A 144179-nucleotide genomic window follows, 5' to 3' on the forward strand; every position below is an offset into this window, starting at 1 on the left:
TTCCTATTCACGTAACATCCAAAATGTGCCATACATAAAATTAGTCTTTGCCCCCAAAGCGCTTTCAAGATAAAATTGTGCTGTACATTTTTAAGTATGACCTATGCATACAGTTACTGAATTGTTTGGGGAGTAAAAAGACTTTTCCTATCTTCCTAAAATAGTTTTTAAAGTCATTTTGTCCTCCTCAGGAGCCTTATTTTCACAGATCATTTGCCACTTTCTTTTACAGATTGTTGAATAGACCGAGAAAATGTTACTGGTACAGAAGTAGAGATTTGAGATTCTGGTACTGTTTGCCATAGGAAGCTAAGAGTATATTCGAATAGCATTACGTTTGCTGGGTATGCAAAGCACTAATTAAATGAACTGAAGCAGTTATATTATTTTCTAATTAACCTTAAATATTACTGCAGGTCACAGTAGGACAGTATTAAATATTGAATAGCGGGACAAGTTTTAACTATTAAATATGCCAGTCTTAAAGTGCCTTTGAATTCCCAAACTACTCTTGAAACAACATAGGATAACAGGCAAAATATGCTAGCTTTCTACAGAGGATCATGTGGCCCATTTTTAGATCCCTTGAGGTGGGATCCATGGGCAACTGAAATGAAGTAAATCCTGCTATAAAGCATACAGGATAATTGCTAATTTGGGGCCAAATTCTGAGAGGTACTTGGCTCCTGTAACTGCTTTACAAAATAGATAACTATGAAGGTGGCCAGCTCTTCTTTGGGTTGCTTTAAAAATTAGCATTCTGTGTCTAAAATCCTGCTACCTGCTGACCTAAATTAGTTGGCAGTTATGCCCAGCAGACAATTTGAATGAATCACTTACCCATTTATACCATTGGTTTCATTTACCAAGCTATTCTTCCAAATTCAGGATACTAGTTATTCAGTCTTTTTCCCGCAACATAAACAAGTGAAAGATCTACTTCATCTTGTGTGATCTGTCAGTTGAGTCAGGGGTCCTCTGTAGATGTTTTGTCCTATGTTGCATGAATCAAGCCAAACAGCCTGATAGGGTCGTCATGAATGGCTTCCTCTGTTGGTTTAGTTTCAGCTGCCAGCTGGTCACTGTTGAGATAAATGCTAGTTTGGGAAGCCAGGGTGCTGTTTTTAGATGGCATCTCTTCTTCATTCACTTCTAATGGAGGAGCTTTCTTTTTCCTAGGCTTCCTGTTTTTTTCCTTGATGCTGTGATCGAGGGAGGCATAGCACACCTGAGTTTCAACCTCCACCTGAGAGGAAAATCATTTTTGTTCAGTTTAATCCTTTCCTTAATCAGTACACCTTTTAAGACTTTCAGCTTCTTAAGACAACCCACCAGTCTGGAACCTTCAGCATAGTGTTCTTGTGAGACATTTCGGTTTTGAAGGGTGAGGGATGTACTGTATAAGTCTGGTTCTCAAGGGGTCCTTTCTGCCAAGGACCCCTTTGGCATCTGACTATGTCCTGGACTCCTTTCGTTTCTGGTACTATTGGAACATATCTGCCAATTTGACCTCTCACTCACAGCATACGCAAGGTCCTGCTGTGCAGAGGATGCCATTTTGTTCTCCGTCAGGACCAGCTCTAGGCACCAGCAAAGCAAGCACGTGCGTGGGGCGGCACAATTCCAGGGGCAGCATTCCGGACCCCCTTTTTTTTTGCTTGGGCAGTTGCACTCTCGGAGCTTGGGGCAGCAAATGTTTTGTTTGGGGTGGCAAAAAACCTAGAGCCAGCCCTGTTCTCTGTGCGGCAAAAGTGGCAGAATGCTCAAGGGACAGACCCCTGCATAACTGAGGGGTGTGGGAACCCCACTTTGGGAGCTACTGGTATAAGGCAACCCCAAATTTTTGGGCTCAGAGGCATCACTAGATGGTTTCCCAACCCCATTTCTTCTTCTCCTATCCTGGTATTTAGTAAAGAGTTAACTCAGATGCCAGGTTTTTTGTAGGGTGTGTGAAAACCTACACTGGTTTTGCCTCAGGGGGTAGGGAGGATATGTGGTCTTGGCCACAGGGTGTGGTATTGACTCTGGGCCTTACGTTTTTTGGGTACTTACCTTGTACTGGGCATGTTGGAGATAATCAAATATAGAACTATATCCCTAATGAATTCATGATTACTAGGTTTTTCAGCTTGCAACTTCTTATTAGCAATTGATAGCAACATTTTTAATTTCAGGCCATTGCTTAATTTACAATAGTGGATAATATCTCTTCCACTTAACCAAAAATTCTGGTTTTCTAGTTTTTCTTGTAGTATACCAATACTACAGGGCTGAACACATTATAAAACATTGGTAATCAAAATAGTAAAATGCCTTCAACATGTAATCTTTCATCTGACTAATGGCTGAATTGACAAGTTTGACACAATTGACACATCTGGCTGGTACTTAGCTGCTTGCAATCCTCAGACTTCCTCAATTAAGGCCCTGATGGAGCAAAACACCTACATACATGCTTAAGTGCTCTGCTGAATTGGTATGTCCATTTTTGTAAGAAGACTGAATTCTTGGGGTATATTCTGCCATTGGATACATGTGAGGAGCTTTGAGGCAAAGTGCCTGCCTTAATGCAGAAGGCTAAGAGCAAGAATATAAATAAGGATACCTTTACTTCATTAGCGCGTCTCCGAGGCTGGGCCTTCATTTGTTCATAGCAACATTCATCTAGATTATTGGAAATGAAAATATTTAATAGTGGTTAGAAGATTCTGCCTGTGATTAAAGAGTGAACAGACACCCTGTTATAGAACTCAATTCTCCATACCTACATTAGTGGAAGTTCAGGTTCTAAACTATATTCCCTCCCTCACTCTTCAAGCTGCTAGGAAATAAACTCTACCCAGGGATTTCCTAGCTTTTTATTTTCACAGTATCATATTATTGGACAGTGTATTAGGTTGTCCAGCAAAAGTCTTACAATTATGGGGCAACTTAAAACATTGACAGACTTGATAGTGTCAGTCGCCATGTGATTTGACAGGTCTTACAAGCTAAATATAGCTGAGAAGGGACAGTATATGGGTAAGAGAAATACCCGGAGTCAGGGTTAGAGTAATGGCGGGGCGGGGCAAAATGATAAGGTTCTATTCCTTGCTTTGCCACTAACTTTCTATGAACTTGTTGGATCATACTAAAGAACTTCTGTATTAAAATCACAAATGAGTTTGATTCCCCATAGTTTAAATTCCAGGGTATTACTAATTAAGAGGTCTCTTGGATTTTGGTACCGTTTCTCTCCCTCTGTGTGAAACTTGCAAGCTGCTAATTGTGTTAGTATATTCTATGACAGAGTCTGTTCTCAAAGCAATTCTTTGTAACAACAACTACTCACATAGAGAGACTCAAAGCAATACTCTGTAACAGAAACAGCACCCAGAGACTCTCCACCCTTTTCCTGTATTCATCTCACTTTGTTAACAATTGTGATTAAAATCAAGATGGAGAATGTGTGTGGATAATAACTGAACGATCAGGGAGGTGCCAGCCTAAGAATCCAGTGTCCATCGGCTGAAGAAGGCGTCAAGTGGAAATAACCAGAGGACCCCCCCCCCCCCGGAGGGCAGACTGGAATCCACCCAACAGCCTCAAGAATGGGAGAACCAAAGAACAAGATAACATCTGGCAGCACGGAGCCGTCAGGAATGTGCTGTCTGCTGATTGATTCAGCAACAGCATGATGAAGCAATTCCCATAGACTGGCATAGGAAGAAATTCCTATAAAAATGGACTCTAGAAAGTGAGAACTTTGGGTTCTGATTCTGCAAACCAACTTCCAGGAGCATCAGATGAGCATCTGACAAGGTCCTGCTCCCTCCTCATGTCCAGGCCACCTGGCCAGTGGCTTGGCATGAGCAACTCTAAGGCTGGTAACTATGATAACGTTGCAGAACCTGTGTGTGTGAATAAATATGAAATTGAATGGAATGTTATAGCTATAATTGCTTACTATGATTCTTTCTGTATTCACAATAAATGTGGCATTTTGCCTTTTTCCCCTTTAATAAGATCCTGCTGGTTTTTATTTTATTGGTACAACAAACTTGGGCCAAGTTACCTTTTCTCTTCATGCCTCCATTTTATGCCCTGGTAAAATGGACATCTCCTTCCCTCATAGAGGAGTTTTGAGGGGGAGGGTGTGAACACAAATTTGCACTGGTTCTAGTTAGACTGGTGCAAACTCCCTTGTGAACACTGTCATCTTTTGAGTTTAGTTTAAACCTGTTGCTAATCTCTCTGAGGCAAACCAAAATAGGCCTAGTTGAACCTGAAATAATTGACCACGCAGCCTTTTGTACTGGTTTAACATTGCGCCTTCAGTTAAATTGGTGCAATTCTGCATGTAGATTAGCCCTTATGTGCTTTTGAGAACTTTTAAAAAGCCCTCTTCATTCACATATCTTAATGTCTGGAGAGTAAAATATCAAACTCAGTTTGTGCTAGTCAATCCACTGTCACAGCACTATCCCAAGATCTAAGTTAATATTATGGGAATTAACACATTTTGGTTTTAAAATGAGCAACTGGAGGTTCGCTGCTTCTTTCCCCTGTAACTGGAACAAGTGCTTATCCATTTTATCAACAGATAGTGCTTCAGAAATTCATGTTTTAGGAGACCTTTCATAAAGGATGTTAAGCATTCTGTGTCTATTATTGTATGTTCATTTTAATAAGTTCTTAGGATAAGATATCTTACCTAAAATCTCCTGATTGAGGTTGCCATAAACTGGGCATTCTTCAGTATAATCATCATCGCTATAATGGGGAATCAGAAATAATTGTAATTCACTCTGTAATTGTGCATTGAAATATCTTCTGCTGCACAGAGCAAACCTGATCCTTTTTTATGTAAATAGCAGGGGTGCCCAGAGGCCCCTAATCAAGGTTAGGAGCCCATTGCGCTGAGCACTTTTCATATAGACCTACGTATAGATAATTAACAACAAAAATCAGTATGAGCCTTAGAAGAGATTACAGTCCAAATAGACAAGACTGGTGAAGAGTGGGAGACAGCAAGTATTGTTTTACAGCTGGGGAACTGGGGCAAGGAGTCTGTGGAACAGCCAGGAGTTGAACCCAGATGTTTTGAGTCCAAGTCCAGGATCTTAATCGTAAGATCATCCTTGTGGTCCACTTGAAGAATTTAATATGCTTGTAATCAGTTTTGTAAAAACCACACTTAGCCCAAATATTTTCTGACCTTCAAAGCTCTACAAACTGAAGGTGGTGATAGTGTAGAGGAGAAAAGCAGATCTGAAGAAGGAAAAAGAAATCATTGGCAAGTGCAATCCCCAGCTGGCATTATAGAACATCCAGAATCCTCCTGGTCTTGGTGAGCATCCTATCCTCAATGAATGGTATAACTTAAAGGCTAAATGTTTTAAAATGGTGTGTGCCCAAAACATGGAAATTGTGCATGCAGGCTTCTGCATGCTGAAAGATGTTTTGTATGACACATTCCTAGCTGTGCAGCTTATTCTTTGCCTGGTCAGTGGTGTATAGTTTTTCAAAGGGTATTTTTCATTGTATGGCTGTCTACATGCTAACTTCAGACAAATCAATGGTAGGGTATTGTTGGGGTACAGCATTTTTGTATTAAGGTTTTTTGTTTGTTTTTGGGGTGGAGAAGAGCTTTGTAAATGTCTGTTTTCTGAAAAACATGAGTTGGATCATCCAGAGCCAGTTTTTTTTAAAAGAAAAAAACCCTATTCTGTAAAATATAAATACAAATACTGAGAGATTATGGAGCAGTAATTAATCTGAGCACTTAGCAGTGAGTTTGGAGGGCCCATTTTCATTCTCTCTGAGGCCAAGCAATAATAAATACCCATTTAGCTTGCTATCCTAAACTGATTAACTCTATCATGCTTCTCCTATTACTAAATGAACTCCCTCCACCTGCTTAATGAAGTGAGTGCAGTATGTCCCATTACAAGTTGCATTCTTTCCTTCATTCCTTAAGTACCCCTTTTAGCTGTAAAAACGTTTCCATGTAGATCAAACAAGACCTTCCATATGTCCTCTGGCCCATTCCTTCAAATCCAGCCATTGTAACTTAATTTGAGTATTATGTCTGATTTTAAAAGGTTAAAATCTTCAACATACCTTGGACTATATTCTTGATAGTCTCTGTACGTGTAACCTGGAAAATATTTTAAAACACAAGTAGTTTAAGCAGAAAGGAAAATATGAATTGTGTAACTGTTGAGCAATACAATACAAGAAACTGCCTGGCAAAAATATTTTAAAAACCAAAGGCTAATTCCTTTCTGTTTTAAAAGAGACGGGACATGAGGCTGGTGGGGGGCTCACTCCAATGCAGCCATCCCTTCACTGGCTCCATCAGGAATTGAAACGGCAGTCATTAAATGGCCCGTAAGGAAGATGATATCAGAAGTGTCAAAACACTTTTTAAAAATGAGAACCTCTGGCCCTGCTGCTTCCTTCTCTGGGTGGGAGCGACACTGCAACAGACATGTCTTTACCAATTAACAAATATTGTATTTAACAAGAATAAAACTCATCACAGTAGCTCAGCCCCAATCACAAGAGAGCTCATCTTGACTCAGACACAGAAAGCCAGAGTGTCACTGCAGTAAAAGGTCAGAATTCATCAGTGTACATGTAAGACACCATCAGCCAGTTCCCCCAATTAACTTGATGGCCTGGCTCGGAGCTATTACTCTTCAAATAGAAGGCTTCTCAGCAGGTACCAAAACAATTTCCCTTCCCAGTTAGCAGCTGGTCCTAGCCTGAGGTAGGGACCCCTGAGTTAGTGATTACTGGAACCCATATTCAGGTTCACAACTTCATCCCTTTACAAATTCACTTGAGAGGATGGTGTGAGGAAGTATATGATTCTGATTGCATAGGAGACCTACATTCATAAACCATTACAGGGCACCTTTTCAGACAAACATGCAGGTAAACTTGTGCACCTTATTATTTACTAGTATCTAATACTCTGCCCCAAGGAGCTCAAATCTCTCTGAGGTGGGTGGGTATCTATCCATCTATTTCAGTCTACCCCCTGACTCTTTGCTTGATTTTTATCAGCCCAGAAGCACTGGCAGCAGAATTTATATATGTGTAAGGGGCCAACCCCTACTAAAACTCAGTGGTGGTTTTCGTTTGGCTAGCTCCCAGTACCAAAAGAAAGGGGAAAGGTTGTTGGGAAATCAGGACCCTGAGACTGACAGTCCCCAGGAACAATGGGGAGAGGCCAATGCTCCAGGTCAGCCTGATTGATAATGTGGGCAGGTTAATCAGGGAGTCAGGAGGCCAGGGAAAAAATAGAATTTGGATGAAATCTGAAATTCAAATAAGCATTCCTAAATTCAGGGGGGAGAAAATATTGCCACCTAGATTCATAGCTTGTATTAATGTGTACTTAAAGTGCTGTTGTGTCTGAAATTCAGGTAGCTAAAACTTACAGATGAGGGAAATTGTCTACATGAAAAATGTTGAAAACATTATCTGAATTAAATTCTGTCCCTTGCTCATGTCTGGCTGGCTCATTTGGGGAGAGTAGGTTGGGGGATTGTTTTTAGATTTTTTTTTTAAATTGAGTCATACTGATGTTTTGAAAGCTTTTGTTTTTAGTTGACATACCATGTGACATCAGGTATCCATGCCTTGCAAGTTAAAAATGCATTAGTATTAGAATAAACTTTTAGGAAAAAGTTCATTATAAAACATTCGGTCTGCTTGCCAGAAAATTCCCGGTGGTGATGAATTTGTTTGTAGTCTCTCTCAAATACTCAAACACAATCTTTTGCATGCGCATGCACGCACGTCATTTCTTACCTTTTTGCTTGTTTGCTATGCAGTATGAAATATTTATGACCAGCGAAACAATCAGAGCCATAGTCATAAAGGCTAGAAGTCCCCAGATTGAAAAGTGGCATGCAAACTCCATTTCTGTAACAGAAAGCAAATCCCTGCATATTACATCGGTTGGTGAGCCAAATTCTGAAGTTATAGACAAGCTTTTATATGAAAATAATTCTACAATAAGTGTGTCCACACATGGAGTTAATGAGGAATAGTTAATCTTCATTCAATTCACACTGTACTTTATTCCAGATTGAGTGCCTTATTCCAAACTAGTTTAAACTAATTCTAGAATATGAGCATTCACGCACGGAGTTAATTAGAAATAGGTGTTCTAAAATAACGCCCTTGGTAGGCAAGGCCTTATTCTCTATTCAGGCAAAACTATTGGCTTCAGTGAGAGTTTGCCTCCTTAAAGACTAAGGACTTCATTATTTGGCTGTATATTAGGACTTTTTTCCAAAGGAACCTCAAAGGTTGGTCTATTCTTGCATCTTCATATTTTCTGCTCCTTTTCCACATCTCCTTTTCTGTGAAAAATCTGTTGACCCTGTTTCTCCCTCTTCCCCTACCAAAAACTCCCATTTTCTCCTCCTGACCAGCTGGGCTACTGGAGGGAAGTCTTTCTACCCCAGCAACAAGATAAGGGAGAGAAATTGAGGACCCAGCGCTGTAAGAATATAAGCAGCTGGGAGTCCATGGACCTCCAAAGGGTTTCAGAGGCAGATCTTAGCAAGAGCAATAGCTTCAGAGGAACCCTAAAGTAATAGTCAGCCAGTGTTAATTGTGCATATAGTGGGGGGATTTGGGGGCAGCTTGGGGTCCCTCCATCCCATGTCATCCTCTCCTTGTTGCCCAAGGCAGGAACCCACCTCACTAAATGCCTTCCTCCTTTTTCACAGTGGTTCCTCTTGTGATGCTAACTTAGCTCATCCAAATTCTCCACCATCAAGCCTGGGTGAGTAGACCATAGTGTGTTTGCAACCTCCTGCTCTGATGTAGCCAAAAACTGGGCAGAGTGTCATGCGTCTGATTACTCTTATCTGCCAAGTAATGGGGGAACTATTCCCAGAGAGAAATACTCAACTGTATGAGTAGGGACAACCTGAATCTACATCTGCTTCTCTGTAGGTTCTTGTGTCTCCCATCATGGCAGTATCAGAGAACTTGAAATGGATCCCGTGGGGGTGGGGGTGTTAAAGCACTTGAACTCCAGTAATCTGCAGGAAAGGACTGAGCTGGAACAGGGGCCAATAGGGGCTGCTGGGGAGGGGGGTGGCAATTGGAGTGAATGTTAAGGGTCAGATCAGGCGTGCTGATCGTCATTTTCATGTGACGTCCTTGAACTTCCTTTGCCTTTTTATATATAATATATATATATATATAAATAAAAGGTCTAAAGGGGGAAAATTGTTTTCCTTGCAGGAAGGGCCAGGGCTTTCACTCCTGTTGAGAAGACACAGCTCAGCTCATTAGTTGCTGCTTGTTAGCTGCTGCTCAGCTCATTAGCTGCTGCTCACCTGGAGCATTGCTCCCTCTGGTTGCAGCACTTTTTATTCCCTAATGAGGTACATACTGCAAGAGCTGCTTTTTCAAAAAAAAAGTCCAAGCAGCAGTTGCTTCTGTGTAAAATGTCCTTTTCATAAGGTCCAATCCATTGGTCATTAAAGTCAATGGAAAAATCCCAAATGACTTGTAAGGGCATTGGATCATGCTCTTCGAATTCAATTTTGCTACCATTGAGGCCAATGACAAAGCTTCCATTGATTTCAGCGGGAGCAATGTAAGGCTCACAATTATTGCCCTGTGTCTGTACAGGACAACTGCTCAGCAGCCGGAGCTAGAAATGCACTAGAAGAGCCAGGAGATGGGACTTTGTAGTAAAATTGCTCCCATCACGAATTGCACAGGTCTCTGGTCTCTGATTCCTTCCCCCACAAATCCCTCTTCTTTGTAGAATTGCTTTAACCATAATTTTCTCTCTGAAAGAATGTTGTTGGTTGTTACACACTATCCACCCACAGCCACTTTTTGAAGCATTTTTAACTAAGTCATCAAATTTCCATTCCCTTGCCCTTTTTTTAATAGCCTTTTCAGCTTCACCCCCTTGGTATTCGTTTGTATAGTAGTATGATGATTTTATCTGTAGACCACCAACAATGTGTTTCTCATTGTGTCCTGTTGACCTCAGTCACTGCAGCTCGGTTCTTGCCTCTGGTTTTTAGGGTGATTTGGCCGGACGCAACAAGGAGGTCCAACAACTTGTCAGAATACAGTGGCACAGTGAGTGTATGGCATAGCCTCTCTTAGAACTCCCTGCTTCCCAGCTCTTTGCTGAAACCACTAGCTGACATGGCTGCTTCTTCACTGACAGCCATCTGACTTGTAATCAACTTGATACCCAGGCTGCAAGTAGTTCTCTCATTTAAGGGTTAAGGCCCTGATACTGCAAAGAGAATGGCATACCGGGACTTCTGTGTCTTTCCTGAGTCCCAGGGAAGTCAATGGGGCTTCACAGGTACAGAGATCTGCCAGCAACAGGAGCTAAGTGGGGTTACTTAGTCATAGAATCATAGAAGATTAGGGTTGGAAGAGTCCTCGGGAGGTCATCTAGTCCAACCCCCTGCTCAAAGCAGGACCAATCCCCAACTAAATCACAATCCTTAAAAACCTCTTAAGGATTGAGATTCCCTCACCTCCCTAGGTAACTCATTCCAGTGCTTCACCACCCTCCTAGTGAAATAGTGTTTCTTAATATCCAACCTAGACCTCCCCCACTGCAACTTGAGACCATTGCTCCTTGTTCTGTCATCTGCCACCACTGAGAACAGCCTAGCTCCATCCTCTTTGGAACCCCCCTTCAGGTAGTTGAAGGATGCTGTCAAATCCCCCCTCACTCTACTCTTCTGCAGACTAAACGAGTCCAGTTCCCGTAGCCTCTCCTCGTAAGTCATGTGCCTCAGCCCCTGATCATTTTCATTGCCCTCCACTGGACTCTCTCCAATTTGTCCACACTTTCTGTAGTGGGAGGCCCAAAACTGGACGCAATACTCCAGGTGTGGCCTCACCAGTGCCGAATAGAGGGGAACAATCACTTCCCTCAATCTGCTGGCAATGCTCCTACTAATGCAGCCCAATATGCCATTAGCCTCCTTGGTAACAAGGGCACACTGCTGACTCTCTTGTCCAGCTCCTCATCCACTGTAATCCCCGGGTCCTTTATTGCAGAGCTGCTGCCGAGCCAGTTGGTCCCCAGCCTGTAGTGGTGCATGGAATCCTTCTATCCTAAGTCCAGGACTCTGCACTTGTCCTTGTTGAACCTCATCAGATTTCTTTTGGCTCAATCCTCCAAATTGTCTAGGTCACTCTGGACCCTATCCCTACCCTCCAGCTTATCTACTTCTCCACACACTTGGTTCGCAGATGACACTTGCTGAGAGTGAAATCCATCCCATCATCCAGATCCTTAACGAAGATGTTGAACAAAACCAGCCCCAGGACCTACCCCTCCACTTGATACCGGCTGCCAACTAGACATCAAGCTGTTGCTCACTACCCATTGAGCCCGACGATCTAGCCAGCTTTCTATTCACTTTATAGTCCATTCATCCAATCCATACTTTTTTAACTTGCTGGCAAAAATACTGTGGGAGACCATATCAAAAGCTTTGCTAAAGTCAAGATATATCACATCCACTGCTTTCCCCATATCCACAGAGCCAGTTATCTCTCATAGAAGACAATCGGGTTGGTCAGGCATGACTTGCCCTTGGTGAATCCATGTTGACTGTTCCTGATCGCCTCCAAGTGCTTCCAAAATGGATTCCTTGAGGACCTGCTCCATGATTTTTTTTTCAGGGACTGAGGTGAGGCTGTAGTTCCCCAGGTTCAATAATGTGTGGAATATTTTGAGCCCTATAACTACATTGCTTCGTATGATTCAATCAATCTCTCTCTAATGCTAGCATTCTCTCACATGGGTCATGAAACCTTCTTCGTGCATTTTCTTAAATATTAAGAAAAATATATTTTTTTTGGCAAGTGTCGTGCTGGTTTCAAGAAGCCCTAATTTTTTTCTCCTTCTCCCAGAAGACACGCTGCTGCAGTCCAATGACAGCTGTTGCCACCTGTGAGACTTCTCCCATTATTTTGCAATGGGTCTGAGACCTCCTTCAGGCCTCTGCTTTCTGAGACCAGTTCTGCCTGCCTAAGGTATTTCTAGGCTCTCCTTCGCTATGCTGTCTGAGCACCAGTAACACCTTGTATGTTTAGAAGTGCCTGCTGTTTGAGGATCATGAATGCTTGTAACTGGCTTTAAGAACTTATATTTCATAGAGATATAAAGTCTGTATGCATTACTCCCCTTTCTTCCCTAGGAGGAAATGAGGAACAAAGGGATCTCCTCTTAGGGGAGATTTTCAGGAGATCCAAAGCCCTTTGCATTTCCTGGAAATCTCCCCCAAACTTGCCCAGAGTCACATAAGAAGTCTTTTGGAAGAGCCAGGAATTGAACTCTGATCGCCTGAGTCACAGTCCAGGACCTTAATCCCAAAACCGTCGTTCCTTGTGTTGCTTTCTCACTCCTTCTGAAGATATTTATTACCCTTCTCCCCTCCCCAACCTCTTTTTGCTTTTCATTTTCTCCACTTTCATTTTATTGCCAGGCATGGGGGAGAGAAGGAAATGATGTGGCCTGAGAGGGAGGAAAGTATAAGGAGCTGTAATGGAAACTAGTAGCATAAAAATGTCACTTCTGCCTTCACTGGATTAGAAAGTTTTGTAGAAGAGAGAGTCTCCCAAAAAGTGAGTTTTTAAGGTGGTTTGCAAATAAAAAAATAATAAAACAGCTGAGATGGTGCCCCTTTCTGAAGTAGAGAAGGCCTGAAATTTAAAACAAAAATCCAGTTTGTCCTTTTACTTAAGGAATATTGTGAATTTTAATCCTCCCTGATTTTGCTGGAGCAGGAATAGCAGTCTGAGGTGTGAACTGAGAGCTCTCAGCCCCTAACTGAAGAGGCAGGGGTTACTGAACCTCTAAAATGAGCAGTTCTCCCAGCAGTTTTGGGGGCATTTGATTTAATTTGGCATTAATAACTAACCAATATTTCAGTCTAGATAAAACTTACTTCTCAGATAATCAGGTTTAACTTCCTTGGTATTTTAAGATGTCACAAGCCTCCTACGTCTTAGTATCTCCTAGTAAAACCAGAGATGCAAGATCTGAATTTCTAATGTAAAAAGACAACCTGACAATTAAAAACAAACCCCACAACTATACAAGTGCATGGGGTTTTTTTGTTTTTGTTTTTTTTAACTTCATTAAGAAATATTTAAAAGGGCTGCGAGGAGGCACACACCCAATTGAGCTTTCTCCTCAGAAGGTCACTTTACATTTAAATCTTAAAATTATTTTCCAAAGCCCTCATTCAAACATTTTTATTGGCTTTTATTTAAGTTGGAAATATAAATACACACACATCCCATTTCTGTTCTGAATCTTTAATCGTTCTTATATAAGTGAACACATATTTGATCTGCTTGTCAGCCAACATTTTTCTTATATTTCATGAACAATGAGTCTTAAAATATCCATAAAGCCCTAAGAATGCCTCTCCGTGTGGCCGACCCTTTTAAATGTAAATTTCAAGCTAATTTCACTATCTAAACAGAAAATGAGCAAAATCTTGTATTTCCATATTCCTAGCTTTATAGATATGTTCCCCTTCTCTTCTCCATCTGTTCCTTTATCACCTGCATGCTTGCAATAGACTCCTACCCATATTTACTATGCTAAATGAATTATTTCAATATCTACAACTTTTGCGGCAGTGGTGGGGAAACCCAATAGCTCTGCACAGAAAAGAATGTCCCTGCAGATAATTGAAGTGCGCTCTCTCTCTCTGTGCTAGCAGGTGTAACCTGCAAAAACTGACCTGCTGTGCAAAAGATGTCCAAAAAATAAAACTGAGGGGGACCAAAAAAAGTGAGAAAAATGGAAAGAAAAGTCAGAATATTTGCGCTCTCATCATTTGGATTGCTCTATGGATTAATTTCTCTAATTTTAATTCTCATCCACATAATCTGCTGTTATATTGCAAAAACAATACATTTTGTGTAGGCGAGAGAGATTGTTTTTAAAGATCTTATCAGCACATTTGGTTGCATTCTCCATTTATATGTAAATAAGTGTGATCAAACTGACCCTCTTTTAAAAAACAAGATAAAAATTGAAACAATTGAGTTTGTTTTTTTAAATAATGCTTCAGAACAAAGAAGATCTGTAGGAATAATAACTGTAGCTTGACTATAATAAATCTGCAATTTCATCAAGGGCTTCTAGGATCATTTTCAGACTCTGACAAAGAAACATAAAGGGCTAGATTCCAATAATTTACTTGCTCTCAAGAGCAGCTTGCTCCAGGTACAAATCTTATCAAAGTCAACCTGGCTGCTTTTCGAGCAACATGTTCCTCTCTGTGTGGAAGAGGGTCACAATTCGGCCCAAAGACCTTCATAAAACAACTCATGAGCACCAGGAATTCTAGTTTCAGTTTTTGTACCTTGTTGGGGGATATATTTAATACATTACATGGTTGTACATTAAAAACATTTTGCATTTGGGTTGCTTCTGAATTTATGCCGCCACTTGTGCTACTCTATTGTTTTCCCCCAGTCGAGGGATTACTGGTTTGCAAACAAAGGGTCAAATTGAGAGGTGAGACTAAATGAAACAAATACCTTCCTCTGGTCCCTTTAGCTTGTAAATTTCAACAACTGGAATGCCTGTGCCCTTTTTTGGAGGGGGAGGGGGCTGCTGATCTTCAGGGCAGAGTCTGCCCTTGGTTTTAGAATATTGTACCTTGCTTTGTACATTAATAGTAGTGCTAATAAAATGTTTGTAGCGTAAAAATAAAATTAGTGTAGTGCTAATAAAATGTTTAAGATTCTTTTAAAATATTTCCCTGGCAATGCAATTGCTTTTTACCCTTTTCTAATTCCCCTCTTCAGACATCTTGTAAATATCTTGTCCTGTTTGCAGAGGACTCTGGTAGAATTGCAATCAAAAATATATTGTCTGAACTCCTGCTCGTCAGCTCTGATATAATCTGAACGGTGCGGGGAGGGGAGACAGCAAGGCTTCTCTTACCAAATTAATTGGGTGCTGGTGAAAGGTGGTGAACTGACTGCTTTTGGGGGCAATCAATCATTTATTTGTCCTCTGAATAGCTTGGGCTGCTGCAGTGCCAAGCTCCCCTACATTGCTCCTGTACCTGACTTCGAGAAGCCATCACTAAGCAGGATCAGATAGTTCATTCTCTGTTCAGTTCTTTCAGCTGAAACTGCTACGAAGGCTTCTTTAAGTCAGGTACAGAAGCAATGTGGGGGAGCTTGTCATTGCAGCAGCCCAAGCTATAGCTATTCAGAGGACAATAAATGATTACCCCCAAAGCGGTCAGTTCACCACCTCCCAGTTAATCCTGATTTCTCAGGGAAACGGACATCTGTCCACTTAGAGGATGTGGCGAATCCAGTTCCAACACCTTGTATCACAGAGGGAAATGTACTGAATTACTTTTGGGCACTACCAATGTGATCCAGATTTTAAGGGGTGATTTGAAGGAAAAAAGGCAGTGGATTTTGTCGCTTCCATTGGCCCTTCTGTTTCTCCGTGCAGACTAAATTCTGACAGTCTATGGAAAGAAAATATTCTTTCCAATTAAACAGTAAGATAATGTTCTGTAGTAATGACCCTTATCCAAAAATCCATTAAGTGACTGAATGTTAAATTAACATTAATAAAGCTTCCTCAGCTGTGAACTTTAAAGACAGGATTGATTCCCTGGAAAGGAGTCCTTAACCTGCAGTTAATTAGAGCGTGGCTAATTGCGTTTTAAGATATAAACTTCATACTTGAGAAGGGAAAAAGCGCACAGTAAAATCAGATTCCCCCTGTGCAGGCAAAAATTTTAAGCCTAAAAATGATGCTCATGTTTCTTCTCTAACAAATCTTCATGCACTTTGGCCCACTCCGCTGGAGATTAACTAAGATTTATGATGATGACTCATTATTAATTATTAATATTCAGCCTTTGAGTCTCTAAGCAACGTACTCAGGAGATATGTAATCTATTTAAACACTTTTTCTGTACAATACACCCAGAAACAAGAGATTAGGAAGAAAAGACATACCTGTTCATATATGGTTGTTTTGTAGAAAATCCTCCCCCTTTATCGCAAACAAAACTTGGTTTTAAAACGTTGGCAGACGTCGATGTGCTGTTCTGCTCTGGCGTTGCAATTTGAGTATGTACCTGAAGATTTCTATTCGATCTTAAGTCTTAACATCTGTTCCTTGTTCACTTATGAACAGGAAATGTGGTGGAGGCCGCTTTTACCTCATATCAAATTGGTGATCTCCTGCATTGTTTTCCTCAAAAAGAAGTGAAAACATACATGTGTGATCATTTGTATTTGGTATTATCTATCTGTCCTGCCACATACACAGCATGAGACTGTGAGACTTAAAATTCTCATGTGAGGAGCTGGATTCTGCAATCTGCTCATATTAAGCAGTACTTACATGAATAATTCCATTAAATTCAATGGTGCAGTTTGTATGCTTGAGTGACAAACCAGGCCGCTGCCCAAGTGTATTCAATCACCTCAATAGTATGATTGCAGCACAGTCTTGTATGCTGTGGAGTGACATCTTAATAAAATGGATCTATATCCTTTGGAAGCCAGATTCAAACTCTGTTCCGTTTTGTGGGGAAACTGGATATGTATGAATGATACCAGAGTAGTGTTGAATTCAGGCCTGCCCGTGGTTCCACACAGCAAATAAAGTACAACCATTTTAAGTCAGGGAAATTAACCACTGGAAAGTCTTATTTAGGATTGTGGTGGGTTCTTTGTCACTTGAAGGCTTTAAATCAAGTTTAGATGTCTTTTTAAAAGATACTCTAGCTCAACCAGAATTTACAGGCTTGTTGTAGAAATCACTAAGTGACATTCTATGGTCTGTGTTATGCAGGAGGTCAAACTAGAAGACTAGAGTATGACCCCCATCACACCTTAAAATCTATTATCTAGGTTCTTGCAATATGCAGATTTACAAGTATAATGAGCACAAGACCTGGAGCAGAGGCCAGGTCATAGTGTGCTGTATCTTTAAATTTTTGTGGAATCTGTCTGGTGGTCAGATACTGAAGCTATTTTGTTCTTAGAGCAGCTATAGCTTGCTGTCAAGGAGACGAACACACTGTGCGCGCTCATGGAGACAAGCCTTTTATTTTTGTTTTCCTCAGACTAAAATGCCTTATTTTAGGTTAAACCTAAGTATACTCTTTGTTTTTGCATTTAAAAAAAAAATCACTTTGACTAGATCTTCTTGTTTTCTGAGAATAAACCTAAGTAAAATGACCCTGCTGGTCTCTGCAGGCTAGAAGAGTTATAATTTCATGTATGCATTATATTTTTATGTGGAATTTTTTATGGAATTTTTTTATGGACTCATGCTGATTCCAGTTCCAGTGGAAAATATACTGTAGGAGGAAAATATCCTGCTCTTTTCCATGCCTCTCCTACTCAAACTATTACTTAAGGATAATTTTTATATATTAATTTCTTAGATCAATATTTAGAAAATGCATTTACGACACCCGTATCTTACCTAGGGATGAATGAGTAAACAACCTAGTTCTGATAACCTAAGACTATTCAGCTGTTTTGCCTCAAAGCCAAATGGAACCTGTGATTATCCAAGGTTGATAGACCTCTAGGTTTCCTAAATTGGGAACAATTAAGGGTAAAAATACTGAAAACAGTAAATGTTTTTTGTACTTCATTACACACATGAAATTAGGCTCCTTTGATAAATGTTCGTATGAAAAAGGCTCCATTTCTGAGTGAAAGGTAGCTTTGACCTTTACCAAGCTATTATATTTGAGATTTGAAATGTGTGATGTGAATTTTTATCCAAAAATAGCCATTATATCAAACTTTGCTGAACGTGAAAAGACAAAATGGGGCTCAGTCCCCCTACATGCTGCATACCCTTGCCCAGATTCACCAAAGCACTTCGACACATCCCGCAGGGAAGCAGTCCTATTGACTTCCGCGGAGCTATTCACATGCTTAACATTAATCATGTTGTGTTAGGAGGAGTTGACCTTTTAAAGGGGTTGGGACTCAGCTCCACCTTTGCAGGCTTAGCCCACTCACCAAGTGAAGGAATGAGTCCAGGGGTCACATGATGCAGTAGGGCTGCTGGGAGGTATAAAGGGCTTAAGTTCAGTGAGACTGCTGAGTTTGGGGAGAAGTTCAAAGGTACAGGAGGGCTTTGTGAGCTGCTCTATACAGAGGGGATGTCTACACTGCAGTTATAAACCTGCAGATGGCCCATGCCAGCGGATTTAGGGTCCTAGGGCTAAGGGTCTCTTCAATTGTGGTGTAGACAATTGGGCTCTAGGACCCTGCAAGGTGGGAGGGTCCCAGAGGTTGAGCTACAACCCGAGCACAAATGCCTACAATGCAGTTAACAGCCCCTAAGCTCAGGTCAGCAGGCATAGGCTGGCTGTGGGTGTCTAATGGCAGCATAGACATACCTAGAGACACTCTACTTGTTCCTCAGGCCCTCTGCCTGGGGGTTAAGAGATTCAGAATGAAATATCTATCAGCTGGGGGGAAAGGCCTGGCTGGAGCTACTGGCAGTGAGGGGCAGGAGGAAAATAAAATGGGGAGCCCAGGCATAATGAATTGGAGAGCCTGGAGAATAAGGCTATGGATTTCTAGGTTTCAGCTGTACTGTTAAACCAGACCCCATAAGGGGAGAATAATTACAAAGCACCAGTTGTAGTGAAAGGAGTGGAGAAATTGAGGCAGTGGCCATTGAATAAGATCCAGTTATGTGTGTCTCAGTATATTTCTGATTCTGAGCAGTGTATTTCACACCTTGCAGGAATGAGTTGTTGGCTGGGGCACCAAGCTGCCTGAAAAGATGACTATCTTCGAGCAAAACTTTTTGTCAAAAAGCCCATCCTTACCTTACTTGCTTTGCGTCGTTCTAATCCAAACCTCCACAACCTGCACAGTTTCACTGGACATCTCAGACAAAAACAGGTTCAAATTAAAAGGAATTTCAGGATTTGTAAAAAATGTGTCTAAATGCTTGCCCCCACCACGCTGCTATTTTCCCTCTTCTAATGGGAACTAATTTCTAATGCTGTCAAACAAATGAGATTTGTCACTCCCTTGAATAGTTTCCCTGCTAAAATGTTGTTGCTTTACATGGTCTGTTTTATAGTGCAAACACTGGATGGGAAGCCTCAGCAGTTTCTTTAAAAAAAAAAAAATTGGTTTTCAAAAATTGGTGTAAAACAAATTAATCAACTAAAAAAACCACATACATAAATCAAAGGAATGACAGTCTAGACAGCTGATACAAGGCTCGGGTATACTTGATTAGAGTGGAGAGAACCATCTCTTTCAAGTAATAGGGTAACATAGCTTCATAAATTGTATTCCATATTTGCAAATTCGCAATTTGCACATATTGCTGCAGAGGTTTAAGACTGAGAGTCATTTTATCAGCCTCAATAAGCATTGGTAATATAACTTTCTGGAACTGGGCTAAATCATCAAGTGTGTTTATGCCCACATAACTCCTACAGAAATTAGTAGCATAACTGACAGCAGAGTTTGGCCCTTCATGTCTACTTTGTGTATGATCCAGCTTCCTAAAGGATAATGATTCCCTGAATCACAACCACTGAAAAACAGCCCTCCGCATAATAAGTAGCATCATGGCTAACAATGGAATGCACTGGTAAACAGAGAATGATTTTGTATACAGTGAAAGTCCTGAATAGTTTCAGTGCTACTGCAATGTGCAGATAGTAATTCTGCTTACAGTGTGCATCTTAGGGCAGTGGTTCTCAACCAGGGGTATGCGTACCCCTGAGGTACACAAAGGTCTTCCAGGGGTACGTCCACTCATCTAGATATTTGTCTAGTTTTACAACAGGCTACATAAAGAGCACTAGCAAAGTCAGTACAAACTACAATTTCATACAATGACTTGTTCATACTGCATTTACATAGTGCTAGATACTATACACTGAAATGTAAGTACAATATTTATATTCCTATTTTTTTATAATTTATATGGTAAAAATGAGACACAGCAATTGCTCAGTAATGTGCTTTATTTTTACGCCTGTATTTTTGTCTGATTTTGTAAGCAAGTAGTTTTGAAGTGAGGGGAAACTTGGGGTACACAAGACATCAGACTCCTGAAAGGGGTACAGTAGTCTGGAAAGGTTGAGAGCTTCTGTCTTAGGGCACACAGCAGCTGAGAAGGCACTTCCCCAGCGCACGTGGTCAGAAATGTGCTAGGTCTGCACCACTTAAGTCCCCCTCCAAAGGCTTGATTCTGTTTGTTTTTGTTTTTGTTTTTTTTTACAGCAATTTTACTCCAGTGTAATGTCAGTAGCATTACTCCTGGCTTACACCACCGTGTAATCAGAAACAGGCCCATAAGCAGGACTTGGGGCTCAGATGTGTTGAGTCGTCTCTGTGCATTCGGTGTCCAACTGCGGCCAGCGTGGATTCCACTTCTGCAGTGCCATGCACAGGCCCCCTCAAAAATGTGGGTGTATTTCAGCTATAGTTGTCTTTCCCCAGGGCTCCAGAACAGATTGACTTGAAAGGGTATGGCTTCACAGCAGCTGGCAGTGCGCGTGGACAGACCCGCACTAGCGCTGCTTCAGCTAGCATGCTTCAGCTGCAACTGGTGCTCTCATGGCCACTGGTTGCAGCTGGGTCTAGCCACCTGAGTGCAATCCTGCCTGACCCCCCGTGTATGTAGCTGGGCGACTAGCCTGATCACTGCCCATGCTGCCACAGCCATGCTGCTATTTTTAGCCCACTCGCTTGAGCAGATGATGGCTTTTATTACAACCTGTATCACAGATTTCCTGTGGGGAAACCACGGCTTTTTTCCGATATCTGCACAACCTTATTCTCAAGGACTCTGACACTAAACTGAACCTGCAGAAAAACCTCTTATCTTTGTGGCAATCGGTGTCAAAATTTCCATTGAGAGAGAGAACCCACCTTACTCTCGCAATATTTTGGGATTACTTGCATGAGAAAGTTGAGTGGGTTTTGGACCCAAGTGGAATAGGCAGAGCCCATTGTCCAGAACCCATTGAAATCACTAGCGGTCTTTTCATTAACTTCAGTGAGCTTTAGTTCAGGCTCGGGAGAGCTGCTACAGGGGGAGGGGAAGAGAGAAGTCATCCCTCTCTACAGTGGCTATCAAAAGAGCCACTGGCAAAGAGGGACTTTTCCATTGGAGGAATGTTTTTATATATTCTACTTATGAGTAGATTTTTTGATAGTCATAATCTCCCTTGACACTTAACTTTTAGTTAAAAAACACACGTTGCTTAGTTTTCCCCTTTGTAAGTACAAGTCTGATCCTGCTGCAGCCTCTACTAACATGAGTTGCCCCACAGAACTCAAGGAGCCTGGTTCTCCTCTCTCTTGCTGGCTTTACCCCCTCCCAGCTCTGTGAACTTCTATTCTCTGATTTGCACCAAAGTGTGAGGTGAATTCCTAACACTATGGGTAATACTTTCAAACTGTGCATCAGTCCCATTTTTAAAAGTGACTGAGGAGCCTGTTAGCGAGACAAGGTGGGGGAGGTGAGAGAGACAAGCTTTCAAGCTACACAGAGGCCTGAAGAAGAGCTTGGAAGCTTGTCTCTCCCACCAATAGAAGTTGATCCACTAAAAGATATTCTCAGCCCCCTTGTGTCTTTAATATACTGGAATCAACACGGCTACAGCACTGAATACAATTAGGAGCCCGTTGACTATCAGTGAGATATAAGCTGCCGAGCAGCTGTCACTTTTGAAAATGGGACTTTAGAAAATTTTTACCCATTGAGTGTCTGAGACTCATGTATACACATGGTGGTGGTATTGTATAAACCCTTTGTTCTAATTCCCTTTGCATTTACATAGTGCTTTTCAATAGATCTCAAAGTATTATTGTCATTATTATGTTGTCAGCTTGTGTAACTTTGTTCCCTGCTTAGATCTTTGAGTGCTACCAGTGCCTTAGAAAGTAAAAGAAGTGGTGTACTGTATTGCAGTAGCTAATAGGCTGGATAACCAAGCTGTTTTTCAGCTCAGACATGTTTTGTGGCTGGCTATTTAAAGAAATATCTGATAGGTAAAAATAGTGATGTCTCGCCACATTCTCCACTATACCGCTTGAGCATTGTTCTTGTGCTGTTTCCTTTTCAACAGAACATGTGGGTTAAGAAAAACGTGCACCAACTTCTTTGTAATACAACAGTCAGTGTGTGCCTACACGTGCAGTGGGGAAGAGCTCTGTTGCTAGTCCAGAAGACTTGTGTAAATTAGTGAGACCCCTATTTGTGAGATCCAATTTTTTAATGCCTTTTGTAATGTTTCCTATCTCAGACAAACTCTCCTTACCTTCTACTTCCTAAAGCCCTATTTTCCAAATTTGTATTTGGAGGTTATTGGCGTACTTGGGTCTAAAGAATACCACTGTCATTCCTAAAAAGAAAAGGAGGACTTGTGGCACCGTAGAGACTAACCAATTTATTTGAGCATAAGCTTTTGTTGCCGGCACCCAGGGCCGAGAGGCTGAACAACAGCTTGAGTTGGTTCGTTACCCGGTGTGCTGCACCCAATAATCACAACGGGGTGGAGAAGCAGAAAAGTTTATTTGAAGCTTCAAAAAGGTACAGGGAGATTTGAATCTCAAATCCTGTACAACAAAGCAGGAAGTTACACAGGCTTTTATACATCCTTTTTCCCAGCATACTTATCCAATAGCAAGCTGCTCCAAGTATCCATATAGCCAGCCAATCCAGTTCCCAGCTAGTTCCCTGATTCTCTGTATCATTTGTTAAACTATACATAAAGCTGCTTTATTCAGCATTGTTCTTCCATATCTCCCCTGTTTGGCCTTGCTTAGTTTCAGGCAGTCTGACTCTGCAACATACTGTTGCAGATTCTCAGCATAACTGCTGTGTGTGCCTCCAGGCGGGGGGGGCCAAGGACACTTGGGCCTAGCACGCAGAGCTGCTGCGAGTGCCTCCAGGCAGGAGGGGGGGGGGGCCAAGGACACCGGGGCCTAGTGCGAGGGGGCTTCATCGACACTTGTGGTCTTCCATCCCCTCGAGTTACCTAGTGGCCATGCCCCAGTGTTCCCAACACTTTCACGAGCTACAGCTCACTTCATCGGATGCATCACGAAAACTTATGCTCAAATAAATTGGTTAGTCTCTAAGGTGCCACAAGTACTCCTTTTCTTTTTGTGAATACCGACTAACACGGCTATTACTCTGAAAACTGTCATTCCTGTTGTTGTATGCTAAAATCCTGTCTTATAAAGAGGACAGTGATCAATTGTTCTCCATGTCCACTGAAGGTAGGACAAGAAGTAATGGGCTTAATCTGCAGCAAGTGGGATTTAGATTAAATATCAGGAAAAACTTTCCAATTATAAGAGCAGCCAAGCATTGGAATAAAGCTTCTGAAGGAGGCTCTGGAATCCCCATCATTGGAGGCTTTCAAAAACCAATTAGATGAGCAACTGTCAGGGTAGGTCTAGATTTACTTGGTCCTGGCTGAGCACAGGGGGCTGAAATAGATGACCTCTCAAGGTCCCTTCCAGCCCTACATTTCTAAGATTCTATGAAAAGGCAAATATGACAAGGAAATACTTTTTAAGTCTCTTGTGACTTTCTTTTCCCCACCATTGTAAGTGAATTTAGGGCTTCAAAAAAACTCAAGGCCATCAGAGTCAAGGCCGTATCATTAGTAGATGATGTGTGATCTGCACTGGGCCACTTTCAGTGATTTGTTATGTTTTTAATATTGGTCAGAGGGGGTCAGTTGTGGATTTCTTGTCTTTTCATAAAGATAAGCAAATCTATATAATGGCATTTAAAAAATAAAAGACATAGCTGTTGACATTAGCTGGCAGCTGCTGGGAGACTTCAATTCAGAGCCTGATTTGACTGACAACTTAAAATGCCTAAGTCTGTACACATTGCCGAACTGTAGTATGGCACACTGCTGTATGGCTGTCAATACAAGGCAGGCTGAGCATCTAATAATACTAAATAGACAGGCACTGCTGAGAGAAATGGAATTTCCGTCTTTCCCGATGAGTCATCCTTCACACTGTTTTAGGAAGGCTCCTGAAGAAGCCAACCATGAGGCTTGAAAAGTAACCGGAAGGGCACATTTCAAAATAACGAATTCAAAGGGAAGCTCTTTAGCCGGCAGTCAGAAGCTGCCAGTTCCTTAATGCAGGCTAGACAGTGAGAGCCCTAAGTGAAATGTTTGCTCTGATGTTAATTCACTTTCTCCAGTGACAAAGCAGAATATTAGTGTCAAGGTTCCTCCCCCACTCTGAACTCTAGGGTACAGATGTGGGGACCTGCATGAAAAACCTCCTAAGCTTATCTTTACCAGCTTAGGTCAAAACTTCCCCAAGGTACAAAATATTACCCCCGTTATCCTTGGACTGGCCGCTACCACCACCAAACTAATACTGGTTACTGGGGAAGAGCTGTTTGGACGCGTCCTTCCCCCCCAAAATACTTCCCAAAACCTTGCACCCCACTTCCTGGACAAGGTTTGGTAAAAAGCCTCACCAATTTGCCTAGGTGACTACAGACCCAGACCCTTGGATCTTAAGAACAATGAACAATCCTCCCAACACTTGCACCCCCCCTTTCCTGGGAAATGTTGGATAAAAAGCCTCACCAATTTGCATAGGTGACCACAGACCCAAACCCTTGGATCTGAGAACAATGAAAAAGCATTCAGTGTTTTACAAGAAGACTTTTAATAAAAAATAGAAGTAAATAGAAATAAAGAAATCCCCCCTGTAAAATCAGGATGGTAGATATCTTACAGGGTAATTAGATTAAAAAACATAGAGAACCCCTCTAGGCAAAACCTTAAGTTACAAAAAAGATACACAGACAGAAATAGTTATTCTATTCAGCACAATTCTTTTCTCAGCCATTTAAAGAAATCATAATCTAACACATACCTAGCTAGATTACTTACTAAAAGTTCTAAGACTCCATTCCTGTTCTGTCCCCGGCCAAGATGACTACAGACAGACACAGACCCTTTGTTTCTCTCCCTCCTCCCAGCTTTTGAAAGTATCTTGTCTCCTCATTGGTCATTTTGGTCAGGTGCCAGCGAGGTTACCTTTAGCTTCTTAACCCTTTACAGGTGAGAGGAGCTTTCCCCTGGCCAGGAGGGATTTCAAAGGGGTTTACCCTTCCCTTTATATTTATGACAATTAGTATTAATAATGTTACAGTAGATTTAGAAGACTGGACCCATGAGGCTACTTTCGATAGACACAACATGAAGGATGGGCCCTGCCCCATAGTGATTACAATTTAAATTAAAAGCAAGTGAGTTTAACATGCAATGGTCCCACTACTGGAGTCTGTATGGAGTCGTTTGCTGACTTCAAGGTACAGTTTAAAACACTCAGCTTTGCTTCCAGGTGAAACTATGATGGAAAACGCATTCATGTTCACCCTAGCCAAAGTGACTTTTTCATACATAAACCATTTAGTAAACCATGAAATGTTACTGTAAGAGTAGGGAAGAACCTGTGTGGAAACTTTGTTTGACACCTGTAGTTTTAAAAAATAAATGGAGAGATTATAAAACTGTGTAATAATCCTCAGAAGGTTAGTGCTCAGTACTCAAACAACACAGGTGTTACAGCCTTTGTGAAAAGCTATGTGGTCAAGGCTGACCATGTTGGTTTGTGGGTTTTTTCCCTTTTTTGCAAGCCCTTTTGTTCTTCCTTTTTAAATGTCTGTTCTGTGACTTTTACGGATGTTCTGGCAGGCGTCACCAGCTCCCTTTCTCAAGATACTCGCTGTAGAAAACGTAGCCAGACATTAATCATTTATAAGAAAATAAAGAATCAAAGTCTTTGAGGTTTAGTTCATAGTCAAGGACCCAACAGAGCAAAGTTGGGTCATCATTCTTGAGACTATGCAACTGATAACTTTTTTCACCATGTAATTCTGCATTGTTAATACTGGTAGACCCAGAAGCCCAGGTTCTGCCCTTCATTACATGAGTGAAACCTTCTTGGAGTCAGGTACTACAATGCATCAGAATTTAATGAGGATTAAATAGCTGTAAATGAACTGAATTTGGCCCAAAAATGAGGGTGAGAGGGACTTTTGGCCAATTCCCTGTATATACCTGGTGATGGGGCTGATAAATGTATACACAACTGTGCAATATTTCATTTGTAACTACAAGCCCAGGAATCCCTTTCTCTCTGCAGTTATAAATGATCATATCTAGGAAAGGATGCCACCTCCTTTTCTTTGCTTTTTTTCTTTCCTCTAAAGATCTTCCTTTAAAGAAGTTTCCTAATCTCTTATTTATGGCAAGAGAGAAGAACCATCTGACAGATTTGTAGCACAACAGATTCTATGTTTAATAACATTTTCTGTGGTGCTTATGTCTGTCAAGTATGTATACTTGGATGCAAGATTCATGTGTTAAAATAGTGAGTTGACAAGACAGGCACTATTTTAATATGCCATCTTCTGTCAGCGTGGGTGAAACTCATTCCTGCATGCCAGTGTGGATTAGATTTTGGGATTAAAGTCTGATTTGAAGATTCCTTATAAAGGACTTACATGGAAATCCTGTTTTGCATGTTTGAAACCTCTCAAATGTTTTACAAATTAAACTCAATAAATGATACATATTATTATTCACCAGGATCATTTCATTCAAGATTGAATTGCAGCCAGTTTTGATGTAAAACATAGCACCCATTCAGCAGTAACTCTACACAACTGTTTAAGGCAGGAATGGAAGAATGCTGCCTAATGAAAAACACAGGGAGAATTCTACCAAGCAGAATGTAATTAGGCAACTTGGAATTTGGCCAGGATGCTGGAGTTAATTTCCCTATTCTTCCACAGGAGGTGTGTCATAAATATAAAGGGAAGGGTAAACCCCTTTGAAATCCCTCCTGGCCAGGGGAAAGCTCCTCTCACCTGTAAAGGGTTAAGAAGCTAAAGGTAACCTCGCTGGCACCTGACCAAAATGACCAATGAGGAGACAAGATACTTTCAAAAGCTGGGAGGAGGGAGAGAAACAAAGGGTCTGTGTCTGTCTGTATGCTGGTTTCTGCCAGGGATAGACCAGGAATGGAGTCTTAGAACTTTTAGTAAGTAATCTAGCTAGGTATGTGTTAGATTATGATTTCTTTAAATGGCTGAGAAAAGAATTGTGCTGAATAGAATAACTATTTCTGTCTATATCTTTTTTGTAACTTAAGGTTTTGCCTAGAGGGGTTCTCTATGTTTTTGAATCTAATTACCCTGTAAAATATCTACCATCCTGATTTTACAGGGGGGGATTTCTTTATTTCTATTTACTTCTATTTTTTATTAAAAGTCTTCTTGTAAAACACTGAATGCTTTTTCATTGTTCTCAGATCCAAGGGTTTGGGTCTGTGGTCACCTATGCAAATTGGTGAGGCTTTTTATCCAACATTTCCCAGGAAAGGGGGGGTGCAAGTGTTGGGAGGATTGTTCATTGTTCTTAAGATCCAAGGGTCTGGGTCTGTAGTCACCTAGGCAAATTGGTGAGGCTTTTTACCAAACCTTGTCCAGGAAGTGGGGTGCAAGATTTTGGGAAGTATTTTGGGGGGAAGGACGCATCCAAACAGCTCTTCCCCAGTAACCAGTATTAGTTTGGTGGTGGTAGCGGCCAGTCCAAGGATAACGGGTGTAATATTTTGTACCTTGGGGAAGTTTTGACCTAAGCTGGTAAAGATAAGCTTAAGAGGTTTTTCATGCAGGTCCCCACATCTGTACCCTAGAGTTCAGAGTGGGGGAGGAACCTTGACAAGGTGGTATGGGATCTTTAATTACTGTTCCAAAAGTGCCCCGAATCTTCTTTATATTTCATCTGAAAGAGCACACAGTCAGAAGCACAGTGCCCACTAGCAACCTACTTGGAATCTGGTTTACTACTAATTGAGGCCCTGATCATGCAAGCTCTTTTGCACATGCTTCATTTGAATATGAGTAGTCCAACTGTCATCAGTTGATCTGTTCACAGGGCTAAAGCTACGTGCACAAATATGGAGGAGATGGGCCTACTGCAGCATTTTCCATTTATCCACTTCCAGGGGTACAGATATATACCCTGTTGTTCTCCTTCATTTTCCTTCCTTTTTCCTTTTCTTTTTTTTTTCAGTTAGCCTCTAGCAGTTGGGTCACTTTAGGAAGTATGTCTATGACCCTGAGTATCACAGATGCCGTAATGTTTCCCTGGGTTTTCAGAGAGCCTGACACAATAGCTCTGAAGTATGTATTGTCCTGTTCATTTCAGCGGGTGCTAACTGTGATGCCAATGACCATCTTGCAGTGTCCAGTTATGTCCGCTGGATGCTGCAAGCTTATATGAGTTCATCAATTTAACAAAGAAATTGATATGGATCAGGCTTGATATTCCAAGGGGAGTCTGACACACTTCAAACAAAAAACGCACTGCTTCAGGTAGAATAAACAAAATTTATTAACTACAAAAGACTGACTTATAATCACTTAAAATCTAAGCACAAGAAGTTGAATTTGGTCAAATGAAATAAAAGCAAAATGCATTCTAAGCTGATCTTAACACTTTCAGTGCCCTTACAAAACTTAGATGCTTCTCACTACAGGCTGGCTGGTTGCCCTTCAGCCAGGCTCTCCCCTTTCATCAGTGCTTCAGTCACTTGGTGGTGGTGTCTGTAGATGGGGGTGGAAGGGAGAGGAAGAGCATGGCAAAGGTCTCTCCCTTTTATCATGTTCTTTCTTCCCTCTTGGCTTTGCCTCCCCCCCCCCCCCTTCAGGGTCAGGTAAATATTACCTCATCATAGTTCCAACTGACCAAGGGAAGGGGGGTGATTCACTCAAGAGTCCAACCAATCCTTTGTTCCTGTGAGGCTGGGCTGAGTTTGTCCCATACATGCCCTGATGATGGGTAAACTGCCCCTCTGTTCCTGGAGAGAGTTTTGCCTGGGCTTGTTTTAAGCCATGAGGACACATTTTCAGCCTCATAACTCTATACATGAGGTTACAACCTATAACATTACTATAACAATGTAATCATATTATAAGGATAACATGGGGGTGCACGGTTTTCCCCTGAGATACAGAGCGTCCCAGTCTGTAATAACAAGCTCAAAGTTTGTGTGCGCGTACCAAATTTATCTTGGGAAGAATGTCTCCATGATCAACGCCGTGCCAATCTAGTGCTGCTAGCATTAATAAATGCCACATCGCTTTCGTTGTGACACTCTTTTGGGATGGCAACTGTCCTCTTTTGTTGTCCTCTGTAGCTGTGTCTGGGACTGGAGATATTGGCTAGCGTCATTCAGTTGCACAATCCAAGCAGCTTACATGCGAGAGGCTGTGTGTGAACAGCCCAGGAGTGGGGGTTCTCACAGCACAGCAGGGTAAGGCTGGCCCCCAGAGTTGAGGATTGGAGTGGCCTAGCAGATCACTGGTTCAGATAACACCAGGGAAACATCACACAGACAAATATAATTGAAATACCTATACAATTAAAATAGGTACAGTAAAGTGGTTTCCTGCATTGTTCATACTTATGTGATGGAGACCATTAGAAACAAAGATGGGGCTGGGCTAGGCTTCCTATCTGGATGTCCCAGGTCATCCCCGAGTATCCCAACAATAGGATGGATAACCACATCTTTTATGCACCTTTTCCTATTCCACCCACACATGTCCAGGACCATATTTGATTTAATTGTTTTGTGATTTACCTATTTATCACATAATGCATTACTGAACTATCACAAGTTATGTATTGGTAAAAGTTATAACATTAGGTCAAGTACGTATCACTTCATAACTTTTGGTCAAGCACATAATACTCATGCTAGCCAACATGCTACAAACTGCCAACTTTTACCAGGCCTTACTCTAAGCCCTTCACACTTAATGCTTAAGCCCTACATCCAAGTCTATTTTAATACATATATTTAGATTCTTCTATTTGCTTTACATCTTCAATAACTTTCATTATTTCTATATGTATGCTTAGCATTCTAGCTTACACCAAACCATAGATTGTCCAATATCACCTTAGGGTCAATCCCTCCCCACATAGAGGACTTCATGGTCACTTTCCAATATTGCAGCTTGAGCCCCTGACTGATTTTTCCACCACTGGGGCTCTTCTCCCAGTGCCAGACTAGGCCCTCCAATGTCCACCGATTCATTCAGAATTTATTTCCCTGGGCTTCTTTAAAGGGAGAGTATATTAACCATGTTCTAAGAAATTTTCCATGTTTAAAGGGATGTTGTACCATTCCATTGCTTTTAACCCACGCTGATCCAAAAACCTGCTGATTGGGTGAAATGCCCCCTGTGCAGAGGCACAGCACAAGTCCTATGCATCACTTAGGCCTGTATAACTTATACACAGGAACGTAGGACTGGAAGGGACCTTCTGGGTCATCAAGTCCAGTCTGCAGGCAATCCCATTTGTAAATTTATCACAGAATCTCAGGGTTGGAAGGGACCTCAGGAGGTCATCTAGTCCAACCCCCTGCTCAAAGCAGGACCAATCCTCAATTTTTGCCCCAGATCCCTAAATGGCCCCCTCAAGGATTGAGCTCTCAACCCTGGGTTTAGCAGGCCAATGCTCAAATCACTGAGCTATCTCTCCCCCCATCAAGTGCTATCTTAAAATTAGTTACATTGTTTGCCCTATTAGAAGGCTTCTTCCAGAACCTCACTCCTGGTAGATACCTTCTAATTTCCAGCCTAAATTAATTCATAGCCTTATGCTGGCTCTCTCCTTTGGGGGTGAAAAGAAAAGGAGTACTTGTGGCACCTTAGAGACTAACCAATTTATTTGAGCATGAGCTTTCATGAGCTACAGCTCACTTCATCGGATGCATACTGTGGAAACTGCAGCAGACTTTATATACACACAGAGATCATGAAACAATACCTCCTCCCACCCCACTGTCCTGCTGGTAATAGCTTATCTAAAGTGATCATCAAGTTGGGCTATTTCCAGCACAAATCCAGGTTTTCTCACCCTCCACCCCCCACACACAAACTCACTCTCCTGCTGGTAATAGCCCATCCAAAGTGACAACTCTCTACACAATGTGCATGATAATCAAGGTGGGCCATTTCCTGCACAAATCCAGGTTCCCTCACCCCCCTCCAAAAACCACACACACAAACTCACTCTCCTGCTGGTAATAGCTCATCCAAAGTGACCACTCTCCCTACAATGTGCATGGTAATCAAGGTGGGCCATGTCCAGCACAAATCCAGGCTTTCTCACCCCCCCCCCTTTTCCCGGGGACACACACACACACACAAACTCACTCTCCTGCTGGCAATAGCTCATCCAAACTGACCACTCTCCAAGTTTAAATCCAAGTTTAACCAGAACATCTGGAGGGGGGGTAGGAAAAAACAAGGGGAAATAGGCTACCTTGCATAATGACTTAGCCACTCCTAGTCTCTATTTAAGCCTAAATTAACAGTATCCAATTTGCAAATGAATTCCAATTCAGCAGTTTCTCGCTGGAGTCTGGATTTGAAGTTTTTTTTGTTTTAAGATAGCGACCTTCATGTCTGTGATTGCGTGACCAGAGAGATTGAAGTGTTCTCCGACTGGTTTATGAATGTTTCAGAGTAACAGCCGTGTTAGTCTGCATTCGCAAAAAGAAAAGGAGTACTTGTGGCACCTTAGAGACTAACCAATTTATTAGAGCATAAGCTTTCGTGAGCTACAGCTCACTTCATCAGATGCATATCGTGGAAACTGCAGCAGACTTTATATATACACAGAGAATAATTCATAGTTCATATTCTCTGTGTATATATAAAGCCTGCTGCAGTTTCCACGATATGCATCTGAGGAAGTGAGCTGTAGCTCACGAAAGCTTATGCTCTAATAAATTGGTTAGTCTCTAAGGTGCCACAAGTACTCCTTTTCTTTTTATGAATGTTGTAATTCTTGACATCTGATTTGTGTCCATTTATTCTTTTACGTAGAGACTGTCCAGTTTGACCAATGTAAATGGCAGAGGGGCATTGCTGGCACATGATGGCATATATCACATTGGTAGATGTGCAGGTGAACGAGCCTCTGATAGTGTGGCTGATGTTATTAGGCCCTGTGATGGTGTCCCCTGAATAGATATGTGGGCACAGTTGGCAACGGGCTTTGTTGCAAGGATAAGTTCCTGGGTTAGTGGTTCTGTTGTGTGGTATGTGGTTGTTGGTGAGTATTTGCTTCAGGTTGCGGGGCTGTCTGTAGGCAAGGACTGGCCTGTCTCCCAAGATTTGTGAGAGTGTTGGGTCATCCTTTAGGATAGGTTGTAGATCCTTAATAATGCGTTGGAGGGGTTTTAGTTGGGGGCTGAAGGTGACGGCTAGTGGCGTTCTGTTATTTTCTTTGTTAGGCCTGTCCTGTAGTAGGTAACTTCTGGGAACTCTTCTGGCTCTATCAATCTGTTTCTTCACTTCCGCAGGTGGGTATTGTAGTTGTAAGAAAGCTTGACAGAGATCTTGTAGGTGTTTGTCTCTGAGGGGTTGGAGCAAATGCGGTTGTATCGCAGAGCTTGGCTGTAGACGATGGATCGTGTGGTGTGGTCAGGGTGAAAGCTGGAGGCATGTAGGTAGGAATAGCGGTCGGTAGGTTTCCGGTATAGGGTGGTGTTTATGTGACCATTGTTTATTAGCACTGTAGTGTCCAGGAAGTGGATCTCTTGTGTGGACTGGACCAGGCTGAGGTTGATGGTGGGATGGAAGTTGTTGAAATCATTCCGGAATGATTACAGACAGCCCCCCAACCTGAAGCAAATACTCACCAACAACCACATACCACACAACAGAACCACTAACCCAGGAACTTATCCTTGAAACAAAGCCCGTTGCCAACTGTGCCCACATATCTATTCAGGGGACACCATCACAGGGCCTAATAACATCAGCCACACTATCAGAGGCTCGTTCACCTGCACATCTACCAATGTGATATATGCCATCATGTGCCAGCAATGCCCCTCTGCCATGTACATTGGTCAAACTGGACAGTCTCTACGTAAAAGAATAAATGGACACAAATCAGATGTCAAGAATTACAACATTCATAAACCAGTCGGAGAACACTTCAATCTCTCTGGTCACGCAATCACAGACATGAAGGTCGCTATCTTAAAAGAAAAAAAACTTCAAATCCAGACTCCAGCGAGAAACTGCTGAATTGGAATTCATTTGCAAATTGGATACTGTTAATTTAGGCTTAAATAGAGACTGGGAGTGGCTAAGTCATTATGCAAGGTAGCCTATTTCCCCTTGTTTTTTCCTCCCCCCCCCCCCCCCCCCCAGATGTTCTGGTTAAACTTGGATTTAAACTTGGAGAGTGGTCAGTTTGGATGAGCTATTGCCAGCAGGAGAGTGAGTTTGTGTGTGTGTGTGTGTGTGTCCCCAGGAAAAGGGGGGGGGGTGAGAGCCTGGATTTGTGCTGGACCTGGCCCACCTTGATTACCATGCACATTGTAGGGAGAATGGTCACTTTGGATGAGCTATTACCAGCAGGAGAGTGAGTTTGTTTGTGTGTTTTTTGGAGGGGGGTGAGGGGGTGAGAGAACCTGGATTTGTGCAGGAAATGGCCCAACTTGATGATCACTTTAGATAAGCTATTACCAGCAGGACAGTGGGGTGGGAGGAGGTATTGTTTCATGATCTCTGTGTATATATAAAGTCTGCTGCAGTTTCCACGGTATGCATCCGACGAAGTGAGCTGTAGCTCACGAAAGCTCATGCTCAAATAAATTGGTTAGTCTCTAAGGTGCCACAAGTACTCCTTTTCTTTTTGCGAATACAGACTAACACGGCTGCTACTCTGAATCCTTTGGGGGTGAATTTCCCACTCCTAGAACACAATCTAGGCTGTAGTCTGTCATGTCTGTTAATGTTGCAGTGTTATAAATGAACGTTGCTTCACTTGCTTCCTATTTTACTGCAGCACAAAGCAAGAAGTCTGACCACAAAGCTCCCTCTCTCTCTTCCTCTGTGCACCAGCACCACGTAGTGGAGTGATAAACAGACCTGAGGCCACCAACAGAAGAACAGTCTTAAACAAGACCATATTTGATTTCAAGATGAAATTGAAGTTTTGAGTATACCTCAAGTTGACACAGAGGGATCCCCTGTACTTGAGGCCTACTAGACTTACCCCAACGGTTAGTCTAACTCTGAGAGACTGGAGAAAAGTTAAGTCACTAACCTACAACAATAACTCATGATGAGAAAAGGTGCAAAAGAGAGACAGGCTGAATTGCCTAAACAAAAAGGCGTCAAAGGCTGTGTTAAGATCATGCCCAGAAAATAGGACAAGTATGGGACTGGAAATCAATGGATCAAACTTGGTATTGGAAATTCATCCTATTTGATGAACAAAATGATGAGGGGATGAGCTAGTCCACTTATCACTTCCCTGTTGGGGTCCTCAATTGAAGAAAATTGGTAGACACAGATGCTGGCTGACTGAAAGGTGAAAGAACAGGAAGAAATGAGCATCATCATCATGGCTGCCATCCTTACCATTTCCATAATGATACCACTGTACTTCACTGTCCTGAGCCTGAAAGATGTCCAAACCAGGCCAAAGATGGGGACCCAGATGACATCACCAGCTCTGGCTAAATTTCAAACCCACCTTCGATGTGAGACTTTCATCTCCTTTTCCCCTGTGTATCCTTTTTCTTCCCCACCTTATTTCTTCTCTCTTCTATCCTCTCCTTTTGCCTTCTGTCTAAGAAGACTCTGGCTTAGCTGGCCTAGGCTGCATATTTTGCAACACAGCTTTAGCCTGTGACCAAAAAGCAATGTCCTAATTAGCCTGATGCTGGTACAAGTTTTCTAGGTCTCAGAGTGGCTGATAAGACCGTGTGCTGTACCTGTGTCTTTTCTAGCATATAACTCAGCAGCAAAGACAGAAGCTGCATTTTTGTCTTTGCTCTTCTTTTCTCTTCCCTTTTGTCTTTAACAATAGCAGCTCCAGCTCCTCTCAACTAACATTTTTTTCTTTTTCCTCAAAGAGAGGATAGTTATTACTTTTAATACTATCTAAAAGCCTGTCAAATAAGATCTTTTTCACCCTTATAAAGACTCCTTACAGCTAAAGGGAAAAAGGAATGTTAAAATGAAAGCTTTACTTAATACTTTAAATTTCAAATGCTTAACTGTTTCTCCTTCTCTTTTATTTTTAATAAAAGGTCAACAAGATCTTTAATCATGTTTGCCATAGTACTAAGCAACCTGAGGTTTCTGTATACCAAACCCAAAACTTGTTTAAAACTGTTTAATGTTGGACAGTGATAGGGTCATGTTAACATTTTTGAGACACTAGGCTCATATATTCAATCAAAAATAATACAGCACCCCTAAGGGGAGTGGATGAGTATTTCATTATTTGCATTCTTTCAGTCCTTTCACACTCTACAACAGGTAACAAGAATGCCAATAGTAGTGGTATGTTTGTGAAGCGCACATTTAAGTAATTGGAAACTGGACTAAGATTCATTTCACAGCAATTGCTGAACTTCAGGCACTATACATTTGGGATGATGCTATGTACTTTAGGACTCTGTATATCGCACCTTTAAGTCTCTGTGAACTCTCCTAAATAGAGGGACCATCATTTTTGTCCTTCAATTTAGTGCTGATGGTTACAAGAAATATTTTCAAATCACACATTTTTAATCTTTATAAATCTGTTCTGTTTCTCCATACATAAAAGGCAAACAAATACTTTGTCTGAATTAAGTCTTCCGGTCAGAATGCTTGCCTGAATTAAGTCTTCCAGTCAGAATGCTTGCCCTCTGCATATGGAGAAACATAACAGATTTGAAAAGATGACTTTGAAATGAATGGATCTTTATCTGTTTCCTGACTACTGTGTTCTGCCTCACCTCAGCCTGTCCCAAATGTAAACAAAACCTGCAAGAATTCTTAGCTTTGCAAGAAAATACCAGTTGAGAACAATGCTCCCTTGCGTGTTTAAAGATGACATTTCAGATACAAGATTGAGACATTACTATCATTTTCTACAGGCAATTTATTTCCTCTCGTTTGCAGGTGCTTGGCGGTGGCTGCTTTTGATCCAGTGACAAAGCGATAATGCTTGTTTACTCGTTTTAGCCAAAAAGAAAGTCAAGTCCAGAGGACACAGTGAGAGAAAACTCTCCCATACTAGGTCACGTGCTCAGGAAAGGCAAAGTGTAGTTTGTATGGCAAACCAAAAAAAAATTATGTTTGGACAGCCTATATGTAGTGCTGGTGTGGTGTCTGTCTTCAAAAGCCTCATTGGTAGAGACCCTGTATGTGTCAGGGAACAGCTGTTCTTCCGCACCACCCTGCAAATACTCCGAGCAACAAGAACGGGAGAGTTGATGGAGCCCAGTGAAAAATCTTGAGAGTCAGAGACGGGGCTTCTGGAGTAGAAGAGCTGTGGCTGTGAAGCTCCCTAGCACCGGAAATCCGGCTGAGTTTGTGTCTCGCTTCCTTGACAGCACAGTACAAGACACCTCTTAATGATTAACAAGTAGCCAAGAAGGAAGAAAGATGGTTCATCATTTGCCCGTGATAACTCTTTCTTGCTAATTCATTGCATTTGGTACCTTTCTACTGCAGTGATGGGCATATTAAAATTGGGGGAGGGGGAAAGAGGAATGGGAAGCCCACCTGCTTCATGACTTTGCAAGACAGCAAACTGTTTATCTCCAGAGTTGAGGTTTAGAAACTAGGGCCTTGATCCTCCAAACTTATGCATATGTTTAATTTTAAACACAGGAGTTGTCCCATGATTTCAGGCTGCTCTCCAGTGGTAGAGGGTTCCATAATCACAGACCTGGTTCAGAATGAGCCCTGAGTTCAGTGGGATTACTTGTAAAGTCAACAATGCTCATAAATATTAGGATTGGGGCCTAAATATCTTACTGTAAAAATTCACATGCAAGTTCTTATAATCTAAAGATTTAAGACCCAGCCTCCTGTTGCTCCAAAGGAAATGGAAGGATTTTCCTAGAAATACTCATACACTAAGCTACCCTTACAAGTAGCTCTGAGGTGAATGTTTAATGTGACACTTCCATACTTTTTCAAACTGGTCTTTTATACTTTATCCTCAGGTGTGTTGCGAGCAGAGCAATGCCTGTAATGATACATCAAATGCTGGGAAGTCAGACATTTTTCTCTAAAGATAGGGTTGCCTAAAGTTCTCTTTCAGGCTCCACCCACAAAACACTAATGGAGTTTTTCTCTCAGCTTGAGAAAGAGGTTGTGTTCTCATTTCAAGAAAGTAGAGGGCTTCTGGGTTGTGGTTTGCTGCTGACTTAAAATCAGTATTCCTGCCATTTGACTGTATCCCCATGCTACTTAACTTGGTTATATATGTTTTGTTTTCTAACATGGAAGAACGATGACCTGTCAAGAGAAACCAACTGAAAAACTGCCAAGAAATCCTGTAGGTAAGAAAGGTACAGTGCTCTTTTAATGATTGCATAAAATATATTTCAGCTATAAAATGATCTTTAGGTTCTTCACACTCTTTCATCACTATATTTTATCGCGTTTTCTCATTCATGTATAAAAAAATCTTACCTAACTGGAAATTTTCTGTTCAGGAATTTTTAACTCTGAGAGGAGTGACCCACAATGAGGTTTCTCTAAACAATGATGTCATAATTTTTAAAGGTGTGGTGGAGAAGTGAAAGCATAACTATATTTATCTTGCTGTTGCCTAGGTTGCTCTCCTTTATATCCTGAGGTGGTCTTGCAGCCTAGATTCCACTTTCAAAATAGGTAGTGCGGTAAATGGTAGATTAGTGAGCTGCTCTGTACTCTTGTGTGGGTTTTTTTTTCTTTTTTTGGAAGAGGATGGAACTATTGAGTGGTGAACTGTTGAACTATAGATGACGGCTAGCGTTTCATGAAAGCAGGACCCCAAATACTTTTTATGCAACTGATGACTCATGATTGTGATGACTGGCTGTATCTGAACATCTGATTTTACGTTTCTGTTTTAAATTTGGGAACTTTGTGACTTCTTTATGAATCAATTGTACTTGAAATGAATAATTTTTGTTAGCTCATAGAAGAGACCTGGGGAACATACCTTAGTGGGAATGCTTGGATGTTACACTAATGGTGAGGCAATGCATGATTTCCTGGTTGTGATGATTTTAGTTTTCCTGATTTCTCCTCTTCTCCCCCCTCCCATTTCCCTTACCTTTTTGAACAGCTGTGAATGAAGAAAAGCATGCCTTCAAAGTAAAGCGTGCCTCCTTTAACCCACCCCAAAACAAACAAACAAAAAAACCCTGGATTGCTGCTGATCACTAACCTGCTGTTGTCTCCTCCTAAATTTTTTTTGGAGCCTGAATTCTTGCACCGATTAATCTAAGAGAATTCATGGGCTCCAATAGCTGGATTGGCATTTGGCAGTCTTCTCCTTGCTACAAACTGGGAGCAGGGGGTGGGGGGCAAACTCTGGTGTCTGCTCTCTGGTGTTCCCAAGTGCAAGTTTTCTATGTGGGAACATGGTTCAACCACTCAGAAGTCAGCTTCATCTCAACCACCCAATCAGAAGCAATCTGCTCTGCATTACAGTCTGCTTCCTGCTGTTGCTGCAGAGGACAAATCTGCACTCTGAATGGCACTGAGTGGTTCGTATAATGCTGTCCTCTCCATTTCTTTTGCTGATCCCCTACAACCTGTGCAGCAGCCTGTTGCCTCTCCATCATTGAGATGGAAACCACCTGCTTCCTGTGTCTGATAAAAGAAGGGAAAGATCATTTGTAACTGCACATCTTCCAATTCCTCTCTGCTGAAGTACATTACGTTGTCACTATTAGTACTATTTCCATGCATAATCTTCCAAGCTAACTTTCTTGTGCTTATTTAAGAATCAGGAGTTCAAGAGTAACAAAAATAGTTGCAAAAAAAGCTATTCTTTCTGTTTTTAAATATACAACCATGTAGAAACCAATTTTCTTACACGGGTAGCAGCTGCTCTGCTTGTGCTCAGAGCACAACCCTGGCCAAGTTTGTACTGAGATGTGCAGCGGACATAAGGTGAAACAACCAGAAACTTCATTAGGGTCAAGAGCAGATCATCCGCAGTGCTATGGTTGCTGTGCGCTAACCTTTTAACATTTTTGGTAGGATCATTTGTGGTTAAGACACCAGAATGGGACTGAGGTTAGTGATCAATTCTGGGCTTTGCCACACACTTCCTGTGTGACCATAGGCAAGTCACTTCGGCCCACAAGCTCAGAGCTACTTAAGCAACTATTCCAATTAGGTGCCTAAATTCCTTTGAATGGGGAAATATTACCCCCCCCCCCCCCCGTGTCACTTGGGACCTCTAGTTGGTACTGTACTAAAAACAAGCTATTTTTTAGCAAGACAGCCTGGGGAGAAGGAAAATAAAATACCTTCCCTCCTTTTTTTTATAGACATAAGCTTATTTTCTGGAGAATGGCTATGGGAAGGGGGGGGGGAATGCAGGATAAAGGACTGAAGAGGAAAGAGCATCCTGAAGGTAAGATGGCAAGGAAAACAGTAAGTGAAGATAATGGAAAATTGGAAAGAGATGGAGGAGGGGACAGTAATAGAGGGAGTAAAAATAAATACAATTGAATGGTCAAAATTTTAAGGACAGAGGAATTTAAAAAAGATGAGATGCAGATAAGAGGACCTGAAGTGAACAAGGAGTTGGGAAAAACAAGCAAGGATGAAAGTCGGTTCTTTAGGTAATAAACACTCTTGTTCCATGCCATGATCTCTAAGCATTGTACACAAGTAAAAGTTCACAACACCCCAGTAGCTACAATGGCATAAATATCATTGTTCTCATTTTCCAGAGACGTTAAGTGACTCTACCCGGATCATGCAGGGAATCGGTGGCAGAGCCAGCAATGTAATCCAGTGTAATCCGACTCTGCTAGCCCTGTTGCCTTTCTTGAAGTTTGTTACATGGTAAACTCTCTATACAGCACGAAGGGGTTTCTGCTGATGAAGAATGTAATTGGAACAGCTAATTGGCTGATGGGGAAAGCCGTGGGTGTTGGAGAATGAAGCACTGTTACCACTGAGTATGACAGACAACTGCTTTAAAGATTTTCATTTGGTGAAAATAATATTCCAAAAGCTGAGCGAGGATTTGCAATGCTGGGCTTTGTGCTACATAGTGAGGATTAAGATAATAGTTAAGAAGATAAATGCAAAGGATATGAGCAAAGGTTATTCACCTTCATTGATATCAGTCCCTTATTAGCAACATCATAGAATCCTTGATGACCTAATTCTTAACCTCATGTGCCTAACCTCCTGCTAAGTCAATTTAAAGCTCTATTATTCTCTTAGTTGATGAGATTTATAGTAACCTCTACAAATCTGTTGCTCTTTAATCTTAATTTGACCTCCCATTTTTATAATGCATTTTGGAGCCGTTAGCAATAAGTGAGACTGATGTCTCTGTTTAACACTTTTCTGTACAAATTAGTTGTCCAGCTAATTTTCTTCCACGTAACATGGCTGAACTATCCTTTAGATACTAAAAGCAGCATGTGGCTGGGGATATATTGTCCTGGTAATTTTGTCTCCTCCTGAGCATCTTGATATCTGTCTCCATGGGAACAGAATCCCAATTAATACTTATGCATAAGCTTACTGGGGCCTTTCAAATCTTACTCTTGCTTCTTTTAAGAAAAGGCAGTAGTGAGAGAATAGCACAAGTGAATTAACCCTTGGAGAAGAGAGAAATCTGTTTAAACTAGGAGAGGCAGGAAGAAGACAACTGCGATAATGCTGAGAAAAGCAAGTGATTCTCATGCTAGTTACACAGGGCTAGAATAAAAGATTTAAGGAACTGCCTGACTGCATGTAGGTGAAGTATTAGAGAAGGTACTGGTAGCGTCTATCCGGAAAGGTTATTGGCTTGTGGTAACCAGATTAAAAGAAATATTGTAGAGGGCCTGGATGGCTCAGGGGGATTGGTAGTGGGATACAAATAGTCTTTCACCTCACATGGCTTAGGCTGAGAGTGAATGAACATTGTCCTCTTTTTTGAGGGCTGTTAGGTTCCTATGAAAAATGGAATTCGACTGAGATCAAGTCTACTGGATCAGGTATGCTTCCTCCCACACAAACAAACCCAACCACTAATGGCCGCCTCATTTGCAGTTAGCACAGACAACCTAAGCACTAAATGCTCTTAAAAACACTTCAGTAATTGCCCTACCACAGCAGTATCATTGTTCTTAGCAGTAGCATTTGGATAATGACCAAAGTATTGCTCTATAAGAGTGGGCATGAAGAACCAAGTGCTGCTTACCCTTATGTGATCTTGACAGGCAGCGATGAGTGACATTTGCAGAGCCCTAAGCAGAGCCTTGTACTGCTGCTCTTTGTTTCACCTAGCCAAGTGAAAGGCTATCAGTCTGAAACCTTTAACATAGAATCATAGAATATCAGGGTTGGAAGGGACCTCAGGAGGTCATCTAGTCCAACCCCCTGCTCAAAGCAGGACCAATCCCCAACTAAATCATTCCAGCCAGGGCTTTGTCAAGCCTGACCTTAAACTTCTAAGGAAGGAGATTCCACCACCTCACTAACAAGCACTTTGGATTTGAAGAAATAAATAAAAGTGTCATTAAAGAAAATTATGGCTATAATGAAGACAGGCCTGGGTAAACCCTGGGCTAAAGAGCAGATGATCTATCCAATCACTGACCAGGCCCTTTCTGGCAAGTGCTTGGACATTCTGGGTGTGATTTAAGAATGAAAGGAACGGTTGATTCACCTGATTCTCATCCCTTACTCTTTGCGGGGGAAAACTGCTCTATAGCAAATTTTTTTTGTTCTGTTTAATTAAGCAGGACAGGCCCCTTCATTTTTCTAATGATTCTCTTGGAAGGGAAACTTTGGTCCAGATGTGTGTTCTGTATGTGTCCTCTAGTAGGTTTGAATCATGGCCATTAGGTAGTTTGAACTGGAACTGATTGGGAGTTTTCAGATTAAATGTCTTTGTTTTGACAAATCAGCATTTTCAAACAAAAGAGTGTTTACTAGAAAGGGTCTGTTTTAATGAATCTCCTGATTTAAAAAAATAAGTTTCAAAATTAAGTGTCTTATTTTGACACTTTGGAAATAAGTTTTTGAGTTTTGTGCAAAAAGGTTTTGTTTCAAATTTTAGTGGGGTTTTTTTCTACAAAAAGTCAACCGAAATTACTGACATGTTTTGGTTGACTTTTTTTTTTTTTTTTGGATTATTCGTTCATGAAAACTTAGTTTTTTCACTTTTGGTCCTGATTAGGATGGAATTTTTTTAATCGTTTCCCACTCGGCTCCACTTTGGACAGCTGTGTGAACTCTTTAAATATGTGTATTTAAAGGATTCATGTGGCTCAAGTCTCCTCTCGCTCTTCTTATTTCAAGACAATTTCCTTACTTCAAGCCTTTCCAGGGAGGGACAGGTAGTTGAGTACCACCAAGTAGGAGAAGAGATGAACTGTCCTCTTGTAGAGCTCTTCCCACCTCATCTCTCAACCAGATGAACCATATTTCATATGGCTCCAACATGTCTCCTCTTGATACCTTCTGTTCTTCAGAGACTGAGTTTTATTTTTTTTTAAGTTTTGTGCATGTTTTTCTTTCTGTTGACACTGTTTTAAAAATACAAATTGTATTCAGTAGGGGACGATAACTAAAACTTTTACAGACAATTTAGTGTGCACACGGAATATGAAATAGAATGGATTTAGTGAGTGGTGCTGAAACACTTTTAATATTGGGAGTGCTGAAAGCCAACCCCCCTTATGGCTGCCCACACTGCCCCCCGGCCACCCCAAGCTGAGGCTGGGAGCAGGGCTGTGTCTGGGAGAGGGGGACCCGAACAGGGGTAAGGGGCCCAAGGCTATGGCCACAGGTGGGGGTGGGGCCAAGAGCAGAGCTCTGGGCAGGGGCCGGCAGCTGGGTCTCCACGTGCAGAGCCAGGACAGTGGCTGGGGCCCCAGGAGCAGAGCCCTGGGTGCTGGGTTGGGGATCGGAGTGCAGGCTCGCTAGCCCAGACTTGAGCCCCAGGCACAGGGCCAGGGAGGCAGAGGGCTGAGATCAAGGCCCTGGGTGCAGAACCAGCCCCTGAGCCAGGGAGTGGAGCCCTGGGCACAGGGCCAGTGGCCCTGCTTAAAACCTGGGGGTGCTGCTGCACCCCTACTTCCTGTGCCTATGAATTTAGTTAATCCAAATGTTCTACTTCCTAGTTACATTTGCTATCTCTGGTTAATATGACAGTGATAGGGATGTACTGTAGGAACTGGCTTTCATTTCTAATGCTCAGCGATCCTATGTGTTCTCCTAATGTGAAGGGGGAAAAAATGGGATTTCATGATTTTCTAATGACCCTTCCATTTAAGAGTAGAAACTTTCCTGATTGAATTATTTTCACCCCCACATACAGTCATTATTACTCCCACCTCTGAAATGCAGGTATCTTTGCAAGCAGTAATGGTTTCACAGCTCAAAGCAACACTGAGCAACATTGGAAGCTAAGAAGAATATTGTATCTATCTAGTTGAAAGTGCAAGGGATTGTAGGCATGCTGAAAACAAACAACCCAACTAGAACTTGGCCAGAACATGACTTAAAAAATTCTACTGCTGTGAAAACTGACTCAGAACCACTAAGACATGCAGCTGGTTAGGGCCTTGCTCTTCCATCAAGATGGATGGGCTCCTTTACTGTGTTCACTAGTTAGTCAGAATTCTTCATAATGCAGGGGTTTATCAAGATTGCTTTTAAAAACAAACCAAAAGAACTGTTAAGTTGCTGCAACCCCTATTTGGACAGCCACAAAAAGATTGGCTTCTTGTAAAGGCTAAAATACAACACACAAGTGGTAAGAGAAACCATAAAAAATAATTAAGATAATGTGCAGCTAACAATAGCTAATCATTGAGCTCCATGGGATGTAAGCACTTGCTTAACCTCAGGTGAATGCTTAAATACTTTGCTGACTAAGGGCCTGAACTACATGCTACAATAACAAATTCTGGTTCTACAATGTTTAAAAACAAACCAAAATCCTGCCAAACTATACTTAAGAATAGCATTATAGTGCTCTACACCCATCATGCTTTATGATTTAAAAATCCAATCATTCTAGAGTTTTTTTTTTTATTTCAACCAAGGCTGGGATAGCCACTTTCCAATATTTCTAGCTCCATCGTTTTCACTCTTCGCTGTTAGTGCTTTGTTTTGCAAAATTCATATCCACGTATACCATAGAGTCTCTGCTTGGCAGTGAAGGAGAACTTGTGCAGGTAGATTTTCTTCTAACCTGAAAAGAAAGCATTAAGATGTATTACGTAAACAGTTAGTGCGTAATCTGTTAAAGATGCACAGGCACATCTTATACACATAAGAGTTGACTTCTATTCTGACTTCTTAATTTGTCAGTGTTGCTTTATCACCTCTAGTGGTAAAGATAATAAGCTTCCTGGAACAAATCCATTTCACCTAATTCTACTCCCACTCAAGTCCACGGCAAAAATCCCCCATTGACAATCCTGCCCACCCTAATGTCAAAATTGTCCTCAGCCACACTGCTTTGCTTAAAAGTAATCTAAGTTCTTCAGATATAGCCTGTGAACAAGCTTTCATGGAGACTTACCTGTGTGAAAGTGTGAAGGAACAATAAAATGCAATTTTTGAGGAAGAGAGAAACATTAGACAATAGCTAAAACTTCAAATCAAAGCCACTCTTAATAATTTGTAACTCAAATACAGTTTTCAGAGTAGCATCCTAGCCACTATGGATGTAGAAGCCCTCTACACCAACATTCCACACAAAGATGGACCACAAGCCATCAGGAACAGTACGCCCAATAATGTCACAGCAAACCTGGTGGCTGAACTTTGTGACTTTGTCCTCACCCATAACTATTTCACATTTGGGGACAATGTGTATACCTTCACATTAGCGGCACTGCTATGGCCACACAGTATGCCAACACTTTTATGGCTGACTTAAAACAACGCTTCCTCAGCTCTCGTCCCCTAATGCCCCTACTCTACTTGCGCTACATTGATGACATCTTCATAATCTGGACCCATGGAAAAAAAGCCCTTGAGGAATTCCACCATGATTTCAACAATTTCCATCCCACCATCAACCTCAGCCTGGACCAGTCCACACAAGAGATCCACTTCCTGGACACTGCAGTGCTAATAAACGATGGTCACATAAACACCACCCTATACCGGAAATCTACTGACCGCTATGCCTACCTACATGCCTCCAGCCTTCATCCAGACCACACCACATGATCCATTGTCTACAGCCAAGCTCTACGATACAACCGCATTTGCTCCAACCCTTCAGACAGAGACAAACACCTACAAGATCTCCATCAAGTGTTCTTACAACTACAATACCCACCTGCTGAAGTGAAGAAACAGATTGACAGAGTCAGAAGAGTACCCAGAAGTTACCTACTACAGGACAGGCCCAACAAAGAAAATAACAGAACACCACTAGCCATCACCTTCAGCCCCCAACTAAAACCTCTCCAGCGCATCAAGGATCTACAACCTATCCTAAAGGATGACCCTTCACTCTCACAGATCTTGGGAGACAGGCCAGTCCTTGCTTACAGACAGCCCCCCAACCTGAAGCAAATACTCACCAGCAACCACACAACAGAACCACTAACCCGGGAATCTATCCTTGCAACAAAGCCCATTGCCAACTGTGTCCACATATCCATTCAGGGGACACCATCATAGGGCCTAATCACATCAGCCACACTATCAGAGGCTCGTTCACCTGCGCATCTACCAATGTGATATATGCTATCATGTGCCAGCAATGCCCCTCGGCCATGTACATTGGCCAAACTGGACAGTCTCTACGTAAAAGAATAAATGGACACGAATCAGACGTCAAGAATTATAACATTCAAAAACCAGTTGGAGAACACTTCAATCTCTTTGGTCACTCGATTACAGACCTAAAAGTCGCAATTCTTCAACAAAAAAAAACTTCAAAACAGACTGAATTGAGAGACTGCTGAATTGGAATTAATTTGCAAACTGGATACAATTAACTTAGGCTTGACTAAAGACTGGGAGTGGATGGGTCATTACACAAAGTAAAACTATTTCCCCATGTTTATTCCTCCCCCCACGTGCTCCCCCCCAGCTGTTCCTCACACGTTCTTGTCAACTGCTGGAAATGGCCCACCTTGATTATCGCTACAAAAGGTTTTTTTCTCCCCACTCTCCTGCTGGTAATCGCTCACCTTACCTGATCACTCTCGTTACAGTGTGTATGGTAACACCCATTGTTTCATGTTCTCTGTGTATATAAATCTCCCCACTGTATTTTCCACTGAATGCATCTGATGAAGTGAGCTGTAGCTCACGAAAGCTTATGCTCAAATAAATTTGTTAGTCTCTAAGGTGCCACAAGTTCTCCTTTTCTTTTTTCAAATACAGTTGAATTTTCTTCAAATTTTGCAAATTCCTTCTCTGTTTTCAGGATCAATATGGCAATTTTCAGGTCAAGAACACATTTCAAGCCAAAGTTCTCAGAGTGCTAAAAGAGGCCTATAAAATGGAAGCTAGATGAAACTTTAATTATGGAGAAGCTGCTGCTGCTTCAAAACACAGACACAACTATAGACACCAAAATAAATCAAATAAAACAATAACACAGTATGATACTAATCATTGACACTGCTTGGGTCATTTGAAATGGTTGTGTTATCAGATAATTCAGAAGCAACAGTGCAGGAGAGACTAGCAACTCAGAAGAGGAGGGGTAAGTAGTGAGGATTTAATGTGGATTCTACTGTAGTTAGTTATAACTTCACCAGTCACACACAACATAGGATTTCTCTCCACCCACCCTCCCCCATCAATGCTAGTTATTTTCTTCATATCTTTCCATCTGCCAGGGAAAATGCACTGCAGGTCTTTAAAATACCTTACACTAGGTGAAAGACAAAAGGAAAAGTAGCCATTTGTAATAATATCTGATTCATTTCTTCAACCCCTTATGAAGCTGATCGGGCCCCATAGCACCCCATGCAAGACTCAACATCTCTGATGTCAATAGTCTGACAAAAATAAACCATCAGATAATACCAAGTGTTACTTTGAGCTTAAAATAGAAGACACATGATCTTTCACAATCAGGGGCAATTGTCAGGTGGGAGTTTTTCTTGTTTACATGTTGACATAGACTGTGTGTGATCCTTTATAGGCCATGGCATGACAGTGAGTCACACAGGAAATTAAACTATGTATGTCTTTACGCGACAAGCCATTGCTCAAATTTAATTAGGTAGGATTACAAATCGATAATAGGCTTCATTAGCATAATGTTATTCCCATGAAAGTATGTGCTGGGATTATGAATTTAAATCATTTCTCCAAAGAACATACAGATTTCATTCATCAAAGCAACAGCACTTTTCACGTCAAGAAACATTTCTGATTTACATAATGATTCTCAACTCATGATGCAAGATTTATAAATCATATGGTCAATCTAAAAGATGCCCTCTATTCAAATTATGAAGCCTCTGTGACTAGAGACCCATTATTCTGAATGGAGAGGCCATAAAAACATCTGTACTTCTGACTTAAAATTGATCTATTAGGTAATAATGTTTCAAGTGGAACTTGGTACTCCATTTATCAAAAATGTCTGTCTGTAGTTGGGTTTCACACTGGATATTAATGTTCCTTAGGCTGTGGGTGTGTGTTTCCTCTTCAGTTTGTAAAGGGTGGCATGGGGCAATGTGCTGTCAGAGAAGCAGAATCCTGATAGGGATGGGTTTTCCCTGATTATGGGTCCTATAAAGGCAGCCAAACAGTAGCCAGCAGCACAAGAGCCAGCAAACAGAACTGTAAATGGGAGTATTTGTACAGGGAGTTTGGGGAGGGGCATATGTGGAGTTTTTGGTTTTTGTTTTCCTTGACAGGAGGTTAGGCAGGAAGGCCATGATAGTCGTCAGTGGTAGTGACCCAAGGAATGGAAGAAGCAATGAAGATGACTGGATGTAGAAGCTGTGGGTTGTTGTACATGATCCTGGAGTGGGTACCTGAAAAGAGCTTTGTATGGAGTACCACCTGATAGAGCTGATGGAAGAAAAGATCCGAGGCTTGGAGACACAGGTGGAAAGTATGGTTGAATTTTGAAGGGGATTCAAGCAGATGAGGGAAGGTGAGAAGCGCTGAAGGGAAAAGTCAAGACTGGCAGATGCAAGCTGGACAGAAGAACTCTGAGGGGAGATTGCTGGGTGAGGAAAGTGGCTAGTGGAAGCATATGATGAGAACCAAGCAGAGGAAAAGACCAGCTAGTGAAGGAGAAATAGAGCTCAGGAATAGCTTTGCTGAGTTGGAAAATGAAGAAGAGGACCAGCAGGCAGTAACTGAAGGTGGAAGGGCCAGGAAAAAGAGAACAGTTAGTCCTGTAAGAGAGGAAGAGCCAATGGAGATATGCAGAGTTCAGAGCCCCAGGAGGATTCAGAATAACTCTTGGAAGATTGAAAGGGAGAATTAAAAAACAAGATGACTTGAAGCCAGAAAGAACAGAAGGAAGGTTGGAGAATCACACCATCACTGAGAAAAGGTAAGTCTAAGTTATTGGTGACTCCCTACTAGGAACGACAGGCCTGTCCCTAGAGCTGATCCAGAGAGCAGAAGGGCGTGATGTCTGCCATAAGCTAAGATAGGGATATGGACCTGAGGCTGAAGAGGACCCTAATAGGAGCAGGAAAGAATCCACTGATTGTCCTTCATGTGGGACAAATGATAATGCTAGATTCTGACTAGAACGTATCAAGGGAGACTGTCAGGCTGGGGAAGACACTTAAGGAAATGGAGGCTCAGGTGATCCTCAGTGGGATTCTACCCATCCCTAGAGGAGGAGAATGAAGGTCTGATGATCAACATATGGCTCAGGCAGTGGTGCTATAAGGAGGGATTTGGGATGTTTGACATTGGGAGGCATTCATGGGGAGGGGACTGTTTGTATGGAATGGACTCCATCTGCATAGGGAGGGAAATAGGCGTCTGGAGTGGAGGTTGACATAATTGATTAAAAGAGCTTTAAAACGGGAATTTTGGGGGAGACACCCGGGAGGCACTCAGTAATCTCCACACCTGATTCTATCATTGAGTGGGAGGAAAATCAAGTAAGAAAAGATACAGCAATGCATTATACCAATAAAATAAAAACCAGCAGGATCTTATTAAAGGGGAAAAGGCAAAATGCCACATTTATTGTGAATACAGAAAGACTCATAGTAAGTAGTTAGTTATAGCTATAACATTCCATTCAATTTCATATTTATTCACACATTCTCACACACACACACACACACACACAGGTTCTGCAAGGTTGTTATCATAGTTACCAGCCTTAGAGTTGCTCATGCCTATCCACTGGCCAGATGGCCTGGACATGAGGAGGGAGCAGGGCCTTGTCAGACGCTCATCTGATGCTCCTGGAAGTTGGTTTGCAGAATCAGACCCCAAAGTTCCCACTTTCTAGAGTCAATTTTTATAGGAATTTCTTCCTATGCCAGTCTGTGGGAATTGATTCAGCAACAGCATGATGAAGCTATCAGCAGATGGCACATTCCTGATGGCTCCGTGCTTGTTCTTTGGTTCTCCCATTCTTGAGGCTGTTGGGTGGATTCCAGTCTGCCCTCCGGGGGGTCCTCTGGTTATTTCCACTTGACACCTTCTTCAGCCGGTGGACACTGGATTCTTAGGCTGGCACCTCCCTGATCCTTCAGTTATTATCTACACCAAGCATCCATCCACATACATCCTCTATCTTGATTTTAATCACAATTGTTAACAAAGTGAGATGAATACAACAAAAGGGCGGGGAGTGATAGATGGATAAAAGAGTCTGGGTCAAAATCACTTTGGGGAAGAAAGCTACTAGAGGTTCCCTGTGGGTACTGCTTGGGGTATTCTACAGACCGCCAGAATCCGATTCAGATGTGGATAGAGACGTCTTTAATGTTTGTAATGAAAAAACTAGTACTCAGAATTGTGCGATTATAGAAGACTTTTTAATTTCACAGCTATAGATTGGAGGACAAGCGCTACTAATAATGGTAGGGCCCAGGTTTTCCTGGGTGTGATAGCCAACAGATTTCTTCACTCAATCAATGAACCAACAAAAGGTGATGCCATTTTAGATTTGGTATTGGTGAGTAGCGAGGACCTCCTAGAACAACTGGTCACAGGAGCAACCTTGGTTTGAGTGATCATGAGCTAGGGAAGTGGACTGGACTGAAGAACTCAAGGATCTGAATGTGGCGGAGGCTTGGAATTAGTTTCTGAAACTTTGACTTAAAGTATCTGAAGCCTCCATCCCAAGCATGGGGAAAAACGCATAGGGAAGGGTGGCAGACCAAGCTGAACAGTATCTCACACTGTTGTATTAAGAGAAAGCAGAATGAAATGTGAGGAATGGAAGATGGGCTGGCTCAGCAAGAAAAGCTACCTCTTGGAGGTCAAAAAGTGTAGGGACAAAGTGAGAACTGCCAAAAGCCAAGCAGAGTTGGACCTTGCATACGAAAGTAAAACCAATAGTAGGAGGTCCTATAGCCATATAGATAAAAAGAAAACAAGGAAAGAAGTGGGATGCTAAACACTGAAAATGGGGTGGAAATTAAAGATAATCTAGACGTTGCCCAACACCTAAACAAATACTTTACCTCAGTTTTTAATAAGGCAAATGAAGAGCTGAGGGGTAGTGGCAGGGTGTTTAATGGGAACAAAGATATGGAAGTAGAAATTATCACATTCAAGATGGAACTCAGATTTGCCTTAATGTGTCTAAATCGGGGGCCCAGATAATCTCCATCCAAGAATATTCAAGGAAGTGGCACACGAAATTGCAAGCCCAATAGCAAGGATTTTTAATGAATCTGTAAGCTCAGGGGTCGTACCCTATGAATGGAGAATTGCTAATGTTGTTATTTTTAGAAAGGGCAGGTGGGGGAAGTGATCCAGGCCTGTAAGTTTGACCTCAATTGTATGTGTCATAAATATAAAGGGAAGGGTAAACACCTTTAAAATGCCTCCTGACCAGAGGAAAAACCCTTTCACCTGTAAAGGGTTAAGAAGCTAAGATAACCTCGCTGGCACCTGACCAAAATGACCAATGAGGAGACAAGATATTTTCAAAGCTGGAGGGGTGGAGAAACAAAGGCTCTCTCTGTCTGTGTGATGCTTTTGCCGGGAACAGAAAGGAATGGAGTCTTAAAACTTAGTAAATCTAGCTAGATATGCGTTAGATTCTGTTTTGTTTAAATGGCTGAGAAAATAAGCTGTGCTGAATGGAATGTATATTCCTGTTTTTGTGTCTTTTTGTAACTTAAGGTTTTGCCTAGAGGGATTCTCTAGGTTTTGAATCTGATTACCATCCTGATTTTACAGAGATGATTCTTTTACTTTTTCTTCTCTTAAAATTCTTCTTTTAAGAACCTGATTGCTTTTTTCATTGTTCTTGAGATCCAAGGGTTTGGGTCTGTGTTCACCTATGCAAATTGGTGAGGATTTTTATCAAGCCTTCCCCAGGAAAGGGGGTGTAGAGTTTGGAAGGATTTTGGGGGGAAAAACATTTCCAAGCGGGGTCTTTCCCTGTTATATATATTTGTTAGAGGCTTAGTTGTGGCAGCAAAAAAGTCCAAGGGCAAAAGGTAAAATAGTTTGTACCTTGGGGAAGTTTTAACCTAAGCTGGTAAAAATAAGCTTAGGGGGTTTTCATGTATCCTAGAGTTCAGAGTGGGGAAGGAACCTTGACAGTATGCAAGGTCTTGGAACAAATTTTGAAAGAGAAAATAGTTAAGGACATAGAGGTAAATGTTAATTGGGATAAAATACAATATGGTTTTACAAAAGGTAGATCATGAGATCTTGCCTGATCTTGTTTGAGAAGCTGGGGGGTTTTTGTTTGTTTGGTTTGGTTTTTTTAGGCGAAGGATGTGCAGTAAATCTAATCTACCTGGATTTCAGTAAGGCACTTCATACAGTTCCACATGGAAAATTATTAGTTAAATTGGAGAAGATGGGGATTAATATGAGAATTGAAAGGTGGTTAAGGAACTGATTAAAGGGGAGACTACAATGGATCATACTGAAAAGTGAACTGTCAGGCTGGAGGGATATTACTAGTGGAGATCTTCACAGACTGGTCTTGAGACCAATTTTATTTAACATTCTTATTAATGACCCTGGCATAAAAAGTGGGAGTGTGCTAATAAAATCTGTGGATGACACAAAGTTGGGAGGTATTGCCAATATGGAGGTGGACCGGAATATCCCACAAGATGATCTGGATGACTTTGAAAACTGGAGTAATAGAATTGGGATGAAATTTAATAATGCAAAGTGCAAGGTCATGCACTTAGAGACAAGCCTAAGTCTATTTTGCTATAAATTGGTGACTTATCAGTCAGCAGAGACTGAGGAGGAGAAAGACCTGGGTGTATTGATTGATCACAGGATGACTGAGTCGCCAATGTGATGTCCTAGGATGCATCAGCAAGGTATTTCCAGTAGAGACAGAAGTGTTAGTGCCCTTATATGAGGCACTGGTGAGACTGCATCTGGAATACTGTCTGCAATTCTGGTCTCCCATATTTAAGACAGATGAATTCAAATTGGAACAGATGCAGAGAACAGCTATTAACATGATCCAAGGAATGCAAAACCTACCTTCTGAGAGGAGACTCAGGGTTTGGCTTGTTTAGCCTAACTAAAAGAAGGCTGAGGAGAGATATGATTGCTCTCTATAAATACATCAGAGGGATACAAACTTAAATAACTCCACTCCTTCCCTGGTAAAGTAACCGCGTGGATACAAGAACAAACAGCTATAAACTGGCCATCGACAAGTTTAGGCTTGAAATTACATGAAGGTTTCTAACAATCAGAGAAGTGAATTTCTGAAACAGCCTTCCAAGGGGAGCAGTGAGGGCAAAGAAACTAATTGGCTTATGGAGGGGATGGTATGATGGGACTGCCTACAATGGCATGTAGCTGATCTTTTACTGCTAGCACTGAATATTGCCAATGGCTGGTGATGGGACACTAGATGGGGAGGGCTCTGTGTTTCTACAGAGAATTATTGCCCAGGTGTCTGGCTGGTGGGACTTGCCCACAAGCTCGTGGTCTAACTGATCGCCATATTTAGGATCAGAAAGGAATCCCCCACTCCTCAGGTCAGATTGGCAGAGACCCTGTGGGGTTTTCACCTTCCTCTGCAGCCTGGGTCATGGGTCACTTGTAGGCTTAAACTAGTGTAAATGGTGGATTCTCTACAACTTGAAGTCTCCAGATCATGATTTGAGAACTTCATTAACTCAGCCAGAGGTTATGGGTCTATTACAGGAGTGGGTGAGTGAGAGTCTGTGGCCTGTAATGTGCAGGAAGTCAGAGTAGATAATCACGATGGCCCCTTCTGGCCTTAAAGCCTATAAGTCTATGCATCTCAGAATGAAATATAAAACACTAGCAGAAAATATAAATAAAAGCATATTATAGAAGTCTTGAGTCTCACTGTCCTGAAGTTCCTCTGAGTGAGTAAATTCTGTGCTTTAGGTAGTGAATGAGAATTCTGCACCACAGACTGTACTTGGTTCGTCTTGTTTGACATGTATATTTTAATGTCACTTATTTCTCATGTACTTAGTGCATGTAAAAAAATTTAGTAATAAGACTTCATTATGGCAATGATTCTTAAATCTGTGAGGAGTGGAGTAAGATGGCTGGGTTTTATGAGACTTAGGGATTGAAGGAGTCCTGCAATTAAACTGGTAAGTTTCTCCTTCATAATGTAATATAGAGAGGATCTACTTCGCTCCTACTCAACAACAAAGCCAATTTAAGGCTACACAGATTTGTAAATCATGTTCTGTACCCAAAAGCAGCTGAAATGAAACCCAAATACCCAGTGTCTAATGTAAAACACAAGCTGTATGACAGTATTCCTGCCAGCATGCCTTTCTGAAGGCTTGCACAAAGAGACTGCCTGATATTGATATCGAAAAGGGGTGGGTCAGGGAAGAATGGGTTCCAAGGCTGAATCTGTCTATAGGAGCTTGTTCTCAGTGTGATCTAAATGATAATAGATAATACTATTAGGAGTACATCTGTATATGTAAGCAAAGGGCTGATTGATTAGCTATTTATTAAAAGTCCAGTGTTTCTGGTGCTTATAATAATCCATAACATCCTCTAGAAGCATTTAATGTGTTCTAGATGACTAGAAGCATGAGACACTTTTGCCTGTAACATGCTTATACATCTATCATTAAAGCTTTATAAACTATTTATTAAATTTACCCTTAATATAAAGTGCAACCATTACTTGGATTGCAGTAGCAGTCATAATGTGCTAGGCACTTTCCAAACACAGGTGAAGAGACAGTCCTTGACCAAAAGTGCCTTTGATTGGAGGCTTTAAAATTGCTTTACACACACTAATTTTCTCTGATGGGGAAAGAGCAGAACTACCTGCAGTTGTTGCTATCTTGCCAGAGGAGAGAAACTTAATTTTTAATTTCTAGCTAGAGTTCAGAAGAGTGGACGACTACACTGTCTACGTAATTCAGATCTGAGTTTGTTGTTAGTCCCTGTGCAGTTTACACCAGAACTTTGATTTCTGGGATGATCATCAAAGCTGCAGCCTCTTCCCCTTTCTTCATCTAGATCTTTTTGTTTCAGTAATTACAACTTTTCAAGCTGATATGCAACTCAGTAGACACAATGAACGGGGAAAATATTTCCAGTGTAATCTGGTACAAAAGACTAAAAATGTTACTAAGTAAACATTTACTCTCCCAAATGGTTGTAGGTGCAGGGTGGGGTTTTTTTCTAATCATATCTGGTAACTTTGGGAATTACTGGTGGCAAAGTAATAAACTTCAAAGAAAAAGTAATCTCCTAAAATGCTTTAAGATATAAACAAAGAACAATCAGACTGAAATAACGCAATGAGGGCAATAGACTGATCTAAAGAAGAAAAAGGACCTGGAACTACAAGGCTTTCAGCTTCTAATTCCTAATGGGAAACACAGTCTGATGTTGCAGTTCAAATAAACCCTCCAAAGTTTGGAAGGTTATTGCAATTTACTGGAGATGCTTGGATCTGGTTTTTTGACAAGAAAATTTTCTTGTGGAATTTCTATTTCCTACTTCAGCCTATTTGCTATACTCCATAGGAGAAGTTTTTGTTGTAGTAGTATGTTATTTGTTTCTGTTCTTATGCCCCAGACTTCTTGTGAGACCTTGGTCAAATCACTAAGGGTATCCCTACGCTGCAGCTGGAGGAGTGATTGCAGCACATGTAGACATACCTGAGCTAGCTTTAAGCGAGCTAGTTCAAGTCCAAGAGCAGTGAAACTGTGGTGGCATGGTCTACAGCATGAGCTGTACTAGCCCACCCAGGACCCTGGCTGTGTACTCTGGCAGTGGCGACTAGCCTGTGCTTTAGTCCAGTGATTCTCAAAGCCAGTCTGCCGCTTGGGCAGGGAAAGCCCCTGGCACACCGGACCGGTTTGTTTACCTGCCGCGTCCGCAGGTTGGGCCGATCCTGGCTCCCACTGGCCGCAGTTTGCCGCTCCAGGCCAATGGGGGCTGCGGGGAGCGGCGTGAGCCCTATTGGCCTGGAGCGGCCAACTGCGGTCAGTGGGAGCTGGGATCGGCCCAACCTGCGGACGCGGCAGGTAAACAAACCGGTCCAGCGTGCTAGGGGCTTTCCCTGCACAAGCGGCGAACTGGCTTTGAGAACCACTGCTTTAGTCCACACCGCCACAGCTTCACTGCTATTGGTATCCAAGCTAGCTGGATTAAAACTAGCTCTGGTATGGCTACAGAGGCTGCAGTCACACCTCTCATGGAGTGACTTTAGCCTCTCTGTGACTCCATTCCCCACCTGTACAATGGGGATAATAGTACTTCCCTACCTCACAGAGGCGTTGTGAGGATAAATACATTGTGAGAGCCTCAATACTGCAGGAATGGGGGCCAAATAAGATAGCTAGGTGGAGCTTCATATTTAGTTCCCTGCTGTATTGCAGGTTTTTCTCCTGTTGCGTTTACTTTGAGTTCAGGTTTGTATACCCCAAATCCCTGCATTTCACCTTGGTTTTGGGCCCAAACCATGAAAAGCCCCAGTGTGCTGCAGGGTAGTTTGACTTGAAATGATAACTTGGTCTCTAGATCTTTGGAAAGCTAATCCAAAATCAGGTTTCAGAGTAACAGCCATGTTAGTCTGTATTCACAAAAAGAAAAGGAGTACTTGTGGCATCTGAGAGACTAACCAATTTATTTGAGCATAAGCTTTCGTGAGCTACAGCATGAGCATCCGATGAAGTGAGCTGTAGCTCACGAAAGCTTATGCTCAAATAAATTGGTTAGTCTCTAAGGTGCCACAAGTACTCCTTTTCTTAATCCAAAATCAGTGGCTTGCTGTGAACATGTTGCACAATTTTAGTGCAGGCTTTCAAGAATGAAATTGTCTTTGGTAAACTAATAGAGTTCTTTAAAATCTCAAAAGGGAAAGATTCACGTGAAGAATTGCCCATTCTCTGGTCCTGTCTGCACACCTAGATACCTGAATGGTGAGTGCATTAGACATGTCCGAATAGATACTCCTTCCTGATGGCTACACTCCATGACCTTGGACAAGTCAGTTATCGTTTTGTAGTCCTGTCAAAACGGAGTACAAACACGACCTCACTGTAAACAAAATGCTGCTGTGTCACTCTGAGAAATCTACTCATTAAATGGTGTGCTTACCTGTACATAAATTATGGTAGTCATGATGATCACAAATGTACAGGCTGCCAGGGTCCCCAAGCATATGACAAATTTAGTTTCTGATGGCTTGCAGGAATCTTGCAATGTATCTTCTATTCCTAAGCATAAAATATTACAATTTATAATAAAACCTGGTTCTGAAGCAAATACTCTCCACTCAGGTTTCATTGAGCTTTTCATAAAAATGTAGGCTTTAAAAAAAAAACCAAAAACCCAACACACACTTTAAGAGAAATGTTTTGTTGTTTTTGCAGAGTCAAAACACAGGGACTCCAAAAGGGCTTTTGGAAAACAAAATGTCAAGCCATTTGCAAGTTAGTATACAAAAATGTTTCCCTGTCTAAAAACAGGGTCTAGAAACTAGAAACCAGCTGCAAATATGTGACTGCATTGGGACTGTAGTTTTAATCTTAAAAACCATGAACATTATTTTAATATTTAATGTCTGACACAAAGCCAATAGTTCATAGATTGTGGGTTTTGATAGTGTAACTTTAAGAGCATCTTGTGGTTCTATAGTATTGTCAAGGTTCCTCCCCCACTCTGAACTCTAGGGTACAGATGTGGGGACCTGCATGAAAAACTTCCTAAGCTTATCTTTACCAGCTTAGGTCAAAACTTCCCCAAGGTACAAAATATTCCACCCTTTGTCCTTGGATTGGCTGCTACCACCACCAAACAAATACTGGTTACTGGGGAAGAGCTGTTTGGAAACATCTTTCCCTGCCCCCCCAAAAATACTTCCCAAAACCTTGCACCCCACTTCCTGGACAAGGTTTGGTAAAAAGCCTCACCAATTTGCCTAGGTGACTACAGACCCAGACCCTTGGATCTTAAGAACAATGAACAATCCTCCCAACACTTGCACCCCCCCTTTCCTGGGAAATGTTGGATAGAAAGCCTCACCAGTTTGCATAGGTGACCACAGACCCAAACCCTTGGATCTGAGAACAATGAAAAAGCATTCAGTTTTCGTACAAGAAGACTTTTAATAGAAATAGGAGTAAATAGAAGTAAAGAAATCACCTCTGTAAAATCAGGATAGTAGATACCTTACAGGGTAATTAGATTCAAAACATAGAGAATCTCTCTAGGCAAAACCTTAAGTTACAAAAAAGATACACAGACAGAAATAGTTATTCTATTCAGCACAATTCTTTTCTCAGCCATTTAAAGAAATCATAATCTAACACATACCTAGCTAGATTACTTACTAAAAGTTCTAAGACTCCATTCCTGGTCTATCCCCGGCAAAGACAGAATATAGACAGACACACAGACCCTTTGTTTCTCTCCCTCCTCCTAGCTTTTGAAAGTATCTTGTCTCCTCATTGGTCATTTTGGTCAGGTGCCAGCGAGGTTACCTTAAGCTTCTTAACCCTTTACAGGTGAGAGGAGTTTTCCCCTGGCCAGGAGGGATTTCAAAGGGGTTTACCCTTCCCTTTATATTTATGACAAGTATATAATCCATATTTTACTGAAATGAATAACCATTTATAAATACACCATTCAGCCCTAGATGGTATAAATAAACCTATGACTTTGTCTGAAAGCATCAGTTATCTGCTACAGCACATAGGTGTGGCATTTGAAAATGGGGTTGTTTCCAAAATGCAAATTTCGTGACTTAGGCCAAAGGAGAAACTTTTTAACTGGAATACTGAGGATGTGATATTTACATAGCACTCAATTTGTGCTAGGTCCTTTAGTAGCAGTAAGGTTCTTATATTCTGCAGGCTAGTCACTAGAGGGCAGTACTGTACCAAAACAGCAGTAATGCGTGGTAGAGTGGGGAAACTTGTGAATTGGTGATGTCCCTGGTACAGTATACTAGTTCTGTGAATAAACCTAGAATTTCAGTCTCCAGAGCTGTTGATGCAGCATTTTGCATTAGTATTAAAGTGTGTGGGGGGGTTGTTTTTCCAGACTATGGGGAAAAAATGCCTGCATTTAAGGATAAAGACTGCTCATTACATTTAAACTTAAGTAGGGACAGTAGTTGCTATTTAAGAAGTCACCATTTGCCAACAAATATCATAAAATGGTTTCTCATGCTACAGTTTCTCTCTGTAGAACATAACAGCCTGGTGTCCGTTGGCAATACTGGTATGTTAATAGTGACTGAAGTATGGTCTTGTACCTTTAAGACTAACACAATTTAGCTGAAGATCAAGGAAAAGTTTCAAAATGAGGCTTAGCAAAATCCTACCACAGATGTAAGTTCCATTGCTACTTCCTTCTAGATACGGAGGTGGTATCAGGCGTGCCACCTTGCAGGTGTACAGACCAACGTCCCGTGGTTGAAGATTCTTCACTTCTAAGAAGACTACACCTTTTAGAAGATTGCCTGTGAGCTTGTACTTTCCATCATCCCTTGACAACGAAGCACTTTGGTTTAAAGGCAACATCTTTGAAGACATAGTTATTTTCTTCACGGAATCATTAAAAAGCGGCAGTTGAATATTCCAGTTGACTTCAATTTCAGCCTCTGATAGAAACTGGAAGTCAAATATACAATCAAGAAGTGCAGATGTGCCATATTTAATAGAGGCTATGGCGGGATATTGCTTTACTGTGATATAGGCTGTAAAATAAAAGCACAAATAATCTATTAGTCCATGTTCCTTTCTTATCTCGCAGATCTTCAGCTACTGCTTCCAAATTAGTCCTAAATTTTCACACTTGCTTGAAAATTAATCTGCCTCCAAATGTAATTAGGCACTAATCTGGCTGTTTGATAGATTAAAAATAGCCTTAATTAGAAGGCTGTGTGTTCTCTCATGGGGCTGTTACATGAGTATTCCTGATTATATCACAGCAGGAGCACTGCTTTCTCAATGTTTGCTTGCTTTAAGAAATCCCTCATCAAAAAGGGAGACGATGTAAAAGGGTAATTAGAGATTAGTGTAGCTCCTGTTCTGGAGAGAGGGGTCTGGAATTTTAGTTCCTAATTCACACAGTGTTGTTGTTGTTTTTTCTAAATATATAAAAATTTTGTTCAGGTTTCCTCAAGTAAGTTTTTCATCATTTAAAAAATTGTCTTGTTAAGGAGGTGGGAACATCCATGTTGTGAGAAAGCCGCACAGCAGTGCCCAATTGCTGTACTTCATCTAACAGTCTGTTTCTGCAACCCCAAAGCTGAGAAGTGCTTACACACACACAAGTAATAATACCTGGCTCTTATATCTTGCTTTCCATCTAGAGATCTCAAAGCATGTTACAGAGGAACTCAGTGTTCTTATCCCCATTTTACAGATGGTGAAATATAAGACAGGGAGGTGAAGTGACTGACTTGTCCAAGATCATCCAGCAGAAGAGCTGGGAATAGAACCTATGTCTCCTCAGTCCTAGTCTGGTGCTCTATCTACAAGACCCCACTGTCTTCCCTATTAATGATGATTGGGCAATATTGTTCATTGTGAGCAATCCTGTAGAGCTCGGCACTAATACTATGGAGACACACTTTACATATGCATATCACTGATGTAACAATTGGATTGTTAGATGCTGGATATTTTCTGGTTAGAAAGTTGAAATATTGGATCAGGTTGGACAACCATGAGCCAAGGGAGCACTTTTGTGGAGAGAAGAGGATTGATGCCTTCTTTCAGACCGTAGAGTTCCTAAAATACTAGGGAAGCTGCTGTGATTCAAAACAATTTAGGGGCCTACTTGTTTCCTCAAAGTTGAGTTAGCTTCATGCCCAACTTAACATGTAGCAGCATTAATGTGTATGTACCTACATAGATATTCAAATGTCCATAACTTGAGTTTCCAAAGCTTAACAAGGTTGGCTTTTCAAAAAGGGGTAAGTGATTTAGTAGCAAATTCCACTGAAAGTCAATGGGACTTGTGCGGCTAAATTACTCATTTTTTTTTTCAAAAGTTCAGTTTGGATTCAGCTTTTTCACATGCTATCGCCACAACTACCTAAAGTGCATCATTTTTTTTCTTATTTATTGAGGAAGTTTTAACAAGTTTACAAATCCTTGCCATGTAAATACGAGAAACAAAACAATCCTTAGAACTGTTATCTTTTGTTTAAAGAGATATTATACAGGAATCTAATCATCAGATCTTTCTATTTAACAGGGTGTTGCCATATTACAGAATGAGCATCATTCCAACACCCATGTTGTTTTCTAGTAATTTCATTAGATTTAGTGAAATATCTCTCTCTACTAATCTCTATATTTAACAGATCAGGTGTGTCTATCAAATTTTAACATTTAAAAAAAAATGGGCAGGTATGCTGGGGTGGAGGTTAGATTAATGTACTTTGAGGACTGAATACAAGGTAACCAAATATCTGTCTGCCTTTTTGCTGCATAGGTAATTGGTGTGTTAATTTTTTTCATAACCACAACTTATATTTTTTGAACCATTGCTCAATGGTTGAGCTATTTTTATTTTTCTATTGAGACACTACCAGTTACCAAGCAGCTTCTAACAGATAAGAGAATAATTCTTCATTTCCTTTTGTGTGACCATTTCCACTAGGAAGCCGCGGGAGGTTTACCAAAGGATCATTTTGGTGATAAATTTCCAACCATTTGCTTACGGATTGCATCCCAATACACTCTGACTGGACTTATCTACCTCCTAAGCACACAATCTTTTCTTCAACCACAATTTTGCCAACATTTATCCCCATTCAGTCTCTCTCTCTTTTTTTTTAACCTGGTTGGTGTGAGGTACCACTGAAATAGTATCTTAAAGAAATTTTCTTTTATTGTGCTTCAGACTGAGGTTGCTGGTCCTCTTTTCCAGATCAAACCCTATTTCTCTGGGGTAATTTTTCTATCTACGTACTTTTCACAAAGTGTCATATAGGAACACTTTTTTTCCCTTTTTTTTTAAAAAAAAAAATCTGTCTGTAAAGATTGATATAAACTAGTGGTTTGTTTGGTTTTGTTTTTGTTTCCTAATTGACCAGACACCATCACTTCTATTAAAGTTAGCTTTCTCCATAAAACAGATTTTCTAGAAAGTTGAGAGAAACAGTGCCTGACTTGAAGTACTGGTACCAGGGGAGAGTGGTTTAGTTAAAATTAGTTTTGATTGCTAAATAACTTGGCCAGCTATTCAGCAAAAGTGCCTAACTGTAAGTATTCCGCAGAGTGGTTTGACATTTAAATCATAGCGCTCTTCCACGTTCTTTGAGATTTAAATCTCACATCTCTTATAGAATTGGTTGCCTACTTATTTTCTGGAAGATTGACTCTTAAGAGAGGCTGGCAAACTTATAGCTAGCATTTCAGATTTGGTATAATTTACTTTAAATCTGGATGCTTTACTAAAATCTTAGATTTCATTAGACACTAATTTTAGGGAAATATTTGGTTTAGATAAAAATATTACATCTGCATATAATGCTATTTTCTGATGTGTTCCTGCAAGTTTTATTCCTGTGATGGATCCATTATTCCTTGTCCTCTGTGCAAAAGACTCCATGGCCAGTGCAAAAAAGTAAAGGAGAGAGTGGACACCCCTGCTTAGTCCCTCTGTGTAATTCAAACAGGGGAGATTTAACCTCATTAACTTGCATAGCTGTTTTTGGGCTGGTGTAAAGAACAGTTATCCATTAAAGGAAATTGGGGCAGAAGTCCATATGGGACAGGACTTGAAATGGAAAGTTCCACTCTACTCTATCAAAGACTTTCTCTGGCATTATGGATGATTCCAAGCACTCCCGAGATATTGTCCGATGTTTGTCTATCCTTAATGAATCCAGTTAGATCCGGATTTATACAAACTGAGAGCATACACTGCAGTTGGCTGGCTAGTATTTTTGCTAAAGTCTTTGTCACAATTCAACAGAGAGATGGGCATATAGGAACTGCATAAGGTAAGGTCTTTTTCATCTTTAGAGAGAACAACCACGATAACTTTCTTTCACAAGTTGTAGAAGTTCCTCCCCTAACAGAATTGCATTGAAGATACCTCTCAAAGCACCCACCAACACCTCCCTACATAGCTTATAAAGTTCAGTTTGAAAGCCATCAGATACTGGAGTTTACCACTTTTCATACTTGCTACTACCTCTAGGATTTCTTCTGTTATTTCTTTAGATAAAGTTTCTTTATCAATTTGGCTTTTCTTTGGAGAGCCTGCAACTTCCAGATATTTTTAATAACTTCAGAGCTTGGAGTATCTGCGGTATAGAGAGTTTATTATTAAACAGAAAAAGTAGCACATATTTCATTTAGGCTGTAACAATCTTTTGCCGATTGCTTTTAATTGGGGGGAATAATATATGTTGTTCTTGAAGCCAATAACCTATCACTTTTATTTCCTTTTTTCATAAAACATCTGTTTTGTATCTCCAAGGGCTTTTTCTCTGGCATCAACATATTCAACTTCCCCCTAATATTAGTTAATTGTTTGTTTTTCTGCACTTGTGCTTTGTGAATGTCTTGTAACCTTTTTATCTCCTGTTCTAACTTCTATTTTTTTCTAGAGCTCTTTTTTTCAATTGAGAGGCTCTGCTTATCAGCTAACCCCTAAATACAGCTTTTCCTGACTCCCAGAGAAGGCATGTTTTTATATTGTCCATATTGTTTAATTTGAAGTATTGAACAATGTCTTTCATTGCTGCAGCCTGATCTTTCCTTGGAGAAGCAAGCAGTTCATTTTCCAGTATAGTGATCTTTGGGGCCCAACCCAGCTATCAAATATTACTTCCACTGGTGCATGATCTTGTAATGTTGCCAGTTTCTGCAGATCTTGTCAGATTCATTAAGGATTTAGAGATTGGAAGGGTGTAAATAACATGAGTAATCTCTTTCCCCTTGGCATAATTCTCACCAGCAATCTGAAAGAGTGAATAGTTGGCACCAGGAAGTCAGTACTGTACCTGTTTCCCTATCCAACATGGGGTGTGGTCTCCCCCCCGCCACAACCACCATCGTTCTAGGATGCATCTGAAGTCTCCTGCAAGTATAATTTCCCCTTTCCCAAAGTTTTATCGGGTTTTAAACTGATCCCACTGTTGTTAATAACCCAGCAATATAAATAGTCCCTTTTTATCCACAAATTGATGTTTAATCTGAAAAGGTACATGTTCAGCTGAAGGAAAGAGGATTGGGCATAATATTTGCTAAAGTAAAATATGTCTGTTGAAATCAGCTGCCTTTCATGCCTATTATTTTTGCCTCCTGAAAATGAATTTCTTGAAGTAGAATAATCTGAGAGTGGGTTTTTAAGTTCCACCGGGGTTTTTGTTCCTTTTTAATTACATTATTTAGCTCTTAGACTTTCAAAGATGTTACTTTAAAAGGAAGAGACATTGACAGTAACTAGTTTAGCTTAAACCTTAAATTATTACAATTCTTTAGCTGTTTGATTACATGAACACTTGTGTTGCCAATGTTTCTTGATTCTAATTATGCTGCATTTACTACTGTGTGCTGGAATATGGCGTGGTTTATGTTTGTGAGCTTCCATGTCTATTTCTTGTATTAATTCCTCCCTGCCTCCCTAGTTACCTTCCCTCTACTCCGTTCCCTTTACTCTAAAACCACAAATGAAATACCAACATAACATGTAAAACAGTCTCCAAATGACTGATTTGCTGACCCCTGAACCCCTGTAATTTCCCCGAAAGCACTTGGACTACTTCTCTTGCAATCCAAAGGAGGTACCTACTCCACCTTGATCCTCAGCTTTAGGGATAGATTACCATCTGATCATTTGAGTTATGGGACGGGTTTACACAGACCCTCTAAAGGTTCCTTCCGTCCCCCTCTCTATTTTCTCTAATCTCCTCCAACTTTGAAATCCCACCCCACTTTGCTCTTGTCCTTATTTATGTCTATATTTAAAATACAGAACACACCTATTACTCTTCACCCCCAATTAAAGTGAACATCATATTATTATCTTTATAACATTAACATAGTTACTGTTCAGCTGTTTGTTTCTGGTGACTCCCAAGAAGTCCTTTCTGATTAGTCTTTGGATTACTATTCAGGTGTCTGAACGTCTGCCAATGCCAGTATGGTCTCTAGAGTCTTTTGTAGTCTTTTTCCTGGTTTTTAACCATTTGCCAGGAGTTTTTCAGCAGTTTATCTGTAGTTACTACCTCCTGGAGAGTTGTCTTGTACGTCTGAGATCCCAAGTGACTGGAGTGTGTTTTTCCCTGTTTAGTTTCTTATTGTATAATATGATTTTGGAAGCTGAATGAGGGTTCAAATGGGAATCCCCATCTGCAGTGGAAATCTGCCCTCCTGAGTGCTGTTGTAATTCCCCCCAGCTCTTCTCCTCTTTTTAAAAGTTAGGGCAAAAGAGGTCATGAAAAATTTGCAGCTTGTTGTCTTTTGAGTATGAGTACTGAATGCACTCTGGCTTTTCTTCATAATTTTTTTTTCTGTTGATAATCATGAAATTTCAGTTAGGTCTCTGGATTTATTATGAGGCCCAGGTCGTTGGAGCAGCACTGTGTTTGCTCTCTCCACTTTTCCTCTTCCAGAGAGGTCAGATGTAACAACCCCACAATTAAAGTTTTTACATGCCAGATCGGGTTACCTCCCTCAGTGTGTTGTCAGTCCCTTAATTCTGATGATGTTCCATCTTGATCTGTTTTTCTATATCATTCCATTTAAATTGCATCTCTCTCTCTGCTCTATCAGTGTCGTGCAGCTCTGGTTCCCTCACTTGTTTCTCTTGGACCAGCCTCTAGCACTGTGACTCTCTCAAATCAGCTACTTCCTTTACTGTGAAAAGCTTGGTCGTCCGATCATCTCTCATAGCGTTGGACTCAGAGATTCCCCCTCCCACCCCCCGAAATGGCCAGCAAAGAGGTCATTCTGATTTTCTTCAACTCTGGCATAGCAGCCAAACGAGGCAGAAATGTGTTCACTTGGAGTCTGAGTGGTTTCTTCACACTGTGAGCCAGAAGCATTCTTCTTAGTGAGGTAGCTTGAAATTTTCAGATTTTCTTGGAGAATCCATTCTCTGCAACTGTGTTCTGGTTTTGTTTTGGGGGTGTGTGGGTGGATAGGGGGAGGGAGGTTAGTGGGCTTGGGGGTCAATGGAAGCAGATTGTTCTGTTATCCACTCAGGCTTTAGGCAACTGTGTTATTCTGGCCCCCTGCTGGTCTCCAGTGTGTGCATGCATTTATTTATATGTATAATAGGGAAAATTTTGCCCTTGCCCACTTTTAGTGAAAAACAGCTGAAAGGACTCTGGAAGTGTTTGGGGAAAAAATTGAACAAACCTTAAGGCAGAGATCAAGCATGGAGCCCCCAAAACATGAATGTTGCTGCAGACTTAGGTGTACATGCAAATGGAGTGGTGACTGGATTTGGAATAGAAACTGTTTGCAACCTTCGCGAAGTATCCACTACCGTGGATAAAAACTGGATTTAACTGTGGCTGTCATTAACAAGGAGCAGGTATCATAACCTCCATTTCCTGTACTTACAGAAAGCAGCTAAGAGAATGTGAAATCCAAGGGCTCGATTGTCCTCCTGCATAATAGGTGTAACTCCCTTTGCTTACAAGTGTAAACTAACCTACAATATCAGTTATTCCTTTCATGCAGGAAAAGACTCAAACCCCAATAATGTTAATGGGGAAAGAGAGAGAGAGGGTAGGAGGCATATTTCAGCTAATTTATGAAATGTAGCATCCAAGCATGTTGACTAAGGGAGCAGCAACATAGCAGCTGGGAGGTGCCATTCCCAGCTTGGGTAGATGTAAGTACGCTAGTTTTCGCCTGAGCCTTGGCAACATAGGCAGTGGCTCAGGTTACCTGTCTGAGTACAATCCCACCTGGCCCCTGAGTACATACTCAGGCAGCTAGCCCAAGCCACTGTTCATGCCATTCTGGCCACACTGTTATTTTTAGGTGCTAGCTCAAGCAGAGCTAGCTCATGTATGTCTACCTGAGCTGGGAATTACACCTCCCAGCTGCTGTGCAGACCTACCTTAAGGTTTAAAAGGAAACTCTCAAATCAAGACCAGGGGGATATATCTTCTAAAGGAAAAATAAGGTCTCCTTTCTCACTCCTTTCTTGATGTTGCCAATATTATTGGGCTAGTTCATTTACCCCAGGATTGTATATACACTGGGATCATATATGTAGGCAAATTGGAGAAAGTCCAGAGGAGAGTAACAAATATGATAAATGGTTTAGAAAACCTGACTGGCATGCGACATGGCTCCACTCCAGCCTTCTTCCCCCAGAAACTGCTCCTTATTCCATCCAGCTGGCCAGCCTAATTGTCTAATTACCCACATCAGCTTTCTCAAGGGGAACTAATCAACATCTGAATGATCACAGTGCAGGCTCACCTCCCAGAATTCAATAGGTGCACTCTGTCACACTGACCTATGAGGAAAGGTTAAACAAGCTGGGCATGTTTAGGCTTGAGGAAAAGAAGACTGAAGGTGGGACTTGATATGTTAAGGGGAAAGAGAACAGTGATAATTTTTTCTTCATGTCCACTGATGATAGGATGAGAAGTAACTGGTTTAATTTTCAGCAGAGGTTTATTAGGTTAGATATTAAGAAAAGCTTTCTAACTACAAGGATAGTTAGGCATTGGAATAGGCTTCCAAAGGAGGTTATGGAATCCCCATCACTGGAGATTTTTAGCAATGGGTTAGACAAACACCTGTCAGGGATGGTCTAGGTTTATTTGGTCCTGCCTCAGTGCAGGGGGTTGGCCTTGATGGCCTTCCAGCCCTACATTTCTATGATTCTATAACCACTGATGTTTAAGATGGAAGCTTTAGTGAGTCATAAATTAGTTTATTTTACAATATTTAATTACAAATCTCATAATTCACTTCTCACTTCCTCTCACTTATTTATAAAATTTTGAAGAGCACTTTAATGGCCTGTGATTTATCTGTCAATTGTTGCTGGTTGGTGCTCTCCTTATTGTAGAATGTCTGTTAATTACTTCATAATGGATGACTAGAGCAAAGTGCTGCAGAAGGTTCTAATTCCTATTTCCTTTATGTTTCATTGGCTTGTTTTTCAGAATCAACTTTCAGGCATGAATTAAAAGCTCAAGAACTGCATGAAATCTGGATTAAAGTCTGTGACTCTTGCCTAGCTGCGCTAATGGAATTGAATTAGTGGCTCAGAAATGAAGATTTTATTTGGGCTGTTTGTGGTAAATAGAAATTGCCTGGGTGCCAGGGCTGTATCAAGGCATGGGGTCCTAGGCACTGGCTTTCAGTGCCTATCTCCTGGAGTTGCATAACAAGATCAGGATATTGGCTTTCATTTTAAGAAGTTTCTGGCCCACATGGATGCAAAGAGAAGCTTGGAAAATGTGAACTGAAAATGTGAATGGAGTGAACTGACAGTTATCTGAGTCTGCGTGTGGCCTGAAACAATAACTGCCCCATTTGTCCTATCTCTGAAATAGCTGCCACATTATGGAAGGATGGGGCCATAGTGTGGGGGGGTCAAGACATGGGGGGACCCATGTGGGCTTTGCCTGTGGTGCCAGATAGCCCTGTCTGGCATTACAGTAGACAAAACCATTGTCAGATATGCTAAGGAGGATAAATTAAGGCTATGTGGCTTCTGGTGGTACCAGTGTGGAATTCTGTTGATTTTGCATTGTTGTGACCCAAAATGGGATAAAACCTAGCCATATCAGTTGAATTTCTTTGCAATTTTTGGGTTAATTCACAACAGAAATGCAAGAGGTACAAATTTCCAGAGAAAACTGTCACGTGCGGGAGGATTAAAAATCCCCCTGCAACTGGCTCCAATTATCCAATCCTCCCAGAGGCTGGTGGGCAGGGCCTGGGGCCTATGTAACCCAGACCCAACTCTTTCTAGAGGGAAAAGACACTACTCAAAAAGTCTTGGGAGGTGGAAGGAATGTGGGGGAGGGGAAACAACTCTTGAAAGGAGAAGCAGGAGAATCATCTTGGGGAGAAGAGTACTCAGAGTTGAGAGAGTTGGGCATCAACAGAGCTCTGCCTGCCTCTTTAGGAAGCTCTGGACTTGTGTGGGAGGTAGGAGTGTTTATGGGTAAATGGGACTAAAGACTTTTTATGACTAGATAATGACAAACCAAATATTGATGATGCTCCCCTTTATAAATACTGCTACATTCTCCCTGGCTTCCTGTCCACCACTCCCTTTTCTGTGGTGGTTTGTTGTGACCGATAATTGCAATCTCATACAATATCTGAGGTGATCGCTGTATTAAATCTGTGAACGATTTTGGTATGTTTGTGTTCTACTCCATGGGGGCAGGTAACCACAACTCCTACAGGAGCTCAAAATAGTGTGTGTGCATGCGGGGGTGGTGGGGGGTGATTTTAGGTGAGTTGCTCAGATTATAAACAACTCCTGAGAGGTACCACCTCTTGTGGTGGCTTGCATATGCTAGTCAAACTGAGTTTTTCAGAAATCAAGAGACAAAGAAAGGCTTTTGATATAAGAGGCTGAGTTTACACAGGCTCAGATGTTAGTATATAGGCCTGTGTGTTAGCCTGGGATAGAATTTTGGGTTTGACTTTTTGATACTTTTATATCTGATGCTAATATGTGTAAACAAGGGACAAAGATACTGTGTGTGTTGCTTCTGCCTGGACAGATGTTTGTTAGTATAATGGGAACAGATAAGAACAGTTAAGTGTTAAAGGGTATGGTGGGAGTGTAATAGATAAGCATACACTGGTAGGCTGCCAGTTAGGAAGGGCAAGGGGCTTGCTGGCGGGGCACAGAGGGAGGGCGGTATAAGACACTAAAAGCCAAAGAGAGGCCTGGCCTTGGCCAGAATACAACCTCACTCCTTACCCCTCCCATAGGATACAAAAGAGGTGGGACAAAGACCTCAGACTTACAACCCTCCAAAACAGAACATGACCATAAGTTGTAAGGGGTGTGACTAGGAACATGCCCAAATATACCTGCAGTGCCTGCGGAGGAGTGGGTGGGGATGGGGAATGGGGTCACAGGCAAGGCTCTGCAGCATCAGAGCTGGGAACGGGGACACTGGGAAACAGACTCTGCCGGCATGTAGAGCTATGGTTATGTTTGCTTGGAACTAACCCTAATAAACATTGCATTGCCTGCACTTCAGACTTCTGGTCTTCTGATTTCTGTCTGCGTGACCAGATCTGTGAGGCTTTTACCCGAAGGATAAATGTTTTCTGCCAAGAAAGCTGTGTGGTAACTTGCAACTGTTCATAGCCCTGAGAGAGAAAGGAATGCTCAGGCAGTGGCTGTTAGGCAGATGGCTTGCTAAGAACATCACAGTGAGGAAGCCATGTAGCCTTGACATCCCCACTCAAAAGGGAGTGGGACACTGGTCCCTGCCCAGAGACGATAGCTGGAGCCTGAGACCTGACTGGGCACTCCTGGAGTGGACCATGAAGCGGAGATATAGGTGCAGTGACCCTGAAACTGGGACAGTCAGTTCATCCTGACCCTAGGCAATAGTTTGGTGACACTAAAGCTGTGCAATTCTCTTGTCATGATACTGTAAGCTAGGCAAGAGTTATCTGGTCTCAGATTTTATTGCAAACTTGAACCTTTGGTCAAGTTCACAAACATTTTCAGTAAAACTGGGTCATATTTTAGGTGCCAAACAGGGCTACATGGCTTGGTACCAATGTGAAATTTGGTGGGTTTTGCATTATTTTGACACAAGACTGGGTGAAACCTAGCAGTACTAGCTGAATTTCTTTGAGATTTTGAGTTCATTCAAAACTGAAACTCAGGAAGGTACAAACTCCGAGCAAAAAAGCAAGAGAAGCTTTGCACAAACCCCTTGAACAAAAGCTGCCAAGTTTTATACTACATATAGAGGCTGTTATAGTTCCTAGGGCTATCCTTTAATATTGTTGGTTATGAAGTGCAGATAAAGCAGAAATACATTGCACAAACCGAATAAGATTTCCTTGCCATATTATTAGTCCATTAGTTAGAAAGACCACAACAAAGGGTGGGAACAAATTAAACATGTTTGATTCCAGCCTAATACATTCCACATCATTCCTCTTCCCAGCTAAAGGATACAGGCTGCTCTGAATTGGGAGCATCCCCTTCTGGCTGATGCCTGCAGCATGACGGAGAACTTCTTGGAAGAAGAGACAGGTGTTCCACAGTCTACAATACAGAGAGTTTTCAGAGTAGCAGCCGTGTTAGTCTGTATTTACAAAAGGAAAAGGAGTACTTGTGGCACCTTAGAGACTAACAAATTTATTTGAGCATAAGCTTTCGTGAGCTACAGCTCACTTCATCGGATGCATTCAGTGGAAAATACAGTGGGAAGATTTATATACGTAGAGAACATGAAACAATGGGTGTTACCATACACACTGTAACAAGAGTGATCACTTAAGGTGAGCTATTACCAGATTGACAGAGCCAGAAGAGTACCCAGAAGTCACCTACTACAGGACAGGCCCAACAAAGAAAATAACAGAACACCACTAGCCATCACCTAAACCTCTCCAGCGCATCATCAAGGATCTACAACCTATCCTGAAGGACGACCCATCACTCTCACAGATCTTGGGAGACAGGCCAGTCCTTGCTTACAGACAGCCCCCCAACCTGAAGCAAATACTCACCAGCAACCACACAACAGAACCACTAACCCAGGAATCTATCCTTGCAACAAAGCCCATTGCCAACTGTGTCCACATATCCATTCAGGGGACACCATCATAGGGCCTAATCACATCAGCCACACTATCAGAGGCTCGTTCACCTGCGCATCTACCAATGTGATATATGCCATCATGTGCCAGCAATGCCCCTCTGCCATGTACATTGGCCAAACTGGACAGTCTCTATGTAAAAAAATAAATGGACACAAATCAGATGTCAAGACTTATAACATTCAAAAACCAGTTGGAGAACACTTCAATCTCTCTGGTCACTTGCTTACAGACCTAAAAGTTGCAATTCTTCAACAAAAATCTTCAAAAACAGACTTCAACGAGAGACTGCTAAATTGAAAATAATTTGCAAACTGGATACAATTAATTTAGGCTTGACTAAAGACTGGGAGTGGATGTGTCATTATACAAAGAAAAATTATTTTCCCATGTTTATTTCACCCCCCCCCCACCCGCCAACTGTTCCTCAGACGTTCTTGTCAACTGCTGGAAATGGCCCACCTTGATTATCACTTCAAAAGGTATCTCCCCCCCCCCCAACCGCTCTCCTGCTGGTAACAGCTCACCTTAAGTGATCGCTCTTGTTACAGTGTGTATGGTAACACCCATTGTTTCATGTTTTCTGTGTATATAAATCTCCCCACTGTATTTTCCACTGCATGCATCCGATGAAGTGATCTGTAGCTCACGAAAGCTTATGCTCAGATAAATTGGTTAGTCTCTAAGGTGCCACAAGTACTCCTTTTCTTTTTGCAAATACAGAGAGTTGTTGACTGTAGTGTCAGCTACTACAAAAGTCCAAAACCATTAGGTCTGGATAGGTAGCTCCACTCATGCTTTGAGGTTGAGCTAGCATTCCAGATTTCGCTGTACAGTACTATAGGAACTTGGTAGCTAGTGGTCAGAGCAGGACTTGACTACGCTCTCTGGTTCCTGGTATTACAGAATTGCTCAGTAAAATGCAGTGGGAATTGGCTGCTGCAGGTCTTAATCTGGTAGAATGGGACTCTTGAACAAGGTGCTTGGGGGTGGGGGGGGGAAAGGCAAGAGGTGGGTGCTGGGGAGTTTTTGCTTTTTTGTTTCCTGTGGTGGTGTAAGATCAAGCCACAATCAATTAAATTGACAGAGCCTAAGATAAATTGTCTGCCTGATGTTAGAATAAAGCACAAATGAATGGTCAATAAATTTGTATATGTTGACAAATAATCTCAGTAGTGCTAGACATAGATGGATGTATGTATGAATAGGAAATATAGATCAATTTTTTTTTTAGCCAGCCAGTCAGCTTGCAGATAGCAACAGAATCTAAATCTGCAGACAGTTTTTCTTCACAAGTTTGCATCCAGATTACGTGTTGCAGTTCTAAAAGTCACAGCATAGAACTTGCAGCTCAGGGGAAGGGGGGGCCAAGGTACCTTGAAGCTATCTTTGTACCCTCATGATTCTGGACTACTGGAGAGGCCTGAGGCATAATGTGACAGTCCTGTGCGGGGCCCCTCCAAGTTGGGGCAGCCTCCTGGGGCCTCAGCACTGTGTTTTGTGGCCCTACTCCCAGCATGGCCTCTACACCAGGGCTTGCAATGGGAGGAATAGTTTTTGGGAGGCAGACTTACTGCCATCTGCCACAGTGCCTGAACCAAGGGAATCCTATTCTGCCCAGAACCGGGGCTTTCAGGGCTTCTTTATGCTGCTGTGACCCTTTCACCCAGTGTGAAGGGGCCAGAGCAGGTGTAAAGAACTCACCACTGCCATCTTAAATGAAACACTGAAGTTTCCATTGGTTATGTCATTGGTTCTCTGTTTTAGACGGCCATAATTTTCCAGCAAGGTCTCCCAACCACCTGCCAACTCCATTATTTGCTTAGTTACCCCATTGACTTCAGTGGGAGTTGCAGATACTCAGCTCTTCTAGAAATCAAGCTGCTATTATATAGATGCCCAAGAATGGGCTTAGTTTCCTATTGGCAGCAAAGCTGTAAAATGTTGGCCCTGGTGTCTAAATCCTGCTGAGGGCATAGTACAGACCTCCAGCCCCACCATAACACCAAGACATTGGGTCAATAGTGGAAGCTGTGTAACGCATGGCTTATCAAGGATTACGTTGTATAACGCATTGCTGAATATGTTCAAGCTTGCATCTGATCTTTTCATCTTCTATGTTTAAGAGCAATAGACACCAACAACAAGTAATGTGGTAAACTGATGATGTGGTTTTAGAGTAACAACAAACACTTAGGGCTAGTCTACGTTTTGAAGCTACGGTGGCATGGCATGGCTACGGTGGCATGGCAAGCTACGGTGGCTGTGCTGCTGTAGTGTCTGAGGTGTAGCCACTCACTGCAGTGGTGGAAGGGTGTCTCCTCCTGTTGGAAGAATTTTCATCAGTCTAAACTAACTACGCCATCAACCTAGTGCTGTCTACAGTGGGGCTCAGGTCGGCTTTAATATGTCGCTCAGGGAAGTGAACAATCTACACCCCTGAGCGAGGTACGTGGGTTGATGTCACTTTTGACTGTAGACCTGGTCTTCGTGTCCATTTGTTCTTTGCTATGCCTACTCAAGGAAAACAGAAGCCTGTTCAGATTAAAAATACCTGTCTCAAACACCTACTCAGCGAACTCCTATTTCATTACAGGTCAAGGTCACTTGCTTAGCTTCACAGTACTGCCTACTTTTTAGCTCAGGTGTTCATGCTTAACTTTTATGAGGCTTTAATTTTCACGAGCAAGACTTTTTTTGTAAATGTCCACCCATCATCATGCACATTCATCCTGGTGATAAAGTATATCCACTTTGGCAATGGTTTCTTGAGGAAGAGGGATCAATTTTCAGAATGTGGTCATAATTTATTGTGAATAATTTATCACATAAACTCAGGAACAAAATCTGCAAGATCTCCTAATATGCCAGTGATTTATCTAGGCCAATATTCTGTCTCTAACAGTGGTCAGTACCATATGCTACAGAAAAAGGTTTAGGAAACCTTGGTAAGGACACTATGTTGCTGACTACCATTGGGTAAGTTTCTTCCTAACTCCAGCACTTAGGGGTTGCCTTATGGGTGAAGCATGAGGGTTTATATTCTTCATACTTGGTAATGTTTGGTCTCTATAACCCTGCTGGGTGGTCCAGTGGAAGAGGATGAGCCAGGGGTTAGGGTACTACCCTAGGCCTTGAGAGACATGAGTTCAAATCCCTGCTCTACACCAAATTCCCTATGTGACTGTGGGTAAGTCCCTTAGCCTCTCTGTGCTTCAGCTCCCCCTCTCTAAAAAGGGGATAATAGCACTTCCCAACCTCACAGGTTTTATGAGATTAAGGCCATGTCTACACTCACTTATGCCGGCAAAATGTATGTCGCTCAGGGATGTGAAGAAAACAAACCCCTGAGCGACATAAGTTTCACTGGCATAAGTGGTAATGTGCACAGCACTATGCCGGTGGGATCATTTCTCCCTCTGCCTCTGCTTGTTGAGGTGGTTTTATTATGTTGACGGGAGAGCTCTCTCCTGCCGGCATAGAGCGGCTACATGAGAGATTTTACAGTGGTGTAGCTGCATCGGTACAGCTGTGCTGCTGCAAGCTCACTAGTGTAGACGTGGCCTAAGTATGTTAAAGATGGTGAGGTGCATAGATACTATGGTGATGGAGGTCATAATACAACGGATTGCCAGCTCTACTATAGTTAAGGTTTAGTCTAGCTGTCTGTTCAAATCTCTGTTGTTCTGAGTGCTCTAAAATCTGCATGGTTACTTGGATTGCTTTGATAAGTGCCTTCGTTAGTGACTTGTACAGTTAAATTTGGCACTGTGTACAGTTTATTTCTATACATTTTAAACTCGTTGCCTTTTAATAATATTGCTTAATATTAATCTTCTCGCTAAAATTAAATAATCACAATCTCATTCCTTTCTTCTCCTAGAAGTCTTTCCGCACCTCTAGCTTGTCTGTCTATAGACTCGGTTTTGCTTCTGTAAAATCTTCAAATTGAGTGACCAGAACTGAACACGGTATGCCAGGTGAGTGTGTTGAGGGTTGTCTTGCACCATACAAATTGGAAATTAACAGGTGAACTGTTAAGTCTCAAACTGTGTTTTAGACCAGAAAACTGCTCTAGTTGTCATAACTAATTATAATGGATGCTCCAAACTGTCACCTTTTTTAAAACACACTGTCTGCATTATTTAGTTCTCGGGGCACTTTTGAGGTGGATGAAAAAACCACTTAGAGCCAAGATATGCACAACCTGTTGTGGCATACTGAACTCATCTGAACCATTGGTGGTTTTTCTCCTCTTCCCACCCCACTCCACCCCCACCCCCAAATGTCTTCAGCTGGTTCACCATGTGGGTTTTTTTTTCTAGTTCTCACCTTTTGAATGTCTGGAAATATAACAAAAAAAATTAAAGCTGAAGTGAAAGGCCAACCATACTTAGAGCAGTATCAGTCTGAGCATGTTGTTACACTCGTGGGGTTGGGGAATTCACCAGATGTATGCAGACCAACTCTGCAGCTCAACCGTAGCAAGGTTTGGTTTGAAATATTGACACAGTCTTTGGAATAGTTAAAGCAAGAAAAGGGTTTAGTTGAAACTCCATTGCAAATGATCAAAGGAGGGGTGTGATCGTTCCCATGTTAAGTTAAGTTAGTTATGTATATGAGTTCCTTGTTCTCAAGGAAAATTCTTGCTATAAGCTCAGATCAGCTCCTTGTGTGGAAAATCAATAAGCAGAGGCTCAAGGAGAAGAAACTCAGGTGAAGTTCCACCTTGCAGAAATTGCCCTGCCCACATTGTTTTGTTGAGAGGAGAAATTTGCCCCAAACCCAATATATCCCCTGGGTTCCTTGGAAGGCCAGGGCCATTAGCACAGAGAGACTGTGCCTCTGCATCAACTGTGCCCCCCTTCCCCAATGGGGTCCCCTCTGGCTCACTAACAGTGCAGTTCAGGGAGGTTAATGCTGGCCACAGCTACCCGGGGGTGGGGATAGGGTATAGAACATACACAGAAAAGAGATTCTGGGGAAAATACATAACCTGGGCTAATCTCTGCAGGGGTGGTGAGGGAACTGATGTGCATTCGCCCAGCTCCACCCCTCCTCTTGAGCCCAATCTGTCCAGTAAGCCAATGGCAGAGCTGGGAAAGGACTCCTGAGTCAAGTACCATGCTTCAACCCCTAAATCCTCCCATTCATTTCAATGGAAAAGCAGTTGAGCCAATGCTGGGCACTTCTGAAAACCCTAGCCTGTATCTCCGGTTGGCATGTAGCCTGCTGGTGAACAAAGCCATGCCTGTGTATTTTAAGGGCAAAGCTCTCCCTCAGAGAATACAGCCATTTGTTGTCAGTTGAGCAAAATGGCATGGATTCGAAGGATCATCCCACATACTGTGTAAAGCGGATCCTCTGTAAGGATGGTGGGTAAAAGGACAGATTAACCCTTTCCATGGAAAACTCCTGTCATCTCTTAATTTAATTATTTGTAGGTTGATTTCCAATTGTAACTGAACCTGAGGGAATATGTAGCGTAGCCAGAAAACTAGGCCTGATCTTTCACTGGAATTAAAACAGGTTCTCTGCTTGCCATCGAAGAATAAAAGATTTTAATTTTTTGGCAATGCTAGTCAGTTAGCCCAGATCCTCAAAGGTGTTTAGGTGCTTAATTCCTATTGAAATCCACATGAGTTAGGTGCCTGAATATCTTTCAGGATCTGGGCCTTAGTGGCTCTAGCCTAGTGCTCAATCTGTTATGTTTTGGGTAGTGTCTAATTTGGCAGGGCCTTGCAATCTTGAGCCTGTTCATTATTTTTTATTTCCTTAGGCATCACCAGCTAATGATCCAGCTTTCACATTAGGGATGTTGTTTGTGGTGGAAGTTGGGAAATTGATGTGCATTCCCCCAGGTACACTCACTCACTCACTCACTCACTCTTGTGCCCAATCTGTCCAGTCTCCCACCCACTTCCCATGGAGAAGTCCCTGTGAGGTTTAGAGAAGCAGGGAGGATTGTGCTAGGGGAGACATTGACACGTGGAATTTGGCAGGATAATCCAGGCCAAAGTAACATCTACCAAAGACTGTTCCTGGGGTAACCAGAAAATCACTGGGTTCAAACTCCTGGGCAGCTAGTATTGCAGTAATGGCCATTACTGTGTCAGACTGCAGAGTTCCTCACTAGGTACTGCTTATTATAGCACCCACAATATGCTATTTCCTGTCCAAACCTAAAAGGTACAGTCCCTGCCCCAGAGAGTTTGCAATGGTCCTAATCTAGCACGTTGTTACACAGTGTGATGATGATATATGGCAGAGGGTTCAGAGAAGAGCCACTAGAATGATTAAAGGATTTGATAACTGCCCTTACAGTGATAGTCAAGGAGCTTCATCTATTTATCTTAACAAAGACCAAGGTTAAGCGGTAACTTGATTACAGTCTATAAATACCTAAGTGGGGAACAAATATTTACTAAATGGATTTTTCAGTCTAGCAGAGAAAGGTGTAACATCCAATGGCTGGAAGTTGAAGCTAGACAAATTCTGACTTGAAATAACGTGTAAATTCTTAATGGTGCAAGTAATTAACCATTGGCACAATTTATCAAGGGTCATGGTGGATGCTTCATCACAGACAATTTTTTAATCAAGTTTGGATTTCTTTATATAAAATCTAGCGATTATTTTGGGGAAATTCTCTGGCCTGTGTTGTATGGAAGGTCAGACTAGAGGATCCGAATGATCCCTTCTGGCCGTGGAGTCTCTGACTCATGTGAGGTGTAAGTTGCTGCTGGATAAGGCTGAGTGAACAAGGACTGTAAGAACCTCATGATTAGATGCACTGGGCCCAATTCAACTTCCAGTAACACTAGTTTAAATGGGGGTAACTCCAGTGCAATAAATGCAATAAATAGCACTCCACTGAAGTAAAATTGTGAAATCAAAACCAGGTTCGTTGTGGGGTTTCACACCAACCTATGAATTATATCAAGCATTGTCATTGTTGGAGAGAAGCTACAGCACTAAGTCACAAAAGCAGCAGATAGGGGAAAGACTTGTTGGATTAGCTTGTCCAACGCCAGGATTTTCCCCCTGCAGTGTAATAGATGAGCCATTGAGGTTGGGATGGAATCTGTCAATTATTTTTCTTTGCTCTTTTCAGCACACATGTGAGGCAGGTAATTATGCCCTTCTGCATGTCTGAAAACTCAGAAGGGCCTTCAAGACAGTGTCTTCATCTCCTAGCACCCTAGACCGCAGCCTTGGAAGACCCAGCCTAGGTGGAGCTCCAGGCAGGGTATTCTTTGTAGTGGGGCCATGTGCCTAGTGAAAATACTCTGAAGCACAAGCTTGGCCACCTCTATAGTGTCAAGGTCCATCTTGTGGCCCAGGCTTTTTCAACTGACCGAACTCTGAAGTCCTAGGGTCTTAGTGGCACTTAACTATCAAAGCAATAATCTTAACTAGCCCTAAGAAGGATGGACAGTAGCTGACTGGCCAGGTTCATCTCCTTTGTTTTTAAAGCTGCTGGGAAGGATGGTGTATTTCTTTCTGGATTCACAATGACCCAGTTTCAGCTACGTCAGTTGCACCCAGCTATCACAGTGATGGTGCCTTTATAAGTCTGTGTCATAACCATACACCTAAGGGTAGCCTAGAATTCCTCCTTACCTGTAAGGGGTTAAGAAGCTCAAATAACCTGGTTGGCACCTGACCAAAAGAACCAATGGGGGAAGAAGATACTTTCAAATCTTGGGTGGGGGGAAGGCTTTGTTGTGCGTGTTCTCTTGGGAAGCATCAGGTCTGAAAACTCCTTCTCCTATAAACCATCTTAAAAGTCTCTCATATTACAAACATTGTAAGTAAAAGCCAGGCAAGACATGTTATGTTATCTTTTGTTTTGCTTGTGAATTTTTCCTTTGCTGGAGGGAGCTTTATTATTGTTTTTTGTAACTTTGAAACTAAGCCTAGAGGAAGTTCTGCTCTGTTTTTGAATCTTTTGTTACCCTGTAAAGTTATTTTCCATCCTGATTTTACAGAGGTGATTTTTACCTTTTTTTTTTTAAATAAAATCCTTCTTTTAAGAATCTGACTGATTTTTCTATTGTCCTAAGACCAAGGGTTTGGGTCTGTGATCACTTTGTAACCAATTGGTTAGGATATTATTCTCAAGCCTCCCCAGGAAAGGGGGTATAAGGGCTTGGGGGGGGGGATATTTTGGGGGAATAGGAATTCCAAATGGTCCTTTCCCTGATTCTTTGTTAAATCACTTGGCGGTGGCAGCGTACCCTCCAAGGGCAAAGTATTTGTGCCTTGGGGAAGTTTTAACCTAAGCTCGTAGAAATAAGCTTGGGGGTCTTTCATGCGGGTCCGCACATCTGTACCCTAGAGTTCAGAGTGGGGAAGGAACCCTGACAGTCTGTCACAGCTGTAAGCTTCCAGATGGGTGCTCTTCCCAAAGACTGCTATTGGTTGTCTAATCTGTCCAGTACAGGAAGATATCTGGTTATGTTGGCTCTCCAAAGATCAGCAAAAAATACAGTAGAAAATCAAGTGAAAAGGACAACTTTAGCTACTGGTCAAAACTATTTTTTTGGCTGGAATCCTTTTTTTAAATTTTAGAGTGGTTTTTTAAATGTACCTCCTAGAATTTTAAACAGCTTCTCTTAGAATGTATCATTTTTAACTTGTTGATGCAATTTCCATAGAAAAACGTTTATACTTCAAAGGCTTGGCCTCTAGTGTCCCTAGATACTTAAAATTACCATAAACTTCAATGGAAGGTCTGTAGAATCAGACTTTGTATGAATTAACACACAAGATTTAATTCTACAAGGTGCTGAGCACACCAGCCCGACCCCACGAAGCACTTAAGTACATGTTTAAAATTAAACACATATTCAGCCCCACTGAGCTGAAAAGGCTACTTATATGCTTAAAGTTAAGAATGTGCTTAAATGCTTTGCAGGATAAGGGCCAGGTGCTCAGGAATTAGCCTAAGGTGAGTAGCCACGAACTAAACATTTTGGCTCTACAAAATAATAATTGGAAGATTGGTTATTCATTCTTGCTTTCTGATTTAGAAACTTCATATGTTTATATATTGGGTTTATCCATGCCAGTTCCCATGATTGACACTGAAGTACTGGTAACAGCTATGGGTAATGGATGGCTATCTAATATGCCAACCTCTTCAAGGGCCATCTTGAGGAAGAATTTCTGGACCAATGCACCACAAAACCAATGATATACATGGATATTTTCATCCTTGGAACGGACCACCTAAACTCCCATATAGATTTCCACCACATCTTCAACCATCAGCATCCATCCATCAAACTCTCTCTAGTATACTCCCACACCAGAATCAGCTTCAATAATAGAACCCTTCAGACAACTATATATGAGATACCCACAGATCACCACACCTACTTTCACAGATCCAGTAACCTCCCCAAACACTCCAAGAAATCTGTTATCTACAGCCAGGTCCTCAGATACCACACAAGGAGAAAGTCCAGGATCCATTTCTTAACACTTAAAATCACCTTCACCAAACAAGGATGTTCCCCCCCGAGAAGTAGATCACATCATGGAACAGGACACCCAAATACCCCCAGCACACCTGTATCAATACAGGAAAAAACACTCTGACTGAACACCCCTAGTTGTCACCTGCCACCCCACACTGGAACCTATACAGGGTATCATCAAATAGTTACAACCCATACTCGATAGGGACCACATCCTGAAAGAAATCTTTCCTAAACCCCCTCTTCTGGCCTCCGAACACCGTCAACCTTGCCAACTCAGCAGCAGCAACACGCTCCCCAGAGACCAGGAGCCAGCTCAAAGCAGCACCAGACCCTGCCAGAACCACTGATACAAAATCTGCAGATGTATCTCCCCTGCTATGCTGATCAATATCCCCCACAACACACCTTGCAAGATCCATGCCATGCCTATCACAACATGTGATGTACCTCATCTAGTGCACTCTAAATGCCCCAGTAAAAACCATGATTGAACATAGTGATTGTCTGGTTTCTTGAATGACTTCACACAGAAATGTGATAGAAGAAGAAAACACCATGTCGCCTGCATGCAGATGCTTTACACAAAACAATCGCTCCATATCTGACTTCTCAATCCCCATCCTCAAAGAAAACCTGCATACTGCCTTCAGTAGATGAGCCTGGGAGTTTAAATTCATAACTTTGCTAGACACTAAAAATCATGGTCTTCATAAACACACTGGATTTATGGCTTATTGTAACCCACCAACCCTTCTTTTTTTGTCCTATGACTACAGGGGTGTGAATGGTCCCTTAGAGTATGTGTCAACTACTTCCACTAAACGCTCTGTTCCACCTTTTATTTATCTGTGATGCTCTGAGTACCTTTCCCAGACCCAAAGAAGAGCTCTGTGGAGCTTGAAAGCTTGTCTCTGTCACCAACAAAAGTTGGTTCAATAAAAGATCTTACCTCACCCACCTTGTCTCTCTGTTACTAATACAGTGCTGTTCATAATAACCATTCTTCCTAGACCTCGTATTCATGCGTTATTCTTAACGGACAGAACAGGGTATATGTACATAATAGAACAATGCAATCTAAAATTAGTTAATTCTTACACTCAAATATTGCAATGATAAAGAGATTACAAAGCAAAGATTTACATTTCTTTGTTTGAATCTTGTTTGCTATTGTGGACTTAATTTTTTTTTCATAGCAAAGCACAGGAGAAACATTCTAAATCAATGTATACAAAATAAAGTTCTGACTAGGAGGTCTCAAACATTTCATTCCTCACCCTCCTAAAAACGGCTAATTGAATGTAAATGGATATTTCAGTGGCAAAACCCACAGACCTCCCTGATTCTTCGTTGCTATGCTACTGTAAACATACAGTTGCTCTCATCACATCCTCTTTTATGGAGAAAGTATTCCAAAATAAACCACCTTTTCTGTGTTAGTGAAAGAGAAGGGCAGTCCAAACGTACATCTCTGAATGAGGAGATTTGGGGCTTTATTTCTAGTTCTGCCAGAGCCTTGCTGTGTGATCTGAGGCAAATCACGCATCCTCTGTGCTAATTTTTCCCCACCGTAAAAAGCCAATAAAAGGATTGCTCCATTTAATGTTTGCCAAATATTGTGACTGCAACAAAGTTGTTTTTTTTTAAAAAAAATTCACAATAACAGAACATTACTATGCCTCCTTTTTAGAAATGTCATTGAGTTTTGGCATTATTTTGAAACAAAGGTGAAGTCTGTCATCAGCAAATGTATCCAAACCAGTCTGTAATATTACCACTTGGCCACAACCAAGAACTTATGCCTAATATAAGTGACTATAAAATTAAGTTTAAAAGAGATTGTCTGTCTGTCATTTTATAGCACAAATGATCCTGAAAATCTGCCTTTTGATTTTAATGAAATACTTTTAGTTTCATGACTATACATTTCTATAGGAGAAAAACACTGGACATGAAATCCTGGCTTCACTGAAATCCACACCGACGTGCCCATTGACTTTAATGGGACCAGGATTTCAGCCTTATTTAAGACCAACATAGTGATGATGAAATAAACTAAACGTCCCCTCCAAAATTAGAACAGTATTAGTAGCTAAAGAAATGTATCTAATATATTATGACCATACCTTCACACTGGACAGTTAAACTCTTCCAAGCCTTAATTAGGAGAAAGTAAAATAAACCAGCTATGACAGGAGAATGCATTGCTTTTCTGTTCCAAGTTCAAATTGAAGGCTCACTTTAAACTATGACTTAAATAAAACTGACTTTTTTTCCCCTCTTTGACTCTGCTAGAAATACAATAACACAAATAAGATTTACAATCATTCATGCTGGGCTCTTTGGAGGGGTGGAATGTGTTAACCACAACAGGAAACTTAAAACTAGACCGTGTTCTTATTGGGGGAAAGGACTGTAATGAACACCTACAAAAAACAGAAATGAGACAAGCCTGTTTCTGCAATTACTGTAAGAGCAAAACAGTTATAAAACCATCTTGCAATTTCATGGAGACTAAGTATTTCCTTTAGACATTGATTTAGCTAGTTGCACCTGCAAATCAGACTTTTTGTTTTGTGCCCACAGAATTGAACTCCTACTTGGTTGTGGGCACAAAACTGGAAACCAGAATTCAAACTTTGTCTTAACCATTTTTGAACTACCAGACAAAATATGTTAAGAACAGTTAATCAGTAAACAGGAAGGTAAATGATAAGTGTGGAACTAATGTATGACAAAACCATAAATTTTGTTCTGTTGGTTCATAAATCCTACCAGAGTTGGTAAACACCTATTAGGTAATTTTCTCCATCGTTCTGTCAATATAGCATTGTGTTGTATGGTACATACCCGAGTACTATGTTCTATTTAACTTTATATGACACAAGGGATGGGGATTCTTCCACTTCTTTCAAGGCTATTCCACAGTCTAACAGATTTCACTTGTTAATGGAGCTATTTTAAAGACTGTGATAGAGAACACTGGATGTTCCAAAAGAAATAACATTGATAAATTAACTTGAATAAGAGGAGGAGGATCATATGTGCAGGGTTTTAATTAACCAAACTTTATTATTTTAGAGATTTGTTATTTCTTGAAAGTAACTTCCTCTAATTAAAATTCAGATGTATGGAATTACCCTAGACTAGAGGGCTTGGCACTTGAAAATAAAGTACCCAAAGCTGGTACGATATGTATGTCCATGGAATTGGAGACAATGTGATGTACAAATGTAACCTGACTCTTTCTTTGCCATACTTTTTCTCTTAAAATAATAATGCCTAGTTCTTATGCAGTGCTCTTCATCAGTAGATCTCAAAGTGTTTTACAACTGGAGGCAAGTATCAATATCCCCACTTTACAGATGAGGAAACTGAGGACCATAGCTTTCAGAATCTGAGTCAGGGTGTGAAAGTAAACATTTATAGACTGGTTCTGTCTGTAATTTTCACCTGGAAATGGTTACTGGAGTGCATTATTGGTGGTGAGGGTGTTTGTCTCTTTAACCACACTCTGCGCTGCTGATCTATGGTCCCTCTGACAGATTCTTGAATTCCATCCTTTATGCTCTGGCCACCCTTGTATACCTGTCATGCCAATTAAGTGCTGAAGCAACAAATGAGATGAGTCTCTCCGGTTTATTGTACAATAAATGTTCTAGTAGTCCTAATCCACACCTACATACTCTGGTGGTCCCTTCTGGACTTAATCTATGACTCTATGACTCCGGAGCTCTAACTTATCTGGGTCCAGCTCAAAACAGTACACAAAGTTGCTTAGCCAGTAGCTATGTAGCAGGGGAGATAGATGTGCATTAATATAAAGATATGTTGAATAGCTACTCGCTATGAAATTCACCCCAGATCAGAGGGGCCCATGCCCACACAAAGCCCTGGGCCACAGTTAAGTTTTACTCCAGTCCTCAGCATGGAAAATTGTACCAAAAATTGCCTCAGTGTGGGGCCCCTTCCTAGGGCTGGCCCACAACATTTTGGCACCTGAGGCAGGGAGCTCAAATGACACCCCCATACCCCCTCACTTGGGCCAAAACTTTGAAACTCTGGGTCCTAGTGGCGCCCCACCACAGTCTGGCACCTGAGGCGGCCGCATCAGTTCACCTCATGGTAAGGTCAGCCCTGCCCCTTCCTAAAAATCTCCCTGGGAAGCTGAATGTTCAGCTTTTCCATGCTGCTAAATCTAAACTGACCAAACCAAAAGCTAAAATGGCGCACATCTGAGCCATGAAGCTGCTGTTCTGAAACAGCCTTCACTCTGGTCACAAAGTAAACTCACTTTAAAAATAAAAGGCACGGTGAGAGAAACCAACTAGCTGCAGAAATACTTCCTGAGCCATATAACATGAGCCTTTGTTATTGTATGGTTGTATATAAGCATTGTCCTCCTGCAGCATTTCCCTGCCTTTCGTTATCTTTTTCTATGTTGTCTGGCTTGGACTGTAAACTCTTTGCCATTTATAGGCAAATTGTGACAGGTTTCTGGCTCGACGAACCCCTATGGTGCTGCATTTATAATAATGCATGTTGGAATCTGGAGTGCTTCCATAATGGAAGGTGCTGGAACTAGGGGTGCTGGAGGTGCAGCAGCTTGCCCTGGCTTGAAGTGGTTTCCATCACATACAGGGTTTACAGTTTGGTTCAATGGCTCTCAGCACCCCCACTATACACATTGTTCCAATGCTATTGCTCTTATATTTTCTGACTCTTCATAATTGTAGTAGATGGTGAGCTCCTACTCATGGTCTGCCTGCATTGTCACTCTTGGTAGCTGCGGAAAGGATCAGGGCCTCATGTGTCGAATATGGAGTTGGAGACAATAAAACAAGAGAAAAAGTCAGGCTAATATCCTGGTAATAAAAAGAGAATCTCCTAAAATGTGTTGACAGAATTGTGTGTGAGAAATGTTTGAAAATTTCCCATGGGGTAGCAGTGTATTTTTAATCTTTTTTTGGTCCTGTGTACCATAGAGGGTCTCTGATCATGTCTGGCAAACGTGGAGTTAAACTGAAACCCCAGTCTTGTGGTTTTTAGTCCGCCTTAGCAGTTAGTTCAGCATCTGTGGTTTATTGTTTACTGCTTTGCTCTTACACCTCGAAGCATGTGTTAGTGAAGTAACTACAGTATTCAAGCTGAATTTCCAAACTGGATGAGCTCTACTATACTTGGTTATTTGTAGAACTTCAAGCAATGCTTCCTAGATTTAAAAACCTGTCTCAAAGGGAAAAAAAACCAAAATACAAACCAAGTAGGATACATGCTGGTGGGATTCAAAGGGATGAATGATGAAGGACAAAGTACTCATTGATCAGGTGGAGAAATTGCCATAAAACATGAAGCTAAATTTAGCCCTGACAAAACGGTTTATTCCAGTGCTGACTTTGGCCAGTTCTGTCACTTTGTAAAATGCCCAGTGAGCTAAATTAATATTTTTAGTCTAAATTTTGTCAATAATAAGCAGTGATTTATCTTTAAAATGGGATTTGGCTCCTGTGCTGTGATCCACGTGGCTATTCTGGTAGGAAATATTCTGATTGCTTGAAAAGACTCTTTTCACTTAATTAGCATTTAGTGCTGGTGATGAACATTGGACCTAATTCATGAGTTAGAAATTTTCTCTCTGTAAAATAGGGATGTCACAATCAGTAGCAGTTCAAGTTTCTCCCCTCTGAATGGATCAATGGAATATAACTCTGATCCTCCGCAGGCATTGCCTGTAGGGACAAGAACATAATTCAGTCTTCATGACCCATTATGGGGTTTTTATTTGGGAGGGGGGTAGGAGTTGGCTTCTCTGTCCTGTCCCTCCCACCCCCCGCAAAATTGCCCAGAATGTTACAAAATAACAGCAACTCTGGTGGCTTTTGTGATCTGGATGCCTGCCAACTTAATGGACCAGGCTATCAAACCGCCCTCAGATGGTGATGGGTTCCCATGCCTAATAGGTTGAATAGAATTGAGAATTCGCTACCACTAGTAGAGGGGAAAGACATTATTACCCATAATCTATCTCCTGGGCGAGGCAGTCCCACTAATGAATCTGATGATCGACAAATAGTGCTAATGTGAAGTCTGATCCAAAGCCCACTGAAATCAAGGAGCCTGTATTAAAAAACACCATATATAGTGTAGTGCAACATTACTGTTGCAAAGTCAAGCACTCAAAACTTAAAAAATGGTAGACTTTAGGTTGCCTGTGCAATCTTAATTTGCCCCCACTCTTATGAATTATAATAATCTGTCTTTACATGATCATATACTATGTTTTTCCACAAGACTCTTACGTCATGCAGCACACAGGACTGACAGTGCTCATTGAATTGGGTAGTTCGATATTGCTTATCGTCTCTCTGTGTGGTGCCATGCCTAACTTACTCTCCAAGCCCTGTGCTAAATATAAAATTAATTTCTTGAGATTTCTTTTAGAATCATAGAATATCAGGGTTGGAAGGGACCTCAGGAGGTCATCTAGTCCAACCCCCTGCTTAAAGCAGGACCAATCCCCAATTAAATCATCCCAGCCAGGGCTTTGTCAAGCCTCACCTTAAAAACTTCTAAGGAAGGAGATTTCACCACCTCCCTAGATAACGCATTCCAGTGTTTCACCACCCTCCTAGTGAAAAGGTTTTTCCTAATATCCAACCTAAACCTCCCCCACTGCAACTTACCTAAGAATATTACTCCTCATTCTGTCATCCGCTACCACTGAGAACAGTCTAGATCCATCCTCTTTGGAACCCCCTTTCAGGTAGTTGAAAGCAGCTATCAAATCCCCCCTCATTCTTCTCTGCCGCAGACTAAACAATCCCAGTTCTCTCAGCCTCTCCTCATAAGTCATGTGTTCCAGTCCCCTAATCATTTTTGTTGCCCTCTGCTGGACTCTTTCCAATTTTTAAAAAAATCCTTCTTGTAGTGTGGGGCCCAAAACTGGACACAGTACTCCAGATGAGGCCTCAACAATGTCAAATAGAGTGGAACGATCACGTCCCTCGATCTGCTGGCAATGCCCCTACTTATACATCCTAAAATGCCATTGGCCTTCTTGGCAACAACAGCACACTGTTGACTCATGTTCAGCTTTTCGTCCATTGTAACCCCTAGGTCCTTTTCTGCAGAACTGCTGCTGAGCCATTCGGTCCCTAGTCTGTAGCGGTGCATGGGATTCTTCCGTCCTAAGTGCAGGACTCTGCACTTGTCCTTGTTGAACCTCATCAGATTTCTTTTGGCCCAATCCTTTAATTTGTCTAGAGCCCTCTGTATCCTATCCCTACCCTCCAGCGTGTCTACCTCTCCTCCCAGTTTTGTTGCAGTTCATACAAAAAGACAATAGAGATGAAGGGAGATCTTATGATGAAGGAATTGAACAGACTCAGGAGATCTGGGTTCAAATCCTGAGTGTCACTATCACTGTGTGAATAACAGATTTTTAAATCTTTGTCAATTCCAAAATATCAGAGATTTTTTATTTGAGTTAAACTAAACATTTTGACGATGAGTGCTTAATGTTTAACTAAACCTGAAGGAATTTCTAAACAGTTATTTCAAATCAAAACACAGTGACATGTTCATTTAGAAAATGTTGAAATGTTTCATATCAACTATTAGAATTCCCCCATTTGTTTGTTTTTCCCTGCCATAAACACTTTGGCAAAACTGACATGAATTTGTGAAATATTTCAATGTCACCAAATCTGCATTTTTCTCTGAAAAAAGTTTTTGATGAAAAATTTCACCCCGCTCTAGTTGTCATGGACTTCCTGTATTATGTTGCACAAACTGCTTAATTGCTCAGTACCTCCGCTCCCCATTCATAAAATGGGGATACCTATTTTTGCCCACTGTCTCTGAGTATGCCTACAATTATGGTGGCATGTACAGTACATAAACTCCACACACCCCTAGCACCGGTCATAGAATCATAGAATATCAGGGTTGGAAGGGACCTCAGGAGGTCATCTAGTCCAACCCCCTGCTCAAAGCAGGACTAATCCCCAATTAAATCATCCCAGCCAGGGCTTTGTCAAGCCTGACCTTAAAAACCTCTAAGGAAGGAGATTCTACCACCTCCCTAGGTATAGGTATCTATATATCAATGTAGACCGAGAAGCACAGCTTGGGCATGTAGAGAAATGTGTAGAATACATACCCTAAGGTTCTCGTGTGTCTTTGACTAGCTCTACACTTACGGTGGCATATACAGTAAATACACTCCACACACCCCTAGCACTAGTCTATATGTGCTGTGTATGCCACCATAAGTGTAGAGCTAGTCAAAGACACATGAGAACCTTAGGGTATGTATTCTACACATTTCTCTACATGCCCAAGCAGTGCCTCGGTCTTCCACACTGCTCTGTGTAGCACTGAAGTGTCCCACTGCTGGAGCCTTTCCCCACAGCAGGGAAAGTCTTCCACTCCCCCCCTGCCGGAGTCTTTACTGTCCTGCGTATCTAACACACTGCAGCCTGGATGAAGCCCGCTTTTCACTCTGGGGTGTGGCTATACATACAGTACACGCCGCCACCAGTGTAGCCAAGGCATCTTACTATATATAAAGTATGGCACAATGGGCCTCGGCTCTTGTTTGGAACCGTTAGGCATTAATGTAATAATCACATCATAATCCAATGCAGGATTGTGCCTGTATATTGAAAATCTGATGACGTATAAGGTCTCCTTCTCCTGAAGTGTTGAGGCATCAATACAAATAAAAAAAGCTTAAGGGATTGAGCATAATCTATGTGGAAATAAATGTAGAAAAGAAACTGTACCTGTCCTATTTAATAGATGAAGTGGTGAGAGATTCTTCCTACATAAAAATGATAATCTTGTTAATGCAGAAGACAATTGAAAACAAACACCAGCTCTCCACCATTATAACTCCATTGATTTTCTGATTTATAGTGGTCTACTCCAAAAGGAAAACCAAGCCTTAGGTGTCTGTCAGTGATTACTAATCTTGCTATGACTAGGCTTGGGACAATTCGATTTTTATTTTTTTAGTCATAATTTTGATAAAATCAATGCTTATTTTTAAGCATTTTTTTCTGTTTGTATCTATTTAAATGTTTATAGTTGCAGGAAATTATAAGGGGGAGGGATCAGACAATTATTTAATGACAGTAAACGGGGATTCAAAAAGTTAAAGCTTTAACTATTAAAACACATGTCAACATCATATATCAAAGTATACAAAGAAAATAGACTTAAATAAAGCTCTAAGTTCACAAGCAGCATTTTTCTTAATTTGCCCATCTGTAAATTTTCTCTTATCACTGATGGAAATATGTTTTCATTGGTTTGTGCATGTATGGTGAAATCTGTCTATCAACATTTAGTGATAATCTAATCCTTCCAAACATAGTTACGAGTGAACTGCTGCATTGACAGGGATCTAACACTTAAACTCTAAGTATCCGATAAAAGCATTTTGCTCTTTCTACCGCTACAGTTGGAGCTCATGTTTCCTTTGCAGCTGCTAGAAGTAACACATAATGATAAGCACTGGAAAGCAAAACTGTTTCTGGACCATGCCCTAGCTATGGTGCTTTGGATTGCCAAATGGAACACCTGGGTATGGTTTCTGATCTTCAGCTGCTGTTTCTCAGATCTTTGTAATTTAATAACAGGACACATAGCCCTGTGACACTACTTCAATAAGCCAAAGACTTAGTCTCATTGGGATTCATTTTTACTAAACTCAACTTTAGGGCATTGTTGCCCAAGTATAAGATGATTTATATTTATGTTTATGCAAATGAAGCAGCAAAATCTAGTATTTCCTAATTTGTTAGGGTCACCATGGCCCCAATCCAAATGCGTAGAAAGAACTTGCTTGCACAGTTTTCATCTATGCCTTTTAATTCATAGAATCATAGAATATCAGGGTTGGAAGGGACCTCAGGAGGTCATCTAGTCCAACCCCCTGCTCAAAGCAGGACCAATCCCCAACTAAATCATCCCAGCCAGGGCTTTGTCAAGCCTGACCTTAAAAATATCTAAGGAAAGAGATTCCACCACCTCCGTAGGTAACGAATTCCAGTGTTTCACCACCCTCCTAGTGAAAAGGTTTTTCCTAATATCCAACCTAAACCTCCCCCACTGCAACTTACCTAAGAATATTACTCCTCATTCTGTCATCCGCTACCACTGAGAACAGTCTAGATCCATCCTCTTTGGAACCCCCTTTCAGGTAGTTGAAAGCAGCTATCAAATCCCCCCTCATTCTTCTCTGCCGCAGACTAAACAATCCCAGTTCTCTCAGCCTCTCCTCATAAGTCATGTGTTCCAGTCCCCTAATCATTTTTGTTGCCCTCTGCTGGACTCTTTCCAATTTTTAAAAAATCCTTCTTGTAGTGTGGGGCCCAAAACTGGACACAGTACTCCAGATGAGGCCTCACCAATGTCAAATAGAGTGGAACGATCACGTCCCTCGATCTGCTGGCAATGCCCCTACTTATACATCCTAAAATGCCATTGGCCTTCTTGGCAACAACAGCACACTGTTGACTCATGTTCAGCTTTTCGTCCATTGTAACCCCTAGGTCCTTTTCTGCAGAACTGCTGCTGAGCCATTCGGTCCCTAGTCTGTAGCGGTGCATGGGATTCTTCCGTCCTAAGTGCAGGACTCTGCACTTGTCCTTGTTGAACCTCATCAGATTTCTTTTGGCCCAATCCTTTAATTTGTCTAGAGCCCTCTGTATCCTATCCCTACCCTCCAGCGTGTCTACCTCTCCTCCTAGTTTAGTGTCATCTGCAAACTTGCTGAGGGTGCAATCCACACCATCCTCCAGATCATTAATGAAGATATTGAACAAAACCGGCCCGAGGACCGACCCTTGGGGCACTCCACTTGATACCGGCTGCCAACTAGGCATGGAGCCATTGATCACTACCCGTTGAGCCCGACAATCTAGCCAACTTTCTATGCACCTTAAAGTCCATTCCTCCAGCCCATACTTCTTTAATTTGCTGGCAAGAATACTGTGGGAGACCATGTCAAAAGCTTTGCTAAAGTCCTCCGCTTTCCCCTCATCCACAGAGCCAGTTATCTCATCATAGAAGGCAATTAGATTAGTCAGGCATGACTTGCCCTTGGTGAATCCATGCTGACTGTTCCTGATCACTTTCCTCTAAGTGCTTCAGAATTGATTCCTTGAGGACCTGCTCCAGGATTTTTCCAGTGACTGAGGTGAGGCTGACTGGCCTGTAGTTCCCAGGATCCTCCTTCTTCCCTTTTTTAAAGATGGGCACTACATTAGCTTTTTTCCAGTTGTCCGGGACTTCCCCCGATCGCCATGAGTTTTCAAAGATAATGGCCAATGGCTCTGCAATCACATCTGCCAACTCCTTTAGCACTCTCAGATGCAGTGCATCCGGCCCCCTGGACTTCTGCTCGTCCAGCTTTTCTAAATAGTCCTGAACCACTTCTTTCTCCGCAGAGGGCTGGTCACCTCCTCCCCATGCTGTGCTGTCCAGCTTCACATCATAATTTCTGTAAGCACATGTTACTAGCCATTAATAGAGGGTTCTGTCCTCTACAGTGCTGAGCATGTTGGCCCTTATCCAGTAAGATAGCTAAGCATGCACTTCAGCACTTTGTTGAACAAATGCCAGAGCACTCAGCATCTTAGAGTATCAAGCTCATAAGAAATTTTATAAGGGCTTGTCTACATAACATTTCATTTGAGGCAAGCTGGGGTGTAACCACCCCCCCACACACACTAGCTTGCTGTGCACTGAGTGTCCATATGGATGGTTCCTTACTGCACTTTAGGTCTACCCCACTTTGGAACAGGAGTTGATCAAAGTGCACTAAGGATCTGTTACTGTACGTCAGCAGGATCCAGGTGGACAAGGCAGCCTAGTGCCAGGTGGAGTCACACCCCAGCTTGCTGTGAACTAAATGGGTGTGTAGAGAAGCTCTAGGACATTCAATGAAGCTGGAGATCTGACAGTAAAAACCAATATTTAATTTAACTCTTCCTATCTGGGGTTTGTTTTGGCTTAGGTTTCCAGTGGATCTAGTCACAAGACTTCAACAAAAATAAAACAGGAATAAACCATAATTTTCCCTCTTTGATCTCAAAAATCTGCAGAAGTGTAGCCCCTTTTACTGATAAGGATACTGAAGGAAAGAAGCTATGTGATTTGCACCTGTTGACCCAACAACTGTTGGACCATGATTTGGAACCAGCTCTTCTTAACTTGAAAAGGTGAGTGAGGCAGGATCTTTTATCAGACCAACATCTGTTGGTGAGAGAGACGAGCTTGCACAGAGCTCTTCTTCAGGTCTTTTTAGCTTATCCATGTCACTTTTCTCTTTAATTGCCAGGATGCTGGAGAACATTTTTCAGATATCTCAAACTTCAAAGCTCTTTAAATAGCGATTTTTGGCAGTTAGTGAGGAATAGAGGCCTGACTTTTTCTCATATTAAGCGATCTATAATAGAGGTGTCTCTGACCATTAAATGTTTTAGCATGACAAAAGTATATCGTATTTCTCATCTGAGGACATCAAAGCATCAAATTATTCACAATAATTAAACTTAATAAAGACCTGTGAGAAGTATTTACACATTTTACATGTGTGGAAACTAAACCATGCAGGTTAATTAATCCACCCAAGGTCCCACAGTCTGTGGTTGAGATACAAACATATCCCAAGAGCCCAGATTCCTAATACCCTGTTCTAGCTAGAGGTTTGATATAAGGATTAATACTCTTGCACTTTTCCATATGTGGATCACAGAGTGCTTTATCAATAATAATGAATTAAGCACTACAACACCCTGGAGAGGCTGCTATTGTTCCTGTTCTGAGGTATTGATTGCGACCAGCCTTGTAGTGGGGTGGTTACCCGCTTCTGCCCTGTGGGGCTTAAAAGCCCAGGGCTGAGGGCAAGAAAGGCGGGGCTGATTGGGGAAATGGCTGCAGCTGGGCCACGCCCCAATCAGGCTGCAGCTGGGCCTATAAAGGGGCCAGTCTCTCTCTCTCTGTTCAGGAAAAGGTCCAGGGGAGCCCCCAGGCTGTGAGGCCTAGATTAGGGTCTATTAGGTACTGGGATTGCAAGGGGGCAGCCCACGGGAAGACAGAGGCAGCAGGTCCCACCCCCTTGCTGGTGATGAGTGGCTGATACACTGCAGTCTGCCCCGGGGAGCGGGGCTAGGCGACGACTGGCAGTAGCCAAGACTGAGGCGAGGTGGGGATAGTGGGTGGGAATTCCCCGGGGAGGGGAGACCCTCAGGGATTGTTGGGGTTTACTGCCAAGGGGCAGCACCCCTGTGGGAGGGGGCACTGGGTCCTGGGAGGGACTGGGCCCAGTGGTAAGGCAGATCACCAGACAGGTGCGCTCCAGAGGCTGACACACTAATTCCTGCTGACGAGCAGCAGGAGGCGCCACCGGGTGACTCCGCTCCATTACAAGCCTGTTGCTACATAGTACATCAGTGGCAAAGCTGGAAATAGAAACCTGATCTCTGGGCTGCCAGACCTGTGCCTTAACCATAAGCCTGTCCCTACTGCCCACTCCTCTAAGGCAGATGCCTGCCAAGAATAGCAAAAGCCCACCCCAATAGCTAAAGGATCTAAGCAATCAGCCTCTTCCTCTTCAACTAAAATGCAACACATTCTACGCTTTGGTGTTGCTGTGACAAAGCTCTTGCATTCAAATTAATTCCTTTTTGGAACACGTGACATGAAGGCGAGAGATTATTCGTGCAATATGATAACTATGTGATTTCTCACCCTCTCTGTCAGTGGTTAGATAAATGGTCACAACTGGTAGACAAAATGCTATTTTTAATACATTTAAACTTGGAACTTGAAATCTGAACACAGAAGGCCAGATTATCTACTGAGTGTGATGTTGCACCCCATAATGCTTTATAGAAATATGCTTATGAATGTAAATATGACATAACTGGAATATGTTTTATGCTAGTTATGCCATGTAACATATCTTTGCAATGGTTATGTTTTTCTGCATGTATTTATCATATTTGTATGCATGTATCATTTTTATATCTGACATTATGATCGTTGGCTCTATGCTTGTATTTAAAGTGTTTGCTGTAGAAAGCACCTAAGGCAGATTTGGTCAACATAGTGTGAAGGGGTAATTCAAGTAATTGGAAGTACTTGATTAACAATGGACCTTGATAGATGCCAGTCCACATCCGAGCTTTCCTGGGAAGGTCCTGTAGAAAACTGAGTCATGCATGGACATGTGACTTGCCCATGTGACTCCAAAACTCTATTTTGTAGCTGGATTCTACACAGAGCGGGAGAGGGGTTTCCACCCCTAAGTGAGAGACTATATATGCCCCTGGGAAAACCCCTCCTTTTTTTCTTCAGATGGTTCAAGACATAGCCTCTCCACCCCAAAGAGATGCCTGAAAGAAACTGGAACAAAGGACAGTAACTACAGGGGTGTGAGTGATTGCTGGACTCAGACTAGAAGGAGGCTAATCTGTCAAAGAAGCTTATTCGAACATCTCTGAGGGTGAGATTTACCTGCAGTTAGTTTCCTACTGTATTAGGCGTAGACTGGCATGTTTTATTTTATTTTGTTTGGTAATTTACTTTGTTCTGTCTGTTACTACTTGGAACCACTTAAATCCTACTTTTTGTATTTAATAAAATCACTTTTTACTTATTAATTAACCTAGAGTATGTATTAATACCTGGTTGGAGGGTGGGGGCAAGAAGCTGTGCATATCTCTCTGTGTGTTATAGAGGGAGAACAATTTATGAGTTTAGCTTGTATAAGCTTTATACAGGGTAAAACAGATTTATTTGGGGTTTGGACCCCATTGGGAGTTGGGTGTCTGAGTGCTGGAGACAGGAGCACTTCTTAAACTGTTTTCAGTTAAGCCTGCAGCTTGTGGGGGACGTGGTCCAAACTTGGATCTGTGTTTGCAGCAGGCAAGCATGCCTGGCTCAAACAAGGCAAGGCACCGAAGTCCCAAGATGGCAGTGAAAACGGGCTCAGAGGTAGTCCCAAAGGGGTTTCTGTGACCCAGCCCGTCACACTGAGATCCAACCCTTCTTGCTGGAGTGACACATACAAAGAAGCCTGAATCTGTATGAAGGGAATTCCACTGGTGCAAGGAAAAACTTTTTGTGTAAAGTCTGTGAAGGCACTGTATTCACCAGCTGTCCCACCCAGCTCTGGTGGAGGGGACATGGCAGGGGAGGCCTATCCTATTCTGATCAGGTCAGAATTGAAAATCTGCTACTGCTATGACCATCAGTGGTACAACCTGTACTGGTCAATGCCGAGTGCTGGGCCGTAGCTAATTAACCCAGAAACCTCAGGAAGCGCCAACAGCTTTGGGCTGATGAGTGCCTAAGGAGGGTAGTGGAACCCTTGAGGGAGGAAATACCATCAAAAGGCAGATGAGCACATTCACTCAGTGTTTTTGCCAACGACATCCACACAGGACAGATTGGGCCCTTCAGATGTGGCTGATAACCAATGTAGGAATGGAGCACCGAAAGGCAGGCAGATGGAAGATCTCCTCTGCTCTGGCAACTCCTGCAGTGGGCACATGGGCAAAGCAGAGCCTCCATATCAACTGCCCAGGCTATTGCAGCCAAATCACATGGAGAAAACACTCCATCCTTGCTGGCAACAAGGACACAACACAGAAGGTGGCAGTTATGGGTTGGCGTGGAGGAGGGCCCACCTCAAGGAGTCTGTGGGGGTAGACCAAAAGTTGAATGGCAGACAGAAACTTTGCACCTGGCAAAAAAAAGAAACCAAGAACTTTCCGGCTTGGCAGCTGGAATGTCAGGACTATGTATCTGGGATTGACAGACGATGACAACCTACAATACACAAGCAGCGTATGGAAGTCAGCTTTGATAGACTGTGAGCTGTACAAACTCAATGTTGACTTTGCAGCACTTCAGGAAACAAGACTTGAAGATGCTGGTTCTGTCCAAGAGGCCAATTACACCTTCTTTTGGCCAGGTAAAAGCAGCGAAGAAAATCGTCTGCACGTGTCGGTTTTGCTGTGAGAAACAAGTGGGTAAAGCTCCTAGAAACACCCATTGGGAAGTCAGAGCGTATCATCTCACTTAAACTTCAGACAGCCATCGGCTCTGTGAACATCATAAGTGCCTATGCACCAACACTCAAATCTAGCCCTGAAGAGAAGGATACATTTTACAGCTCTTTGCATCAAGTCGTCAAAAGAATACCATCAACTGAGCAACTTTTCCTCCTGGGTGACTTTAATGCAAGAGTCGGTGCAGACAACAACTCATAGTTAGATTGCCTAGGACATTTTGGCATTGGTAAGATGAATGAGAATGGCCAATGACTTCTTGAATTCTGTGCCCAAAACCAAATGTGCATTACGAATTCATATTTTACAGGAAAAGGTCACCACAAAGTGTAATGGTCACATCCACGATCAGGCCACTGGCACCAATTAGACCTTGTTATCATCAGGAGGAAAGACCTACCCTTAGTGCAGAACACTCACATGTTCCACAGCACTGATTGTGACACTGACCACTCCTTGATTACTAGCAAAGTGAAGATTGCAGCCAAGAAACTACATCGAGCAAAACTTAGGAGCAAGCCCAAAATCAATGCTATTAACACCAAAAACCAGAGGAAATGCCAGGAGTTTGTGCAGGCTTTTGTACTTAGTATACATGGGAAGTCATTACCAGAGAAGGCAGAGGAATTTTGGGAAGATTTAAGAACCACAATCCATGAAATCGCTTTAGCTATATTTGTGGGAAAGAGACCATCAAAAAAGGACTGGTTTGAAGAAAATGAAGCGGAATTATTATCTCTCTTCAATATTAAGAACACAACCTATCTGGAACACAACAAGAAGCCAGCAGAGAGCACCAAAGTGAGACTTTGACATGCAAAAACCGAGATATAGAAAGCAAGCAAACACTTTGCAAATCATTACTGGATCAAGCTCTGTGAACAGGATACAGACAGCTTCAGACACAGGAAACCTCAAAGTTACATCTGATGGTCTGAAGAAAGCTCTAGGTCCCACTGTCAACAAGGGTGCCCCTCTCAAATCGCACAGCGGTGAAATCATTACAGATAAAAGCAGGCCGTTGTCTCGTTGGGTTGAACACTATTCAGAGCTATACGCACAAAAAAGAAACAGCACCAGTGAATCACTGGACCAAATGCCAACTCTACAAGACATGTCAGAGCTAGATGTGGTGCCCACTGTAGAAGAGCAAAGCAAGGCCATTGATTTGCTATCAAGTGGCAAGGCTCCTGGAAAAGACGGCATCCCAGCAGAAATCCTCAAGTGTGGGAAAGACAGCGTATTACCATATCTTCATCAGCTGCTACTTAAAGGCTGGAAAGAGGGTGAGGTACCACAAGAGATGTGTGATGCAAACATCATCACTCTGTATAAAAAAAAAAAAAGGCAAAAAGGGCGACTGCAACAACTACAGGGGTATCTTGCTACTAAGCGTAGCAGGAAAAGCTGTTGCAAAAGTCATCTTAGTGCGCCTACAACAGCTGGTGAATCGTGTCTACCCTGAATCACAGTGCAGGTTCAGGGCTGGAAGATCAACTATAGACATGATATTTTCTCTGCGCCCACTCCAAGAAAAGTGCAGAATGCAAAAGTGACCCCCATTGTACATCGCCTTTGTGGACCTAACTAAAGCATTCAACACAGTCAGCAGAGCAGGTCTATTTGCAATACTAGAAAAGATAGGATGTCCACCAACCCTGTTCAGTCTTATATGTTCATTCCACAACAACATGAGAGGAACTGTCCAGTTTGACAGGTCCACTTCAGACAGCTTTGAGATGAAAAGTGGAGTGAAGCAAGGATGTGTTCTTACCTGTACACTCTTTGGAATATTCTCCTCAGTACTCTTGAACTGTGCATTTAAGGACATGAAAGATGGAGTGTATCTCCATACAAGATCAGATGGGAAACTCTTCAACCTGTCCTGACTTAAGTCAAAGACCAAAGTCAAAAAGGTGCCAATCAGGGAACTTCTATTTGCTGGTGATGCTGCCCTCATAACCCACAATGAAGATCTACTACAAGAACTCATGGACCACCTTTCAAGTATCTGTCAGGAATTTGCTCTCACCATCAGCATCAAGAAAATGGTTGTAGGTCAGGGGGTTCCATAAGATCCTTCAATTACCTTAAATGCAAATCAGCTAGAAGTAGTCCAAAAGTTCAGCTATTTAGGTTCTACGGTGACCACCAACCTCTTACTGGATCAAGAACTAAATGTTCACATTGGAAAGGCTGCCACCACCTTTAGCAGACTAACTAAAAGAGCATGGAACAACTCAAAGCTTACTATCAAGACCAAAATGCTAGTGTACCAAGCTTGCGTCCTCAGCTCTCTCATGTCTGGTGGGGAAACCTGGACAACTTTATGCTCATTAGGAGAAAAGGTTGAACAGTTTCCACCTATGTTGTTTACGCCACTTACTCAACACCAAATGGCAAGTCACCACCACAGATGTTCTTCAAAGGGCAAATTTACCAACTGTGACAGCCCTGCTCAAGCAAAGACGACTGCGCTGGTGGGGTCATCTGAGTAGGTTGGAAGACAGATGCATACCCAAGGACATGCTATATGGGGAAATATCAGAGGGAACAAGAACAACAGGATGTCCCAAGCTTTGCTATAAAGACACATGCAAGCGAGATATGAAGGAATTTGGAATTGATCCTGACCAATGGGAAATCTTAGCAAATGTTTGTAACAAGTGGCACCATTGTCTCCATCAGAGTATCAAAGTCCATGACAGGAGCTGGCTCCTACAGCTTGAGGAGAAAAGAGCCCATAGACAGCAAGCAGCTCCCAACCAAGATATATACATTTGCAATAACTGCCAAAGAACATGCAAATCTCGGATTGGTCTATTCAGTCACATGAGACATTGCAAACCATCTACATCATAGGCTGCAATTCCCACCATCTCTTGCAGATGAAAGGATGCCAACACACACTAGAAACCTTACAACAGTGACATAAATTAGAGCAGCCCCTCAGCTGCTCTCTCTCACCAGAGCTAGTTCAGGCTGGCCCTCAGGATCAGGGAGCACTAACTAGCTTTGTTCATTACCTACACTGTGGATTTATCTTTCTCATACTCTCATTTAAGATAATGTAATGGAAAATGATATAAGGGACATAAGGGGAAAACTTGAAAAAATTACATTTTTAGCAAGATTTCTTGTTTAAAAATGTCTATTTCCTAATAAATCTATCAAGAAAGAGCTGAGCTAAGATCAGCTATGTGTAACGTAAGGCTCTCTAGAGTACTAGACTATCAAGTGCTCCCAAACTTCTACAACTAGGGGGTTGTGGTTTGGGGTTTTTTTGGTTTTTTTTTTTTACATTTATTTCTGTACAGGAGATCTAATAATCATAATCAATACCTATGCTGCAGCCTTCATACTGTCATCTAGTTAATTGAAGTGTACCTTATTGAATATTTCCCTTTATTTAAGTTCACAGTAGGAGAGCAAATTTTAAGTAACTGCTTGTAAATAAGCTCAAACAAATTGGTTCTTTACTTCTCTGCATTTAGAGATGGGCCCAGTTCAAAACTAGAGCTGTTTGAGAAGACTTGATTTTTTTTTTTTTTATCCTGCAGGAAATTCCAATATTTTGACCTTGTAATTTTGTCCTGAAATAGCAGTACCTTTTGCAGAACAAAATTCCAAAATATTTCAATTTGAAATTTTTGTTTTGACTCTTCAATCAAAAATTAAAAATGTAATTGAAACCCATGTCAAGATACTCCAAACTTGAGTAAATTTAGATCAAAATCTGAACTTCACAGTTTAGGATATATGGGAGACGAAGCTTTCTTCCAATAGATTTCTTTCAATACCTGGTATTCTTAATTTGTTTACTTCACAGTGAGGTGGTTTCAGGGCTTGGTATGTGAACAGTTCTCTCGCCATAATTGCTTCATCCTAGGTGAAAATGTGGTGATCTTTGAGTGGTTGGATTTGGATTCAGTTTAATTTAGAGAGATGCAGCTGTGAAGCTGGTATTTGAATTTTTCTCAGTCTTGGGGTTATGCCTGAGATCCATCTCTAAATAAAATACATCTAAGTGCAAGATCAGTAGACTCTGCTGCCAAATCATTTCTTATTGCTAGCTGCATTCCTTGTTCCTTGTGTATTTTTGCAGATGAAGGCTAAAGTATCTGTAGTCTTGCTGGAAGCACAGAATGTAAAAGATGGCTAATACAAAGTGGAATAAATAAAATGCAGTCTCTAGCATGCACGTGCAATATCCGTTTCTTGTTTCCTATTTTTGATTGAAGGGGGTTGTAGAGGGGAGAAAAAAAGCAGCATCTGCAATTCTGTAAACTAACATTTCACTTTCTATAAATTGATACGCCCAGAGTGGTTCTTGCTTTGCAAAACATGAATTAGGTCCTTGCCCTATTTTTCCTGAACTTCCTACATTTGGGAATTCATGCAAAGCCTTGCCTACTCACTTTTATAAACTGATTGTTCCATTTAGCCTAACTATAAATCTGCCTCTGTCCAAACATTATATAACTCCTTCAGTCCTGTGGTAGTCACGTTGCAGATTACACAGATTACAGAGGTTCAGACTTGACACTTGGGTTCGGGTCCATTGTCAGCTCCATCATGCTAGCTGCAGGGTGTAGTGCAAGGTTACATCAATCGATCTAAATTACCACTCCACTGCAACTTCAGAATGCCCAGCAAATTCAGCTATCTGGCCATCTATTGGCTCTTCTGGATCCAGAGTTCACACCAGCCAGAAGCCACCAGTATATCTCATCCAGCACAAGGATACAGATCTTTACCGTGAGCAGATTATATGACATGTTCCAGTTTTGGCCCCTCTCAGACCCTGTCTGCTTTAAGGAAATTCACATGAACTATATCCAGGATGAGCCCGGTTACTAGATACGCTGTGCCACTTTAAAGCAGCGTTTATGCCTGTGCAGCTTAATCTAGTGACACAGTGAAGTAAACTGGCATTAGCCCCACTTTGGACTTTTACCGTTTATCTGTAATTGGGTCTTGGACCAGTGAAGCTACAGGGGAGTACCTGTACTATGAATTTCCTTAAAGTAGACAGGGCCTCAGACTGAATGAGGGATAGGTAAAAGGGGTGGCTTATCAACTGGGGTTTGTTTTCCCAAAACAAAGAGTTGGTTCAGATCTGGGTAGCAAAGTTCAGGTGCAGGTCGGCTAAACAAATGTTTCCATAGGTAGTCAGTTGCTATCTACCCGCCAGAGCAGTTGGGTGGCCAAACAAAGTTAATGTGTAAAGTCTTACAATGTCCTGAAAGGACACAAACTTTTGTTGCTTCATGGTGGTCATCAACTTCCTGCTCTGCTCAAGCATACCAGCATGCAGAAGACTGAAGCAAGCCAGGAGTCTGCTTCTGAGGACTATTTGTTTTGTTCAATGCAGGGAAGCTTGCTAAGGATTTTTTTAAAAGCATATAAAATGTGAAAAAAGAACTTCAGTGAACCAAACAATATGCAGAGGTATCCTTCCTTGTAACCAAGTTCTCCTGCTGTAGCATTGCAATGGTGATCAATGTCCTCTAGGAAACAAGGGATGATTCTGGAAAGCAGAAAGGTAATCTTGGAGCAAGCCCTTTGGGTATGTTTACGCAGTAACTGAGAATGAGCCTTCTAGGCCAGGTTGACAGCCTTGCGTTAGCAGGTCTCAATCCAGCATGCTAAAAATAGCTGTGTGGATGTTTCAGCACCCAGTGGATAGTTCGGAGCCTGAATGGCTAGCCTAGGCCCCTTCCCTGTGCTGCAACGCAGACACTGCTGTTTTCAGCATGTTAACTCAAGCCCTGCTGACACAAGTCTTGCTCCCAGCTGCAGTGTAGACATACCCTTGAGGACCTGGATAACTTAAACATACTGTAGGTGCATGTTGAAATGATTGATTGGCTATTCAGCTGCTTAAGACATTAGTGTGGCATGGCTAAGACAAGTGCAGTTTGCCTTTAAAAATGAGAGAAGAAAGAAATCCTGCCAACTGGCTGTGTGTGTAAGAGAGAGCGAGACTCCTGCAGCTTTATCATGTGTCAATAATGTACAGGGGTTTGCTTGTTAGAATATTATTGCTTAGTTTACCTCTGCAATTAAAGCTGTCTTGGGTTTCTCTTTCTATTTATGCCTTCTAGTTTATTCCTGCCGCTCACCAAGATCTGAAACACAAAACTCAGGAGCAGTCAGTATTTATTTAAGACTTTGACACAAGGTAGTTGTGTTGCAGAAGGATACTTTGCTCCCTCTTGGGCTTGGTAAAGAAATTAGATAAATCTCTCTGTGTAGCTCAGAATATCAGCTGGAGTAATGATTATTTCTCCTAACACTCTTATTATCCACAAAATAGAGGTCAAACAGCTTACCTGTATGTTTACACTGATGTGAACCAGGAGAATGTCTGGCACAAAGTTCGCTACATCTGCACTCCACTAAATACTTTGTAAATCTCTGAGGCCCAGATCCTCGGAGACATTTAGGAACCTAATCCCCATCGATTTCAATGGAAGTTAAGCACTTTCTAAGGTTCCGGGCTTGAAATTCTTTGATGAAATCACAAATACTGAGCCTCCGTCCTGCCTCTAAGGCAGACAACTTGCATCTATTTTACAGCTGGATCAAGAGACTAGAGAGGTTATACTGGTTATCTAAGGTAGCACTAAGAAAAGGAGTACTCTCATATCTGTTTTTATCTTGGATAGTTACTTCTGATTAGCATGGGAGTAACTGAGAGCAAAAACAGGCCCAGTGAAGCAGTGGCAGAGTGGGAATAAAATGTAGGGGTCCTAATTCCAGTATCTTGTTGTGATCCTAAGAGCCCCCCATTGCCAGTTGGCACACAGTTATAGTGATATATACTCAAAAGGTGGCACGTAATATATCACTGGAAAACCAATAACTCACTGATCATTAATATTCTTGTGTGTCGTATGTACAGTAAACCCACAAAGAACTTTACAGCTATGTGCTGGGAATATGTTCTTTAAAAGTATTTGGCAAGCAGTGCCTAAGCCATGCCTGCTCCAGACAATGGAATGTGGGTCCACCTGCTTGAGTGTCTCCAAAGTAAAGTAAGCAAGGTGTGACCAAAGACAGAAAAAAGCAAGGTAAACAAAAGAGAGCGGGAAAGATGACCACTTAACAATCTCGATCGGGGATGGGAACGGCACCTCTAGGAAAGCTCCCTGCCTCTTGAATCAGGGTCAATGAACTTGGGGAAGATATAAGCAGAGGGGGAAAAGTGCCATTTGGCATCTTTCACCCAAGGAGACAAAGAAACCCAGCCCTTTTGATCTCTGTGAAGGGTCCTGGCCAGAGAGTCTGGTCAGCCATGCTGGAAAGAGACTTGGGGAGAAACACTTCTTCAAACATGAGACTCTAGGTTGTTAAATCAGGTTTCAGTCTTGGTTGTGTATTTTTACTTTTGTTTGTTGTAACCCTTTCTATCTTTATTCCTTATACTTGATATCACTTAAAACCTATGACTTTTTGTTTAATAAACTTACTTTACTTTAAATCAATTCAGTGCTTTGATTAAAATAGTGTGTTTGTACCCAATTAAGGTGAGCAGCTGGGTACTGTCTCATTCAGTTTGCTGCTCCTTTAAAAACGTGTGTGAGTGTGTTCAGTGAGAGGGCAGGACACAGCAGAGAAATGTCTCTGAGGAACTTGGGCATTGGAGTTCACTCATTGTTACCTGCTGGGCAAGGTTTGGCCTAGCAGAGTGCTAAAGAGTTTGCTGGCGGAGCAGATTAAGCTGGTATGTCAGGAAGCTGATACATAGCTCAGCAGCTGCAAATCTGGAACTGCTGAGGGTGAGAGGAATAACACATTAACTCCCAATTCGGGGAACTGCAGCAGATTTGTCACACTTGCTCCAACCCCTAAACACTTCCATTCGCTTCAAGGGAAGCATAGTTAGGCCAATGGTGGGTTCTTTTGAAAGTCCTAGCCTATCTCTCAGGTTTGAATGGAGCTTCTTGGTGAACAAGTCTGTGCCTGTATATTTTAAATGCACAGCACTTCTTCAAATGCAAAAATCTGTGGTCAATTGAGCAAAATGGCATGGATCCGAAGGATCATCCAGCACACCATGTAAAGCAGATCTTCTGTGAGGATGGTGGGTAACGGGACAGATTAACCCTTTCTGTGGAAAATTTAATTTCATTATTTTTAGGGGTGAATTCCAATTGTAATCTAAGCATAGGGGAATATGTAGCATAACCAGAACATTAGCCCTGATCTTTCACTGGAACTAAAGCAGGTCCTCTGCTTGCCATTGAGGAATCAAAGGTTTTAATTTTTTGGCAATGATAAACAGTTAGCCCAGATCCTCAAAGGTGTTTTAGGTGCTTAATTCTTATCAAAAACAATGGGAGTTAGGTCCATAAATACCTTTGAGGATCTGGGCCTTAGTGACTCTAGCCTAGTGCTCAATATGTTGTGTTGGGTAATGTCTAATTTGACAGGGCCTTGTAATCTTGAGCCTGTTCATTATTTTTTATTTCCTTAGGCATCACCGGCTAATGATCCTACTTTCACATTAGGGATGGTACTTGTGTAAAAAGTAGTTAGGAAAATGGCACCAATTTTTATAAAGATAATTTAAGCAGTTTAATTCCACTACACAAACAGGAGAAATATTTTTGCCTGTTCCAGGACAACACACAGTATAACCTTATATATGCTTTAGCAAGATAATGATAATCATACGGCTGATTAACCCTTCGTTACGGTTGCATACACCACACAACCCAGCTATAGAAATGAAAGCCATTGCCTCTTGTGCGTACAACCATGCAATGTTAATCAAGTATTCAGCCCCTAATTAATTGTATTGAGACTTGCCACTTCACTTTCTTTAGGAAAAAGCTGGGCACTTTGTTTTGCTTATCTATTAGCTAAACTTCCAGCATTAGCTACAAGCAACTTCTATAAGATTATTTGTCAAGCATAAGCTTGTGTTGTGACTGAAGAACTAATTAACCACTATAAATTAAGCTATTACTGCACTTGCCCAATATATAAAGAACTCAAAGCATATTGTTTGGCAGCTATGAATTCTTTTCCACCTGGCAGTTCAAAAATGAACTGTTTTTAATGGTATTGCTCTCTGTGTATTTGGGACTAATACAGGGGCACAGTGCCACCTAGAGACGGTACAAAGATTTTGAAAGGATTTCAGCTCTGATTTAAAATAAATAAAAAGCTTCAAGGCTTGGCACGTGCGTACAATCAAGCCTCTTTGCCTTCAGAACAAAACTGTACACTGAGAGAATGACTTTTACTCTTCAGCTGTAGGCGCTGTCCCATCACATTTTCAGATCCGGATGCTAAAAATTAAGTTAACGAATTCAAAAGGGATGGAAGGGAAAAAGGCAAGAAAAGAACTGAAAGAGTCACATAGTTAACTACAGTTGTTTTAAGAATTGTGTTGGAGTCACAGATGGCGCTGTATTCACTAAGTAATCTTTTTGGACATTAGAGTTGGTATAACTGTTGTTCTTGTCTCAGCTGGTTTTCATTGGCTCAAAGAAATCACCTCTGTGTTTCTTGCCTTCTCTGAAGCTTTATGTGGTGAAAATGTGCATATTTGGATTGTAAAGTCAGGTAAACGTCTGTCTTTACAAAAATGTACCATTACACACATTCCTATGAAGTACAGTATCTAAAAATGTAGTGAAACAACTGAGTTAGTTTCCATGGAATGTTAGTCTGGTTCCAAAATCTTTGAAGGATACAGATTTAGCAAAACCACTTGCCCCTTGTCAGTAAAACTGAAATAATCCTCCAGAATGATCCATACCTATAACTATTCCACTTTCATTTTCCAACAGACTTTAACTTCTGTCCTGTCATGAAAGAAAATCCCTTCAGGGTTTGAGGAAGGATTCTAGTCTCAACTGGATATTGTCAGCTTAAACAAACAACTTTCCACTCAGATGGTTGGAGGGTCTGAATGCAGAGCCACGGTAGAATATGGCCTCAGGTGAAACATCAGTTTCAGGAGGTGGTCTAGGTAGCTTAATAAGTCTTCCATATCTCTGGTTTCTTCTATATTGCACTCAATCAGTTAGTCAAGAATGACTTGATCAGGTGGTTGATAGCATATTAGAGAATTCTACATGGTTTTAACGAGTATTTCCTCTTTCAGGGCCTCCAAAGGTTGGTGAAGTAAGCTAAGTAGTCAGAACGCACAAAAGGGCTGACTTCCCCACCACTGCCCCCAGTCACAAATGATCTCCTTTGTTCCAACAGGTTCCCCCCTGCTCTTCTTGGGGGAAGGCCCAGTGGTTTGCAATCCCTTGTAAACTATTCAGGGAGGAGCAGCAGTTCCACAGTATTGCTGGTCCCCAAAATGTCACAAATCGTGAGGTTGGCTTAAAAATCATGAGATTAAAAAAATTGGGGTTCTTTCAGTTTGTCACCTTGTTGGATCATATTAAAGAAGTTCTGTATTAAAATCACAAATGAGTTTGATTCCCCAGAGTTTAAATTCCAGGGTATCACTAATTAAGAGGTCTCTTGGTTTTTGGTACTGTTTCTCTCCCTCTATGTGTGAAACTTTCAAGCTGCTAATTGTGTTAGTACATTCGAAGACAGAGTCTGTTCTCAAAGCAATTCTTTGTAACAACAACTACTACTCACACAGAGACTCAAAGCAATACTGTGTAACAACAGAAACAGCACCCAGAGACTCCCCGCCCTTTTGTTGTATTCATCTCGCTTTGTTAACAATTGTGATTAAAATCGAGATAGAGGATGTATGTGGATGGATGCTTGGTGTGGATAATAACTGAATGATCAGGGAGATGCCAGCCTAAGAATCCAGTGTCCATCAGCGTCAAGTGGAAATAACCAGAGGACCCCCGGAGGGCAGACTGGAATCCACCCAACAGCCTCAAGAATGGGAGAACCAAAGAACAAGATAACATCTGGCAGCACGGAGCCGTCAGGAATGTGGTATCTGCTGATTGATTCAGCAACAGCATGGTGAAGCAATTCCCATAGACTGGCACAGGAAGAAATTCCTATAAAAATGGACTCTAGAAAGTGAAAACTTTGGGGTCTGATTCTGCAAACCAACTTCCAGGAGCATCAGATGAGCATCTGACAAGGCCCTGCTCCCTCCTCATGTCCAGGCCACCTGGCCAGTGGCTTGGCATGAGCAACTCTAAAGGCTGGTAACTACGATAACAACCTTGCAGAACCTGCGTGTGTGTGCGTATGAATGAATGTGTGAATAAATATGAAATTGAATGGAATGTTATAGCTATAACTAACTGCTTACTATGATTCTTTCTGTATTCACAATAAATGTGGCATTTTGCCTTTTCCCCTTTAATAAGATCCTGCTGGTTTTTATTTTATTGGTGTAACAACCTGATGTCTGCACTGGGGTCACCCTTTCAAGCTTTCAACCATGAAGGCTAAAACATTTTTATAAATTGAAAGCTGAGAATTTCACATAATCGGTTGTCTTCACTGGCTGTGGGTTTAAATAAAACTTCAAATATTGCAGGACTTGTAATAAAATAATGAGAGTTGGCAACACTGGACCTACTCCCTCCACTCGTGTTTTTCAGAGAATATTGCTTCCGTGTCTCTTGCTGCAAAATGGGGGCAGATCATGGCGTCTCTCTCTCAGGAGCAGGGAAGAGTTAGGCCTTCCCTCATCTGTCACATCTCCCCTCTATCTTTCTGTGGCCTTTTTGTCAATTTGAGATGTCCACGTCCATGGGTCCTATTCACCTCCATTTCCTCATGGCTGTGAGTTGCCCCATGAACGTCTGTCCCTGTGCTCCCACCCAGAGTAGGAAGAAAACAAAGAGGTTAGAGCTACAGCAGCACATGGGAGCCTCTGCCCCCTAATGACTAACTGAGGGAGGCCCAGGAGTGTCACAAACAGAGCTGGGCAGCCAGGCATGGTGGTTGAAGCAGTTGCGGTCAGAGGCCATGAATAGCATCAAAGGTCAGTGCCAGGGTTCGGACCCAAAGGTCAGAGCAGGGATCAGGAGTCCAAGAGCAAGCCAAAAGGCCGATCCATCACTACCATTGTCAGTGGATACCACCTTGTTGCACAGCCACTTTCTGGAACTCCTCCTGGCATTAAATAGGGCACCTAGACCAATCAGGGGACCCAAAGGAAGCTATCAGTCCAGCCTTCCGAGGTGGCTCTTCCTGTGGTGTTTGTCTCCACAGCTTCTATGTGATAATGCACACGTATGGCCCTGTCACAGCTTCCAGGTAGTGGTATGGGGGGTCAGCTATCTCACACCTGGCAGAAACTCACAAGGAGCTGCTTCTGCCATCACTAGCCCTGCCACACCCATTTAAACACCAACACCTGACCTCTCTCCTTTTTTTTTCCTCCTCCAGTAAAACTACTATCAGATCTTGCTGGGTCAGGAACTGCATTTCGTTTCCCTGGATGGGAAGGAGGATCAGAGCAAGGAGCTTGCCAACTGCCACAGTCTTGAGATATCAGCTAATATTTCAGTTCTCCAGGACTGATGTTCAAAATCTTGGACTAACCCAGCCAAACCAAGGCTGTTGGCAGCTAAGTGTTTGAAAATGCAAAAGAACTTTTAATTGCAAGTATAACATTGCTTGAAATTAAGGTGCTAGGGGTCTGAAAAGGGCTTTGTAATGTATAGGTTGGAGAATGTTTCTTTTTCTTTCTTCCTCTTCCCCTCCCCCCACCCTCACAGACTTAATCAGTCCCTTTCAGGAGTGTGATCCTGAACCCAAACACAATGGCTTTGTAGCTCCAGGGGCTAGAGACTGGAGTGGATGTCAGGAAACCAGCTTTCCCATCCAAGGTCTACGACTGTTGCCTCTGTGCCTCCGTTTCTGAAGCTGTAAAATTAAAATAGTTACCCTCCTTGTAAAAGCACTTTGAGATCTATGAATGCAAAGCACTTTGTAGAAGTTAGTGATGTTGGTGACTGAACTAGAAAGAGAAACTGGCTAGAAGTTAGAAAGAGAAGCTTCTATCTACACCTGATGCATGAAATGCACTAAATAAACAGCTTAGATACTGAAAAGGATTTTTTATTTTTGAAATTAACAGTATAAATAATCTGTTGGATATAAGTAAGGATGCTCCTAGGTAGTCCCCTTTTTCTATTTCTGGCAGATACTAGTTAAGAGGAGAGTAAAGTAGTTCTAGTTGCTTTTAAACTCTAGGACTACACTGCTGAATATCTTAACATTTGAGGGTTATAAAAGATTTTTCTTTACAAAACTTAAGAGTAGAATGTGTTTATTTTATATATATATATATATATATATATATATATATTAATAACAAGTTTTGTGGTGATCTTAACGCTCCACGGCAATGTTAAAAATGAATGGAGAAGCAAAATGGATTAGAAATTAAATATTAGGAATCTAACCTGTTTTAACAGTAGCAACTGGACACTGAATGCCACATGACAGGGACAAACTATTGTAACCCTAATGCATTCCATGAGATCAGGGACAGGAAAATAAACATCGGTCTTGTCAACACTTCTGTCTCTCATCTTTTAACACACCAGTCAAACTTATTTAGGCTCAGCTGAGGTCAAGCTTACACTTCAGTGCTAAGTCAAAGTAATTACATTAGTCAGGGATGTGAAAAAAAGAACCCAGAACCCTGACCAATGTAGCGACGCCGACCTAACTCCCAGCACAGATGCAGCTGTGTCAATGGAAGAATGCTTCCACTGACGCAGCTAACTTTGTTCAGGGAGGTGGTGCTCCAGTGCAGATTGGAAAAAAAAACAAAATAAAAAACAAAACCCTTCCATTGGTGCAGATTGCATCTGCACTACAGGCTTACGCTGACATAGCTAGCCCACTATAGTTTCCGTAGTGTAGACACAACCTGAGTGATATGGAAAAATCTGTGTAAACAGGGAAGAGTGAACATTACATTAAATTTGGCCAGTCCCATGGTTTAAAAGCATCAGTCCTACCCCACCCCACCCCCCAAACCCCATGAAATTAGCTTTAAAATGAGGATTTTTTAAAATTGTCTTTTTATTTGCCTTCTGAATTTGAGCCTTTAGGATCATCAAGTTTTTTTTCTGCTGCTATGAGGGCTAGAAACTTACCTTCATTAAAAAAAATAAGAGCAGGGATTCTTATGTAAGAACATGATTACAGGAGCTGCGGCTTTACATAAAACATCACACACAGGGAGGTTTCCAGTAACGACATCACAAGAGTTGGCTGCACTGTAATAAATGCCTAAAACTTTCTAGTTTGGTCCCCAGCCCTGCAAAGGGATTCGCACAAATGGAACATCCTGCCAGTCTAGAGTCCCACTGAAATCAGTGGGACTCTGCTTGGGTGTAGGATTCTGGATTCTGCTCATGTGGATCCCTTAAAAGGATCAGACTCTTAGTACTGCAAGGTGGTGTTAGTGTAACACAGGGAAAGAATCTGTTTTATGTATAATAATTAGCTTGCCAGTTTCCCTTTAACATTCCATATTTAATTTAGTAGTGTAAAAACAATCTCAGTGAAACTGTATAAGGAGACTGAGAAATGTTTTACCATCTCTTCTTGAAAGTCGTTTCTTGTGTATTTCTTTCTCACTCGTAAATGTTGATGTTTGAGCTGGTAGTTCAGGACTGGGAGGGATGCTCTGAGCTGACTGCATTTCTTTAAAGTCTGTCACACAACTGGAGTTTACCTTCCCATTGCCATATATACAGTACAGCTTTAGCATATTTGGTTGTAACAATTTGAGTGATATTTTGTTTTACAGAAGATCTTGAACAAGCCTATGGAGCTGCTTTTAGACTGTGATGGGGCAATTTGTTGAATCATTTCAGCATGAAAAGCCAGCATGAGAGGCCTTACTTATTTTTCAGGAGGCAAGAAAATAACTCCAAGAAAATAACTTAGCATGGAGTAAATAGGCATGGCTGGGGAGCAGAAGATCTAAACATGCTCTCAGAGGGTGTACAAGAAACAATCAAATAGCCCCTTGATAGCTTAGTGATTGGGTGGCTTTGAGACAGTGTTACAGGGTTGAGTTAGTTTTCTAGGTGGGTAAAAAACACTTTTTGTTTTGAAACCATCATGCTTTAAAAATCTCAAGACTAAAACGAGAAGTAAACTTGCCCATGAAGGCCATTTAGTTAGCTGCTCCATATATACATTTTGCTGCCACGTTCCAGGTTTCTTCATTGTTTTTTCCAGGTTTCAGGACAAGCTGGAATTTGGCACATGGTTTTTTCATGTCCTCCAAGTACCTCTTCACACACAGGCTTCTGATGATATCAGAAATACTACATCAAATGGAGAAAAGGACAATGGAAAGGGAAAGCTGCAGAGTCCAGAAACAGTAACACAGGTAAGAGGTGTCCAAAGGCATAAATGCAGCAGCATACAGCTATTGTAATGTGCCTTCTAGCCTTCAAATTTCTGCATGTTAATAGTCTTGCAACCTAGTGGAAGAAACAGCAGCACCTTATTGTCAAACAAAAAACTTGTGGTGGAATGTGGTCAAAGTATATTAGCCTTCAGAATGTCGTCTATTCAGTCCGCGGTGTTATTTCTAGCTAACGGGTTTCTGCATTTCAATCCCTTCTGGTAAGTTGAAAATCATGAAGCTGCAGCATATGACTACCCTTTTGCTCATGCCCCAGTATGAGTGGTGTTTCATGCTCACTTATGCTGCAGCATGTGTTTAAAGACTTATGAATGGATTGAAAAGCCTTATGAATTGATTCCCAATGAAGCATCCGCCCCAAATAATAAAAGGTGAGGAAGTGGACAACAATCAAAAACAAACACAGCAAAGCAACAAATAAAATTTGCTACACTTGTAAATGGCAGAACAAATTTTATACTTGCATTAAAAAAACTGATTTTGAAGAATGGTTTCAGAGTAGCAGCCATGTTAGTCTGTATCCGCAAAAAGAACAGGAGTACTTGTGGCACCTTAGAGACTAACATTTAATTAATTAATTATTAATTAATAGCTCATCTTAACTAATCAGCCTCTCACAGTTTGTATGGCAACTTCCAACTTATCTGTATGTATATGTATATATATATATATATCTTCTTATTATATGTTCCATTCTGTGCATCCAATGAAGTGAGCTGTAGCCCACAAAAGCTTATGCTCTAATAAATTTGTTAGTCTCTAAGTCCTCCTGTTTATTTTGAAGAATGTTTGCTAGGCTGCACAGTCAAATACTCAAAAGTTAGAAATGCAGAGGCAACCTTAATTCTAGCAACTTTAATTTTAGTCCCTTTATGCATTATCATAGTCTTTAATTATGTGATCACCTGCTATTTTTCCCCACAGCACTCCTTTATGTATCTCCATCAGCGTCACAGACAAGGCCCTGACTTTGCTAAGGATGCAGAGGTGGAAATTTGACATTACCCATTTTCTTTGCTACCGACTCTTTTGTAATGAACATAGTTATCAGTGCAATGGAGGAGATTTTTCAAGGGGAAGTTAAGCAACCAATTCACAGTTATTTCCTTTCAAAACTCTCATCTTGTTCTGAGGTGGAACCATATATTTCAAGTGCACTTTCAGTTGAAGGCATGCATTCATTAGAATTGTTTATCGGCTGGGCTGAATTGAAACAAACCAGAACAGAACTTTATGAGCAAGAGTTACTGAGTTGTAATAGTGATACTGCCATATTGAGGAGGCTTTTTATTTTAAGCCCCTCTTATCAGGTATTTAACTTTCTGGAAGGATGTCATCCTTTTGGTCAGTGGTTCGAATCCACTCAGGTAACAGAAATCTCTTACCAACCGATGGCAGAGTGACCTATGAATTATGAGTTGCTGTCCATACCAAACGTGATGGTAGCTAGTTAGGAGCTGGATTAGTTGTTAATCTTGGCATGAAAGCTAAGTTAGCAGGCAGGCAGTTCATCAGCAGTAGATTCTCTTTCTTTTCAAAATGATAGAAAGCTAGAAGACCAGTTAGGGATTCGGGATAGTGTTATTCACTAAGCAGCAAAGGTGGCTTTAGGTACAGTCTGTTGGGTAACAAATGGAATCATGGTACTGTTTGCTGATATCCCCAGAAATCCTCAAAGCCAGTATGGGAGGAACCCAAGTGGGAATTACTAGTGCTGATTTCATAAAGTACAGTACTGGATAAAGAAGCAGTTGAACCAATTCTGTCTTACCAGAGATGTCACAGAATTTAGACCATTAGAGGTGACACAGCTTGCAGTTCCTTAGTGAAGCAATAACAGTGTGGTCACACTGTTTACAGTACAGTTCGTGGGTTATGTTCACGTGGGAACCAGGTTATTTCCCAGTAAAACCGTGCAAAGTGCTAGAACGGGCACTTCTACATGAGCGGGGCTTCATTATTAAATGTGTTTAACCAAGTGCAGAGGAGAAGGGGATGGTAGAGACAAAAAAAACCCCATGAAGTGTGAGCATCACAGGAATTCAGAAACCTGAGAGCCCTCTGGAATTTGATATTTACCTAAGTGAAAGCACCGTCATTCTGTTTTAAAGCATGCAATGGTAGATTAACATAGTGAAAATAACCTTACACAGTATTTTTAATTTTGAAATATCCTTGAGGATTTTGTAAACTGAAACCATCCAGTATAACTCCAGTGCTGCCACCTCGGGGGTGGCAGACTGCAGCCAATGGACACCTAGCACATCTGTGGGCATTTTGACTAAGGACACAGAGATGAAATCCTAATTTTAGGAAAAGCCCAGGCAAAGAAAACAGGGCCTAGGTTTTAAAGGGCTCAGGAAAATTGGAGAGTAGGCATTATATACCGTTGCCATGGAAATCATTAGTTTGGATGACCTTTTTCTGAGAAGAGGCGAAAGCAGAGCATCTCAGCCAGTCAGAATGATACTTCCAACTCTTGTTGGAAGGGCTTGTCTACAATGGCAAGTTTTGTCACCAAAACTGCCCTTTGGAGACCAAACAGCGACAGCGTACACACTGCAATGGGACTTTTGTCGAAAAAAATGCCCAGTTTTGGCGACAAAAAACTTCCACCCCTGCGAGAGACTTTTCTTTTCCCCTCTCTTTATTGTCAACAAATAGCCAGTGTAGACGCCAGGCCGTTTTTTTTTTTCTTTTCAATTTCGTTGGCCTCCAGAAAGTGTCCCACAGTTCCCATGCTGCTGCTCCAGTCAGCGGTTTGAACTCCGCTGCCCTGCAGCCAATTCGCCCTTCCCCCTTGCAAGCCCCGGGGATTTTAAATCTCATTTCCTGCTTGCTGGCTTTCCAGGTGAGCATGGCTGGCTATCGTACCACACGCGCTCCCTCTTGGACCACCGCTGAGTTGTTGGATCTGATCAGTATATGGGGAGAGGAGTCTGTTCAGTCGCAGCTGCGAGTGACCTGTAGGAATCAGGACACATATGAGCAAATTTCTCAAGGCTTGTGCGAAAAGGGCTATGATTGGGACATGCAGCAGTGCAGAGCAAAGATAAAGGAGCTGAGGCAGGCAAACCATCGCTCTGGTGGTGCACATAAGACCTGCCGCTTCTACAAGGAGCTGAATGCTATCCTCGGTGGTGACCCCACCTCCATCGCCGATAGCCCCATGGATACTTCGCAGGCAGCAGAAAGAGCAGGTAACCTGGAGGCTGAAATTCTGGATGAAGAGATGGAGCTAGAAGAGGATGTGGAGTTCCCAGCGGGGTCACCCGGTGGGGCAGGCAGCCAAGAGCTTTTCTCCACTCCAGAAGTGCTCTACGGGGAGAAGGAAGCAGATGAGGTGCCGGATAAGTTGCTGTGGCTTGTGTAGGGAATCGAAAAATGGGAGGCAGGTAGTGTTTTATGTGAGCTGGACATTGCCCCAGGTAGCTGATCTGCATGGCCAAGCAGCGTGTCGATGGACATCAAGACCTGCAGGGAATCCTCCAGAGAGAGGCTCTGGAAAATTTCCAAGAGGTACTTACAAAAAGAAAAGGAGTACTTGTGGCACCTTAGAGACTAACCAATTTATTAGAGCATAAGCTATGCTCTAATAAATTGGTTAGTCTCTAAGGTGCCACAAGTACTCCTTTTCTTTTTGTGAATACAGACTAACACGGCTGTTACTCTGAAACCTGTCAAGAGGTACTTGTTAATCCTCTGCCGCAGATTCCAAGGGATTGCAGTCTTGTTAGTTCCCCCATTGTAGGAAACTGTACCATGCCATTTAGCAATCACTGGAGCTGGGACCAAAGCAGCACATAGCTGAGCTGCATATAGACCAGGGAGAAAGCCGCAAGCATGCAGTAGTTGTTCCCTGGTTTCCCTGCTTACCTGCAGCAGAGAGATGTCAGCCAGCAGGTTGGCCGCCTGTTAAAAAATATGCAATAATTTTAGAATGAGTTCCCTGCAAATCTGCCCTGCAAGCCATGACCATTTTGTCCCTACACACAACCACCTTCCCCCCCACTCCCGACACTCATCATGATTGGGATGCTCGCGGAGCTGTGTGCCTGCCTAGAGTCTCAGAGAGAAAGTGATTGCTACTAGTTGCAAAAAGGCCCTTGTTACTGAAACATTTCAATCTTTTGCTGGAATGTAACAATCCCTCTTCTCTGCATTGTCCACAGCAGCCGAGACCTTGAGGAACACACCACGCACCCCTGCCGACCAGCTTTGGCAGATAAGAAAGAAGCTGAGACGCAGCAAAGACCTGTCCAGGGAGGAGCTGCAGCGTGATGAGAGATAGAGCAGGGAACACAAAGAGTGCTGGGAAGCCAAAAGGCAGGACTGAAAAGAGAATGCAGCATTTGCTAGGCAAGCGACAGAGCGGATGATAAAAGTGATGGAGGATCAGACAGAGCTGCTCAAGTCTTTGATACAGCTGCAGACTGAGCAGATCCATGGTCGACCTCCATTGCAGCACGCGCACAAGTCTTTGCCAACCCCACCTCTCTCTATGCTCGGTGATCCACAAGCACCTGCAACACCATGGAGAAGTATCCCTTCCTATTGACGTATTCTGAGGCAAGGTGGTCTGGCGCTAAAATTGGAATGTGTGTGCCATCAATCGCCCTGCCACAGTTAGGGAAATCCATCTCTGCAAAGCCATCCACTATTTCGTGCACATTTCTCAGAGTCATGGTCCTACGCAGCAGGATGCGATCTATTGCCCTGCACACTTGGAGTAATACAGCCCCAAAAGTGAACTTCCCCACTCCAAATTGACTTGCAACTGACCGGTAGCAGTCTGGATTCACCAGCTTCCACATAGCAATTGCACACACTTCTCTACTGAAAGGAGCAGCTCTCATTTTGGTGTCCTTGCGCCGCAGGTTGGGGACCAGCTCAGCACATGGCTCCAGGAAGGTTGATTTACGCATCCTAAAGTTCTGTGCCCACTGGTCTTCATCCCACACCTGCATTGGGGGAGGGATAGCTCAGTGGTTTGAGCATTGGCCTGCTAAACCCAGGGTTGTGAGCTCAATCCTTGAGGGGGCCATTTAGGGATCTGGGGCAAAAATTGAGCAGGGGGTTGGACTAGATGATCTCCTGAGGTCCCTTCCAATCCTGATATTCTATGATTACAATGCGATCCCACCAATCAGGGCTTGTTTCCCTAGCCCCAAAGTGACAGTCTACCGTATGCAGCTGCTCTGTGAATGCCAAAAGCCCTGATAAGTTGCTGCTGTCCATATCACACTCGGGTGCCTGCGATTCATCCTCTGTCAGTAACTTTACGAGTAACTCTGCTGCTGCGCACAATGTTCTCACGACAGTTAACAGCATATAGCAGAGAAGTGTGGGATCCATCCTCTCTCACTGCAGATGCTGGCGTGCACTACAAAGACTGACCATTGGAAAAACGGCGCGAAACGAAAGCCAGAACGGCACTAAAGGAAGCCAGAAACCATTGGAGGGCTGGGACACAAAGCGGTGCATGATGGGACATTTTGTACGTCCCAGGATGTGCTGACCTCCATTTCTGCCTTCCCACAATGCCTTGCGACAGATAGTTTCACCAGGCCCTTTGGGATACATACCCACAGTGCATTGCTCATGCTGTCCAGAATGGTGCCCCGAATGTGGACACGATCTGTCCAAGATCTGTCTGATCTGTCGACAGAGGGAGCAAATGTAGACTCGCTTTGGTGACTTTGCTTTTGTCAGTTTTTTTGTGTTGATGTTAGTTTCATCAATAATGCTTGCCAGTGTAGACAAGCCCCCAGTTAACAGTATATCTATAACACATGTGCTGCAAGTCAGCAACCTTTAATCAGATAAGGGGAAAGAGCCCTTTGTGATCTGTCCCTTTGTTCCTCTCCTCCTCCCTCTGTGTTTTTAAAAGTTCACACTGATACCCGGTTTCCTTGTTCCACTTCTGGGAAAATTTCACTGCTCCAACCACCGTTCCCTGCAGATGACCTTAGGCCTGATCTACATTAGAAAATTAGGTTGGTTTAACTATGTCACTCAGGGGTATAAAAAATCCATACCCTGGAGCAGTGTTGTTAAACCAACCCAGTACCAGATTTACCATGGTGCCACGGGCGCCATGGCGCTGGGCCCATGCTCCAAAGGGGACGAGGCAGGGGAGGAGGAGCTTGGCTGCCGGCAGAGCCTGCCTTGCTGCAGCAGGAGCTGGCAGGACCAAGCTTCTGCCCGCTATCCCCACAGGAGAGAGAGGTGGGCGGGAGGCCCTTTGGGGCCTTGAGGAAGAGGGTGGAATCAATGCATACCCCCTCCAGCCCCCTGCCATGAGCTAGCTCCCGCCCCACTGTGCTTTTGCCCCAGGCCTCTGCCTTGCTCCAGGCAGCAGGGCCTAATCCTCCCCACATGCCACACTTTGCTCATCTTGCCCCTGGCTCCTGCCTCGCTCCAGCTGGGGACAAATCCTCCCCCACACCATGCCCCGCTGTGCTCTTGCCCCTGGCCCCTGCCTTGCTCCAGCTGGGACCAATCCTTTCCCCCCACCATGACCCGCTGTCAGGGTGTATAAAAATCAATGACTTTTTTTAAAAAATCCAAAAATCGGATTTTTTTAATTTAAATTGGATTTTTGAGGAAAAACCCTGTGTAAAAATAGTCTTAATTAAGATACATTATATCTCATCATGGAATAGGGATTATACATTCAAATTCTATAGTATGAGACAATATATTTATGTAATGTTTAAGAAAAGTTTTGTAAATGAGTTCCAATAGTTCATGGATTAGGGACCCAATCTTATGGGGTTCCAGGGGCTTCTGTATAGATTATTATTTAGGTTAATCTTTCTATCTACCCAGTGAGACTCAGTGCTCAGTCTAGAAGATACCATCAGAGATGCTTAGTTTTGCAGTTCTCAAACTGTGGTTTGTATCTCCAGAAGTAACATGTTTGTTCACAGCAAAAATGTTTTAAATAAATAAAGAATATATAGAGGTGAGAAATAACAGACCTCAACCCTATTGTCTCTCTGCAAATTTGTGTACACAGTTAATCCCTTACCTCTCTCTAAAAGTGAAAAGTTTCAAAAAGGTCAATGAATAGAAGATTGTTGGGGGCAGAATAGATTTGGACAAGGAGAAGAAGCCTGGAGATAAATGTGAGAAGTGAGGGACGTATGCTTTTTTGTTAAAATATGTTTGCAGTTGAAGAAAAAAATCCAGAATACTTAACATTGTTTTAGTTAAATAAAACAATTTAAATGTCTCTCTGGTGATGTTCTCCTTCCAATACAGCATGGCAAGAAAATTCTCCAAATATTAATGATTAACCTGTTGAATTGGAGATAGTTCACCTCCCAATGACTTCATAAATATCTTCTTCAATTATCTCTGGTAAATGAAATAACCAAACAATCATTCATTTTCTGATATAGCTGTAAAACTCATCTGAAAAGTTTTCAAAATAAATCACTGTTTAAAAATGTATAGTATGTACCTTCTAAAAATGAAACCTACATCTATCTCTGAGTTGTGAAGAATATGTATTAAGGTTATAACAACCAACAAGAATGCACTTTTATGTAGAAAACCATGATTAAATCGAGTCTCCCTGACTAGAGATTTAAATCATGATTTAAATCAAATCCACCCTGCCTGCTGTGCTCTTGCCCCTGGCCCCTTCATTCCCCAGAGGGGCCCACAAATATGTTTGCGCCGGGCCCATAAAAAATTAATCCAGCCCTGTACCAACCCAACCCCCTCCCCCATGCAGACAGAGGTAATCTGCCTTTTGGAGAGGTGTCCACACTGATGAGCTACAGCAGCGCAGTTGTGCCACTGTGGCATTTTAAGTGTAGAGAAGCCCTTAATTGGACTGGTTTCCCTAGGCTTTAGCCATCCCATTGTCCTAAAGTGCTCCCTCTGAAGGGGCATGCCCTCACTCTAGTAGAGAGAAGACTAATGAGCTCTTCTGGGCTCATTCAGCATTAGCCCGGTGCACCTGTAAGGGTTGTACTGCCTGGAGGGGGAGCTTAAAGGAGAAAACCTGCTACAGGAAGGAGTGGTGAGCAGAAAGAAGACTGCTACACCACAAAGACTGCTGACCACTAGGACAGATCAGCCAAGAGGGAGACAGTTGCAGGCCTCAGTGTCCCTGAAACTGCACAGACCTGCTGCCAGAGGCAGACCCTAATTAAAGACAGTAGACCAGCTGAGAAGCCAATCGCCAATGGGCTGACCCCAGAAAGACTGCGTAAGAGATAAGCCATCTTTGCCTTTGTTTCACACTGATCCCCTGTCTCATGAGGGAAAGAGAGAGAGAATAGGGCCTTTTGTTTGTTTGTGTTGGGAAAACCCTTGTGCTACAAATGGGGAAGACTTGAACTGGGGTCTGGTGGAGACTTGGGACCCCCAATCCTCTGACCCCTCCCCCAATCCCATTAAAATGTAAACTAGTCATCTTAATAACTCTCCATTGTCCCTCACCTAGAAGGGATATGACACCAGCCCTGTTAGCAGATGGGTGACTCCACATACATGGAATCACTCAATGATACAGCAAACTCACAGGTTGTACACAGATCTCACATATGGTTACATCTCTTCACCCCACTCCCCCTTCAAAAGGAATGAGGCTGGGATACCTCTCAAGTACCCCAGAAGAGTTCTTACACTCCTCAGCTGCTATTACCTCTGATTGTTTCAAACATTAATGTAAAACAGTCCCAGGAATCATCACACCAATATACAGTTTTCATTACAGATCAGTTCCCACACGTGTCATACAAATCTCTTCCCTCATGGACCCACACGCCGGGTACGCATGGGCAGAGTCTGTGTGCTCCATATGGGGTTGTCAATACTTCTCAGTGGTTGAGTAGAATACAAAAGGCCTGGCCCCCGCTGAGTGAGCCTTAGCCCTGCAGGGCTTCTGGTAGATATGGGGCCCCTGTTCCCAAGTGGGGCAGTCTCCCCACTTAACCCCTGAGCCAAGTCCCCATCTCCTTCTCACCTGCTGAGGAAAGATGAGTTGCACTTGTTCCCCCATCATTCTCAGGTTCATTTATGTTTAGACTGACCAACCTGTTGTTATGGATTTGGGAGAAATTCCCACCACCACCTTTTTTCTATGATTCTCCAAGCAGTTTTTTTACATTTATCTGGGGCTTTTTCCACCCTCTGATGAATATAATACATTTGGCTCTGTTCATTCCCAGCCTCCATTTCCCTTCTCCTAGTAGGGTTTTGATTCTCAGCACCTGTCAGCTGCACCTCAGTTTCTCCTGCTTCCAAGAAGGAGTTCTGACCACAGACACAGTTGGCACTGACTTGGTTTCCCTGGTAAGGGTCAGCAGTGAGATCCCTGCTTGTGGTCTGGCTTTGGTGGGTTTGCATCTGAGGCCATGTCTACGGTACTGAATCCATGTTGGCCTAGCTATGCTGGCAGAGCCTCCTGGAGTAGATGCTGCATATGTCAATAGAAGCAATTCTTCTGCCAACAGAGTAAAAGGGCAGGAAGGACATTAGATAAGCTGATAAAAGCACTTTTTCTGTTGGGTTAGTTGCATCCACGGAAGGGATTTTGCCAGCAGAGCAATGTCACCTAGAATAGCTTAGATCTCATGCTGTCAGTTGGACAGCATAGAGGCCACTGAACATGTTATGTGCCGCCATGATCTTATGTCTTGAGCCAGATCTGGTGCACTATGGGGTCGGATGCCACTGAGGGACAGGTGTCTGTTGATACCATCCAGCAATCATATCTTAGGTCTTCCAGGGGGTCTTTTCCATCCTGCTTTCATTGGGTCAAATCGAAGATGATTCTCACAGAGAATTCCGTCGGTGTTCGGAGCAGCTGATCCTACCACCTTAGAGAGTTGGGTGACTGTTTGAGAGAGCAACACTTGTCATCTTTTCAGTCTTCACAGGGAGGGGCCACATTTCCGTCCCATAGGTCAGAATGCTGACCACTAAAGTATTATATATCCTTAGCTTTGTCTCTGTAAGTATCATGGTGGTTTGGTTTGGGTTGTGAAAGATGTTCTTGATGACGCACCTCTTTACTGACTAAGTTTTTGCTCAAGTTCTTTCTCAAGATTGCCCATGTTATTGACAACAGAGCCGAGGTAGGTGAAATCACTGACAATCTCAACTAGGGTGGTCACCCATTAAGATTTTAGAGCCTGCAGCATGTTTCTAATTACTGGCGGGAACTATTTTGGTTTTACCCCAAATAATTTTCAGTCTGAATTTTGCTGCTGAACTTTCCAGGGCTTTAAGTGCCAAGACTAGCTCATTCATTGATTTAACAGCCAGCGCTATGTCATTGGTGAAATCAGTGCCAGTGAGGTTCTTATCAAGGCATATGCCTAAAATGTATTTATTTAGTGTTTAATCAAACTCATAGTATATGATGACATTGAAGAGTTCTACGGTGACAACACATCCTTGTCAAATGCCTGACCTAACCTGGAAGAAGGTGGGTTTTTTTACCATTAAGTACCCAGCTTGAGGAGCTATTCTACAGAGCTTGTCCGGGAGGCCTGCGAGTTTCAAGATCGGGCAAAGCAATTCCTTGTCAGAATCAGAAGTGGCCTTGATATCCGCAAATGCAATGTGAACAGGGTACTTGAATTCTCATACCTTCTCAATAAGCTGGTGCACTGTGAAGATTGCTCTGTCGAGGAACATCTAGGAGTAAAGCTGGCTTATTGTGGTCCTCACTTGCCCTTATCAGCAACTCTGGCCAACAAGACTGAAGCAAAAACTTTCCCTGTGACAGATAGAAGAGTAATGCTGTGATAGTTACAACAGTCTCGTTTGCCTATTTACATTTCCAAATCAACAAAATAATATATTTTGCCAGTTGGCCAGGACCAACTCTGTTCTCCAGATGATATTGAACAGCGTCTGCAGCCACAAAAGAATAACTGGTCCAGTGTTTTTTAACAGGCCTGCAGGAATTCCACAGATTCCTGCTGCCTGACTTACCTTAAGCTTCTTTACATCTCTGTGGATTTCATCAATAGTCAATTCACCAGGATCATTTTGTGCAGAATGGGTCAGCTCGGCAGTGGCCTTGATGTAAAGGTCCAAACAATTTGGGGCTGCGTTTAGCAGCTGGCTGAAATGTTCCCTCCAATGTGCTATGAACTCTGCTTCTGTATGGATTAGCCGACTCGAACTGGAGTAGACTACACTGAGGTCTATGTCATCTAGAGGATGTGAATTTTCCACACTTCTGCTAGCATAGCTATGTCAGCTAGAACTTTGTAGCGTATATCAGGCCTCAGCATTCTGGATTCAACCCTTCCCATATCATTTCCCATTAACACACCAAAGGAATATCCTACACTATCCCTACTCTCAGAATCCAAGGACTTTCATTGTTGTCCATATTGACTCAGGCAATTGGCAGGGGGATGGGGTTCATCATAGGGCCTTTTACCCTTATCCGTTTACTTGCTAGCAGCTGCTAGGGTTTCACCACGTGGTGTTTGACTAAGGTGTGACAGGTAACAGTGTGTCTCCACCCCTCAAATGTCTCCCCATTGATTCTTGCCTCCTGTTTCCACGGTATGACTGTGTATGACTCTAGGATGCAGGGAAGGTTGGTGTATGCATTCAGTCTTGTGCATGTTATACACTTCCTCTTTGTTTGCACTTATATGGTTAGTCTGCTGCACCTGTGGGGCAATGTCCCAACGCCCCTCCCCTGCCCCAGTCAGGCTGCCACAAAATTAATCTGCTGTGATGTATGACCATGGGTAATTGGCTGGTTTGCCTGTTTCCCCATTGCAGGGAGCGCCCTCATGTCCTCCTTCTTAGTCCCATGTAGAGGCCATTCCCCTTTGGGTCTTCTCTGAGACCCAGCTGTCTGCAGAAGTAACAGCCCATCTCCCTACAGTGCACCTAGCCCTTGGGCTTCGGCCTATTAACCAGGATTTTTAGATCAAGGCAGCAGAGTTTGTAAAATTACTGTAGTCTATTCATTTCTGATAAGCATTTTCGATATTATTAACTCCTCAAACACTTTCCCATTTTTGTTTGTAATTTAGATTTCAAGTTCAAAATAACTCAGTTCTCCTTTTTTCTACCCCTCCATTCCCTGCCCCTCTCAAGTTTATTCCTCTATGCCTCGGGTGTTAGTTTAAACTTCCTGAGTAGAGCATGGTTACAGGGCTCATTACTGCCACAGTCTTCCCTAGACATCTGGGAGAAAAGCTTCTAGTGCCTTCTGTCAACAGGGAGAACAGATACTGGACCTAGTCCTTGTTGGTTACCCAATTACTTCATAACTCCTCTCAAAAGCATTTAAAATTACTTCCATGTCCTCCCACTCTCTTTAGTGTGGTAATCATTTAGAATTTATGCCATCTGAGAAACCAGGTAACTGGGGTCTGTCCCTAGCTACCAAATCAGGGTGCTGCTGGCACATTTTCTCCATTTCAAGTTCATGTAATCCTGGGGTTCTCAAACTTGGGGTTGCGACATCATTGCATGGGGGGTCATGAGCCATCAACCTCCACCCCAAACCCCGCTTGCCTCCAGCATTTATAATGGTGTTAAATATTTTTAAAATTGTGTTTAATTTATTAGTGGGGTCACACTCAGAGGCTTGCGATGTGAAAGGGGTCACGTGTAAAAAAAGTTTGAGACCCATTGATGTAATCTCTGCCTCAGCTTCTGTCACTCCGGCTCTACTTGCTCACTCTAATGCATGGCTTCCAGCTCCATCCATGTCTTCTCCATGAGCAGCATTTCTCCTTCAGCTGCAGTGTCTTCCATTCAACACCTGCTGCTCTGGATACTGCAGCGCAGGATGGACAACAGCTCTGACTTTTTGAGATCAGCAGCAGACTAACCTCACTGTGCACACAAGTTCGAAAGCTGATTGTTCTTGAGCTGCTTTGTAATTCCTGCTTGCTATCTGGCTTTACACCAAAGGACTAACAGATTTGCTTTTTGTCTCAGTCCTGAGTTTAGAAGGTTTGGATCCTTGCAAAAGTCTCTCTTAAAACATTTACACACAACCACACTCATCACACTCGCAGCCACCATCAAAGCTCTATCTTATGCAGTACATGGACAAAGCAGGTCTCAGGGGTAACTAGCGGTAGGTACACTGCATGAATGAGGAGAGAATGCTGTGCTTTCATAATGAGCATTTTGTCCCCTGCCGCTTAGTAGCTACACTTCTTTCTTCACAGAGGAGACAGACACAAGAGCAAGATTCAAATTCATAGCACATTTCATCCAAGCCTCTGGAGACCCCACTGTTGCAAATGCTTAAGACAGCCGCTGATTTTTCAAGCTGTGCAGCAGCATGCACAAGTGTTCCTCCCAGTGATGCGGGAAAACCATATTCATGAGAAATGTATTCATAGAATCATAGACTATCAGGATTGGAAGGAACCTCAGGAGGTCATCTAGTCCAACCCCCTGCTCAAAGCAGGACCAATCCCCAATTTTTGCTCCAAATCCCTAAATGGCCCCTTCAAGGATTGAACTCACAAGCCTGGGTTTAGCAGGCCCAATGCTCAAACCACTGAGCTATCCCTCCCCCAATGTGTACTGAAGACATCATCCACTGGAGAGTTTGAACATTGTTCTGTGACACTTGTTTTGTAGCACTGTGGCATTGGCATTGGGAGGACTCCGATGTGTTCCCTGTGGCCATCGTTACAAAGTCCCATGCCAACAGTTACCATTAGGGTTGGCTGAAAAACTTTGAATGAAACATTTTCCCTGTGGTAAATGGAGTTCCATTGAAATCAAAATTTTCCACAGGAAAATTCAGTGGAATTTTACATTGGGAAAAAATCTAAACTAAATGTTTCAGGTTGATCTGTATCTCTGCATGTGCCTGAGCTGCTGCAGTGCCTCATGGGAGATGTAATTCCAGGTTCCTAATGCCTCCATTCTCTCCTGCACATCCAGCTCTCCAGCCAGACTACATCTCCCTTGATGCCCCATGGTCTCTTCTTCAGGGGAGTAGTCCTGAATGGGCAAGGACAGATACTACCGGAATGCCCCTGCCAGCAAGACTTCACGCAGACGGTGCATGCGGAGGCTGCCATTTTCAGAGCAAAACTGTGTCCTCCATGTGGCAAAAGTGCCAGAACACTTCCAGCACATGCCACCTGAGAGGCTGAGCTGCCTCATGCAGCAAAATGCTTCCATCTGGTAATGTTGAAACATTTCATTTTTCTAGGATATATCTAATTTTATTCTTTCAACGTTTGCAAACCACATTTTTTCACAACTTATCTATAGGCCGAAAACCGAGGTTGAAATATTGGAATTTCCTGCAGGATGGAAATTTTGGTGGTCAGTCTGCTAATGGTATTGTGGATAAGGCTGCAGTTATGTATGTTGCTTTTTTAATTCTGATTTATCAGAGGCAAATCTGGATGGTTATCCTGGTTCCTAATTCTTTCATAAAAATAAGCCACTCTAAAGAGAGTGGGATCAAGTTTCTTCTTGGCTTCTCAATTTGGAGGCAATCTAGTGATATATCTTCATTATAGTGTGGCACAACTGCCTTTAGTAACACCTATTATCTATGGATCTTGGCAATTGCATTTGCTTCTTGAATTTACATTGTGACTATCCTCTTTCAGTCTGAAGATCTGATTATCCTGCTGTAACAAAAAGCCTGTCTACAGAGGTAAAATCTATTTCATTGGAGAGCCTAGTTACAATGAGGCAGCACACCGAATAGGCTTAAAATGTGGGTTGGTCTTGCAGTGTAGATGAGACCAAACTATATACCTTAATCATACTACAGACTTGGACATTACAGACTTCAATGTGATCTGGTAATATGTTGAAAACCTAGTTTGGTCCAGTTTGCACTGTAAATTTGAGTCGTATTTTTATTTTATGATCCTATGTTGAGAGGCGCCTGCCTCATGGCAGTTTTTCACATATTACAGAAAGAATCAAAGACCACATCAGACAGAGTTGTAGCTCAGCATTGTTTTTCTTCTCCCACATATCCGCTTTTATTATATGGCCAAAAATACAAGTGACCACTTCCTCTATTTCTTGTTTTCTGTTTACATGCTTAGCACTTTGTTAATGTTGTGCGTAGTTCAGTCATCTGTGCCATCAGATCCCATATTTGTTAGGCAAGTTCCTCTCTGGTGCTCGCCATCAGTATGCTGGTTGGTCCCAGCAGTGCTGTGTTGGCTGGCTCAGGTGATTGGGCTTCCCAAAATTCACTGGCTGGTTGCCTTTCTTCTTTCCTATTGTTCTCTTAACTGAAGACGAAGTAGAATTGGGTTTGATATTGAATTCCTCTTACAATGTGAGCCGGTCTAGACTGATCCATCTGCTCAGCAGTCACTGCTCTGCTCTTGACAGCTCTCTGTAGCAGTTTCTCCAACCTCTGTATATAAGCTGAACCTTCTTGCCCCTTTGCTGTCAGACATTAAGGAACTTAAAATAAATATCCTCAGAGTTTGTTGTGTTCTCAAAGGTGTGACTGAGGGCCTCTAGGCCAGAGGTTCTCAACCCTTTTCCTTCTGAAGCCCCCCGCGCCCAAACATGCTCTAAAAACTCCACGGCCCACCTGTGCCTTTCTGCAAATAAAAGTCAGGGCTGGCGTTAAGGGGCAGCAAGCAAGGCAATTGCCTGGGGCCCCAAACCACCGGGAGTATTGAGAAGGTACGTTTCTCAGGCTTCTGCTTCAGCCCCAGGTGGCAGGGCTCTGGGCTTCAGCACCATGCTGTGGGACTTCGGCTTTCTGCCCTGGGCCTCAGCGAGTCTAACTCTGGTCCTGTTTGGTGGCCCCCCTGAAACCTGCTCGCGGCCCCCCAGGGAGCCCCGGATCCCTGGTTGAGAACCACTGCTCTTGGCAGTCCTTCATACTGACCCCAGGGTTACTGAGCTTCAGGGTGAGAATCATGTCTGATGCTGGGTCCCTGAGGCTCTCTACTGGACATCTTCACTTTTCTGCATCAGGTACATCCCACTCCTGCAGCATTTCAGTGGTATGTTCCAACTAAGGTTCAAACTCCTCTTTTCCAGGTATTGGGATGTGACCCCCAGCAAATAACCTTAACTTATGATAGGAGCTTGACTTAGGATGGGACAGCACAACCTTTTCTGGTGCTTGCCTCAGTGTCTTTGCCCACTCATCGGGTGAGGCTGCTGCCCCCAGACTCAGGGCTTCTGGGTCAAGACCCAAGACATCCAGCGTATCAGTCAGGGTCTTTCCCTCTTTCCCTAAGAAGGCAGACATCTTCTTAAACAACTGCATCTGAGGCAGGAGTGGGTGGGGACTGGCTTCCAGAGCCTACCAGCTTCCACATGTTGCCCACCACTGTTACCTCACTTGGAACTTGTGGGGCGTCCTCCGCCTCTGGCAGCTCACACAGAGCTGCAAAGGTACCATTGTCCCTCATAAAATGCAGTCATGCACTCTGCATTTCCTCAGGCTCTCTGTGGCTGCCTGTGAAGTGGATTCATCTGAGCCCTCATCGAATGCCTCAGGTATCCTTGTTACTTGAAGGCAGTTGTTAGGGTCAGTATTCATCCCCTTGCACCAATCCTCTAGCATGTGTACAGCCATTATACAAATTGTGATTTCCTCAAAATATAGCAAAATTGTTTTTCCAAAATAATGGTTTACTCAAGATGTGCTTGCGAGAGGTACTGACCCAAGTATCCCGGATGAGCCCCCCAAAATGTAACCCTTCTATCAGGTAGTGTCAGCAGCAACGAAGGCTGGGTTCAATATCTAGGGATTCCTATAAACAATACAGAACAGAACTAACTAATCTGGGAAAATTTAAGGCAATACTTCCCCACTTGCAGGCTCTGAGTCTGTGTAAAAGGGAACAGGAACAAAGCATTTAGAGTTGCCAACCGGCCAGGATTATTCTGGAGTCTCCAGGAAGTAAAGATTAGTCTTTAATTAAAAATTGTCATGTGATGAAACCTCCAGGAATACGTCCAACCAAAACTGACAATCCTACAAGCATTAGTTTGGGAAAGCATCACAACCACATTCAAAAGCATGTGACTATAAGCAAATATGACCCCACAGTTGAGCAGTGTCCTTTGGCTTAGTTTCCCACCATACAGTGGGAAACTCCAACGAATGAATCACACATCTCTCCTCTCTCCCTCCACTGTACCCCACTCACGGTTGGCTGTTCATGGTTAGCAAAGGAACCCCTTGATATTGAATCTGACCCTTGTTGCTGCCAACTCCACCTGGCAGAATGGTTACACCTACTTTGTCTTCAATGCCTGGCAGCAATGTAGTTTAATCCCATATTTTTCAGACTTCACAGCATTTTAAATGGCTAAAGTGGGATACACTTAGTCACCATTAATCCCTGTGGAGCTATCCCCACTGCAGCTGCTAGCCTTAGTACCTCACCTGCCGAGTCTGTGCCATGCTCAGCCCCCACCTTCCAGCCTGGCCCACCCAGGTGCAGTGTCACTCTCCATCCCTAAGCTCTCCTGCAGCCACTGAGCATTCCCAAGAGGGCAGAGCATGCCCAAGAGCAGCCAAAGGTGCTCTCCTCCCTAGCTCTCACCCTGTCAATGCTATGTACCATGCTTGCCATGCGTATGGCTGTGTACAGCACTGAATGTGGGAAATGTTGTTCTTCAATGGGGATGGAGTTTGTGGGGGCAGGGGCAGGAGCGGGTCAGAGCAGGATAATCCTGTGAAACCCAGGACGGTGGGGAGGTATGGTATTGACCTGTGCACTATGCTGCTTTGTTCCTCATGATGTCAAAGACCCTATGGCTTTCTTGGCTCTTAATCATTCTTAGAAGGGAATATGGAACTTGGCTGTTTGCGCTTGGCTAAAAGGGATCATCCTGGAGAATAGCCACGCGGGGAGCAGGGGAGGGGTGTGCTGTACATGCACCCCAAAACCACAGCCCCTCCTTTTAAATGGCAAACACAACCGCCATTGGTTGCTATGGGAAAGGAGGGTGTTGCAGTTTGAAACTATTCCCACATGTTATGAACACACATCTTTCGGAACTCTGGGCTTTTCAGAAAGCTGCAAGAAGGAACTTTCTTCACAGACCAGAAAATTACCATTGGGGATGTTGAAATGCCAATAGTTATCCTTGGGGACCCAGCCTACACTTTGCTCCCATGGCTCATGAAGCTGTACATAGGCAGCCTGGACAGCAGTAAGGAGCAGTTCAACTATAGGTTGAGCAAGTGCAGAATGGTGGCAGAATGTGCTTTTGGACGTTTAAAAGCGGGCTGGCACAGTTTGCTGAGTAGGTTAGACCTCAGCTAAAGCAATATTCTCATTATTGTTGCTGCTTGCTGTGTGCTCCATAATATCTGTGAGAGTAAGGGGGAGACATTTATGGCGGGGTGGAAGGTTGAGGAAGATCGGCTGGAGGCCAATTTTGAACAGCCAGACACCAGGGCGATTAGAAGAGCACACCCAGGCACGCTGCGCATCAGAGAGGCTTTGAAAAAGTTTCATGACTGACCAGGCTATGGTGTGACAGTTGTGTGTGTTTGTCCTTGATGCAAAGCCGCGCTCTTTGGTGAATGTACTTCCCTGTAAGCCAATCCCCCTCCCCCTCTTCAACCACAGCTGGCACAGGAAATAAAGTCCCTGTTGTTCTGAATCCATTCATTCTTTATTTATTAAAAAATACTTGAGATCATTGACAACACTGACTAGTAAAAGGAAGCAGGGGTATACAAAGGGTTTGATAATGGGGTGGGGGGAGGAGGAAAGGACAAGGCCACATTGCTTATTGTAGCCACACAACAAATCAAAGCTGTTTGAATGACAGTCTTCTGTGCTTGGGCCATCCTCCGGAGTGGAGTGGCAGGATGCCCAGAGCCTCCCACCCCCACTTGTGTTCTTGGGCGTCTGGGTGAGGAGGATATGGAACTTGGGGAGGAGGGCAGGCGATTACACAATGGATGCAGCAGGGGTCTGTGCTCTAGTTGCCTTTCCTGCAGCTCCACCAGATGCCTCATCATGTCCATTTGCTCCCCCATTAGCCTCAGCATCTCCTCCTGCGTGTTGCGCTCATGCTCACCTAATGCTTTCCTGGCCTCTGCCACCGAAAGCCTCCATGCATTCAGCTGTGCCCTATCAGTGCAGGAGGATTGCATGAGCTCTGAAAACATGTCATTGCAAGTGCATTTTTGTCACCTTCTAATCTGCGATAACCTCAGGGACAGAGTTGATGCGGGGAGCATAGAAGCATTTGCAGCTGCAGGGGGGAAAAGGGGAGAGTAGACTTTTAAGAAGATACATTTCTGAGAACAAAAGGGAGACTCTTTCACAGTGAATCAAGCAATTCACAGCAGACAGCACATGTGTTTTAGGTACAAGGTCACTTTTTGCCTTTTATATTGAGCGCCTGCCAGTATGGTGACACATCACACATAGCTGGGCAACAGAATTCGGTTTACAGGCAGCCATGGTAAGCCAAAGGGTACGTGGGGTTGGCTTCTTCCGCCTTCATAACGTATGGGAATGGTTTCAAACTGCTGCATCCTGCTTTCCCAATGCCGATTGTGTTTGCCGTTTAAAAGGAGGGGCTGCGGTTTTGGGGTGAATATGCAGCACACCGCTCCTGCCCCCCCACCCCCCGCATGGCTATTCTCCAGGATGATCCCTTTTAGCCAAGCATAATGTGTCTAATGTGTTGGGGATCAGCAAACAGAAGGGATTACTGTTCCCTTACAAAACTTCCCCAATTTCAACCAGGTGACCATGAATGATATCACTCTCCTGAGGCTGACACACAAAGATAAAGACCGAATGTTGCATGAATGCAACCAAAACCCAGGACCATTCGCTGCCAGGCTTTGTGCTGCAATGATTCCAGACCACTTGCTACTGGCTTGGAGTGGTAAAGTGTCCTACCGTGGAGGATGAAACCCAGAAACCTTCCCCAGGTTCCCAGAAACCTTCTGCAAAGGTTTTCAGAGTACCTTCAGGAGAGCTTCATGGAGACGTCCCTGGAGGATTCCCGCTCCATCCCCAGACACGTTAACAGACTTTTCCAGTAGCTGTACTGGCTGCAAATGCATCCCAATTGCTCAGGGCAAATCAAACATTAAACACAATTACTTTTAACCCCATAGTGTCGTTACAAATGTGCACTCACCAGAGGTGCCTTCTCTGCCGTCAGTGTCTGGTAACAATAGGCTCTGGGAGGGTATTGGCGCCAGGGTGAGGAAAAGGTCCTGGCTGCTGCAGAGAATGGATTCTCCACTTGCCTGCTGTGCATTCTCCTCATCATCATCCACAAAATCGTCATCCGTGTTGCGTGAGGCTGCCACGTTGCAGGTGTCCAGAGAGTGTTGGGGTACTCTTAGGGTCCCCCCTCCTAGAAAGGCATACAGCTGATACAGAATCAGCATGTATGGGGCTCTGACCCGGAGTGACTGTTTGTCTCCTTTGTCTTTTGGTAGGCTTGCCTGAGCTCCTTAATTTTCACACGGCACTGCTGTGCATCCCTGGTGTAGCCTCTCTCCACCATGCCCTGTGCAATTTTGGCATATATATTAGCATTTCTTCTGCTGGATCAGAGTTCTGCCTGTACAGATTCTTCTCCCCATACAGCAATCAGATCCAGTGTCACCCGTTCGCTTCATGCTGGAGCTCGTTTGCGATTCTGGGACTGCGTGATCACCTGTGCTGCTGAGCTCACCACTCTGACCAAACAGGAAATGAAATTCAAAAGTTCCCGGTGCTTTTTCTGTGTACCGGCTAGTGCATCGGAGTTGCAAGTGCTGTCCAGAGCGGTCACATTGGAGCACTCTGAGATAGCTCCCGGAGGCCAATACCATCGAATTGCACAGTGCTGCGTCTACACTACCCCAAATTAGACCCAGGAAGGTCGATTTTAGCACTACTCCCCTCATCAGGGAGGAGTACAGCAGTCCATTTTAAGAGCCCTTTAGGTCGGCAGAATGGGGTTGGTTGTGTAGACGCATTCATTATAAAATTGACATAACGTGGCTAAAATCGACCTAACCTCGTAGTGTAGACCAGACCTTAGTCTCTTTGCTTTAGTAGTCCTAGATTCCTCCTCTGGGTTTCCCTTCTTCATCCCAATCTAATCCCTCCTTTGCTACACCCCCAAGTCTGCCTCTTGTCCCCTCTGCATTCAACTCAGAATGCTTCCTCCTTCTCCATGCTACCTGGGCAGTAAAAGGGAGACCACTGAGAGCACAGGAAAGACAAGCTCACTGCTCTCAGTTCTGCTGCTTCCGTGGCTGGGAGTAGCAATTCCAATGAAAGTTCTGCTCTGTCTCTGCATCCCTGGGCTGGCACATGCTCAGTACAGACTGAATCTTGGGCAAATTTAGCTGTCAAACTCTAAATAGTCTTTGCTGAGCATGCGTGAATTGTAACATTTTTCAAAGAGTTATAATTTGGCCAAATTTGAGTAGATTTTCTTGGGGACAGCAGAAGGGACATCCTTGACAGCTGAGCAACCCACCGCCCAGCCAAATTTCACATTCCATGTTCTAAATCTTGGCCGCACTCCAGCTGCTCCACAAAATGGTTGTGTACAATTTTTAACATGGGTAAAACATGTTTTTCTCTAATTTTGTTCTCAAATAGTTGAGCAATGTTTCCTGATACTTCCTCCTCCCCGCCCTCCCCCAAGCCTGAGGTGCACACTTGACAGGGAAAATATCAGCCCAATGGATTAAACTGTTGGATCATATTAAAGAAGTTCTGTATTAAAATCACAAATGAATTTGATTCCCCAGAGTTTAAATTCCAGGGTATTACTAATTAAGAGGTCTCTTGGTTTTCGGTACTGTTTCTCTCCCTCTATGTGTGAAACTTGCAAGCTGCTAATTGTGTTAGTACATTCTAAGACAGAGTCTGTTCTCAAAGCAATTCACAGAGAGAGAGACTCAAAGCAATACTCTAACAACAGAAACAACACCCAGAGACTCCCCGCCCTTTTGTTGTATTAACCATTGTGATTAAAATAGAGATAGAGGATGTATGTGGATGGATGCTTGGTGTGGATAATAACTGAATGATCAGGGAGGTGCCAGCCTAAGAATCCAGTGTCCATCGGCTGAAGAAGGCGTCAAGTGGAAATAACCAGAGGGCCCTCCCCCGGAGGGCAGACTGGAATCCACCCAACAGCCTCAAGAATGGAAGAACCAAAGAACAAGATAACATCTTGGAGCCGTCAGGAATGTGCTATCTGCTGATTGATTCAGCAACAGCATGATGAAGCAATTCCCATAGACTGGCATAGGAAGAAATTCCTATAAAAATAGACTCTAAAAAGTGAGAACTTTGGGGTCTGATTCTGCAAACCAACTTCCAGGAGCATCAGATGAGCATCTGACAAGGCCCTGCTCCCCAGGCCACCTGGCCAGTGGCTTGGCATGAGCAACTCTAAGGCTGGTAACTATGATAACAACCTTGCAGAACCTGTGTGTGTGGGTGTGTATGTGTGGGTGTGTGTGTTTGTATGAATGAATGTGTGAATAAATATGAGATTGAATGGAATGTTATAGCTATAACTAACTGCTTACTATGATTCTTTCTGTATTCACAATAAATGTGGTATTTTGCCTTTTTCCCTTTAATAAGATCCTGCTGGTTTTTATTTTATTGGTACAACATTTTGGTGGAGAATTGCGAAAGGGGGAATATTGGTCAAAAACCTCAGTTATTGTAAATATTGGTGTGCACACCGCCAGCTCTAGTGAGCAAGGCATTTCTATTAGGTTAACCAGACCTGCTGGCCTCCTCAAAGGTAGCAGGGGACCTGCTGGCCTCCGAGAAGGTAGCAGGAAAAACAGATTAAACCAGACCTGCTGGCCTCCGAGAAGGTAGCAGGGGACCTGCTGGCCTCCGAGAAGGTAGCAGGAAAAACAGATTAAACCAGACCTGCTGGCCTCTGAGAAGGTAGCAGGGAGAAACAGGTTAACCAGACCTGCTGGCCTCCGAGAAGGTAGCAGGGAAAACAGATTAAACTAGACCTGCTGGCCTCCGGGAAGGTAGCAGGGGACCTGCTGGCCTCCGAGAAGGTAGCAGGGAAGAACAGGTTAACCGGACCTGCTGGCCTCCGAGAAGGTAGCAGGGAGAAACAGGTTAACCAGACCTGCTGGCCTCCGAGAAGGTAGCAGGGAGAAATAGGTTAACTGGACCTGCTGGCCTCTGGGAAGGTAGCAGGGGACCTGCTGGCCTCCGGGAAGGTAGCAGGGGAAAAACTCATAGATTAAGCTATGATTTCAGAATCTAGGCTGTGTCACTTGCTAAGTAATACCAGCAGTGACAAAGAGATTGAAATATCCATGTTAAGATGTTTAAAAGAAAACAGGGTAAGCCAGTACTAGAGGGAGGAATGGAGTCAGAAGGAACTCCAACCTCACCTTTTGTTAAAGAAATTACACCTTTTAAACAAATCCTTCAAAAATTTGGGCACAGTCCTTGGACTAAACAAGCCCTAGCTGATGTCTGCACTATTTCGGACCTAGAGGATAGATTGGCTCAGTATATCCTCATATACAAACCTTCTAGTGCTGCCAAAAGAGATGCAGCAGCAATTTGGTTGTTGTGGGAGGCATGTAAGGATTCTTCCCTCCGCTTGTCTTCATGTAAAGAGGAAAAGGCACAAATGGAAAAGGGAGCAGACAATTGGAAGGTGCTGGCTACAAATATCCAAAGCCAGCTGAAAATAGTGAAAGAGGCACTCCAGGAATACAAAAAGAGTGAAAAAGTTAACTCTGCAGAGGCTGGAGGGAGGCAGGTAAAGGGGGAGAAGGTCCTATGTAGGCACCCCCAGGCATAATTACAAAGAGAAAAGAGAGTAAAAAAAAAAAAAAATTTAACTCTGCAGAGGCTGGAGGGAATTAAGCAGTTAAACTTTGTATTTCACCCAAACAACTTTTAACCGAAAATGTTAAAAAGGAAAAGTGTTAGAGCATTCTTGGTTTCTTTGCAGCCATTCTGAAAGAAAAATGGGCCCTTTTCCAAAGGAATGTCTGTAAATTAGCCAGGCAAAAATAAACTATCTGATTAAAATCATTTGACTGGACAATTTAGTCAAATTTGCTAAAAGAACATAAGAGGGTTCTATTGGAACTTAACTGCCTCAAATGTATAAAGGGAATGTAAGATGTAAAAAACAGAGCAGTGTGGAAGGGATGTTAAGGAAAAGAATATGTGTATGTATCTGTCTGTGTGTGTGTAAATATGTAAAGTTCTAAGGACCAGTTAGTTTTGTTTTTGTTTTAAATAATGCCACTAAAAATCCATTTGACTCTTTAATTCAAAGTTGCAAAACTGACGGACCTTTTTGCTAGACACAGGTAATTAGTGTTGTTTGGCTTTGGGATTTGGCATTTAACCCTTAAAAGGTAACTCAATGCTTTACAAAATTTAAAATGACAGTTTTCATAGTAACAGCCGTGTTAGTCTGTATTCGCAAAAAGAAAAGGAGTACTTGTGGCACCTTAGAGACTAACCAATTTATTAGAGCATAAGCTTTCGTGAGCTACAGCTCACTTCCTCAGATGCATATCGTGGAAACTGCAGCAGGCTTTATATATACACAGAGAATATGAAACAATACCTATTCCCACCCCACTGTCCTGCTGGTAATAGCTTATCTAAAGTGATCATCAGGTGGGCCATTTCCAGCACAAATCCAGGTTTTCTCACCCTCCACCCCCCCACACAAATTCACTCTCCTGCTGGTGATAGCCCATCCAAAGTGACAACTCTTTACACAATGTGCATGACAATCAAGTTGGGCTATTTCCTACACAAATCCAGGTTTTCTCACATCCTCCCCACCCCCATACACACACAAACTCACTCTCCTGCTGGTAATAGCTCATCCAAACTGACCACTCTTCAAGTTAAAATCCAAGTTAAACCAGAACATCTGGGGGGGGAGGGGGGGAGGAAAAAACAAGAGGAAACAGGCTACCTTGCAAATGACTTAGCCACTCCAAGTCTCTATTTAAGCCTAAATTAATAGTATCCAATTTGCAAATGAATTCCAATTCAGCAGTTTCTCTCTGGAGTCTGGATTTGAAGTTTTTTTGTTTTAAGATAGCGACCTTCATGTCTGTGATCGCGTGACCAGAGAGATTGAAGTGTTCTCTGACTGGTTTATGAATGTTATAATTCTCGACATCTGATTTGTGTCCATTTATTCTTTTACGTAGAGACTGTCCAGTTTGACCAATGTACATGGCAGAGGGGCATTGCTGGCACATGATGGCATATATCACATTGGTGGATGTGCAGGTGAACGAGCCTCTGATAGTGTGGCTGATGTTATTAGGCCCTGTGATGGTGTCCCCTGAATAGATATGTGGGCACAATTGGCAACGGGCTTTGTTGCAAGGATAAGTTCCTGGGTTAGTGGTTCTGTTGTGTGGTATGTGGTTGTTGGTGAGTATTTAAATTTAAATTTAAAATGTTTTTAAGTTGTGGCTGCAGCAGGGCAGTCAAAATCAGGAGAATATAAAAAAAAATTTTTGGATTCTTTTTGTTTGTTTTTTGTTTGTTTGTTTTTGTAACAAAATAGCAGATGAGAGTTGTAGTAAAAAAAAAATTAAAAAAAGACAGTGCCTCTCTGAAGCAACAGCAGGGGTGAGGTGCACAAAACAAAAAGAAGCAATGTTAGAAACACTGAGTCTTAAAATGGCTCTGAGTAATCAGACTGTCACTTTGATAAAGGTACATGAAAACTCTGTAAGCAAAAAAAGAAATAGTGACACCTTATGTAAAAATGGATCTGGATAATGTTATAGAAGTTAAACTATGGAAGGAATGTGCATTTGCCCCAGAACATGTGCAGGGTATATTGTAGAAGGGGCAAAAGAAATGCAAACATACCATGCTACTTAATTAAAATGCTATTAGGGCTCCAAAGGGAGCCACAATAGGTTGGGTTTTCTTTTTCAGATTGCTGTGTGTTTTGGAAGCAGAAGTTAAAAGTAATCAAAACTCTGGTGAAAGTTGATTGTGTCCCTTTTAAGATAGAGTCTCTGAGCTGCTGATGGCTTTAAATCCAAAAGCAGGAAGTTTCTGTGAAAATGCAAATTACCTAAATGATAAAGGAAGGAAAGAACTAGCAGCACAAAGGAGCTGCAGATAAAGGACATACCTGGTCAGCAAACAAATTGTCTAAATAAAAGGCATGGGATAACAAGATAATTTTAATAAATTTAATGATAATAAGTATCCCTGTAACAATGTATAGTGTGTATGATTTTTGGAAAAATCCTTTAAGGTCGTGTGGTAATGATGCTTCTCAGTTATTACCTGTAAATAAAACTTAAAGCTTAACACAGCAGGAAAAACATTATAAACTTGGTCTGCTGTATAAGAAGGAAAACTCAGGGATTTAATGACTAAACAGTGGGATAATTTCCCCATAACCCTTAAAAGATAAAAGCCTTTGAAACCTGGCCTGCCTATAGAACAAAAACAGGAAAATATGGGGGCAATTTCTCTGTTTTGCCAGCAATCAGCAAGGGTATTTGTAAAAGAAATATTTTAAGCAATAATCTGCCACCCCAAAAGGGCTAGAAACATGTTCTTTTTGTCTTTCAGAAAATCAGGAAAAGCTGCCAGCTGAAAAGCAACCCAATACCATGAATCTACTGTCACAATAGAAATTGTGTTTTGTGTTGTTGCTAGCACTGTTGTGTGTTTAAAAAAAAAAAAATACTGAAGACCTGCAGGAACTTAAAAATAAATTAAGCTTTCTGTCCCAGCTACAGGACAGCCTGATACAAAAACAAGTACATGCCAATGTAGACTTGGTCCAAATTGGTCTGGGTAACCTAAAAGGCCAATGGAATCTTTAGTAATGGCTTAATACTACCACATGGCTTATCCATAAGAAAAAAAAAATATTAGAAATAGGAAACTACACAGCCATAGCTATCGGATGCACTGAAATGCAGATACTTGCACTAGCTACTTTGGAACACAAAATGTTCTGGGTCATATTGGGAAATATTAAGGGTTTGATGCATTTGTTAAAAAAGAAAGAGATCATTGTTTGACACTTATCAATATGAATGGATGCAATATGTTTCCACTATTGTAAACCAGACTTGTTAATGGGAGAAATTGTTGTCAAAATTGCACACCAACAGTCCCTGGAGGCAAAGATATTGAAGGTTAACCCACTCCCCATATTACACATGGGATCCTTTTGGCTACCCTGGACCTTGAGCCAGTGGGCTGGGGAGGGAGGGAAGCTATTGGACACTAGAGGTTGTACCGAATGGACTCCTCAAAAGTGGGTGTGCCTCACCTTGCCTGTTGCCCCAGAACCTTGTAGTAAAGATACATCACTAGGATCATGTATGTGGCATGAATTGGAATCACAAACTCAAATTGCCTCACAGTACTTTCTCTTGAATAGGCTACATAGAAAGTGACACTGACGATTATAAATCTTAGTGTCAAAAGGGGGATTATGTTGGATCATATTAAAGAAGTTCTGTATTAAAATCACAAATGAGTTTGATTCCCCAGAGTTTAAATTCCAGGGTATTACTAATTAAGAGGTCTCTTGGTTTTTGGTACTGTTTCTCTCCCTCTATGTGTGAAACTTGCAAGCTGCTAATTGTGTTAGTACATTCTAAGACAGAGTCTGTTCTCAAAGCAATTCACAGAGAGAGAGACTCAAAGCAATACTCTAACAACAGAAACAACACCCAGAGACTCCCCGCCCTTTTGTTGTATTAACCATTGTGATTAAAATAGAGATAGAGGATGTATGTGGATGGATGCTTGGTGTGGATAATAACTGAATGATCAGGGAGGTGCCAGCCTAAGAATCCAGTGTCCATCGGCTGAAGAAGGCGTCAAGGGGAAATAACCAGAGGACCCCCCCCCCCCCGGAGGGCAGACTGGAATCCACCCAACAGCCTCAAGAATGGGAGAACCAAAGAACAAGATAACATCTTGGAGCCGTCAGGAATGTGCTATCTGCTGATTGAGTCAGCAACAGCATGATGAAGCAATTCCCATAGACTGGCATAGGAAGAAATTCCTATAAAAATAGACTCTAAAAAGTGAGAACTTTGGGGGTCTGATTCTGCAAACCAACTTCCAGGAGCCTCAGATGAGCATCTGACAAGGCCCTGCTCCCTCCTCATGTCCAGGCCACCTGGCCAGTGGCTTGGCATGAGCAACTCTAAGGCTGGTAACTATGATAACAACCTTGCAGAACCTGTGTGTGTGGGTGTGTATGTGTGGGTGTGTGTGTTTGTATGAATGAATGTGTGAATAAATATGAGATTGAATGGAATGTTATAGCTATAACTAACTGCTTACTATGATTCTTTCTGTATTCACAATAAATGTGGTATTTTGCCTTTTTCCCTTTAATAAGATCCTGCTGGTTTTTATTTTATTGGTACAACAAAACTTTGCTATGAGCATTGGAAAACAAGGTCTTATAAGGAAGCATTGGGGGATGGGGCCTATTTCAGGTAAACTATTGGCCATTTCGCACTTCCTGTGTTAATCATATTCATTTGCTCTCTGTTGGCTAGAAAAGCTTTCCAGAATGGTCAGTAACAACCACACAGATGAACCCACTGATATACTCAATGCTTCAAGAAAAACTTCTCCTAGCACCACAGTTTCAGTTTCAACATCCTCTAGACAACTTCATTTTCATGCCAGACTGCTGAATTCACCTGGAATCAGTTATAAAGACAAGGGGTCTGGTTGCTGTTCTTCCATGGAGTTCCCATTTTATCATGGAAACATAACAAAAAAAACCTGTGAAGAATTACTAAGCAAGAAAGGCAAGGATGGCAGCTTTTTATTACGAGAGAGCGAGAGCGTGACAGGAGCCTTATGTCTTTGTGTTTTGTAAGTATTGTACTTTAAAATTGCATTAATTTTAAGACAATCACAAGTGGAAGTTATTACATCCTTAAAGGTGAATAAGTAGCAAATGTGAAAGTGATCTCACAGGCCAGAAACTTAAATAAGTTGCATAGCCCTAGTTAGCGTACAAAATATTTCTGCAGAGGAAAGGGGCACACATTGCCTCTGGCATAGGAGGGAGTGAAGACTTTGGGCATGGAAGGGGTGGGGGGTAAACATGTCTTGCATGAGGGAGGTGGCAGTAGTTAGGAGTCCCTGAAATTGAAAAGGTTGGAAGGGTGGCACACAGCATGCTTTGCATACAGTTGGCATGGTAATATGTTAAAGACCAAGTCCCATATACATCTCTAGCTGCAATCCAGCCCAATCAGATATACCCCAGGTTAAAGTGGCTGGCTCATTACCACACGTGGAATCCCCATGGGCAGCACAAGCTTTAGGGTTCTGGATAGGTTTGGACAGCCCATGTTAAAGCTCGTGCTGCCACAGCTTCATTGTTCCAGGACCTGAGCTAGCTAAATTAAAGCTAGCTTCGGTATGTCTGCTCCATCCGCAGTCGCACCAAGTGACTGCACTACAGACCGGCTCTTAGCTGTGCTGCTTCTGCAGAGGAACAAGAAGAAGATCACTTTGCACTAAGATAAGCAAATTTGGATCCTAAAACTAACTGAACAGAACTTGCATGCGAAGAAAGTGCTATTTTTACATAATCACATTTAACCAGCCTTTGTTTTTAAAACATGACTTGAAGCAACAACATCAGACAAACAGATGTCTGCTTCCAGGGTCTGAAAACTCTAGATTGATAAATTAGGATTGTTAAACAAATAAAGCAATTCATCACGAGATTAAAAATAAATCGCAATTAATCACCAGTGTAATTGCACTGTTAAACAATAATGGAATACCATTTATTTAAATATTTTTGGATGTTTTCTACATTTTCAAATATATTAATTTCAATTACAAAGTGTACAGTGCTCACTTTATATTATTATTTTTATTACAAATATCTGTACTGTTAAAAAGACAAAAGAAATAGTATTTTTCAATTCACCTCCTACAATTACTGTAGTGCAATCTCTTTATCATGAAAGTACAACTCACAGATGTAGAATCTTTTATTTTTTTACAGAACTACACTCAAAAATAAAACAAAGTAAAACTTTATAGCCGACAAATCCACTCAGTCCTACTTCTTATTCAGCCAATCGCTAAGACAAACAAGTTTGTTTGTATTTACAGGAGATAATGATGTCCACATCTTATTTACAATGTCACCTGAAAGTCAAAACAGATGTTCACATGGCACTTTTGTAGCCAGCATTACAAGGTATTTATGTGCCAGATATGCTAAATATTTGTATGCTCCTTCATGCTTCCATGCTGATGATGCTCATTTAAAAAAGTGTTAATTAAATTTGTGACTGAACTCCTTGAGAGGAGAATTGTATGACTCCTGCTCCATGGTTTCACCTGCATTATGCCATGCATTTCATGTTATAGCAGTCTCAGATGATGGCCCAGCATATGTTGTTCGATTTAAGAACACTTTCGTTGCAGATTTGACAAAACTCAAAGAAGGTACCAGTGTGAGATTTCTAAGGATAGCTACAGCACTAGACCCCAGGTTTAAGAATCTGAAGTGCCTTCCAAAATCTGAGAGGGATTGAGGTGTGGAGCATGCTTTCAGAAGTCTTAAAAGAGCAACACTCCATTGCAGAAACTACAGAACCTGAACCACCAAAAAAGAAAATCAACTTTCTGTTGGTGGCATCTGACTCAGGTGGAAAAAAAAAAAACGTGCATCAGTCCGCACTGCTTTGGATCGTTATTGAGCAGAACCTGTCATCAGCATGGATGCATGTCCTCTGGAATGGTGGTTGAAGCATGAAGGGGCATATGAATGTTTAGAATATCTGGCACGTACATATTCTGCAACACCAGCTACAAAAGTGCCATGTAAACGCCTGTTCTCACTTTCAGGGGACGTAAATAAGAAGTGGGCAGCATTATATCCTGTAAGGTAAACAAACTTGTTTGTCTTAGCGATTGGTTGAACAACATTTAGGACTCAGTAGACTTGTAGGCTCTAAAGTTTTACATTGTTTTATTTTTGAGTGCAGTTATGTAAAAAAATTTAAAAATTCTACGTTTGTAAGTTTCACTGTCATGATAAAGATTGCACTACGGTACTTGCATGAGGTGAATTGAAAAATACTGTTTCTTTTATCTTTTTACAGTGCAAATATCTGTAATCAAAAATAATATAAAGTGAGCATTGTATACTTTGTATTCTGTATTGTAATTGAAATAAATATATTTGAAAATGTAGAAAATATCAAAAAAAATATAATAAATTGAAATTGGTATTCTATTATTATTTAACAGTGCGATTAAAATTGTGTTTAATCGTAATTAATTTTTTAATCAAGTTAATTTGTTTTGATTTAATTGCTTGCGTTAACTGCGATTAATTGGCAGTCCTAATCTAAATCAAATGTAATCAAATGTGTGCCCAAAACTCTCCAGTATCCTTCTTTCAATGGTAGTGCTTGAAGACAAGTGTTTATAAATGCACACAATACACTTTAAAAAGGTAAATGGACACTATTTCTGTTTTTAGGTACTCCTAAAATTTATTTATTTATTTATTTATTAGATTTAGGCTGCAGAGTTAGCTTTGGGGTATCTAACTTCACTAATTAAGTGGCTAAGCATTTTCTAAAATAGCTGTTTGTACAAGTGACATACTTTGTACTTTAGAAGAGATGTAAATGGTATGTAATTGTTGTTAGCAAAAAATGTAATGACAGACATTTCCTGAGATTGGCTCCCTGGGGTTTTAGTCATTTATTGTTTTAGCTTGGTTTACATTTAA

The 144179-nt window shown here is 42.2% G+C and overlaps 3 protein-coding genes across 3 annotated transcripts in view; 1 reads left to right on the forward strand and 2 right to left on the reverse strand.

Moving 5' to 3' along the window:
- Positions 1-386: 386 nt before the first annotated feature.
- Positions 387-16137, reverse strand: TRAT1 (T cell receptor associated transmembrane adaptor 1). The gene is made up of 6 exons (XM_073328831.1): positions 16021-16137; positions 7804-7917; positions 6103-6139; positions 4694-4752; positions 2606-2664; positions 387-1246 (listed from the first exon to the last, which is right to left on the reverse strand). Exons 2-6 carry the CDS (start codon positions 7913-7915, stop codon positions 995-997), a joined length of 519 nt encoding a protein of 172 aa, XP_073184932.1. The 5' UTR covers positions 7916-7917; positions 16021-16137; the 3' UTR covers positions 387-994.
- Positions 16138-44234: 28097 nt separating this feature from the next.
- On the reverse strand, positions 44235-63771 carry LOC140906473 (uncharacterized). The gene is made up of 4 exons (XM_073330528.1): positions 63720-63771; positions 59073-59447; positions 56843-56961; positions 44235-44342 (listed from the first exon to the last, which is right to left on the reverse strand). Exons 1-4 carry the CDS (start codon positions 63769-63771, stop codon positions 44235-44237), a joined length of 654 nt encoding a protein of 217 aa, XP_073186629.1.
- A 77303-nt stretch (positions 63772-141074) lies between these two features.
- Positions 141075-144179, forward strand: part of SH2D1B (SH2 domain containing 1B) — an 8490-nt gene continuing 5385 nt past the window's right edge. Inside the window, exon 1 of the mRNA XM_073328845.1 lies at positions 141075-141280. Within this exon, the coding sequence (XP_073184946.1) occupies positions 141147-141280 (134 nt within the window). The 5' untranslated portion in view covers positions 141075-141146. The remainder of the gene's footprint in view (positions 141281-144179) is intronic.

Source organism: Lepidochelys kempii, chromosome 1 (genome assembly GCF_965140285.1).
Source record: "Lepidochelys kempii isolate rLepKem1 chromosome 1, rLepKem1.hap1, whole genome shotgun sequence".
Classification (NCBI taxonomy): Eukaryota; Metazoa; Chordata; order Testudines; family Cheloniidae; genus Lepidochelys; species Lepidochelys kempii.

Bases quoted from the DNA above. Each gene is read 5' to 3' on its own strand.
- TRAT1 (XM_073328831.1), bottom strand. From the start codon at position 7,915: ATGGAGTTTGCATGCCACTTTTCAATCTGGGGACTTCTAGCCTTTATG. The intron at 6,140-7,803 runs GTAAGAAATGAC...AATATTTTCCAG, and splicing joins CATAGCAAACAAGCAAAAAG to GTTACACGTACAGAGACTAT. The intron at 2,665-4,693 runs GTAAGATATCTT...CCAATAATCTAG, and splicing joins CCTCAATCAGGAGATTTTAG to ATGAATGTTGCTATGAACAA.
- LOC140906473 (XM_073330528.1), bottom strand. From the start codon at position 63,771: ATGGTGGTTGTGGCGGGGGGGAGACCACACCCCATGTTGGATAGGGAA. The intron at 59,448-63,719 runs GTACAGTACTGA...TTTATTTTACAG, and splicing joins CATGTTGGATAGGGAAACAG to CCTATATCACAGTAAAGCAA. The intron at 56,962-59,072 runs GTAGGATTTTGC...TTTTATGCTTAG, and splicing joins CAATGGAACTTACATCTGTG to GAATAGAAGATACATTGCAA.